The following is a 144179-nucleotide window of genomic DNA, read 5'->3' as shown; positions in this document are numbered from 1 at the left end:
CTCCATTCCCATGGCCTGAGATAGTCCCCCCTCTGCTCTGCCATTCTGATCCCACCTGCCAGGCAAAGCCCAACCCAACACTCATATTCACTAAGGTGTTTCTCCACTTGAACTCTAATCTACAGTGATATTCTCTGTACACCAATTTTCTATTTTCTCATAAAACGCATTGTAAGGGAGCTTCTCCAATTTGAAAAATACATTTTCATATACAGTCTGTGTACTATTGAGTGTAGTGTCTTAAGTTAGTATCCATTAGGCCTGTTTTCTTACCCCAATGGTCAAGCTTTTTTTTTTTCTTTCCAATTATTAATTTTATTTTAGTTGGAGAGACTTTCTACATTTTGGGTTGAGACTAATGGTCAGTGCAGGGCTAGTCTCAGATTGGATTTTGAACTGAGTTTTCAAGGAAAATGTGTTCTTCAGCTGGAGATAAGAGATTCAATTGGTGACAGAAATGAGAATAGAACAGTTTTATGTAAGGACAGGAATAAATTGAGCTAAATTATTATACTTGGATCACATTACTGAACCTCAGGAAAAAAATGTAAACTGTATTAAATCAACAGTGACAAAATACATCATGAATTCTCTGTCTCACAGATTAGAAAATGATTCAATTGGATTATTTTGCTTTGTTTTGAGAACATATGACAAGCAATAATTTTCTGTTTGTGAAAGATAGTGAGCTCTGAACTTTTTGATTTATTTGCTCATAGGTTTGTAAACATATGTCTTTTGGCTCGGTTGAAAAAACGCTGAGGAAGTTTTCGTTCAAAAAGGGTTTCTCTCGATAATACATTAGCACATAGACATAGGAAAATATTTTATCATTTTTTAAAAACAGCCCTGTGAAAATCTGGAGGTCTGACCAAAGAAGTCTCTATTTTAAAGTTTCTAAAAAAAAATTATGTTGGGTTATTCCATTGTTGCAAGGAATATAACACCACTAATGTATCTCACACAGTAGACATTTTAGAAAGGATAGCTACAGAAATAAAGGAGGAAGGAATTATTTCTACAACTACAGGTGAGCCCCAAGCAGAACCAGGACATTGAGCAGGCTACAGCAGCTGCAGGCATGCTCTCCATTTAAGATGTCTCTTCAACTTTGTCTCTGCCACTCACTATGGACCAACACCTCTCAGTTCTCTCTACCTAATGGGTTCTACTGTCTTATGACTTCTGCTGCCATATTGTCTTTCTGGCCTCTTGGCTTCTATCTACTGCATTCTCTCTGTATCTTTCCACTGTTATCCATCCTGATGTCTCTTGACTCTTGGAAGTTATGTTGAATTTTCCTAAGGAAAAGCTAACAGATTCTGTATTTTTGTCACCGACTTCTTATGTCAAGGCTCTCTATAGTCTGCTATGGTTTGGAGAAATCCATGGTCCACTTAGGTGTGGTCAGAGTAGGAGGCGTCACGTTGTTCAAAGTCAGCCCTTACCAGCTTGCGTTTTATTGGTACCTTTATACTAGGCTAGATTGGCTTTGCAAGACCAGGAAGTTTGTCATATCAGGGCCCCAGAATAAATAGATATGGAGATACTGCAATCGCACACTAATAAATGCATGAGACTCATCTGAAAGCCAGAATAGCAGGTTATTTACTTAAAATGAGAAATTTAACTATCATGCATATTAGATATTTGTGACTACTGGGCTGTTATGTCCAGAATTTGTGATCCTCAAAGACCACCAGGGAGCCGAGTCCGATGCGAAAGCAAAGAGCCTTTATTCGAGCTAATTCGAGCTCAATCCCCTACCTGCACCAACGCAGAGGTGAGATGCCAGGGAGAGAGACCGAGTTTCAAAAGCACAAAGGTTTTATAGGGGTCTAGGGGCAGTTGGTGAGGTAATGGCTGTGGCCTCCGCCGATTGGCTGGGGAAGGTCGGAGTCCTGTTACGCAGGTCGCTGGGCGTGTTTTGATCGGGAAGTTTGAACGGGTGAGCGGGGAGGTTACTCAAGGGGAGGAGGCGTGGTCTGAGGTTTCTGCGATTTTCCCGGAAAGGGGGCATGCCTGGGACATAGTCACTCAAGGTGGAGGACACAGAACAAGATGGAGTCGGCCGGCGTAGGTCCGCCCTTTCACGGGCCAATTCATTTTTCCTCCCCAAAGGCAGAGCTGAACCATGGGGCAGATTCACCAGACAACTGGCCAGAATACCAAGCGATGAAATGTTTGAAACACTTTTGGATTTCCACATATAATCCCTCACATGACTGGCCAGATGGAATTGGCTCCAGTTCTGATTCAGTAAGTTTGTACGTAGTAGAGATTTATTGATTGTGAAAGTTCTTTACTGCACCTTTTGGTGGAAGTAAAAATCAGTCCTTGACAGTGTGCCAATCTATCTCCTTGAGTTCTTTTTCAAAATAAACAACCATGTTGCATTCTGGACCAGGAGACAGAAGCCCAGGTGCTAAGACCTCCTGGTCTCTTGACATATAAAACAATAACCATTTGACTGACCTTTTACCATCTCTTATCTTGGGGCAGAGCTACCCTCCCCCAACTGCCCCAGGCATTATGACTTTACCTTTGTTAATACCTTCATCCAAATTAAGGGCTGCCTAAAAGCCTGTTCTAGGATGGTAGGTGGTGGTAACTCAAAATCAATCGCTCCCCAAAAGGCTTGAGACATTAATTTAATAGTACCATTAATTTAACATTAACAACCTCATCCTAGACATTTATTCAAGATTTTTATTCTCTCCCAATACCTTAAATCAATCATACATTTCTAACCTGGGAGCCTATTTTTTTAAATATATTTTTTTAATGTTTATTTATTTTTGAGAGAGAGAAGCAGAGCGTGAGCAGGGGTGGGGCAGAGAGGGAGAGTGGGAGACACAGAATCTGAAGGAGGCTCCAGGCTCTGAGCTGGCAGCACATAGCCCGATGCGGGGCTTGAACTCACGAATTGTGAGATCATGACCTGAGCCGAAGTCGGATACTTAACCGACTGAGCCACCCAGGTGCCCCATTTTTAAGAGGAATTTACGTATTTCTGATGTAATCCATTATCCATTGATTTAGCATTCACATGGTGCCCTGGAAAATTATTCAGATTTGAAGCCCTGTGTTAATCATAAGGCCTAATTCTTGGATCGCCAAACTTTCCCCCAGTTTTCCACAATTCCACTTTTCTGTCTCTCCTTCTAAGTCTTGAAGCCTTGCTGGAGTCTTAGTGCCAGGACCCAGCACTGTCTGACACATGGCTGGGACTTAGTTGAGGTTTACTGAATCTGAAAGTTCTGTGTTGCTAACATATCCTGGCGATTTCTACAGTAACTGCCTCTAGATGCAAATTGAAGGTAGAGCTAAGGAATTACGGAACGTGGCAGAGGAGTCAACTTAAATCCCTTAATGTACAGACTTAGCGCCATCACTGTGAGAAGCACATCTTCCCTTTTCTGTTAAGGATATGATTTCAATATTGATTCAACTTCCTATTTGAGAGTAAATTGACAGAGTGTCAGCCTACACCGTGAGAAGATGTTAGAGTATATTGCTTAAGTATTTGGGTTTGAACATTCTATTGAGAAGTATGAAATGATCACCAGGCCAGCTAATGTCATGCTCTGTCATGTACTGTGAGTCAACAAGCACACAAAAAGGATAAGACTCTTTTGACATATTTGCTCTTGATGTGGATATATTTGCTCTTTGTGTGTGGTGACGATTTATCCCAATCCGAGATTCACTTCATTTCTAGAGAGATGATGATGCCCTTTGCTTTTCATAAGAGAGCTTTACTGTGACACCTTTCAGTGAATTCAAGTATCTATCTATGTATAAATCTATAAATCTAAATGTATATACTTTATATGTATTTTTATATATACACACATTATATCTATATCTATATCTATATCTATATCTATATCTATATCTATATCTATATATCTATATCTATCTGTCTGTCTGTATGTATGTGTACACACACACACACACACACACACACACACATTTCTTCTCTTTAACCATCAAACAGTCAAGCAATTGCTCTCTCTTTTGGAGAGCCATTACCTACTATTAGCTGCAGTACAAAGTATGCTCTTATATATTATCTGGTACACTAATTAAATTGAATGGGGTAGTGAGAACGTATTCACAGTGTTGGAGCTAATGACCCAGTGCATTAGTAGTGATAGAGAAAGCACACTGGAAGACAAATGTCTTGTTTTAATTGCACTATTGTACCATTTGAATAAAGAGAGTGACATTTCTTTCAAATTGTCTGTAAGTAAAGTCTGTCATTATATGAATGGTAAAGTATCATCTCTGCCTCCAGACTAACTAATGTTTAGTAAACAGTTTTCCTTTGTTGATTATATGCATTCGGGGACTGTAAAATCAGTGCTGCTAATGTAATTCTAAATGGGTATTGATACCAATTATGGTTATTATACTGTTGAAAAATTAGGCAGGGTGAGAGCCTCAGAATTGCATTAGAAAAGCTAGTCTATGTACACTTTCAAAAAAGTCACAGTACCAACTAACAACAAAAGCCTGTGTTCAGGACCCCATGACAGAATAGACATAGAAATACATAGCATCATCTAGGAATGTGGGCTTCCCAAGAGTGGGGTTCTGTTCACTTTGTGAGCAGCTTTGTCCCTAGCATGCAGAATGCCTGGCACGTAGCACCTTATCAATATGTATTTGTTGAATGAGTACAAGTCATATGGTCTCCTATGATTCATTTTCTCATGAGTACCTAAGATTTATTTCTGTCTCCATGCATTTAGGCTGCTGTAGCATAAATGCCATAGATTGGGAGGCTTTCACAACAGAAATTTATTTCTCATAGTTCTGGAGGCTGGATGTCCAAGATAAGGGTACCAGCAAATCGCCTATCTGGTGAGAGATGGTTTCTTGGTGACTTAGGTGGCCATTTTTTTTTTCCTCTGACCTCACATGGCAGAAAGGGTGAGGGAGCTTGCTGTTTTGTTGTTGTTGTTGTTGTTGTTTGTTTGTTTTTTAATAAAGGCATTAATCCTATTCATGAGGGCTCCACCCTTATGATCTAATCGAAAGATCCCGCCTCCAAATACGGTCACACTGGGGTGTAGGTTTCAACATATAAATATTGTGAGGACACAAATACAGTAAAATCTTGGTTTGCAAGCATCGTTCGTTCCAGAAACATGTTTGTAATCCAAAGCACTTGTATATCAAAGTGAATTTCCCTATAAGAAATAATGGAAACTCAAATGATTCATTCTACAACCCAAAAATATTTACATAAAAATGATTGCAATACTGTAATATAATATAAAATAATAAAGAAAATACAAATATAAAGAAAAATAATAAAACTGACTTGCACTTACCTTTGGAAACCTTTGTGGCTAGTATGAGGGAGACAAGAGAGAGGAGGATTATTGTGGAGGATGACTTTCACTATCACCAATGGAATCGCTGCTATCTGTTGGCTCAGTGAACCTTTTTCTGTACAGGGGTCATTGTATACACTCACACAGATGTTGACTACGGTATAGTTTTAATGAACTCTTATCATCTACTGTATTTAGTGTAACTGGCAATAAGGCAGCAGAGGAGGAAAAGGTCTATATCTGCAGGCAGCCTGACCTAGAATGAAGCAAAGCATTCCTAATCTTACTCTTGTATGGAAAAGCAAAGGACTGTCCATAGGTGCTTTGAAGTGACAAAAAATACACTAGTGCCAGTTGTGGGCACCGTCCAATGTTCTGAAAAATCACTGATTTCTGCCAGAAACTGTGGCCTGAGACAAAGCATCTCGGCATGGGAGACAATTACCCACAATCCAGAGCGAGAGAGAGACAGAGAGAACCATTGGCTCAGTTGTGATCATGTGACATTCAGCATCCCATACAGCTTGTATTGCAAGAGGTTGCTTGTTTATCAAGTTAAAATTTATTAGAAATGTTAGCTTGTCTTGTGGAACACTCACAGAACAAGTTACTCACGATCCAAAGTTTTACCGTATTCAGGCTATGGCAGTTTCCAAACTATTTACTGTCTTAGTTTATTAGGATTGGACTTGGAATATAGTCCAATCCATTCAACTCCCTGAGTGCCTCTTCTCAAATAAATGTTAAGCAGGAACTCTTCAGTGTTATTTGAGAAACTAGGTTGTAAGAAGTTAGGAAATTTGGCCACGGTTGTACGGCTGTGACACAACATGGCTGTTTTGCCCTCTTCCTCACGCTTTCAGCTTCTACCTCCCCTGGGCAACATCGTCCACCCATAGCTATAGTAGTAATAATGTCGTGGCTCCATTCCTATAAGACATAGAATCAGAACAGCAGTATGCAGGTAACTGATAAGTTTAATCAAACTGCAAGCTAGGTTTGTATTATTACAATTTTATACAGTAAAGAGAGAGATAATTTGTTTCCAATAAACAGCAGAACTCTAGAACATCATGAAAAGAGACTTTTTTTAAAGTTTATTTATTTGAGAGAGAGAGTGCAAGAGTGAGTGGGGGATGGGCAGAGAGAGGAAGAGAGAGAGAGAATTCAAAGCAGGCTTTGCATTGTCAGCACAGAGCCTGCTGCGGGACTCGAACTCATGAAACAGTGAGATAATGCCCTGAGCCGAAACCAAGAGTTGTACGCTTAACTGACCGAACCACCCAGGTGCCCTGAAAAGAGACTTTAAGTACTGGTATCTGTCGTAGCCTTCAGGTGTCAGTGTATTTAGTGATTACACTGACAATCTGATATCTGAAACACTAGGCCTGATGGAGAGGAATTCATTTATCTGAGTTGATTTGAGTCCCTAGATTTTTCTAGGTTCTGTTGCAGCTGTTGACAAATGATCTGAAATCTCTACAGGTTTCAACAGTCTGCTGATGCATAGGCTAGAGAAACCCCAGGATCAAAGAACAGTCCCTATCTGGGACCTACCTTCCTCTAGGCAGAAGGAAAGGAGCAAGAGAGGCAACAAAAACACCCAGTGGTTCTTGAAGCTTCTGCTCTGGTGTGGCAGACAGCATTTCCATTCACCTTCTCTTGGCTAAGGCAAGTCATGCAGTCAGGTTCAAGTCTCTAGTGGCGTGGTGAGGTATATTCACCACCATAACATAACTCCTGTCTCTTCCTGGGCAGTCTCCATAGTATAGCCAAATCTATTTATTTATTCATCAATAATCTGATCATATCACTAGCATTCATAAAACCCATTAATGGCTGAGCTCTCCCAACAGGAGGACAATGAGACAAGAGGCATCAGAAGCCTCTGTTCTTGAGTTGTTGTGGGATTTGTCCAAGGGGAGAAGTACAGAAAGCATCTGATTCCATCCACAAGCCCAGCAGGAGGCTCCTTAAATCTGAGGAGAAGGGCCTGTCTCATATTGTTTTTTCTTGATGATTCTTTTAAGGGAGTTCAAAAATCCTGGATGGCGGCTTGGAATAATTAAGGGGAGTCTGAATAGAAACAGGGCACTGAGGTGGGAAGATGTGGTTTGGGGAAGCAAGAACGGTATTATCTCTGAGATGTGCAGCATTCTTGCTCTGTGGTAGGGTTTCGCAGGGTCACTGGAAAACTAATTTCTAGTTTTCACTTGGTTAAATGTTTGGTATTGTCCAACCCAAACAAAAAGCAAGAAAGGATTTTTTTCATTGGAGAATTATACCTAGAGCCTGGTATCCACTCCAGAGAAATACTTCAAGAATGAAACAGACCAAAGCATTTGGCCTCCAGGCATACTCTCCTAACAATGAAACTGGCTGCCTTGCAAGCTATTTCAAAGACATTTCCTGTTTGAAGCAGTCTGCCCACTCTGTGTGAGAGGATGTAGCTGATTATCTTCCTCTAAACAAGGGAAAGACCTCAGGTGGTCTGACTTGGAAGGGAAACCTGGCCGTGGGAGAGAGGAACCTCCAGGGCTAAGAGAAAAGGCGTGAGAGGAAGCCAGAGGAAGGAGATTTAAAGCATAAAATGAACAGGAAGCAATCCACACAAGGTGCGCTGGGAAGGTACTGCTAGTGTTCCTCATTCTGGGAACGCTCGGCCCTTCTCTGGTTGAAGGACTCAGGCAGCTTATCTCATCGACACAAACCGGTGCTGTGTGCCATGCAGGAAAATGTCAGATCTGAGGGCACGCCAGCAAAACATGGTACTGTACAAGTTTTGACTATTTTGTGTAGCCCCTGGTTTTCTAAAGCAGAATATAAAGGAGAGGTTAACTCGCGATACCAAAAAAAGAAAAATGCACTGGATATAGTTGAACAGGCCTAAAAGAGTAGGATTGAGAGGTTGAACTGAACTCCCCTGAAACAAAGGACAGGAGTGTTTTAAGTGCTGAGGTGAGCTGGCGGCAATTACTGGAAGATGCCCTGGGGGGAGGTCCTCAACGTGACTAGGTCATGTGAGTTTGCTAATTGGTGTTGACTAAGCTCCTACCTGTTCATAGAGACTGGCAGAGGGGAACACTGTTTCCCAGGCTTAATGTTTCAAAGGGATGGCTCTCAGGTCCTCCAGACATTCCTGGGTTATAAAACTGGCAAGAGGCTTTTAAAAAGATTTACATCTCATGGAGCAGACAAAGAACTGACATTAGAGAATTTTCTCAAGTAAGTTCTCTGAGAAAGATCAGGATCTTTGGTCAGAAAGAAATATGCCTGAAGTTCAGGGAAGTTGGGGGGAATGTGAAGCCCCTCTTGGTCAACAAAGGTTAGGGGTCTGATGGTGTGTTTTAAGAGGTCAGTGAGAGCAGGTAAAGGTATTGGTTGCTTCTAAGAGAATGTATTGTTTTATGTCATGAAAACTTCTGGGTAAAGTTTGATTTGATCCAGAGCAGAAGTTTCCTTTTTCAATATCTCTGCTTTGTTTCCTTGACCGTGACACCAGTGTGAGGGAGGTTTCCCCTGTAGGGTTTCAAGTTGGCTGCCCTTTCAAGGGCTAGAGCATGCTTCTCTACTTCCAACAGGAAAAGGGAGTTTTGTCAGAAACTCAGGAAAAAGAAGAAGGAGGTTTTCTTACCCAGAAGCCCAAAAATAGCTCCTTAAGTCCTGTTTGTTGGCTCTTGTGGAGTCACACGTGTATCCCTTAAGGCAATCTCATGGCCAAGTAGATGGATGTTGCTGATTTCCTTGAATTAGAGGTTGATGGTATCCTACCCAAAGAAATTGGCTGAACATAAGGAGGGTATGTGTATTGGTTGGCTTGGGCTGATGTAACAAAGTACCACAAACTGGGAGGCTTAAAAATAATATAGATGTATTCTTTCACAGTTTTGGAGGATGGAAGTCTTAAAGTATTGGTAGCACCATGATCTCTTGAAAGTTTAGGGGAGAATTTGTTGTATGTCTTTCTCTTAGCTTTTTCGTGCTCCCCACAGTCTTTAGCATTCCTTGGCTTGTAGCTGCATAATTCTGATCTCTGACTTTGTGACCGTGTCATTCTCTATGGGTCTGTGTCCAGATTTCCTTCTATTAACAAGGACATTGGTTTTATTGGATTAGGCCTTACCTTAATGACCTCATCCTGCTTGATGATATCTGTAAAGACCCCCTTTCCAATTAAGTCATATTTACAGGTACTGGGGTGTTGAGACTTCACCGTAGCTGCTTTTGTGGACCCAATTCAACCACACACAGGATGGATTCCCTTAATAAGGCTTCTTTTGTTTTGAAAAGGGGAACAAATGTTGCACAGGCCATTGAAAAATAACCATACATTGTTGTTAGAAATAATTGTGATTTTAGGCATCCTGCTCCCTGATTGCCATCTCCTAATTTAACATCCCTCTTTCTCTAAAATACCTACTCTAGTAATTCTGTTCCCCTCAAAGGATCTCCCCTCCATCAACCTGGTCCCCACACTTCCCTCCCTACTTGGCTTGGATTGCTAAATTCTCATTATAATGGCTCTCTTGCTCATACCCTCAACACATTCATTCTCCTAACCTTGGTGCAATGCATTATACAAAACTGTGACCCTAGCGAAATCTCCCTCTTGGAAAAGGACACTTAAATGCTGACTGGTCTCATTTAAAATTTATGACCATAAATCTCGAATGGCCTCTCAATATTGCATCCTATTATATATATGAAGACATATAAATATATATGTATCTTCCCTTTTCTTCAACCCTCCTACATTCCTCTCACATTCCGAATGCCCACTGATGCCCTTGTTTCTTATTTTAGTGATAAAACAGGAAACAAAATAGAGCCCTTTTAATCCACCAATCACAAAATCTACTAAAGGGCCCCTGACTGTACTCGTATACTGTACAGTCCTTCCTATAGCAGTGGGTGCCTGGGCTCCCACCCCAGGTAATAAACCTATCTAGCAAAGCTACCCTCTGCTTCTGGCGTTCCTCTCTCCCCAGCAGTATTTCCCTCCATCTACAGGGTCATTTCCATAAGTATATAATATGCTGTCATATCTCTATTATTTGAAAAGTTATTGCCTGTCTTCGTATCTCTCTAAAGCTCTTTGCTCATTTTTCCTCTTCCTTGTGGAGCAAAATTCCGTGAAAGAATTGTCTTTAGTCACTAGTGTCAGCCTCCTACTGCAGCCGGGTTCTCATTTCCAAGACTCTATGTGAACAGTTCTTGTATGGTCCCCAGTGATCTCTACCGTGCCAAAACCACTGGCCAGTCTTAGTCCTTGTCTTACCACCCTCTTGCAATGTATTTGATACATTTGTTTGCCTTTTTCCTTTGGACAGGCATTCTGGGAATCACACCTTTGAAGTTAAACCACAGATCTGGGAAGAACACCTCGTCAGTGTCTACTCCTCTTCCTGACATCATATGTTCAAGTGCCCTGGAGCATGGCCCTCAGCCTTCCACTCTCTCTCCAGCTCTCCCCTCACATCCTTGGTGATCTCATTCCCTGCATGACTTATATGTCATCTAAATGCTCATGACTCCAAAATACATGTCTCCGGCCCTTACCCCTACATTGAACTCTAAACTCTTGCGTCTAGTGGCCTCCTTTGCATTTCCATTTAGATATCTGCTAAGCATCACAAAATTATCATCTCAAACAGAAGTCTTGATTTCTACCTCCAATCCTTTTCCTTTCTCTGTCAGCCTCACCTTATATGACAGCAGCATTCATCCATCTGTCTGGAGTTACGCTTGATTGGTCCCATCCTGTTCTGCTTCACATTCTATCTACCAACCGAATTTGCCAGGTCTAACACCAGAAGATAGCCTGAATCCAATCGCTCTGACCATGTCCACTGTGAATCGACCCTAAGCTACCGCACTGTTACCTCTCTTCTGTGTGATTTTGACACTCAGCGATCAGCTTTTTGCTTCCACTCTTTCCCCCTTATGGTCTATTCCCCTCGCATAGCTGCAGCCAAAATTTTTTTTAAGGTTGTTAATCAGATCGAATTATTCCTTGATTATCACCCAAAGTGCTTATCATAAGCCCATGAGGCTTCACATGATTTAGCACCTGTTCTTTCTAATTTCATCTACCCTCCTCCTACCACTAGCCTTGGCTCCCTCCATCACTTGAACTTACTACTTTGTTTTTCATAGCACCCAACACTTCCTGAATACTATACTATGTATGTATTTGTTCACTGCTGTATCCTTAGCACTTAGAGCCATGCCTGGCCAGTAGAAGGTGCTCTATAAACATGGGTTGAATGCTAGTAACACTATTACCGACAGCTCATAGTTCAGCATTTTATATATGCTACGCCCTTGCTGTTCCACATGGGTTATTTCATTTAGTAATGACAACAGCTCTCTAATGTAGGTTCTATTATTATGTCCATGTAAAGGATTAGGACACTGAGTCGGATGCCATGTCATACCACATCTCAATGGTAGAGACTGAATTTAAACCCTGGCTGTTGGTGTTCAGAGCTTTGTTCTGGAATGCTCTGCCTCTCCCAATGCCATACTCTGCATCCTACATTTCAAATCCGGCTATAAACTCAGAGACATTTGCAGCTCTGTTTTGGAAGACCAAGTGGAGATGAATCACATAAGCACCTGCCCGATCTCCACATGACCTCCGAGCTTCCCCTTCCTACCCTAATCTCCAGGTCCTTCTGGAAGCATTTACTTCCGGAAGGCATTTCACCCCCATGACCCTGAGACAGCCTGTTAAGTCTTTTAGGAGTTTTTGTGCATTTCATCTCCAGGTGAAAAACCGATTCTCATTTGCCTACTCCTATAATATTTTCATTGCCACAGGGATACAAACACATACTTTTAGGCACATGAGAGTGCCCTGAGATGAAAGGAATTGAGTTACCATAAATAATTAGGCATTGACTATAGCTAAAAAGATATTAGGCCTGTCCTGGAGACTCAGTCAGTATTTGATAATTAGTAAACGACTACCAAGAACAAGAATATTGTTGCTTTTCATTTGTAGAAAATGAATTTAATATAATTATTGCTTCGAGAATTACCTTACCTGAAGTGCCCCCTGGCTTGGTCAGTTAAGTGTCCGATGCTTGGTACCAGCTCAGGTCACAATCTTGAGGTCGTGAGATTGAGCCCTGAGTCAGGCTTCATGCTGAGTGTGGAGCCTGATTAAGATTCTCTCTCGGGGTGCCCGGGTGGCTCTGTCGGTTAAGCGTCCTACTTCAGCTCAGGTCATGATCTTGCGGTCTGTGAGTTCAAGCCCCGCGTCGGGCTCTGTGCTGACAGCTCAGAGCCTGGAGCCTGTTTCTGATTCTGTGTCTCCCTCTCTCTCTGACCCTCCCCCGTTCATGCTCTATCTCTGTCTCTGTCTCAAAAATAAACATTAAAAAGAAAAAAAAAGATTTTCTCTGTATTTCTTCCTCTGCCCCTCCCTTGCTCACACACACACACACTCTCTCTCAAAATAAATAAATAAACATTAAAAAAAGGAATTGCTATCCCTATGCATAATAGAACTTGATGTATATGTTTTAATTGCCAAAAATATATTTTTAACTTTATTTATTTTTGACAGAGACAGAGACAGCACGAGTGGGAGAGGGGCAGAGAGAGAGAGAGAGAGAGAGAGAGAGAGAATTCCAAGTAGGCTCCATGCTGTTAGTGCAGAGCCTGACACGGGGCTTGAACCCACAAAACTGTGAGATCATAACAAGAGAAGAGTTGGACACTTAACTGACTGAGCCACCCACATGCTCTGCCAAAAATAATTTTTTTTTGTGTATGACTATCACTCCTAAGAAGGTACAAGAGTGAATTGGAAGAAATTTTCTCTCCTACATGTGTCTGAAATTTTATTTTTTAGGAAGAGCTACAGTGGAGGGATCAGGCAGCTTATTATAAGAGAGGGCTATTACTTCCTTCAATACTTGTCTTCCTACAGAATGTGTTGTGTAATTCTGCTCTGTGCTTGCTTACCTTGAGTGTTTAACTGTAATCCACTTACCATCCTGTAGAATGTTCACTAGCTGTGTGTTTTATTTCGTAGCTGGAAAATAATCCTGTAGGCTATTTTTTAAAAATGACACATTCACTTTAAAAAAAATTTATTTACATTTATTTATTTTTGAGAGACAGAAGGAGACAGAGCATGAGCAGAGGAGGGGCAGAGAGGAGACACAGACTCTGAAGCGGGCTCCAGGCCCTGAGTGAGCATTCAACACAGAGCCCGATGTGGGGCTCGAACCGACATACTGTGAGATCATGACCTGAGCCGAAGTCAGACACCTAACCGACTGAGCCACCCAGGTGCCCCCTAACACATTCACTTTAACCTGAAGTCAGCTCACTTATTCTCATTTATGCTGAAAACCTCTTCTTTCAGAGAACTCTCTCCTGATACTCGAATATTCAAATAACTGGTTTTGCTTCCTGCTTTTTGGACCTGGAGGCTTGCACTGATTCCGTAGTAGATTTTGATGCTGATCATAAGATAAAACCAGTTTTTATTATTATTTATTATGCTTTCATTATTATTACTATCATTTTTATTTGAGAGAGAGAGTACATGCACGTGTGCACACATGAGTGGGGGAGAGGGGCAGAAGGAGAGAGAGAATCTTAAGCAGGCTCTGTGGCAAGCGTGGAGCCCCACGTGGGGCCCAATCCCACAACCCTGGGATTATGACTTGAACCAAAATCAGGAGTCAGATGCTCAACCCACTGAACCACCCAAGCACCCCTTTCTTATTCCCCCCCTCAAGAGGAGGTGCCTGGGATATTATTGGAAAAAGCAAACCAGTGACTGTCTTCTAAAGAAATGGTTCTCTTGGTCTTGGCCCACCATGGCTTATTTTCTCAGGACTGTCCACTGTTAACCCACTTTGTTCCCTAAAAAATGATGTTCTCACATGTTCTCCTGGCAACACACAGAGTCACCGTCCAGTGAGCAGCACACACACGCGCACATTCACACACTCAGGAATATGACTCTCCTCCTGACACACGGGGCCAAAGTTGAGAATGAATTGCTTGGAATCGCTTTGCCAACAACAGGGACAACAAATTTGCTGATTCCCTCAGTTCTTGAGGAAAAATCAATTGTGTCAAATCATCTTGCGGTACGATCGGAAACATGGTGAGCACAAGTCAATTCGATATTAATTTAGTACTTTGTATTTGACACTGCTTGACACTGAGCTGAATCTGACTGTCCTGCCCCATAAAGCAGGCACGATGGGCTGTACCTTGATCATTTTACTACCGTCTACCCCTATTTATACCACCATCACCCTAATAGCTACTGTCGCTGCTTCTACAACTACCAGAAAACTTATATTAGGCACTCAGTTTATGACAGGCACTGGTCTGATTATTTTCGCTTAATACAACAGCTCTGTGCCATAAGAACTATTAAGATGTCTAGGGGCACCTGGGTGGCTCAGTGGGTGGAGTGTCCGATTTCGTCTCAGGTCATGATCTCACAGTTTGTGGGTTCCAGCCCCATGTCGGGCTCTGTGCTGACAGCTCAGAGCCTGGAGCCTGCTTCGGATTCTGTGTCTCCCTCTCTCTCCCTCTGCCCCTCCCTCCCCCTCTCAAAAATAAATAAACATCAAAAAAAAAGAAAAGAACTATTAATATGTCTATTTTATAAATGCACAAATCCCTCACAAAGCAGTTAAACAGCTTGCTCAAAGTCACATAGCTACTAAGTGGCAGAATGGGGGTATAAATTCTAGCTCCAGAATGTTGCACTACCCTGTACTCAGCATCTAATTAACAATAGCATGCAGGGTGGATGCTTCAAAGGAACATTTACTTTGTATATTTTAATTTTAGTGTAAGCACTCTGAATGATTTGCCAGTATGGCCTGCATATGTGATCCTATTGTTTTATTTTTTTAATTAATTGCATGAGATCAACCCACTTTTATGGGCTATCTATCTTGGTACTATCTTCTTGAAGCTTTCTCTCCCCTCTTTCCCTAAATGTCCAAGAACCTAGAAGGTCTACTTAGTCCCGTAGGGATGGTTCACCTTCCAGGTGGACAGGGGGTTACCTGCTCAGTTCTCTCCTACTTGCCTTTCCTCCTCAATGCCCCATGGTGTTGCTCTTGATGACTGGTCCCCCATCATGCTATAGAGCACGATTCAGTCTTTTGCTATAATTATGTCTTAACAGTTCATTCTTTGTAGTCTTTTTAGTGACCACATATCATGTACCTGGGCCTGTGCTGTGCTACCAGCTAAATTACAAAGAAGATAAAGAGACAACAATGCCCTCTTTATGGAGCTTACATTCTAGTGGGAAAGGCTGACAATAAAAAAGGAAGCCAACGGGTGCCTGGGAGATTCAGTTGGTTGAGCATGTGACTCTTGATTTTGGCTCAGGTCGTGGTCTCATGGTTCGTGGGTTTGGGCCTCGCATGGGGCAATGCACTGTCAGCTTGGTATTCTCTGTCTTATTCTCTCTCTGCTCTCTGCCCCTCTCTGGTTCACGTTCTTCACACCACCCCTCCCCGCCAAGGAAGCCAGTAACTAAATATACATCATTATTAGTGCTTGAAGAAAAGAAGAAGGAAATAAAGGGTGTGGGTCTATTACAGATAATCAGGGAGGACAGCTGTAAGGAAGTGCCTTTTAAGCTGAGAGCCACAATTATACAAATGCTCTAAAGTTAGATTATGTGGTGGTTTCACAACTCTGTGAACATCCAAAAAACATTGAATTGTATACCTTAGTCTGGTGAACATTATGTTATACAAGTCATGTGTCAATAAAAATGTTAAAAACAAAACCAAAACGCGGACATGCAGAGATATGACCAGAGGTACACTCCTCTGTATTTGCTGCTCTTGTACCTTTTGAGGATTCTATTGTCTGAATTGGGAAAATTCTTAGTTATCCTCATTGATTGAAAATTTGGCTTTCTTGGGGTCCCTGGGTGGTTTGGTCGGTGAAGTGTCTAACTCTTGATTTTGGCTCATGTCCTGATCTCCGCATTGTGAGATGAAGCCCTGTGTCAGGCTCTGCACTGAGTGTGGAGCCTGCTTGGGATTCTCTCTCTCTCCCGCTGCCCCTATCCCACTCATGTGCACGCATGCACGCGTATGCTCTCTTGCTTTCAAAAATAATGAAATAAAATAAAGTAAAATAAAGTAAAAATTGGGCTTTCTTGAGTGGGTTGTCATTTGTCCATAGGTATTACCTCTTTTACTTCTACTGGTATTTTCTCTTTGTTGCCCCCTATCCCAGTGGTTTATGCCCTTAAAAAATTTTCCTCTGCTATGGTTTTGGTGAAGTTCAAAAGAAAGCAAAATTGGATGGATTTATTCAATCTGTAATCCGAGCTAAGAACTCCCATTATATTTTCTAAACGGTTACTGTGTATATAGCTGAGGGGTGTTGTTCTGTATGCCAGCCACCATACTTAATTTTCTTATCACTTCTAATAGTTTTTTCAGTCAATTTTCTTGTGTTTTTGAGTATATAATTATATCAAGTGCATATGATAATCATGCCTATATCTTGCCGATATTTATGTTTTATTTCTCTTGGCAATCGCATTCACTTTTAGAAAAAGTGAAATAATGTGATAATGGTAGTCTTTGTTTTCCCTGAATGTTAATGGAAATGCTTCAAAGGTTTCATCATAAAGCATGGTGATTTGGTTTGAAACACATCTTTAGAAATAAAACCAAATGAAACAAAACAAAGAACACAACAACAGCAAACCTGAATGTTGGAAGAAGCCAGCCACCCAGAGAGGCATCATTGAGTGGTGAGTCAAGAAGACTTGGAGACCAGTGTGGCAGAGCTTGGTGAGCATGGGGAAGAGCAGATAGGATGGGTTGTTGACATGGGCATGCCTGCCATGTAGTGATTTCTAGAATGCTGGATCTGTGTAGACAGAGGTAACAGTTCCTTGTCATTTCTGCTTCAAGCTTGGCTTTTATGATGTCTTCGAATCTGCACGAGTCACTTCTGCTTCTAGCGAGTGGCTCCACCATTTCCACTGCCCATCTGTACCTCTGTACAGATGGATTAACTGTAGTGTAGTAGTGGAGGTTGGGGAAGAAAGCACTGATATTTCTCTGCTTGAACAATCTGCCTTGTGATTTTCAGCTGCACAGTTACTTTGTCTTTTGCCGAGGGGTTATTCTCCCTACTCACCGTCTCCCTTGCAGTCCCGAGTGAGCTCATAGCCAGTACCCTCATCTGTCTTCTGCACTGTCCTTGGAACGTGCAGGAACATCTGAATCCCACTGTTCAATAGATAATATTATTTCACTTAATTATGTTACATGGCAATTTCTCCTTCACTGTTACTCTGTTTCACTGTGAGCCTTTTCCTAAGGCATGTGATACTTGTCTAAGTTATTCTTTAGGAAGTAAGGTAAGCTCCCTGCTTGGCGATTTTTCCAGAATTCTATGATTGTTTTTAATATCACTATCCTGGATTTTCAACCTAGAATATGAGGGTGAATGCGGGAAGCCAGGCAAACCATTTGATCTTAGCCTCATCTGTCTGCATCCTACAGGACTTCTTACGCATCCAGGAAGGTATTTCCCACTTTTTTCCACCATCTGCCTCTCTACCCCTAAAGTGTCCAGGGAAATTCTCTGCTCAGGCCTCCTTGCTTTGGATACATGGAGTGAAGCTTTGAGGATTTTGAGGACCCTGTCCTTTCTCAACCGTGTTGGCTATGCTATCAACAATAATCTGAGTGGAAACACCAAATCAAGACATGACTTCTAAGTTCCAGGCTGGGCCCAGCCTTTGCTATGAAGAAATCATGCTCTTGTTTCGATGGGTGAGTAGCTATAGGGAGTAGGGCAAAATGATTTACCTGGAATGAAACATTTATCAGTTTAACATTGAAAGCATTCTTCCTATTCTGTGTGGAGAAGGTTTTGAGGCTGAGCCAGGCTAACACGTGGCATGCTGGGCTTGATGAGTACAGTGAGTCACTGGCATAGAACTTCAGTGGGCTTTTGGTGCTTACCTAACTTCTCTTCCAGTCTACCAGAACCCACAGGTATTCAGGTGTCTGCTCTTTCCCACTTGGCTGTTGGAACTCAAGAGGAAACTGAGCCCACCTCCCCCATCTCCCACTGCAAGAAGAGATATTAGTTTTATTCAATCCTCGTGATTACATTCCAGCTGTCAATAATCTAATCCTGAGGGAATCTGTACATTTCTCCAGGTGAATTTCATTGGTAAAGGGTTTCCACCTGCCTAACTTGACCTAATCACACTCAACGGAAGTTCTTTTCTTTCATGACTGGCAAAGAATCCCTCTCTTTTTTTGGACGTGCCGAAGAAGCCTGTGTGACCCCAGCTGCTTCTGGAAGCCTTCTTGTGAGTAAGGTAAAACAGCCTTGGGGTGAAGCAGATCCTGTAAATGCAGAAAAAAGAGAGACAACGAGCCAGGGTAAGCCGAACATCTCTGAGGTCTCCTCTCCCTTTGAACTTGCTATGCAAGACAATACATTTCCCCCTTGTTTAGGACAATTTGACACTGGATTTCTGCTTTGGTTTTGTTTTGCAAGCCCAAATCTTTTATCTGGCACAAAAGGGTTGGAGAGAGTAGTAGCTTGGCATCAAGTAAGTGACATTCCTTCTAGAGGCATTGAGACACTGAGTTAGAAACCCAGAGGAAACCGAGGATAGTTTGGGGAGGTGTGTAAAGATACCTTTTATCTCAAGTACGGTGGCAACAGTAGGTTGGTAATGTTGTACAGTTGCCACGGGGTGTGGAGAGAGTAGGTGCAGGTAGTGTCTGGGTTAGAGAAGGAGAAGGAATAAAAGTAACTAACATTGAGAACATTGGTTCTTGGCACTGATTTCCCTTTTGGATACACAATCTTATTTTTTGCTTTTCAACAGAGATAGATGTTTAGAGAGAGAAACCTGAGATTCTGAGATACTAGGTAACATTCCTGTGATAGTATAGCTGTATGATCTCATTCCATTCAAGCTTGCCTGGCATCCATGGTGCTTTCTATATTCCTCAGCATCTACGGTATGGTTTAATAATTTAAGGAAGCAACAAAGCCCAGAATACATTTATTTTTTGTGTCTCTTAAATCTTATTGATTTTATTAATTTATTTTCAATTGTAGTATTGTTGACATAAAATATTGTATTAGTTTCAGTGATCTGACTTTTAAAAAATGTGTATTTATTTTTGAGAGCGAGAGAGAGACAGAGCACGAGTGGGGGAGAGAGCAAGGGAGACCCGGAATCAAAAGCAGGCTCCAGGCTCTGAGCTGTCAGCACAGAGCCCTACACGGGACTCAAACCCATGAGCCATGAGATCACGACCTGAGCCAAAGTCGGATGCTTAACTGACTGAGCCACCCAGGCACTCCTTGACATTTGTATAAATTGCAAAATGCCCACCTTCTGTCACCATACAAAGTTATGACAGTATTATTGACTATATTCCCTGTGCTGTACTTGACATGTTTTAAAATTATTTGTTTTGAGAGAGAGAGAGCATGAGCAGGGGAAGGGCAGAGGGGGAGAGAGAGAAAAGAGAGAGGGAGAGAGAGAGAGAGAGAGAGAGAGAGAGAGAGAGAGAGAATGAATGAATCCCAAGCAGGCTCCATGCTCAGTGCAGAGCCCAACACGGGGCTTTGATCTTAAGACTGTGAAATCATGAACTGAGCAGAAATCAAGAGTGGGACTCTCAACTGAGCCCCTATACTTCACATTAAAATTTTTCTTTTTATGTTTTATTTATTTTTGAGAGAGAGAGAGAGACAGAAAGTGAGCAGAGGATGGGCAGAGAGAGGGGGGACACAGAATCTGAAGCAGGCTCCAGGCTCTGGGCTGTCAGCACAGAGGGGGATCAAACTCACGAACCGGGAGATCATGACCTGAGCCGAAGTCAGATGCTTAACTGACTAAGCCAACCAGGTGCCTCAATATACTTCACATTTTTAAAAGAGGTCTATCAAAAGTGATAACATGAAGAGGAGACATGTCTCCCAGCTTTAAGGAGCATTGGCTAATTCAGAATAGATTCAGAATAACTCATTTCTTGAGGTTTTAGATTCTTTGTGCTAATTGTTTCAATGTTCTGAGGGCAGAACACTCTGAGCTTTTAAATACTTAACCACAAGCCTGAAAAACAACTCAGTCATCTGAAAGATGTCAGCACAACAATCCATAGATCCTAGGACTTTGGGGGAGCTGTTTTACCTCTCTTATGCAGCCAATACCACAAAGCCAGGCGGAAGGCTCCCCACAGAGCCCTGCTGTTCAATGTTTCTCCAAATGTTGCTGGAATTATTGAGAAGATAGACAAAGTGGGTGAATTTAGGGCATATTCATTGTGTAATGTTATCATCTATTGTCCTTTCCAATCGTTCTCTCCTTCAGATCCTTGCTTTTAAAGGTGAGTGAGAAGAGACGAATCCTGTAGGGTTCTGGGCAAGGAGAGTTAGGATGGTTTGGGTTGCATTTTCTGTTACGTTGTTTCCCTACCCCCGCCCCAGAAGCATTTTCTTTTTTACTAGGAATCTTTTTCCTTGGATCAAGATGACATACAATGAACTTGTTTCTCCTCTGCTAGTTTAGCTCGACAGGCCAGAGCCCCATTCTTCTGGGAAATCCTACATTGGATTTGGAGGAATTCTGATACCTTTTCCCTTAGGGAGAGTAATGAATTACCCATAATATGTAATTACACAGAAGTTTTCCTTTTCAATTTCTATCTTAAATATTCAGTTTCTTCTCCCTAGTAGCTTATCTTAAACATCTGGCTGGTTCTGGGAGAAGATTTCACATGAAACTACTTTTCTTATTCATTAGCTCTGCCTTGATAATTCAGAGAGACCCTCAAGGTATATGTGATTATTACGAATAGTTGAAAAATGGAACTCTTTTTTTAAAATTTTTTTATTGTTTATTATTTTTGGCAGAGAGAGAGAAAAAGAGAGAGAGAGAGAGACAGACAGAGAGAGACAGAGAGCAAGCAGGGAAGGGGCAGAAAGGGAGACACAGAACCTGAAAGCAGGCTCTGAGCTATCAGCACAGAGCCCCTACGCGGGGCTCGAACTCACAAACTGTGAGATTATGAACTGAGCTGTAGGTGGCCGCCCAACTGACTGAGCCACCCAGGTGCCCCTAAAATAGAATTCTTTTTTTTAATTAAGTGGTATGTTTGCTTTTGGCTTTTGCGTTTCAGAGGTAGTAGGTGAGGAGCTTGAACTTTCCATTTGTGTAGGTCAAAAATGATTAGATACTAACAACTTTGTTAGGTTCGCCCTAATTCCATGTGTTCACATTCTGCATGAAGTTGTTCTCTCATAAATATTTCCTCTTCTTTCTGTCATACGTTTTCTGATTGAAAAAAAACAAACCTGAAAATGAATTCCTTTTTAAGTTTCTGAGGAAAGTCATTTACATTGAATATTTCCTTGCAAATGAATCAGCTGCTGTGTTTTACCCGTCTTTTATGTGAAAGCATATCTTCAGAGTTCTTTTCTACCAAAGAATTCATGCTGCAGTTCCATGAAAACTCTTATAACAAAAGTAAAATATCTGTCTTGGTATTATTTATAAGGAACATTAGTGGAGTTAAACTTGAATGCGTTGCAAAATAGGACTAATTGAAACAGAATAAGTATCTTCCTGCCTTCTTGTGGCAATACCTCTTACTTTATTTAAACCTATGTTCATAAAGTGACCAAAAGTAAATCACATAATCTATTAAGAGGGAAAGGGGGTAAAATTTTGAAACTATATAACCAAAAGCTAGATTTTCATTCTGCTGCAAATATGGTTACTTAGTATTATAATTACGGAGAGTAGATACTTTTTTAAAAATTTATTTTTAATGTTTATTTTTGAAGGAGAGAGAGTGCAAATGGGGGAGGGGCGTGCACACACACACACACACACACACACACACACACAGAATCCGAAGCAGGCTCCAGGCTCTGAGCTGTCAGCACAGAGCCCTACACGGGACTCAAACCCATGAGCCATGAGATCATGACCTGAGCCAAAGTCAGATGTTTAACTGACTGAGCCATCCAGGTGCTCTGAGTAGATACTTCTTTTTTTAAACGTTTATTTATTTATTTTGAGATGGGGTGGGGGGGGGGAGAGCGAGTGAGCAGGGGAGAGGCAGAGAGAGAGAGGGAGAGAGAATCTCCAGCAGACTCTGCACTTTCACAGTGTCAGTGTGGAGCCCAACGTGGGGCTTGAACTCAAAAACCATGAGATCATGACCTGAGCTGAAATCAAGAAGTCAGATGCTTAACCAACTAAGCCACCCAGATGCCTTGAGAGTAGATACTTAATAAAAATTTTCAGCCCTCTCAAAACAAAACAAAACAAAACAAAACAATTATTTTAATTGGACATTAGTTTTTATTGAGGCCAGCAAATGTAAAGAACTGAAATCAATGAATTTTACTTTTAACTTTGGTTATTTTTAGGAACTCAAGGTTTAACACACTATATTTTCACCTGTGGAACTGGATGCACAGTCACCCTGATAATGCTCGTCTTCATGGGAATGGGTAGAATGTTTCCTTGGTTACTGAAAATGAGGCAATCACAAGAACACCTGCCCCCAAAGAGTAACTATTCTTGGAAAATCCCCCTGGGGCTGTTCTCTCTGCACACTGGCCTGTTAGAAGTCTCTTGTTTTCACTTCACCTCCCTCAGTCCCGAAGGACCCAACAGGTGTGATTTGGGGAGGAGGGGGATGGTGGGGGGTATTCTCTTTTGTCTACCTCTCTGCTGACTCTTTTCATTCTCTAACTTTGTAGGGAGGTGCAGGGCATTGCTAAACGGGGCATGCTCACTGACTGGGCAGTGTTAGGGAAGATGGGAGGAGAATTAGGACAAAATTTTGAGGTTTGTTGTCATTAGTGTGAAACACATCCAGATGGCAGGGATCTTACATCCTTTTCTTTCTTTTCTGCTGTTTTCTTTTTGTTCCTCCTCCTCTTCTCCCCCTTCCTTTAATGCCTCCTTCCTCTCCCTTCACCCCAGTTCCCTCTTCTCTTCAGTTTCCTCAAAATTACTTGGTAAGCTGGTTTGGTGTGTGGAGTATCTTTTCCATAAAATGATACAGTAAATGACGGTTAGATTCTGTGCTAGTTCATGAGCTTTAATTCTTAGTGTTGTTAAAATATTATATTGAGATTACAAAATCACATTGTTGCAATATTGGTAATTAAACCCAACAGAAGACATTTAATTAAAAGTAGACATTTAGTGTACAAGGATAATTTTTAATCCTATTTTATATTTCACTTCATTTGCTCTCATTTTAACTTAATTTTAGGGTTCACTATAACTTCCAATTCAGTTCTGAGATTTTAATTTATTAAATCACTTAATTCATTTTTTTTCCCATTTAACTTGACTTAGAGAAGATGTCTGTGAGAAAATCAAATCAATACTCTTCCATTGAAGACATAAAGAAATTAAGAAGAGTAAATGCTTGAGTCAATGATTCTCATCATTAATTAAGTGAGGCAGAATTTTTTTCTTAATTGTGTTACACTTGTCATTTTCTCCTCCTTTACCCATGTTACCTAGTTGGTAGCAGTGTCTTTTCAAGACTTCCAAGCCAGAGATTTCGAAGACATTATATAGTGATCTGATATCGCCTATCATTACTAAAGCACATGTGAGCTTTTAACTTTTTAAACTTTTGCTACAACTGAACTCAGTTTCTGTTTTGAGCAACTCATTTCTCTGGAGTGGCAGAAAATTTGTTCTGATGAGGGTTTCCCTCACTTCTTCCAAATGGAACTTAAATCCTAGGAGGTCTCCATGGAGCCATAGTGTTTCTGATGGTGGGGTGCGTCTATTAGACCTGCAGTGCCTTCTGGATGTGCTGGCATCTTTAGTCCCGCTACCCTCTGTCTGGTCCTTGGTCACTGGAGCCCACAAGCTACTGAACAGAGCCCCAAGTTCTTGTTGTCAAGGCCCTAGCCACACCACCATGTCTCTCTGCTACTTGTGTGCACTCTTGGACATATAGGAGCCACCACATTTCATCATGTTGAGTTCTGAGGAACTCCTATTGTTGCCCAAGGTCTTGTTGGTTCTGTAAGGTCATACTGCTCTTTTTTCATCTGAGGACTCCCTGTATTTTTCTATTATGATATGGGCCACTGGTCCTTCAGGTCCCACCTCCCACAAAATGGCCTGGGAGTACTGGGGACAGTCACAATACAGGGCCCATTTCTCAGCAGCCAATCAGTGTCTTGGTTCTGATGAATAATTTTCTAACTCTCTCTTGTCCCAGCCTTTGGGGAATTGTGGTATGATAGAAATGTGTTATGGGAAGGCTGTAGGCTGACTTTTTTTCTCTTCTTGGTTTCTTCCAAACCTATTTAGATTTGAGTTTGTCCAAGGCTCTGGCTTTTGAAACTTGAAGCAGGAGGAAAGTCTAGCCAAGAGGGGATGTGGGTAAGAAAGTACTAAGAGGTAACAGAAAACGGGGATGGAGACAAGCATTAGTTATTCAGAAAATATCCCACGGTGCATCATTAATTCTTTACCCTCACTTACCATATCCAATTAGTCATATGTTTTATGGATATGAACACTATACGATCTTAGGAATTCATCTTGTCTTCTCCAGGGAAGGTTTAGGGAAAACTTCAGTGGCTTCATACTTCCTGCCAGGTAAAGCCAAACTTCTTAAAGTTCATAGCATTCAGATTTCTTCAAAAGTGGATCCCATGACAACATTTGCTGGACCTTTTCTTGCCTCCTACCCACCTGCTCCTGTATTATTTCATTTCTTCACAACATCATTTATGTTGCCACCTTTCATCTTTGCTCACCTATAATCTTTTTTCTGCCTTTTGAAAGACGATTCATATGTATTTCCACAAGGCCCAGTTTATTTATTTTATTTTATTTTTTGATTTCACTTCTATGTGTAATTTATTTTTATTTTATTTTTTTTAATATATGAGATTTATTGTCAAAATGGTTTCCATACAACACCCAGTGCTCATCCCAAAAGATGCCCTCTTCAGTACCCATCACCTACCCTTCCCTCCCTCCCACCTCCCATCAACCCTCACTTTGTTCTCAGTTTTTAAGAGTCTCTTATGCTTTGGCTGTCTCCCACTCTAACCTCTTTTTTTTTTTTTTCCCCCTTCCCTTCCCCCATGGGTTTCTGTTAAGTTTCTCAGGATCCACATAAGAGTGAAAACATATGGGATCTGTCTTTCTCTGTATGGCTTATTTCACTTAGCATCACACTCTCCAGTTCCATCCACGTTGCTACAAAGGGCCATATTTCATTCTTTCTCATTGCCACGTAGTACTCCATTGTGTATATAAACCACAATTTCTTTATCCATTCATCAGTTGATGGACATTTAGGCTCTTTCCATAGTTTGGCTATTGTTGAGAGTGCTGCCATAAACATTGGGGTACAAGTGCCCCTATGCATCAGTACTCCTGTATCCCTTGGGTAAATTCCTAGCAGTGCTACTGCTGGGTCATAGGGTAGGTCTATTTTTAATTTTCTGAGGAACTTCCACACTGTTTTCCAGAGTGGCTGCACCAGTTTGCATTCCCACCAACAGTGCAGGGTTCCCGTTTCTCCACATCCTCGCCAGCATCTATAGTTTCCTGATTTGTTCATTTTGGCCACTCTGACTGGCATGAGGTGATACCTGAGTGTGGTTTTGATTTGTATTTCCCTGATGAGGAGCGACGTTGAGCATCTTTTCATGTGCCTGTTGGCTATCCGGATGTCTTCCTTAGAGAAGTGTCTATTCATGTTTTCTGCCCATTTCTTCACTGGGTTATTTGTTTTTCAGGTGTGGAGTTTGGTGAGCTCTTGATAGATTTTGGATACCAGCCCTTTGTCTGATATGTCATTTGCAAATATCTTTTCCCATTCCATCGGTTGCTTTTTAGTTTTGTTGATTGTTTCCTTTGCTGTGCAGAAGCTTTTTATCTTCATGAGGTCCCAATAGTTCATTTTTGCTTTTAATTCCCTTGCCTTTGGGGATGTGTCAAGTAAGAAATTGCTACGACTGAGGTCAGAGAGGTCTTTTCCTGCTTTCTCCTCTAGTGTTTTGATGGTTTCCTGTCTCACATTCAGGTCCTTGATCCATTTTGAGTTTATTTTTGTGAATGGTGTAAGAGAGTGGTCTAGTTTCAACCTTCTGCATGTTGCTGTCCAGTTCTCCCAGCACCATTTGTTAAAGAGACTGTCTTTTTTCCATTGGATATTCTTTCCTGCTTTGTCAAAGATTAGTTGGCCATACTTTTGTGGGTCTAGTTCTGGGGTTTCTATTTTATTCCATTGGTCTATGTGTCTGTTTTTGTGCCAATACCATGCTGTCTTGATGATGACAGCTTTGTAGTAGAGGCTAAAGTCTGGGATTGTGATGCCTTCTGCTTTGGTCTTCTTCTTCAAAATTACTTTGGCTATTCGGTCCACAAGGCCCAGTTTATTTTATTTTATTTTATTTTTTCAATATATGAAATTTATTGTCAAATTGGTTTCCATACAACACCCAGTGATCATCCCAAAAGGTGCCCTCCTCAATACCCATCACCCACCCTCCCCTCCCTCCCACCCCCCATCAACCCTAAGTTTGTTCTCAGTTTTTAACAGTCTCTTATGCTTTGGCTGTCTCCCACTCTAACGTCCTTTTTTTTTTTTTTACCTTCCCCTCCCCCATGGGTTCCTGTTAAGTTTCTCAGGATCCACATAAGAGTGAAAACATATGGTATCTGTCTTTCTCTGTATGGCTTATTTCACTTAGCATCACACTCTCCAGTTCCATCCACGTTGCTACAAAGGGCCATATTTCGTTCTTTTTCGTTGCCACGTAGTACTCCATTGTGTATATAAACCACAATTTCTTTATCCATTCATCAGTTGATGGACATTTAGGCTCTTTCCATACTTTGGCTATTGTTGAGAGTGCTGCTATAAACATTGGGGTACAAGTGCCCCTATGCATCAGTACTCCTGTATCCCTTGGGTAAATTCCTAGCAGTGCTATTGCTGGGTCATAGGGTAGGTCTATTTTTAATTTTCTGAGGAACTTCCACACTGCTTTCCAGAGTGGCTGCACCAATTTGCATTCCCACCAACAGTGCAAGAGGGTTCCCATTTCTCCACATCCTCTCCAGCATCTATAGTCTCCTGATTTGTTCATTTTGACCACTCTGACTGGCATGAGGTGATATCTGAGTGTGGTTTTGATTTGTATTTCCCTGATAAGGAGCGACGTTGAGCATCTTTTCATGTGCACAAGGCCCAGTTTAAATGCTACCTGTTCCAAGAAGCCTTCTTGGATTTCTCCAAACAAGTACTGGCTTTTCTTTTTGATCGCCTTGACCCACTGGCTATTTCATATTTTATTTTATTTTATTTTATTTTATTTTATTTTATTTTATTTTATTTTATTTTATTTTATTTTATGTTTCCAAGCATTGAATACAATTCTGCCTTAATTAGAGGGTTAAGAGATATAAACTTTTAAAAATAAGTAAGTCATGGGAATGAGAGGTAGAGCATAGGGAATCTAGTCAATAATATTGTAATAACTTCATATAGTGACAGATGGGAACTGCTGAGCATTGTGGAGTGTCTAGAATTGCCGAATCACTATGTTGTATACTTGAAAGCCATATAACATCGAATGTCAACTACACTTTAATAAAAACATAAATGAAAACTATTTGTCTATATGTTCAGCTTTTACATACCTTGAAGGAAATAATTGTGTCTTGTTCTGAAATTTAACAAGGATTTCTGATGTTTTTCTGTTGATTTTTATCATTTGCCCTTTCAGCTAGCTGCTCTAACAAAGGCAAAAAGTTCCATTTTGTAACTCAGTCACTCTTGATATGATTTCCATCTCACACTCTCAGATTAGGGTGACCACAAGACCTTGAAACAGTAGGAGCAAATGTGAGCATCTTCGATAAACCAGTCGATATGGTCACTCTGTCTCACTTGGCTTTTCCTTTCAAAGGGATGAAAAGTAGGGCGCTGCAAAGAGAAGGAGAAGGCGAGCTTCCGGGAAGTGTACTTGTCACTTTCATTACGTCTCAGAAGACAGACTGTAGTCCCAGAGGTGCACTTAACTGCTAGAGAAGCTGGGGATAAATGTCCAGGTTCCATATTCCCAGTTAAACTCAGAGGTTATTAGTACAAGGAAGGAGGGGAGACTGGACATGGGGCAGAAAATAATCTCTACACAGACTGAATCTGAACATTTCCCTTTAAGTCAGACAGTTAGGTAACTCAAATTTCTCCCAACTTTTTCAAGCGCTTTCCTTTGGGAGACTGAGGAAATTGACTATTTTTCACTCTTGCATTTCATAAGTAGACCATCTCTTTTTCAAAACCATGTACCGAATAAGAATTTCTGAGAAAAGTGTTTTGAGCAAGCAGCTCAGGAAATGTAATATGTTTGTTTTTGGTATTTTTAGGATAGGCTTTGTTATGGGACTAGCCAAAAGATGATATTCAATAGGCTGTCCTGGTAAATAGAGTTGAGAGGAAACTCGTGAGGACAACTTTTAATGAAACTCAGGGTTTTTATTTTTTATTTTTATTTTTATTTTTTTGAAACTCAGGGTTTTATATCTAGGTAATACCAGCTTGGTTTTCCAGCTCTGCTCTGGTGAAGCTGAGGTTTCACGCTGGCATTACATGCAGTTGGGCTGTATCTTCAACTTCCTTCGCTAATTAGCCACACCATTCAGTGGGCAAACCCAGTTGGGAGGAATTTCGCCATAGGCACCCTCTGTGTGCCCACAGCAGGAAAGGGTGGGCCAGCACATCTCCAAGAGATTTTTTTTTTTTTTTAAGATTTCAGAGGAGGTGAAAGGCACTCTTATAGATGCCTCTTTTTAATCACTGGTAACCTCCAGATGTCATCTCACATTTTTGAAAGGAATCCGTGAAATGCAACAGCTATTCCTTAAATTTGAATTTATACTTTGTCCTCTCTCTCTGCAACCCCCAATTTTGCTCTCAGTCATGGTTGCTAATATCCCCGCTGTCTTCAGCCTAGCTGCCCACTCTGTCAGTTACTGAAATATTGTTTATGCAGGACCGATTTATATTTTAGAGAGATGAAAAGCAGACTGCAAAGCAGACCCTTGCCAACTTGTTGTAATGCATTCCAGAGGAGAACACTTCAATATAATTTTTTGAATGATTATTTATTATTTTGTGTTGATTGGGTAAAGGGTTTCTTGAATAATTGATTGATAAAAAAATCATACTATGCCTGGAATAATTACCAGTGCTCCTTTATTTGTGTTTGAAGATGTCTAATTATATATTCTGGAAAGTATTAAACATAGAAAGGATGAATTGACATTGGTGAAGTATGACAAGCTTTTGTCATGTAACATGTGTCCTGGTCATTTACGTACAGAAGCATATTTTAATGTATTTTTCATCTTATTTTTTAACAACTTATTTGTTTCCAAATAACGTTTTACATTTGTCACTGTTTGAAACAACCTTATGAGAATGCAGGTAAGGCACAAAGGGTTTTATTCAGTGGCCTCTCTGTATGTCTTGGAAGAGACAAACAGTAACAAACATTTCTACTTTAGAGCACGTTGAGCTTTGTAGGGAAGAAAATGATGCTTAGAATTGGATTTTCTGCCTTTGATTTATTTCTCTTCCTTTTTTCCATCTCGTAATGTGTTGTTTTCCTTTTGGTCTCCCTCTCTTTCATCATCTCCCCACCTCTCCCAATTTTCTCTCTGTCTCTGTCTTTCAGTTGAAACATAGTTGACACAATGTTATACTAGTTTCAGGTGTACAACACAGTGATTTAACAAGTCTATATTTATGCTGTGCTCACCACAAGCGTAGCTACCATCTGTCACCATACGACTCTCTTCCCGGTGCTTTACCTTTTATTCCCTGACTTCTTCATTCCATAACTGGAAGTCTGTATCTTTCATTCCCCCTCACCCATTTTGTCCATCCCCCTAACCCACCTTCCCTCTGGCAACCAGCAGCTTGTTCTCTGTATTTATGGGTCTGTTTCTATTTTTTGTTTGTTCGTTTTTGGTTTTTAGATTCCACATATAAGCGAAACTATGTGGTATTTGTCTTTCTCTGTTGGTGCATGGATGTTGTTACAAATGGCAAGAATGCTTTCTTTTTTATGGCTGAGTAATACACACACACACACACACACACACACACACACACTAAATCTCACATCTTCCTTATCCATTCATCTAGACATGGACATTTGTGTTGTTTGCATATGTTGACTATTGTAAATGATGCTGTGGTAAACATAGGGGTGCCTACATCTTTTCTATTATTTTTCTCTTTACATGTTATGATTTTTTTTTTCCTCCGTGATTCTCTCTGTCTGTAACTTCATGTGGAATTTAGGGAAGTTAAAAGTTATTTCTCACTTTCAGCATTGATTATCTCAGAAAATTATTACCTTACTCTCTAACGACTATTCCATACTTAGGATATGTAAAGTATTGCTCAGTTTTAACTCAGATAGCATAACTAGAAAGTGTCAGTGACTTTCCAGTTCTCCGACTTTCTCATTTTCTATTGATCTATTCTATTTTGTATTTTATAAATAGAATAATATCAAAGATCATTATAAATATCCTTAAGAAAAAAGAAAAACAATAGCCAGAACCTTGTATTTCAGAATAATGGTTATTAATTCTGCTTTAGGCATAGTGGCTATTGTTCAGTTTGACCTCCATTAACTTGTTGAATAAATTCTATTAAAAAGTTACATACTTTTTATTATTTGACTGAAAACGCAGCTAACTTACATGCTATTTCAGACTAAACCTCCATTTTTCATTGAGTTTATACCAAATGGCAAAATGTGGACTCTCCTTTTTTCTGAACAGAATGAAAAAAAGAACTCCCCACCCCTGCTTTTTACAGTAAAATTGTTTAAAAAATACTTAAAGGAATTTTAAAAACCTTCCTAAATAAAAAACATAGCACAAACATTTCAGAAATGAGTTTTCAGTCTTATTGTTTGATGCAAGGTTTTATGAGTGCTGTGTAATAATCACAGTGGTTCTGAGAAACTAAGCTGTGGTAAAGTCTTTGCAATTGCACTTTTTTACTGGCTGTTTAATATAATTACAGTAATTTCTTTTATGTATATTGAGAAGTTTATATACTACAGAAAACAAGTGTCTTGTAAGGTTCACTATTTGGCTTTTTATTATTTTATATGACCTGTAAAACAGCATCCTGTATTAGCAGGCAATACCTATAGCAATGATAGGCAAATCACCTTAGTATATAGTCTGTGGTATAATTTAGTATCTAGGTTTGTTCAGGAATCAAGTGCATGATTAAGTAGTTATTACAGAAAATAAATTTATTTTTATTCTTCTGAAAATGTATAAATTGAACTTTATTTTAAATCTCCAATGGTCATTTGGGACAATTATAAACTCAGTAATATATGCTGCTATTAGAAAGAGTGAAACAAACTTACCATTTCATGTTTTCCCATCGAATGGTGTACATTGCTCTCTAATTATGCACTGTGTCCTGCCCTGAAATAAAGTGTGATGGGTGATAATGACACTGCTGTAAATAAATGAACAGCGTAATGGTTGGCACGCCTGTTTTGAAGCTACGACTCATTTAGACTTAAAACTTGATTCTTTGTATGGATGTACATATATGTCCCAGTTACTGGCTAGCCAGTAGTTTTAGGTATGTAGATGTCCCAGAAAGTGGAAGTCCCATGATGCAGTAAATTTACTTGGTCAGGTATCTAAGTGAAGCCTCCTAAGTAAGGGATAGAAGAAATAGAGGGATGGACTGCAAATAAAAGAGGACAAATTTTTAGGATTGACTGCATAGTAGCAATGGACGCTTGGTAAGGTCCTAAGAATTTATTGCCTTTGCAACTGTAATAACTTACTTAACTAGCTTCCCTGCCCACAGTGTGGCAATACATTCTTCACACAGTTTTCATCCTCAGATGCAAACTGATCATAACACACTGTGACTTAGATTCCCTCATTGATCCATCTCACCCACGGGATAGTCTGTGCTCGCTGGTGTGCTGGGCAGGGCCCTCCACGTGTGGGCCTGGCCACCAGCACGGTCAGTTTCACCCTCCCTCACCTGTCCGCCAAGATGCCTTCATTGTCTAGATGTGCCAGGCTTTCCCTTGACCTTGAGCCTTTAATATGTCCTCCCCCACCTCAAACTGCATCCACTGATTTGCATCTTGCTCTTGTGTTTCTGGGCCCAGCTCAGTGTCAACATTTCTGGGAAGTCTTCCTTAATCCTACCCCCCAAAATCTAGGAGCCTGGAGCTGCTACACTCTTCCAAATACTCTGGGCATAATGTTACTATGTCATTCATTTACTTACCTGTCTCACCACTAACCAGAGTGGGACTACATTTGTGTCATGGTTATCAGTCAAAATGGCTTTGAGAGTCCAGTAGAATGGGTGTCTTATAGCATGTACATGGGGAGTTTTCTCTTCTTCTCCATCTCTGAGATACTCTGGAAAGTGGGGGAATTTTCTATCCTTCTTAGTCTCTGAGGTATTCTGGAAAGTAGGGGCTAGTGTTCTCCTTACATTCCTCTCTGGTATTGAGGCAGGTTGGCAACCTTTTCTAGATTTACCCTTTCAGTTAATGCAAGAGGAAAATAAAAAGGTTATTTTTCTATGGATATAAATGATCTATACTATATAGAAGGCAATAACAGCTAAAGGATGGTCGGAGAAAACCTTCTCTTTAAAACAAAGGATGAAGTAAACATATCAATGAGTAAATACATTAGGGATTCATAACATACTATATTGACTTGAACACTCATACCCTATCAGCAACCTATTCATTTCTGATTGGACTATACAAAATTATGTTGTTAGTTCTGGTGATATATCAAGTGTTGGTTCATTTGTTTATTTAATTTATCACCCAATTATTAGCTGTTTACCATGTACCAAGAACTGTGTCAGGTACAGGTAGTGACTAAAACATGATCCCTGTTCTCAGAGAGGTGGTAGTTGGAGAAGAGAGAATTTTCATCTTCCTTCAAGAAGACTGGGATATAATTCAAACAGATCTGATAGTAAGGGTTCTGAGAAGTATCTTGTTTCTTTTTTTTAAATGTAGAAGACCTGTTTTGGTAGTATTTATTGAATAAATAAATTGGAAACTAAAATTTTCTAATTTGAAAACAAAACCGAAGATGGCCAATCTTGAGTAAACAATGTGGTATATTCATTTTCGTTGAATGATGGCACAGCTGTGTTCTATTGATCAATGGAAATAATACCCTGAAACAGAGGAACTTCTACAGAAAAGAAATTTAAACTCCTTTTTCACTTGATTATTTGTTAATAGCTTCATATTTCACAGGTACCAGAGGATATTACTTTGGTGACATTCAATAAATCTAAGGCAGCAATAGAAATAATTAATAATCTATTCATAGAAATCATGATAAAATACTAGGAAAACACAATCCGATTATGGTAGTAATAGAAAATAAAATGGCACAGTATGAAAACACTGACAAATAAATAAATACTAATATATGCCCCTGTACTTGCCGTTTTTATTTTTAAATGGGTGAATCTCTTTAAAATGGCTAATTGAGGGGCGCCTGGGTGGCTCAGTCAGTTGAGCGTCCGACTTCAACTCGGGTCACGATCTCGCGGTCCGCGATTTTGAGCCCCGCGTCGGGCTCTGGGCTGATGGCTCAGAGCCTGGAGCCTGCTTCCGATTCTGTGTCTCCCTCTCTCTCTGCCCCTCCCCCGTTCATGCTGTGTCTCTCTCTGTCTCAAAAATAAATAAACGTTAAAAAAAAATTTAAAAAAATGGCTAATTGCATTTAGTTTCAGAAAATTCTATTTATAACATTTTACATTCTTGGTTTAAAATATTTGAGTTTCTGTTCACCAAATTCCACAGCAGGGAGGTTTTGTGACAAATTCTGCTCACTGTGCAGTTTCCAAATACTGAATGAGTTAGGATTTAGAAAGTAACCTGGAAAAGCCTGGCCCTCACGCACATCAGCTTGTGGTGTTTTCCTTCCACTTGATCTGTAAAGAGAAGAAATGTGTATCAATGGACCATGATCCCTGCTTGTGTGATCCTGATGGCTGTTCAGGAATCTTCGATCCAGCTTACTTCTCTTGTCATCTGGCAAGAGTTTTTAGGTCTAGCTGTTTGATTCTCCGCTTCTTGTAAGTCATTAACCCCTGTACTAAACTACAGGAAAGGTGGGGGAGGAGGAGGTGGTTGGAAACAAAAGAGGGGATGGAGTGGGCAGAGGTTGGAGCTAGGGTTATGGACCTGATTCTGGGCTTCAAGTGTTTTCTTAGTCCCTGTTTAACAAGTACTCAAGAAGGACATTGTGCAGCTTTGGCAAAAAGTGTGGATTGATGTCTTCCTGTGAATGCTGTGCTTTGTAACAGACCCTGGCGGTCAGTTAGAGGTATCTGGGTTTCTGGAGAGACCGTTTGATTTGTAGCCAGCCTATAGGCATGGGAGTGAAGGGTGGTCACTGCTTCTTCTTCTGCACAGGCTGGGAAGAAACTTGGTTCCCAGGATGTTGGAGTTTGAGTTGGTTTAAGGGGGTTGCCTGTAAAAGATTTCCAGAATGAATTCAAATGGTCTCTGTCAAAGGAATTGGGCCCTGTGGATCTGTTAACTGAAAAGTGTGCAGCTGCCTAGTGATGTGGGTAGATGGATACATAAAGGAAAGTGAAAAGAATTGCGGCACTTGTAAGAACAAGATGATTATACAGTCCCTTTGTTTCTGCAGCCATGTCAGCTGACATCAGGTTTCTTATTAACTCTGATGCTAAGAAGCCTCCAGAGAGGCTGTGTGGAACAATCTGCACTGGCAAGTAGTTTCTTTTCTTTAAAGGAGAAAATTTCATAGAGAAATGTGTGGAAGGAGATATACCAAAGTTGTATCACTCCTGACCTTGTGAGTGGGGTGCAAGTGGGGATATAGAGGGGTGGTGGTGGTCTCGAGCTTCTTTATGTGTGTATTTCTTACTGTTTGGATATCAAAGAATTAAAGTAACCATAAAGGATTTTCATGTTCTTCCAAGAAGACTCATTACTGTATCATTGGGATTATATAACCGCAATACTCTTAACCTAGAAAGAGTGGAATATTGAAATGCATAAAATTATGGTTAAAAAATAATAGTAACAGGCATCTCTCAGTTAATGAAACACAGCCATCTCCAGAATGTGTGCCTTCCAGTGAGTTCTTACTACTTTCTGGTCTTATCTTTTTTTGTTGTTATTGCATTTCTGAGCAGAGGGGAAGGTGCAGATAGGCTTGTTTCCATTTTAGGAGGAGAAAAATGTTAAGATGGCAAGTTGCCTACTGAGAATAGTTGAATAAATTATGGAATGTTCACATAACGCATTAAAAGAGATGGATATATTTTGACTTGGGAAGATGTCTGCAGTATGTTGTTAAATGAAGAAAATAACAAAATAAACACAGGAAATGAAAACAGGAAACACAGGAAACACAGGAAACACTCACAAACCCCCATAGAAACACTGTCGTGATAAAAGGGATTCTATCTGTGGGATGATATTCTACATGATTGTCACTTCTTGCTTCAATTTTTATTGTGAAATATAAATGTACAAATATAATACACATATGGGTACATACATACACCATATACATCTATACACATTTTATAAATGTATCAAATTACAAGAAGACTTGCCCACGTAGGCCACGAATCTGTCCCTTTACAAATGCATCTGCTCTCACTGTGCCTTCTCTTCTCCAGGTAACCACTATCTGTCTTTTGCCTGACTCATTTCCTTGCTTTAAAAGATGATATGTGGGGTACCTGTGTGGCTCAGTTGGTTAAGCATCCAACTCTTGATTTTGACTCACATCATGATCTCACAGGTTTTGTGGGTTTGAGCCCCGCTCCAGTGCAGAGCCTGCTTGGGATTCTCTCTCTCTCCCTCTCTCTGTCCCTCCCCCACTCATGCTGTCTTTGTCTCTCTCAAAATAAACAAATAAATCTTAAAATAAATAAAAGATGATTTGCTTTCTATGTATTTTATCTAAACAAAATATTGCTTGGTCTGGAAAAACCAAGAAGCATGCACAAGTCTATTGCCCTTAGATGAAGACTCCCAGGAGAAAATGAAATGAACAGTCTCTGATTCATTGGCTTCAGGCATCTTTATAGTTTCCAAGAGTCCTTTCTCAGAAAAGTCAGTCTACAAGGTTCTTTGAGTCCTGGGAAAGTGGGGCTCATACACTAAGCAGAGCATCTATCACGATTCGTATAGAATACCCAAAAGAAAAGTACTCAGAGGGAGTAGACTGATTTATGTTTTCTTGTTTTAAGGGCATGACAGTCTACTTTTCAAGTCTCAGGATTATCTAAAGACAGAAGAGTTCTGCGAGGTGAAATGAGTGAACTTGCTTGCTTCAGGGTGCAGTGCATTTAGAGAAGAATGGGAGCTTCATTGACACATAAATAATTGAGACAAACAAGGCATACAGGTAATCCATGCATCCTATATCCAGGCATTCTGGCATCAGGTACATCAGGTATATATCATCTTTGGGTGACACAACTTCAGTCAGGGCTGGTAGCCATATATCCCTGTGCTCAATTGCCACCCTGCGCTATCTCTTTCCTGTTTTGAGGATCCCTTTTGCTTCTTTGCCTTTCTCCTGGGCTGGAACCCTTATTTTCTGATACTAATGTCCTTTAGTTTGTTCTCCCTTTTTTTGTTAACAAACATTTCCTTGCAGATTTTTGAGAAAGGATGCGAAGGATATGTATATTAAAAAGACATTTTGGGGCATCTGGGTAGCTCAGTCGGTTAAGCATCCATCTTCGGCTCAGGTCACTATCTCATAGTTTGTGGGTTTGAGCCCCGCATTGGTTTCTGTGCTGACAGCTGAGAGCCTGGAGCCTGGTTCAGATTCTGTGTCTCCCTCTCTCTCTGCCCCTCCCCCACTTGCACCCTGTCTCGTCTCTCTCTCAAAAATAAATAAAACATTAAAAAAAACTTAAAAAAAAAGACGTTTCAAGTCTGAGAATGTCTTTATTTTATCTCCATACTGATTGGTAATTTAGCTGGGTGTAGGATTCTGTTTTGGATAACATCCTTCCGAATTTTGAGATGTTTCTTTACTACTATCTCCTTGCTTTCAGGATGGCTATTGAGATATCCAAAGCCATCTGATTCCTTATACTGTCAACATGATGTGTTCTTCCCCATTCTTCTTCACTTTGCCAGAAATACATATAATTTTTACTTTGTCACCAATATTCTGAAAAACCGAATTATACTTTGATACAAGTGATTTTTGATCTATTGCTCTGGGTACTCAGTGAACCATTTCAATATGGCAATTCAGGTTGAATGCTTTTATTGGTAATTTCTTTCCATATTCTCTGTTTTCTTCAGAAAACCTAATTATTTGGATACTGTATTTGAGGAACAATTTCTCTTATTTTTTCATAGCCATTTTCTTTCTGTTGGTCTTTTGTTCTACTTTCTGTAAAAGTTTCTTGACCTATTAGTGCTTGTATTGGGGTTTTCATTTCTGCCATCATGTGTTTTAATTTTCATAAGCTTTTTTTAAATTTTACTCTAGACATTCTTCACGTGTCTAGGTTGTCTTACAATATCCTCTTTCCTCTCTTTGAAAAGACTGATGAAAATTATTATTTAATATTGTCTTCAAAGTCACTCTATGTAAGTTTTTTTGGATTCTACATTCTAGGTTAAAGGTTTTTTCTGGTTATTTTGGACTATATGCTAATGAAGATATTATGTTCTCCCTCCCCCACCCAATTTGTGGGGCCTGTTGATATTATGCTTTGTTGTAGGATAACTTGGGTGGCCTATTTGTAGTGTAGGGGCAACTTCTAATGGCACCATCTCTAGGTGTTTCTTTCTGAGTTGGACAGATGCTCTATGGGTATAAGCTTGTAGTCTCCTGCTTGAAGGATAAAAGTCTGCTTGCTTGAATTCAAGAAGTGAAGTTGCACCTTTTTTTTCAGAATTGGGAATGAATATAGAAACACAGTTTCAAATTAAAGATAGGTACTGGGAGGGGCCAAAATGATGCAGCAGCATGGAAGTTCTCTGCTTCTCTCATCCTTGAAATGCAGCTAGATCAGCATCAAACTGTTTTGCACACCTAGAAAATTGATTTGAGGATCAACACAACAATCTGCATAACTTGGACCACAGAACTCAGCAGGTTCATGGTGTGGAGAGGTGAACTGAGGGAGGGAGAAGTCGCAGAGGGTACAGAGCAGTATTTGCAGAGAGAGGACAGAGGAAGGGGGAAGAGTACAGGAAAAGCACTCCCCCCAAAAGTAGCTAAAAAGAAAGAGAAAGAGTGGAAACACCAACAAGTGGCTGAACAAGAAATGGAGAGAGGAGAAAGGAGAGGGTTTCAATACCATTAGGACTCAGTAAACATGGCAAAGCAGTGTCAGAAATTCTGCAGCCCAATACCTGGCTGGTGGGAAGTGTGAATCCCCAGGAGCTGGCAATGAGGTCCAAGGAGTCTGTTGGCCACATGGGGAGAAGCAGTTCCGCTGATAGGAGGGCATTTGGTAGAGGCCATATGGCCTCCCCACAGGCAAAGGTCCCAACAGGCCCTGGAGAACACAATTGCTGGTATTGGAACAAAAATGTCAGGGTTCAGTGAAACCTGATGCAGGTTGTGTATTGTGTTGTGATTTATGATAATCCTTGAGCCACTGCCACTACGTGATTACAAAAACTTATTCTGGGGCAAGCTAGCACCCAGCCACAACCTCTGAGCCTCTATAGCAGCATGATTGCAGGAACATTCCCAGGGGCAAGCCAGCACCCAGCCATTGCTTGGTGACACCCTCCTTCAGAGGGTTGGAGAGGGTCCAAAATGCAGGGCCCTCAGAAGTGAGGGGTTTGGAAACACAGCCCCCTGTGACATAAAATTTGGGAGGGAGGTGCTGCCTGGCAGGCTGGTGGCTTGGACACAGTGTAGCAGCAAGGAGTGGATAGAAGCTGGAGACAAAAGAGGGGTGCTTGAGTGCCACTGGGGGAAAGGACAGAGTTCTGGACCTAAAGACTGTGAAGCTGGGTGACACTATTTCACTTCTCCTGCATATGCGCATACATTGATACAACCCAGTAAGCTAAGCAGCGCCCGCTAGTGAAGAATGGAGCCATTATACCAAGCCCAGTCCAACTACACCAACCAAGCTGTAGAGGACCACCACAAGTCTCTCCTCCTGCTTAGTGTATGGACTATAAATTGCTTCATAGTTTGACTTCTGGAGGAAACTGGGTGAAATTTCATTTGGATTTCATTCTGTTCACTGATCCGTCTATTCGTTTCTTTTCTTATTCTTGGATACAGAAACAGAAAAAAATTATTTTATATTCCATTTTTACATAAAAATTTAAAAATTACATTTTAATTTTTTTGTAAATATATTTTTTATTCTATTTTACCTTCTTCAGTTCATTTTGTTCTATTTTATTGTATAAATTTTAAAATTTTAAAATTTTTTCTTACTTTTTTTTCTTTTTCCTTTTCTTTTCTTTCCATTTTTTTCTCTATTCAGTCAAGCTTCTTTAAATAACCAGGCCAAGTATACGTAGGATCTAGCTTGCTTTATTTGATTTTCTTGTGTTGTTTTTAATCTTTTTAATTTTTGTTTTTTATTTTATTATTTTTTTCTTCCTCCAAAATGACAAAACAAAGGAATCACCCCAAAAGAAAGAACAGGAAGAAATGACAGCCAAGGGCTTAATCAACATGATATAAGCAAGATGTCTGAATTAGAATTTAGAATCATGATAAGAATACTAGCTGGGGTTGAAAAAAACATAAAATTCCTTTCTGCAGAGATAAAAGAAGTAAAATCTAGTAAAGATGAAATTTAAAAACTAGCTATAACTGAAATGCAATTTCAAATGGATGCCATGGCAGCAAGGATGCATGAAGCAGAGCAGCAAATCAGCAATATAGAAGACAAAATTATGGAGAATAATGAATAGGAAAAAAAGAGGGAAACTAAGGCAAAAGGGCATGATATAAGAATTGTAGAGCCCGGTGACTCACTAAAAGGGATATATCTGAATCATAAGAGTCCCAGAAGATGAAAGGAGAGAAAAATCAGTAGAGGATGTATGCAAGCAAATCATAGCAGAAAACTTTCCTAACCTGGGGAAAGACACAGACATCAAAATCCAAGAAGCACAGAGAAGTATCATTAGATTCAACAAAAACTGGCCATCAAGAAGGCATATAATGGTTAGATTCACAAAATACACAGACAAGGAAAGAATTATGAAAGCAGCAAAGGAAAAAAAGACCTTTAACCTACAAGTGAAGACAGATCAGGTTAGCAGTAGACCTATCCACAGAAACTTGGCAGGCCAGAAAGGAGTGACAAGATATATTCAATGTGCTGAATCAGAAAAATATACAGCCAAGAATTCTTTATCCAACAAAGGTGTCATTCAAAATAGAAGGAGAAATAAGACGTTTCACAGACAAACAAAAACTAAAGGAGTTTGTGACCACTAAATCAGCCCTGCAAGAAATTTTAAGGGGCACTCACCAAGGGGAGAAAAGATGAAACAAAGCAAAAAAGACCAAAAGCAACAAAGACTAGAAAGGACCAGAGGATACCACCAGAAATTCCGGCTCTATGGGCAACACAATGGTAATAAGTCCCTATCTTTCAGTACTCACTCTAAATCTCAGTGGACTAAATGCTCCTACCAAAAGACAAAGGGTAACAGAATGGATAAGAAAACAAGATCCATCTATATGCTATTTACATGAAACTCATTTTAGACCTAAAGCCGCCTTCTGATTGAAAGTAAGGGGGATGGAGAACCATCTATCATGCTAATGGTTGCCAAAAGAAAGCCAGAGTAGCCATACTTGTATCGGACAATCTAGATTTTAAAATAAAGACTGTAAGAAGAAATTAAGAAGGGCATTATATCATATTTAAGGGGTCTATGCACCAAGAAGATCTAACAATTGTAAACATTTATGCCCCCATCATGAAGGAACCCAAATATGTAAATCAATTAATCACAAACATACAAAAACTCATTGATAATAATACCATAATAGTAGGGGACTGCAACACCCCACTTACAGCAATGGACAGATCATCTAAACAGAAAATCAATAAGGAAACAATGGATTTGAATGATTTAATGGACCAAATGGACTTAACAGATACATTCAGAACATTTCATCCTAAAGCAGCAGAATACATTCTTCTAGAGCACACATGGAACATTCTCCACAATAGATCACATACTGGGACAGAAATCAGCTTTCACAAAGTTCAAAATGATTGAGATCATACTGTTCATATATTCAGACCACAATGGTATGAAACTGGAAATCAACCACAAGAAAAAAATCCAGAAAGACAATGAATACTTGGAGGTTAAAGAACATCCTACTAAAGAATTAATGGGTCAACCAAAACATTAAAGAGGAAATAAAAAGTACATGGAAGCCAATGAAATGATACCACCACAGCCCCAAACCTCTGTGATGCAGGAAAGGCAGTCATAAGAGGGAAGTATATAGCAATCCAAGGCTTCTGAAAGAAGGAAGAAAGATCTCAGATACACAACCTTACCTCGCACCTTAAAGAGATGGAAAAAGAATAGCAATAAAACCCCAAACCAGGAGAAGATGGGAAATAATAAAGATTAGAGCAGAAATCAATGCTATTGAAACAAAACAAAACAAAACAAAACAAAAAACAACCCAGTAGATAGGCCAATTAAACCAGGAGCTTGTTCTTTGAAGAATTAACAAAATTGTTAATACCCTAGCCAGTTTGATCAAAAAGAAAAAGGAAAGGACCCAAATAAAGGAAAGCACAAATGAAAGAGGAGCGATCACAACCAACACTGCACAAAAACAAACAATAATAAGAGAATATTATGAGCAATTATATGCCAATAAATTGGGTAATCTGGAAGAAATGAACAAATTCCTAGAAACCTATAAACTACCCAAACTGAAACATGAAGAAATAGAAAATTTGAACAGACCCATAACCAGTGAAGAAATTGAATTAGTAATCAAAAATCTCCCAAAAAACAATGTCCAGGGTCAGATGGCTTTCCCAGGGGAGTTCTTCCAAACATTTAAAGAAGAGTTAACACCTATTCTTTTACGCTGTTTCAGAAAATAGGAATGGAGGGAAAACTTCCAAACTCATTCTCTGAGGCCAGCATTACCTTGATTCCAAAACCATACAAAGACCCCACTTAAAAGGAGAACTATAGACCAGTTTCGCTGATGAACATGGATATAAAAATTCTCAACAAAATACTAGCCAACCAGATCCAACAATACATTGAAAGAATTATTTACCACGACCAAGTGAGATTTATACCTGGGATGCAGGGTTGGTTCAATACCCACAAATCAATCAGTATGATACATCACATCAATAAAAGAAAGAACAAGAACCACATGATCCTTCCAATAGATGCAGAGAAAACATTTGACAAAAGACAGCATCCTTTCTTGATAAAAATCCTCAAGAAAGTAGGGATAGAAGGATCATACCTCAAGATCAGAAAAGGCATATATGAAAGACCCACTGCTAATATCATCCTCAATGGGAGAAAGCTGAGAGCTTTTTCCCTAAGGTCAGGAACATGACAGGGATGTCCACTCTCACCACTTTTATTCAACATTTTAATCAACATTAGCCTCAGCCATCAGACAACACTAAGAAGTAAAAGGTATCTAAATCTGCAAGGAGGAAGTCAAACTATCACTTTTTGCAGATGACATGATACTCTATATGGAAAACCCAAAAGGTTCCACCAAAAAAGTTCTAGAACTGATCCATGAATTCAGCAAAGTTGCAGGGTATAAATTCAATGCACAGAAATTGGTTGCATTTCTATACTCCAAGAATGAAGGAACAGAAAGAGAAATCAAGAAATCCATCCCATTTACAATTGCACCAAAACCCATAAAATACCTAGGAATAAACCTAACCAAAGAGCTGGAAAATATACATTTAAAACTATAGAAAGCTTATGAAAGAAATTGAAGAAGACACAATAAATGGAAAAATATTCCAAACTTATATATTAGAGGAACAAATATTGTTAAAATGTCAACACTACCCAAAGGTATTTACACATTCAATATAATACCTATCAAAATAACACGAGCATTATTCACACAGCTATAACAGACAATCCAAAAATTTGTTTGAAACCAAAACATTAAAAACACAAAAAATGTGGGGGGCACCTGGATGGCTCAGTTGCTTGAGCATCCAACTTCGGCTCAGGTTGATATCACAGTTTGTGGGTTTGAGCCCTGTGTGGGGCTCTGTGCTGACAGCTCAGAGCCTGGAGCCTCCTGTGGATTCTGTGTCTCCCTCTCTCTCTGCCCCTCCCCTGCTCATGCTCTGTCTCTCAAAAAAATAAACATTAAAAAAAATTGTATGGAACCAGAAAAGACCCCGAATAGCCAAAGCAATCCTGAAAAAGAAAACCAAAGCCGGAGGTATCACAATTCCATACTTCAAGATGTATTACAAAGCTGTAATCATCAAGACAGTATAGTACTGGCCCCAAAACAGGCACTTAGATCAATGGAACAGAATAGAGAACCCAGAAATGGACCCACAAACATATGGCCAACTCATCTTTGACAAAGCAGGAAAGAATATCCAATAGAATAAAGACAGTCTCTCTCTTCAGCAAATGATGTTGGGAATACTGGACAGTAACATGCACAAGAATGTGCCTGGACCACTTTCTTACACCATACACAAAAATAAACTCAAAATTGATGAAAGACCTAAACGTAAGATGGAAGCCATCAAAATCCTCGAGGAGAAAGCAGACAAAAACCTCTTTGATGTTGGCTGTAGCAACTTCTTACTCAACATGTCTCTGGAGGCAAGGGAAACAAAAGCAAAAATGAACCACTGGGATCTTATCGAGATAAAAAGCTTCTGCACGGCAAAGGAAACAATCAGCAAAACTAAAAGGCAACCGACGGAATGGGAGAAGATATTTGCAAATGACATATCAGATAAAGGGTTGGTATCCCAAATCTATACGGAACTTATCAAACTCAACACCCAAAAAGCAAATAATCCAGTGAAGAAATGGGCAAAAGACATGAATAGACACTTTTCCAAAGAAGACATCCACATGGCTAACCGAAATGAAAAAATGCTCAATATCACTCATCATCAGGGAAATACAAATCAAAACCACAATGAGACACTACCTTACACCAGTCAGAATGGCTAAAATGAAAAACTCAGGCAACGACAAATGTTGGCCAAGATGCAGAGAAAGGAACCCTTATGCAATGCTGGTGGGAATGGAAACTGGTGCAGTCACTCTGGAATACAGTATGGAGGTTCCTCAAAAACTTAAAAATAGAACTACTCTAAGACCCAGAAATTGCACTATGAGGTAATTATCCAAAGGATACGCATGTGCTATTTCGAATGGGCATATGCATCCCAATGTTTATAGCAGCACTATCGACAATAGCCAAAGTATGGAAAGAGCTCAAATGTCCATCAACAGATGAGTGGATACAGAAGATGTGGTCTATATATACAATGGAGTATTACTTGGCAATCAAAGAGAATGAAATCTTGCCATTTGCAACTATGTGGATAGAGCTAGAGGATACTATGCTAAGTGAAATTAGTCTGTCAGAGAAAGACAAATATCATATGACTTCACTCATATGTGGAAATTTAGATATGAAACAATTGAACATGAGGGAAGGGAAGCAAAAATAATATGAAAACCGGGAGGGGGACAAAACATAAGAGACTCTTAAATACAGAGAACAAATTGAGAGTAGCTGGCAGGGTTGTGGGTGGGGGGATGGGCTAAATGGGCAAGGGACAATAAGGAAGATATTTTTTGGGATGAATCATGGGATTCTACTCCGAAAATCATTATTGCACTATATATTAACTTGGATGTAAATTAAAAATAAATAAGTATATTAAATAAATAAATACATAAATAAATATAGGTATTTTGCCTCTCAACTGTGTATGACATCCCTCTAGCCAGAGAGCCTAGGAAATTAAATCCATAGATGTCTGCTGAGAGAAGGGAAGTTGTCCAGCAACATGGCTCACAGGGTGTGATTACCAATCTACTGCTTCTCTATCATCCCCTAGTTGTTAAATAATTTAATAATTAGCCCCTCTGTCCAATTCTTTGCTACCTCCAGAGGCACCAAGAACTGCCAGACCCTCAGCTTGTAAGGATTTTTGTGATGTTAAAGAAGGTTATTTCATAATTTTTTCCTTTAGTGGTAGGGATTTAGTTTCCTTCTGTCTACGAAATCAGATGTAGTTTCCTCTGTCTATGAAATCACTTGCTACACATCCATGTCCTTGGCAGAATCCAGTGCTTTATTACTATCCTTTCCCTAGGGGGTTGTGTCTTAAAAAAAAAAAAAAATCCCCTTTACTCTGATGTCAGTGGAGTTTTGAAAGAAAACAAATTTCAACCAATGAATTTGGCCCTGTTGAACTAGAATGACTTATTTTTTAAAGTTCTTCATATTCTCCATGTGTGTTTAATGATTAATATATATTACTCTAATCATCCTAAAATTGCCTAAAGCCATGTTCATTTCAACCAAAAAATGATAAGCTTTATGGTAATAAGAAAAATAGGAGATAATAAAGAAAAATATAAGATAATAAGAAAAAAGGAACTGAATATTTTTGTCTGTTTTTCCAATATTTACATAGGCTGTTGAGAAAACAAGAAATTTCTCCCAATTCCTTGTGGACCAGTTAAATGAGTCCATCAGAAGATTGGCATAGTTTTGAGTGGCCTGGATGGCAAAAGTTGTAGATAATGACTTATGACACATGTGCCTATAATATGTATGTATTTAAGTGTATATGTCTATATATTGCATACACATATATTTAAGAGAATAGATGATATTGTGAAGATTTATTTTATTTTATTAAAAAAATTTTTTTTACATTTATTTATTTTTGAGAAACAAAGTGAGACAAAGCATGAGTGGGGGAGGGGCAGAGAGAGAAGGAGACACAAAATCTGAAGCAGACTCCAGGCTCTGAGCAAGAGGTCAGCATAGAGCCTGATGCGGGGCTCAAACCCACAAACTGTGAAATCATGACCTGAGCCGAAGTCGGATGCTCTATCGACTGAGCCACCCATGCGCCCCTGTGAAGATTTATTTTACATGGTGAACAGATTTGTAGAGAAGCTCAGAGCTGCTAAACAAAATCCAGGAGTAGGGACTTCACATGCAGGCCTCCAGAGTACACACTCAGTATCTGTGGGTCAGGTTCACTCTCTCCAGCATGTAGTGTAGATTGTTGCTTCCCCAACATGTCCAGAATTTCCATACTTTCTCATGGAACCCCATGCCTGTGGCTTCAGGATCTTTTCTGCTCTGTCATTCAGAAACAAATATTGCTACAATTTCCAGGGTTGTCAGTGATTTAATATATTACTATTCATGGTTTACAGATTTGTAAATTACCCGGGATTTCCTGGAAATGATATGTCAAAACTTAGATTATCTCCAGTGGTATTCAGCTCATTTCAGGAGGCAATGGAGGATCAGCTAAAAGTGGGCTACCTTGGTATACTTTCAGAATCAATTCCAGCAGGCCTAGTGTTAACCTTCTGTCCTAATGGGTTAAAACATGTATCTCAGCATCACTGACTGTACTGAAAGTACACTTAAGAACATTCTGGTACATGTGTTTTGGCAAATATATGTATTCATTTCGGTTGGGCATATACTTGGGAGTAGAATTGGTAGGCAATTTAGATATCCATATTTATAGCTTTAGAAGGTACTGCAAAGTGTTTTCTAAAGTGGTTGTACCAATTTACACTTGTATGCAGATGATCTTTTAGGGGGTTAGAAAATGTTGCAGACTTCCTTGGAAAGTGAGGAAATTCCTTTTTGATTACTCTCTCTAATAGAAGTTAATTATTTTAAATGATACTTACCTGTAGATTTTACCTGATGGAGGATAGCAGCTTGGTTAGTTCTTGTTAAGCAATTCCTACTACTAATTTTCTTTTCTTCAATATTATTGATTTCGCTGTCCAAATAATTTTTCTGTTCTATTCCTTAGAAAAAAAAAACAAAGGCATCTTCAAATCTTCCAAATATCCCATGCTGTGGATTTCTGAGATCAAAAATGGCCCAATTCTAGTCTGTAAACTATTTTGGGATCTATTTTGGAATTATTTCAGATTTATGATGTTCTAAAGAACAGCATCTTCCTCCTTACCATTAAGTATTCTCTAAATTCGTGTAAGAGAAGAGAGAAAATCTTCTGCAGACCCATGAAATCTTATTTTTCAAAGAGAAGCATGATTAAGACAGAATTTGAAGTATATCTAATTCACTTTGGAAGCCCAAGGAAATTTGGAGAAGCAAAAGAAACTTGAGAAAATAAGACATGTAATACATGCCAATTAAATTTAAAGGAGAAGATGACTCATCTGGAATTAAAAAAAAAAAAAAAAGGATAAAAGACATGCCCGAGTTGAGAGCCAGTCTTGCTCTTGGAGCACAAGAGAAGGGCACTTGGGGTAACACAGCTCAGAGGAACAAGCTTTAAATGCTCGTTAGAAAAATTCTTTTCTCCCCCATCGATAGATATTCCTTTGAAACGTCCCAGAAATGTCCAGCTGTCAAACATAAATTAGCATAGTTGATTAAATTTAATCAGTAACAATCCTGTGTGCACTGTGGCAGAGGAAGGAAGAGGGAGACCCCGCTCACTTGTATCCACTTTCACTTTGCTGACCCACTGTGATTTGTAAGTCAAGGGCTAGCCATGTCAAGCAATTAATAATTTATAGACGTTGGCTTATTTTTTTTAAGTGTTTTTCTCTTTATTACCACTCAGAGTTATAAACAGTTTATAAACACTCAGAGTTGTAGAGAGCATGGTGCAGTGACTCTGATAGACCTGTCACCCAGCCTCAGCAGTGATCATGATTGTCCAATTTTGTTTTGCCTCTAGAGACCTTTACTTCACCTCGCCTCTACCCAAATAATGATAATGCAAAGGCTGGACTCCATAACCATTTCATTTAAAAATGTTTCAGCACATCTTTTGAAGACAAAGAATTGCTGTACCATTACACACCTAAACACATTTCCTTGATCTGTTATATTAATCAGGGAAAATCTGAATGCAGGACTTGGCTCAAATAACCACGTCCTTTGCCTTAGAGTTTCCATTGCATTTCAGCACAAATTAACATGACATGTGTGTTCAAACCTGTTCAAGTTCATGGCAGAGGTTAGGTGAACAATGGCTTTCTTTAGTTTCTCTTCCTCTTAAATGACTATTTCTTCGATAGCAACATTTCTGTCTCAAATGGCATTGCCTATTGGAGCAGGTATCTGGTAGGTCCTGGTCTACCATGGCATAGGTGTCTTCACTATGGAGTATGCTGTCCTCCAGCTATAAATAATTAGAAACAAATACAAATATGGGGTTTCATTCCTCATTTTCAAGTTGTTCCCATATGATGTCAGTAGACCTCTGGCAAGGGTACCTAAAGTGGTCTTCTTGTGCTTGATAGCAGGAATTCTCTAGATTGGATTAAATTCTCTTGAACCCAGAGTCCAGTGATACTATCAGATATCTCAGTATCACTAACAGTGCCATTTAGTGCTTTGAAAAAAGTGAATGTGTGTGGAATAAAAAGTAATCAATGGAAGGTACTCTAGTTGTGCTCCTGTTATGAAAACCAATATGAGTAGTACTCTTGTTAGCCAAGCATATTCATGTTCTTCAGAAAGGAATCATCCCCAGGGCCATGTTTGCTTTATCCAAAACCTATAGACGCTTCTAAGCACCTCAGGAACAGATGGGTAAAGCTTGCAATGAATACAAAGCAGTATATTTGGGCATTTTTAGGAAGAAAGAGGAGGTTCAGAATTATGTTAGAGCTTCTTTGTTCTCCTCTAAAGCAAGAAAGGACTATTTCTCCATTCTACAGGCTGTAAGTCAGGATATTATGTTGCATTTTGTAGCCAAATTTGAAGGTCTTGAGACATTTCCCAGTTCCACTGGCTATTCCAGCGGCATGGATGCCTTTGAGGGAAGGCAGGTCTGTACCTCTTACTTAGCTCTCCAGCCCTCCATTGCCACTGGGTGGTGATCTCTTTCACTATCTCATTTCATGCATATGTTGCCATTGTATCAGCTAAGAGATGTGATGTTATGCTACAGTACTAAAACCCCAGCATCTCAGAAGCTTACTTTGTACTCACATAGAATCCTCCGATGGTCAAAGCATCTCTCTGGGGAAGCTGTCCTCCGAGTATTGGTAGAGATATGTTCAGACTTATTTCTGTGAATGTTGCTAAAACTCTATGTTCACTGTTTTTTTGTGAGGAGACCAAAAAAAAAAAAAGGCACTTTTTCTCCTTTTTGGTGTCTTTTTTTCTTTTTCCTTTTCTTTCTTTTTCTTTATAGCACCTCCCCATCAAACTGTGCTTCCATGAACTTCAGAAAAGAAAGCATGGGGGATGGTGTGCCAGGTCCTAAATGCTTCCACACTGAAGTGGCATGTATCCTTTCCCACTCACGTTGCTTTGGCCAATGCAAGCCACCCAGTCATGGCCAAGTTTATCAAGTACAAGGGGATGCAGTCCTTCAGTGTACTTAGAATGAAAGGAGAATTGGAAGTTGTTAGGAGCCTCATTGATGTCTATCACACCAGTTCTAGTCTGACTTGTTCTTTTTTTAAAAAAATTAATGTTTTTATTTATTTTTGAGAGAGAGATAGAGAGAGACAGCAAGAGTGGGGGAGGGGCAGAGAGAGGGAGACACAGAATCCGAAGCAGGCTCCTGGCTCTGAGCTGTCAGCCCAGAGCCCAACGCGGAGAGCGAACTCATGAACCACGAGATCTTGACCTGAGTCGAAGTCTGATGGTTAACTAACTGCACCACCCAGGCACCTCTGACTTATTTCTTTTAATAGACCGCTACCTTTATGTTGACATTTTGACAAAACAGGACATCGCTTCTTTCTTTTTCTTTCTTTCCCTTCTTAACCAGGAGCAGATTTTTCCTAAACATCGTGTACCACTACGTGATATCTTGATGGTGTCTCCTGATTTAGGTGCATACAGATCACCTGCCATCTTGTTCCAGTCCAGATTTTGGTTCATTCAGCCTGAGGTGGGGCCCCAGATTCTGCATTTCTAACGGGCTCCCAGGTGATGATACTGCAGGCCTGCTGAGCACACTTTGAAGAACAAGTTTTTGGTCTATCTCTCTGTTCAAAGAGGGGGAAGCATCCTGACTTCAGTTGCATTCAAGCAGAAATTTAGGCCATTATTATTTTTTCTCTCCCCTAAAATCTGAATGAAGGGCTGTGTCTCATGGCGATAGTTGTCGAACATGTATGATGACTGTCATTGCAACTCAAAAGCATGCTTCTAAAAGATAATTGGCTTTGTGTTCATTCATATTGAAACACAACCGCTAGGAAGAAAGGAGACCTAATTGAACACTCAAGACATCCCACTAAAAGCCAGCATCTAATTATCGTGGCGCCCACACAGCAGGGACACTGAAGGGAAGAGGAGATACTGAAAACATCTTTATACTCTTTTGCTCTGAAGAGCCCTTCCTGAGATCAAATGCAATTTGTGCTAAGGAGGCAGCCACCGACAAGCTTTACCCCCAGCAAGCTTCTCAGAGACAGCCAGTCAGGGCACTTGTCACCATGCTTCGATTTTACCTAATTACTAATAGAACGCTTTCCCCCCCTCCCCCCCCCCCCCCCGATCCTTTACTAGTTAAGATTCTTGCATCTTTAAGCATTTCACTTAGCACTCAAGATTCCAGATGAATTGCCATTTGACTCCAAGATGCATATTGGCATCAGAGGGCCATATTAACGTGGTGTGGATGTGCACTTGGAGAGAAATCAGGCTGGGCTGGGGAAGAGGACCGACAGGCACTTCTCATTTTATCCAGAGCCTGTTTTTTTCTTTTTTTTTCTTACTTTGCTCATTTGTAATGCCAGCCCATGATGGTGAATGGGGGTATTGCCATAAATTAACAGCCATGTCTCATACTTCTTATTCTGGAGGTGTAATTCAAAGAACTGTCACAAGGAATAGCAAAGCTATATATTCTTCTTTACAGCAACCATCATAAAAAAATCCCAATTACTTTAAATTACCACAAAATGACTTTAGAATCAACCCCAGACCTGCTGCCCTTGATTTTCTTGTAATTAGTTCAAAGGGCAGGAGATAGAGCAGTAAGTTTTGGGGTATATTATATAGCAGTTACATTTTTCATGATCAAGGAACTTTTAGTTTACAGCTTCTTTCCTTTGAACTAATTCATTGAAGGAGATAATAATTCTAGATTCGTTTCCTTATTCTGCTGACACTCAATTTCTGGGACTTGGGCATATTTCACTTCCCTTTTATCATTAAAATATTTAAAACTCTAATTTAAAATCTTAGCCAATGCTTGGGTTTTATGTGATAAATGGAAACTCATTGGTATTAGCTCAGGGGATTCAGCAGTGCCCAAATCCTGCCCTGGCAGAGCCACTCTCTTTAAGAGGCCCTGATAGAGATAGACACACAACGGACAGTTACGAGGGCAAATACTTCTTGGATCCACATGTCTAACCTGCCACCTCAGGATTCTCTGTGAAACCAGGCTGTAACAGACGGCTTCTGCTGCACATTTGAGAACTTTGCTCTGATCCCTAAAATTAAACCCGAGTTTTACTACCATCAGCACATTGGCACAAGAGGAGAAAGCAAAGAAATGAGAGCGTTTACCCCTGTGTAAGTAGATCAAATGAGTGCTATGTCACTGACTGATCCAGTGGGAAAGACTCTAGCACATTTACTTCCTGCACAGAGTGGAGTGTTGGCTCCCATGGATTTAGGCACCTTGGCAGGTTGAATTACTTTCTGGATGGTGTTCCTTACCATATGCTAATTGGAAGCAAGGACATCAAGTTCTCAGACAGATGTAGAAATTCCATCTATGGATCCATCTCTTCTTATACTGATCATACTGATCCGTCCATCTATCCATCCAACCTATCAAGAGAAAAATGGTGGGAAATGATGGTGTCCTCTTCAGACTAGAAGATCTGTTCTCGTGTTTTCCACTGTTCCCACAAAGACCAGTCATATGCACAGCAGCTTTAGCAATTATAAATATATTTTTAAAACATGTATTTGATTTATTTATTTAAAAAAATTTTTTAAACGTTTATTCATTATTTAGAGATAGAGACAGAGCATGAGCAGGGGAGGGGCAGAGAGAGGGGGGGACACAGAATCCGAAGCAGGCCCCAGGCTCCCAGCTGTCAGCACAAAGCCAGACTCAGGGCTCGAACTCACAAACTGTGAGATCATGACCTGAGCCGAAGTCTGACACCCAACCGACTGAGCCACCCAGATGCCCCTAAAATGTGTATTTTAATGGGACATAGAATGGATGGCAAAGGGCACCAGATCAAATAATTTATTCAAAGCCCTGTATCCCCCAACTCCCACTCACTTGATTTCCTCCTCTATTTGCAGTGTTGGACTTATTATCTGTGCGTTTAATTTTTTGTAGTTATTCTTACCCCTTGTTCGTCTCCATCCATATAAAAAGCATATGGAAATGGCCTATAAGTTTAAGTATTTTCCCCCCTTAATAGAACAATTTTAGGGAATTTCAATGGATGTTTTTCTCCTTAGATGTTATGAAGTATGTAATCAGATGCAAGTTTTTCTCAGGATAGGTTGCCTTTGGCCATTTTCTAGGTGCTTGTTTTGGTCATTCTGTCCTCGCCCCCCGAGCCTGATATTCCAAATCTTCTAAAAACTCCTGCTGAGAGCATTTGTAACACTGCCATGACACAGAATTGACTTTGCTTAGGAAGCTTTCACGTTTCGTTATCTCTCTATTTTATGGGCAGCCTCTTCTGGTTAGCTGAATTCTTTTCTTTTCTTCTATATCCTGGTCATCTGAATGTGCCCTCATTCCTGTCCAGCCACCATACTATTTTTTCCTCTGCCATTAGCTATATACTATGCTTCCATTTCCTCACTCGACAGTCACCCAGTTGCCCAATTTAATGTGGCTTCTGGTCCATTACTCTGCTGAAACCGCTCTTTCTGAACTCGCTAAGGAGTTGTCTATTGCTAAACCCAAAGAATGTGCTTTGGTTTTAAGATGTAGGACTTTAAAAAAAAATTCATGTATTTATTTTGAGAGAAAGAGAGAGAGAGAGTGAGCGCAGGAGAGGGGCAGAGAGAAAGGGAGAGAAGGAATCCCAAGAAGGCTCCGTGCTGCCACAGCGCTCGAACTCACAAACCACGAGATCATGATCTGAACTGAAATCAAGAGTTGGAGGCTTAACTAACTGAGCCACTCAGGCGCCCCAAGATGTGGGACTTTTGAATTGCATTCAGCATTGTCGGTCACTGTCTTCCTCTTGAAATAGTCTCTTAGCTTGCTTTCCATCATATTCTTTGAACCTGCCTATCAGGCTTCTTCGTGACATTCTTCTGTGGCTGCTCTAGTCCCCCTGGGTAAAAGCATTTATACTTAAGGCTTCCATCACTTCCTATAAATAAGTGACTTATAAAGTTACATCTGCAGGCCAAAGCTCCACTCCTACTTCCAGATTATCCACTCTCTCTGCTTTCTTTAAAATTAAAAAAAAAAATGTTTATTTATTTTTGAGAGACAGAGACAGAGAGTGAGCAGGAGAGGGGGAGAGAGAGGAAGACACAGAATCCAAAGCAGGCTCCAGGCTCTGAGCTGTCGGCACAGAGCCTGACTCAAGGATCAAACTCATGAATCACAAGGTCATGACCTGAGCCAGGCAGACTCTTAACCGACTGAGCCACCCAGGGGCCAGATCTCTCTGCTTTCTGGACCACTTTCTTGCGTAAGTTACAGACATCTCAAAATCAGTGTGATTAAAACTAAACCTATGAACTTTAACTGAAGCCTGGCCTTACCAGGTTTTCTGTCTCCACATGGCATCCCCATTCATCAAAGATATGCCCTCTAGAATCTCAGGAATCATCCTTGACACCTCATTTCCCTTATCCTTGTATATGCTCTTTCAACATTTCTTCCACAAATATTAAGTGCTATTATGTACCAGGTACTGTTTTTAGTGTGAGATACACATCATCAAATATATCCCCATCGAATCCATCATCCAGTCCTGTCACTTTACCTCTCATATATAACCTATTCTCTCCACCTCATCCATTCGGTCTCAAGTTCTCATCGTCTCTCATGCTACTGCCATAACCTATTCAGTCTGTCTACACTAAAACAAACTTTCCAAAGGCTGCCAGTGTAACCTTGCCACCCCCCCCCTCTTGATTTAAACTTCCCAGTGCTCTTGGAATAAAATTCATTATTTGGACTTCATGGGCCATGACTGCTCTTATCCCTGCCATCTGTCCAGCTCGCCTAGCCTTAGGTTGACACTTGGTCCTTCCTTCCCCAGCTACTTTCCATCCCTTTTGCCACATGTTCTTTAAATATTGCTCCTTCCAGCTTTTGCAAAATCTCCTTTCATAGCTCGGCACAACCCTCCCTTGTACAACACCCTCCTTGCCTCTCCAGACTAGATGTGACGCCATTACTGTACCCTCGGGTGGAACACACCCAGCTCTTTCTTTTCTCCCCACAGAGTCTGCAATGCTTTTGTACAGTGCCTGGCACATATTAGGGATTCATTAAAATTTAAAAATAAGAAATAGTTCCTTACATCATTTTTATGAAAATGAGTTTCCCAGGCCTTTTGCACATTTGCTCATCATAATGGAATACTTTGGATTGCCTGGGCCTTTGGTGACGCTTTTCTTGGGCTTTACCTCGATTTTTGTCACTGTCCTGAAGTGACCTTTTAACCAGTTCCGTGTGGACACTGTCGTCTCCGGTTATTTAAGATGTAGCAGAGAACTTCAGACCATTTATACTAAAGATAATTGCTGGGGAATATGTAAATTAACATCCATTACTTGCATTTATCAAAACTTTCATTTAAACTCATAGTTGAGCCGTACACAGTTGCATAAATTATTTTAAAAACTGATATCCTTAGGAGAGAACCTTGTAATTATGCTGAAGTGGAAAAATGACTGACAGAGAAGAAGATGGAACTATTTTTGTTGCTTAAAGTAATGTAGAAATTTGCCCACACAGTTCGGTTACGGTCTTGTGACTGCCAAAGTCAGATGCTGAACTTGGCATGTTCGAATTTATAGGTTGTTTTTTTCCCCCTTATCCTGCCTGTTTCCTGCAATGCCTTTGAGAAGTGAGGAGGAGAAAAAAAGTGGGTCAAGCAAGCATGTGGAACCTGGATAAGGCACCGCATTAAAAGCGAACTCAAAGACAAAGAAAAGCTTTTTTTTTTTTTTTTTTTTTTTTTTTTTTTTAAGAAAACCACCTAGCTGCTGCTGCTATCTACAAGTGACATGCAATGGCAACATGGTCTTGGGAAGACCACTTTGCTTACCAATAAGATGGTCAGAAAGATTAAAGGGGAGGTCAGAAGGATTAAATTATTCTTAATCAAAGGAGGTCAGTTACTATATGTACATTATGTATGTGTCATATACATATGCACACATATGTAGAATGAGCAGGAGAGGGGCAGAGATATGCTATGTGTGTTAATACTGTGTAGAGTGTCATACCACATGGTTTGCTCATATGAGGAGTGTTTCTCTTCATTGTAAATAACCACACTTCCTGGGATTCCTATGCCCAAGACTTTTCAAAAGGGCAAACACTATTTAGTATGTTCTATGTGTCAGATGCTAAGTACCTTACAAATACTTATTCATTTAATACTCATAACAACTTGATCATGAAACAAATACTATTATTATCATCCTCAATGATGGATTAAGCAACTGAAATAAAGGGAAGTTAAATAGTTTGCCCTAGGTTAGAATCACATAAGTAGGAAATGATGTCTTCATTTTGGAAAATAAATGACTTTTTCTGTTTATTATTATTATTATTATTAATGTTTATTTATTTTTGAGAGTGAGAGGGCAACTGCAAGTGGGAGAAGGGCGGAGAGAGAGGGAGACAGAAGATCTGAAACTGGCTCTGTGCTGAGAGCAGAGAGCCTGATGCGGGGCTCGAACCCATGAGCCATGAGATCATGACCTGAGTTGACGCTTAACCGACTGAGCCACCCAGTCACCCCAATAATGGCCTTATTGTAGAAAATTCCACATCTTGGCTAAAACTCTTCCCCTCCAACTTGCCTTTCACCTACAGGGTGGGAGCTCCATGTTTCAGTTGCTTGCCATGTGGGAAAATTCTCTTCTCCATTTTCTGTTTGGATGTCCCAATGGCTTCACTTTGTATCTCATGTTGATGGTGTGATACAGGCTCTTATTCAAGATAGGATTTACTGTTTCACTTTATTTTTCTTCCAGGATACCATGCTAGGATGCCTTTGAAATTTTGTTATTCTCTGCATCGATGATTTGTCCTCTGAAATAGAGAAATAACATCTGTCATTCTGACATTTGGAGATCTAGATTGTGCCATTTGTCCCTTTTTAGTTTTGTTTTAGGTAGTAAATCAGGCAAGGTGTGGGCTACTTTGCTTAGAGAGTAGATATTATCTGTAAAAAGAGTCTCTTGGTCTTGGCATGTTGTGGATATAAGATTGGGGATTTTTTTTCATGACATTTTTACTTCATGCAGAAATGTTGTTTTTCATTTCTTAGATTTTTTTTTTAAACTTTTTTCTTCTTCCCCTAAATGGAAAGGGCTTCAGTTTGGCTATTGGGGTCTTAGCTCTTTGGACATAATATCAAGAGTATCTATATTTATTCATCTCTATAATTTCCCCAAGGTGACTTTGGGGGTACAAGTCTTAGAACTAATGATTGATTGGATTTGACTTTAAGGGTAATGAAAGTAAGTATCTCTTGATTAATTTTTGTTGTATAGGCCTTGGAATTAATTTTTTCAGTTATCAATTAATTAATTAATTATCTCTTGATTAATTTTTGTTGTATAGGCCATGTATTTCATATATGTGTGTGTTTCAAATTTAGTAAACAGTTTCAAGAATCACTTAACTTAAATTTGAGCAGATTCGGAATCTCAAAGCCAAATCCTAAAGGTATGTTTATGAGAATGGTAGGCTATTTTTTTTTTTCAATATTGATTTTGAACTGTGGTAAGAATCCTATTTTTAGTTACATGAGAACAATGTTTAGGAATGGAAAAATGTTTAACTTTGTCTAAATTTCTACTTCTCTTTCGTGCTTTGGATATTCTTGGATCATTCTATGTTTGACATAATTAGGTTGGTGAATATAAAGAAGGCAATTCTTTCATGCTTCATATATAAAAACACTGGGAAACAGCGAGAGATAAATAATGTGTTGCTCTTTTATGCTTTCTGAAACCCTGAACTAGGGTTGCCAGATAAATAGAGGACACCTAGTTTTATTTGAATTTCAGATGAACAGTGAATTTTTTTTTAATTTTTTTTTTTTAACGTTTATTTCATTTTGAGACAGAGAGAGACAGAGCATGAACAGGGGAGGGTCACAGAGAGAGGGAGACACAGAATCTGAAACAGGCTCCAAGCTCTGAGCTGTCAGCACAGAGCCCGACGCGGGGCTCGAACCCACCGACCGCGAGATCGTGACCTGAGCCGAAGTCGGACGCTTAACCGACCAAGCCACCCAGGCGCCCCAACAGTGAATTTTTTTAATGTGAGTATTTACCAAATATTGCATGGGACATATTTATACTAAAAATTTTTTTTTAAAAGTTATCATTTATTGTGTAACAGGGCATCCTGTATTTTTTTATTTACTGAATTTGACAACTCTTAGTTCTGGTTGGTACTATCATTGTTCCTGTTGGACACTGATTTTCCTCTCAGGGCCTCTAATTTTATCGTTTCTAAAACTCACATGGGTCCCAAAGTGGGACTTAAAGCCATCATGGAAATACACAGATAAATAAATACATAAAGGAGGGCTATGCAAGGATTGCGTTTAATCCATTTCCATCTGCTTAAGGTGCATGAGGAAAGACAATCAAATCCCTACTCCCCCTATTCCAGATCTGTCCTGGAGACAGGTAGGAGGCCAGAGGGGTATCCAGTAGGGCTGATCCCTACAGCACGGCTACTCCACCCAGTCAATATAGAAGGTCTCAGACTGGGGCAGCAGTGTGACACAGGATCTGAAAGCAACTCAAATGCTCTGTTGCTACCAGCAAATTCTGCATTCAGTACACTTCCTTCCTCTTGTTATCTCACTTCCTTCCTGTCCCACCTTGTGTCCCTTCTCAGCCCATTCAAGTAGATTCTGCCACAGCCGTCGCACATTGCTGAAAGACATAATCCACTCCCTAACTCACCCCTGATACTTAGCACAATGTTTTGGACCTTGTAGATATCAAAATGTTGTTACACAGATCAAAATGCTATATAATCCTATCACAACAAAGGCCCAAAACCAAAACAAACAAACAAACAAAACCCAAGTGTCCAGATCCTATTTAGGATGTTAGATTAAAAAAAATTATTTGAGAAAATCCTAATGGGAAAATGTTGACTGGGCTTATAATTGTATTTGCTGTGATTAGCGTTGGCTGCTTTTATGGCAACGGGTGTTTGTGTTTATTTTTTATTTTAAAGTTTTTGTTTATTTATTTTGAGAGAGAGAGAGAGAGAAAGCGTGATCAGGAAGGGGCAGAGAGAGAGAGAAGACAGGGAGAATGTCAAGCAGGCTCCGCCCCATCAGCGTTGAGCCAGATGTGGAGCTCGAACTCACTAACTGCAAGATCGTGACCTGAGCTGAAGCTGGACGCTTAACCGACTGAGCCACCCAGGTGTCCCAGCAATGGATCTTTGTATGAACCCTAAATTTTATAACAATCCCATGCTAATTTATGTGAACAATAACATTATTAAGTGCATGATAAATATACACTTCCTCTCTTAAACACTAATGAGAGTGCAAGTGCCTTCATCAGGAGTAAGAAAAACGATGAAGTCTATTTTTTTTATTAAAGTGTACTTCATGTACAATATTATATTAATTTTAAGTGCGCACCACAGTGATTCAGCATTTATATACATTAGGAAGTGATTACCACAATAAATCTAGCTGCCATCTGTCGCCACACAAAGTCATTACCTATCATGAACTATATTCCCTGTGATGTACAATGCATTCTTTTTTCTTATTAATCTTTTAAGTGGAAGTATGTACCTTTTAATTCTCTTACCCTATTTCATCCATCCCCCTTTCCCTTCCTCCCCTCTGGCACTCACCAGATTGTTCTCTGTGTCTTTGAGTCTCTTTCAGTTGTTTTCTTTATCTGTTTGTTCTGTTTTTTAGATACCACATATAGTGAAATCATATGATATTTGTCTATCTCTGTATGCCTTATTTCACTTCACATAATACCCTCAAGTTCCATCCATGATGTTGCAAATGACAAGGTGTCATTACTTTTCATGTCTGAGTAATATTTCATTGTGTATGTGTATATATACCACATTTTCTTTATCCATTCATCTACCAATGGATATTTAGTTGCTTCTACATCTTGGCTATTATTTTTAAAAAAATTTTTTAATGGTTATTTATTTTTGAGAGAGAGAGACAGACAGACACACAGACAGAATGTGAGAGGGGAAGAGACAGAATCCAAAGAAGGCTCCAGGCTCTGAGCTATCAGCCCGGAGCCCAGTGCAGGGCATATACTGCGAGATCACGACCTGAGCTGAAGTTGGATGCTTACCCGGCTGAGCCACCCAGGCCCTGGTATGTCTTTGCTATTCTAATGCTATAGTGAAACTAAGGGTGCATATATCTTTTTGAATTAATATTTCCATTTTTTTAATAAATACTCAGAAGTGGAATTTCTTGATTATACGTTAATTCTATTTGTAGTTTTTTGACGAATCTCCGTACTGATTTCCATAGTGAATGTACCAGTTGTATTCCCCAAAACAACAACACATGAGAGCTCCCTTTTCTTCACATCCTTGCCAATACTTATTTATCTTTTTTCATGTTTATTTATTTATTTTTGAGAGACAGGGAGTGTGAGTGAGGGAGGGGCAGAGAGAGAAAGGAGACAGAGAATCCCAAGCAGGCTCTGTGCTGTCAGCAACAGTCTAATGTGGGGCTCGAACTGAGGAACCATGAGATCATGACCTGAGCTGAAATCTAGAGTCAGATGTTTAACTAACTAAGCCACCCCACTGCCCCTCTTGTCTTTTTGATACTAGCCATTCTGCCAGGTGTGAGGTAACATCTCATTATGGTTTTGATTGCATTTCTGTGGTAATTAGTGATGTCGAGCATTTTTTCATGTACCATGGCCCATTTGTAGGTCTTCTTTTGTGCAATGTCTCTTCAGGTTCTCTGCCCATTTTTTAATCAAACTACTTGCTTTTCTGATACTGAGTTATAGGAGTTCTTTATGTATTTTCGATATCAACTCCTTTATATATTTTGTGTATCATTTGCAAGGTGCAGTCTATTTAATTTTATTCACTTTCTCTATTTCTTCTTTGGTGTACATCAGATACTTTTCTTATAATGTTTCCAAGCTTTATATTTCAGTTTCTCTAGCTTTGGCCTAATCTGTTGAAAAAACAAAAAAAGATAAACTAAAACTGTCTTGACATAAAAAAGGTGTAATTTCATTTGGTGGATTTCATTTCATTTATATCTTTTTGCAACTTATAAAGTGTCTATTCTTCTTGTGGCTAAACCAAAGTGGTATTTATTTGAGCTTTGATCCAGACATGGGCATTCAAACCTCAGTATTCTTTAAAAAAAATTTTTTTTTAACATTGTTTATTTTTGGAGAGAGGGAGAGTTCAAGAGGGGGAGCGGCAGACACAGAGGGAGACACAGAATCGGAAGCACGCTCCAGGCTCTGAGCTGTCAGTACAGAGCCCGATGCTGGGCTCGAACTCAGGAATCATGAGATCATGACCTGAGCCCAAGTCAGATGCTTAATCACCTGAACCACCCAGGCACCCCCAAACCTCAGAATTCTTAATTAAATCTGGAAATTAGGTTACCAGGTGGGATTTTTTTCTCCTTCCTTATAAACTTATTATTAAGAATACTGTTGATCCAAGGACACCTGGGTGGCTCAGTCAGGTAAGCGTCCAACTTCGTCTCAGGTCATGATCTTAAGGTTTGTGGGTTCAAGCCTCGTGTCAGGCTCTGTGCTGACAGTGCAGATTCTGTTTGGATTTTCTGTCTCCCTCTCTCTATCCCCCTCCCTTGCTCATGTTCTCTCTCTCTCTCTCTCTCTCTCTCAAAATTAAATAAACATTTAAAAATTAAAAAAAAGAATATTGTTGATGCAGATATTTCAGTTATCTGTAACTCTTTTCTGAAAAAGAAAAGATTGTTGATGGAAGAAGAAACTTCTTAGAAAACTGGGTCTCTGTGTCAGCTCCAGAAATGACTTGCCACTTACTGAAAAAACTGGAGGTAAGGACAGTATATTCAGAATACTGACAGTTCAGTCAGAATTGTTATTCTAACAGTAAAATGTTTGAACTCTAGGCAGGGGCTTTGACCCTGTGCTCTTCTCCCCAAAAGTGCTGTCTTGCTGTCAGATACTCAGATAACTTTTCCATCCTATGACAGCTCTTGCAGTGGATGTGACAGTCTGTCTACACTGGGACAACATGTGGCTGCTTGATGTAGTGTAGCAGAGGGGACGTCACTGTTTTTCTAGGGTTCTCATATGTGACTGGTTAAATGAATAAGAAAGTAAGGTACAATCCAGTCACTCCCCGGAGACCGGACGCTTTAAGACAACGCACTTTTGTTCAAATCAGCTGAGGTAATGGCAAACAGAGAACCCTCTGACTTCAGCTACTCTCAGAGTCCTTCTGTTCACAGTGTTACTTTGTGCTGGACACCCGGGTGAGTAATGTTCCCATTTCATTGCCTCACATTTGAAGGTAGGTTTGAGTGGCTGAGCGAAAGAATCTATTTCATGGTCAGTATTCTGTCAGTCTTGTTTTTGGTTAGAAATGTCCCACCATTCAAATGGTTTTGAATCTCTCCTTCTTTAAGGCAGTATATATTTGGCCAGAATCATCATCCTTACCATATTTATTTGAATCATTATTTTGTACAAAGCACAGTGCTAGTTCCATCGTGAATTTTCCAATTTTTGGTCACACCGTCCTTAGGAAGGTCAAAGTGAATCTAACCCGCTCAGCTCTCTTGTGGTTCTGAATTTGAGTGCCATGAAGGACGGGACATTCACAACTGGATACTGGTCTCACAACTGGAGACTAGGCTTCTTCTTGTGGGTTTGCCATTCTCTTCATATTTAATCTTGCAGAAACTTAACTCTAACCCTGATTTGCTTCATCATTTACCAACAAGAGGGGGCACCTGAATGCTTCAGAAAGCGTCCTCCAACTGCGCTTTAGAGACAACCTGTTACTCAAAGGGCTTCTCCCGATCATCATGAGAGTTAATGAATGACCTTCACTTCAGATCCTTGTATTTGATTTTGTTGTTGTTGTTGTTTTGCTTCATTCCCTGGGGACTGTGCTGGGCCTGCACATCTTTCTGGCAATAGACATACTCATAAACACCATTTTTCAGTTTGAGTCTAGAGATTCTGTCTTCTAAGTGTGATATTTGTGGTTCTGTCTCTCGAGCTCCAAAGGGCAATATTACTCAGAATGATCTACTCATAGATAGGCAGGGTTCAAAACACATATTTTTTTTTTATAGACTATGCCTCTTTGGGGTTGCAGGCTGTTCCCAAATGCTTGTACCTTGGCTCTATTTTCCCCGAGAAAATGGCCTTGCTCATCTGGTTGTTACTTTGAATAAGAAGGAAAACACCAAGCTGCTTAGACTGTTTCATTTGTGGAGAAAAGGAGGGGTAGGGATGCATGTGTGTGTGTGTGTGTGTGTGTGTGTGTGTGTGTGTGTGTGCAGCGTGCTTGGGGGGGTTCAGGGAGGAATATCATTTGTGGAATGTTTTCCCGGAGGAGCTGTGGAGAGTTTGTTTTGGTGTAAACTGAGCCAGAACTTTGAAAATAAGAAAGACTTCCTAAATGCTTGCTCTCTGTATAACTACCTTGTTAAATAAATGCAGCAGTTGGACCAATTCCGTTTTTCTAATTCCATTGTACACTGGGGATAGCAGAAGGCGTTTTGCATTATGCAGGATCTGGTGTTTGGTTATTTGGAAAGGCTGCTCTACCCACCAGGTCACAGTGAATGACTACAGATGCGGGGAGTATGTTGACAGTGTCAGCAGTCAAATCTTTGCCACACAGACTGTGAAAAATTACAGGAGGGCACAACATAATTTATTTTGCTAACGATCTTTTTCCCATCTGCAGTTTGTACCTGTTGAAGCTTAAAGTGCACTTCCTTGTGCTGATCGAATTCTCGCTTCCCCCTTCTTTTTCCTTTCTTTGACAGGCGTGCACTGCTTGAAGCCTTAAGTTCAGATGAGCATTATTAACAGCAACCTTTATAGTCTACCAGGGAATAATTTAAATTTTTTTTGGTGTGTGTTTCTGCAATAGTTTCAAGATGCAGGAATGCAGATAGAGTTCTTGTTAAAAAAAAAAAAAAAGTTTAGACAGGTTGATTCATTTAGCTACCCAGCAGGATCTGATTGCTTTTTCTAAAATTAAATTCCAACGAAGAAAATCTCACAGATGATCCCATCCACATCCACAAACACATAGCACACAGTACACAGATAGATACACACAGTATGGTAGCCATGTTCAGGCCAGGAAGATATGCTTTCTTATGTGGAAACAGTTTAGGTTTTCATTAATTTTTAAAAGTGTTTTTCCTTTGGCCCATTTTCCCTTTGGATAAGCCGTGGCATATTAAATAGATATTTATGTGATTTTGTTCTTACTGAATCCTTATTTTTCAATCATTGGAGTCACCAGATTCTAGTGGAAATTAAGATGTTGTTTTCCATATATGTTGAGAGGGGGTGGGTGTATTTTATTTTACTTGTTTGATTGTAGCTGACGCAGTTAGAACACTCTTTTGTCCTGCTTTTTCAAGCTGAACGTGAACTCTATTTCAATGCTGAATAGGTAGGTAGAGCTGTAAATTGTGGATGTGCTAATAATAAGTTATTCTTATGGCCTTTCCAAGAAATCATTCTGGAAGAAAGGCAGTGGGAAGTATGTCTTGCTGTTTTTGGAGCACACAGAGAGTGAATGATACTCAGAAAAAAATGAAAATGTTTAATTTTTGTACTTTCACCTTAGTTTGAAATGCAGATGAAAGTTGCATTTTTATTTATGGCTTGAAGGATGGCAAAGCCTGATAACAAATCATAAAGAAATATGGAAGCCCCAATAGCAAATTTCATGCTGAAAATGTCATCATTTGTCACATATCAGTTGCTAAAAAAAGAGAAAAAAAAAGGCGGGGGGAGAGGAGGAATAAAACCTTGAATTCTTGAATTTGTGCAATACTTCAAGATCCAAACATAGCTGAAATCGTAATGTACGCTGGTCCATTAGACAGCATGTGCAAAGCTCTGGGATTTTTTTTTTTTTTTTTAAGCACAGGGTATAAACATGGATTATCCTGGGTACTTTCTTTTATCAAAGATACATTGACCTCTTACAAAGATTTTCACTAGTATCCAAGGCCTCTGGGTATTAGGTCCCACACTTTGCACAGAAAGACTGGGGTCAAAAGAGAGCTAGGGATATTGAATTAGTGAATTTGGTGGTCTGGAGGTTAGAGGGCAAACAGCCGCAAGATTTCTCACGGTCACTTAATAGCGTTAATGCTCTGTAAAATTAACTCGATTTAGAGCGGCTGACCTCCAGGCCAATAATGAAGTAGGGGCCTTTGTACTGAGTATTTCATTTTAATTCTTTAAGGCTATCTTTTCTCCTTCCTCTAGCCTCCAAATAATACTTAGCATCCCTGCCTGCCATCCATGAACACACACAAAAAAGTTTGGAGATCTTACCCATTTCGCTAGCTGATGTCTGTTGCCTTCTTTCAGTGAAACGTTACCTGATAGTAGACAGGTGACCCATGTCTTAGGTCGGCTGCGTTCCACAAGATTCTATGTCACATAAAGATAGAATAGTGCAGAAGATATTCTGGGCTGTGTGGGGGTGGGGGTGGGTCTTTGCAAATAACTATCATACACATAGTAACTTTCTCCACGTGAAAGAATGACCATGCTTAGTCAGTCAGAGATTGATGGAGATAAAGACATGATAAATAAAAACAGCTTCTTCAAAAACAGAGGGTTATATTTCTTAAAGTCCTTTTGGGGGTTGTATTTCTTGTAGAATCTTTAAAAGCATTTTGGCAATAGAGACCTGAAGGAAGAGAAACAAGTGAAAAACACTTCACTTCTACATGTTAATTTTTATGGCTATGCTGTAATACATTGAAGGACAGGTCTAAATATAGACATTGGAATCAGATGGCCCAGGCTTTTATTTCACTTCCACTTTTTATTATCTGGGTGATCTTGGGCAAGTTGTCCAGTCTGTTTATACATGAGCTTCTTTGATTATTAGGTAGGAATGACTGTCAAAGTGCCCTAATAGGATGGCACACGTGTAAATCCACATGAACATGGAAGGTATGTGGACATGTTAGTTATCATTTAATAAGACGTAGTTTCCAACCCTTTTTAGAAACATTGTCTGCTGGTAAGTTAATTAAAAAACTATTAACTGTGATATGTGTAGTGGAAAGAAAAGCGAGAAGGGAGTGGCGAAGCAGATTTCTAAAAGAGTGGGGCAATTATGTAAATAGCTAGAATTTATTGATTTAATGCTAATTATTTTTAGCTTGAGTAAGTTTGTCAGACATATAATGTTACATTAATATGTCTTAGCTGGTTGGATTGGCTTAATTTTCCATGTAATTTTCCAGGCAGTATTGAACAGCCAATCACTATCATGTGGGATATTAGAGAACATTGCAGTTACTTTACACTAAAGAGTCATCATTTTGGGCAGCAGTTTTAGAGAAGAGTGTAGCAATAAATGCACTCTTAGATTTACATTTATGCGTTCCATTGGAAGAGGTTCCAAAGAAAAGAAAATTTATATCCAAAACCCTAATGAAATTAAGTTTTATTTCAATGATTTGTGTATATATCTTTCATTCTTAATACTATAATGAAGGGAGAACAGTAGAAACCTACTGTTGAAAGAAGTCTGTTGAAGGGTGTAAAACTCCCTTGGTTGGAAACAGAAGAGCCACTTATCATATATAGTAAATGGTGCCCACAATATCTTAGACCAATATTCATAGAAACTAGTGACCACACTCTCTTGCCGGAATGTGTGAATGATTCATAAGATTTCTGGAAATCCCTGGGTATCAGGGAAGCATATGTGGCCTAGGAGAAGTAAGGAGAAATAAAAGTAAACTGTTTCTGTGACCAAAAGAGGAATTTTTAGAGAAGCCCATGAAGGCTGTAATTCATCATGAGACACCAAGCTGGGGTACCCAGGAAATTGTCTCATTGACCTCCAAGGTACATACAGTGTTTTTACCTTTCTGCAGTTCCCAAATATGTGCAATGCCATGTGGCTGGATTCCTATGGAAGGAGGTGAAAGGAACATTCCTAAGGAACATTCCTTAGCAATTGAAGGGTCTTTAGTGCCATCTGGTTTAACCTTCTTGCTTGGATGAGATCACAGCAGTTTGTCTGGGTTGTTGCACAAATACTCACTGCCCAAAGGAAAAGTGTGAGGGTAATATATGTGTTATTTTCCAGTATATTCTATATCACAAAGCTATATTTGGGTGTTATTATACCTCTTTCACAGATGAGAAAATTAAGGTTCAGTAAGGATAAGAAGCTTGAATACAATTCACTTACTGGTAGTTTGTAGGATTTGAACCCAGAAGGTTCTCACCTTTCTACTACGTCACACTATCCTGTAAGTACCCGCAATTAATTATAACAACAACAACAACATAATCCATCCTGATTTTAAAACAATGACTTCTTTTTCTCTTGAATTAAGATTTGCTGCTTAAGTGCTGAACATGTTCAGACAAGATGGAAGAAATTGTTCAAAAAGGGAGATGGGAAGAAAAAAAATTCTCTGAAGATGGAGGAGTATCCGTGTCAGGATGAAGAAATTGGCAAGTGGATAAATGTGACAAAACAGAAAAAGAGAAGGAAAGAAAATTCACTAGGGTAGGAGCTATGGAAAGGCCTGCGAGCCTACAAAATTAAGCTGTACCTTTACTGGAAGATACAAAATACTAGGCCAGGTGAAATCCTAATGATGCAAGAAACACATGCACATTGCTAAGTAGAATAACCACAGTTGTAACTCTTGGGAAATAACAATGGTTAATACCTTTTGAACTGGGACTCCAGAAAAAGGTAAATTAACATGCTTATCCAGGAGCTGAGCAGTTTTCTGGGGGCATAAATCTCAGCCATAAATGAGACCTGCTTGGACTCATTAAACCCACTAATCAATTAACTCCAGCTGGGAGGGAAGGAACAAAGGAGAAATTTGTTCCCAAACCATGTTCCCAAGGAAACTTCCAAAAGAAGGGAAAAAAGGCTCTGTGCTAAGCTCAGGCAGTGTCATATGCTAAATCTTTGCTTTTGGAGAGTCTCAGGAAATCATCCTGGTAGACTTAGTTTAGCTGAGACTTTTCCAAAGATATTTGACCATGGTATACTTTTTCAGTAACATATACATTAAAGTATGGAACAAACTTTTTGTGAATGTGTGATTCTTGAATATCTGGTAATGCTCATTGGCCTGTCAAGTGATTTGATATTTACAGAGAAAAAAAAAAGAAAGAGATACTTTTATTTGTACATATTTCACAGCTTTGAAATAGAAGATTCTTAGATTTCAGAAATTCAGTTATTTTCTTATAATCTTGTGTGTGCTACACATACTATATCATCTGACACATTCACCTGAGTGGCCAAAAAAGAAAACTACATGTAAAAGGTACATTGAATATTCAGATGGATACATTGAAGTACAATTTTATAGGATCTACGATCTATTTCTAGAATTCTGTCACATACAAACAAACTCCGTTTATTATGCTCTTTTCAAAGTGCTGACAAATCAGTCAATCAAATCAATCTAGATTCTTCTAAAATAGGAATCAGAATAAAATTATGTTTATTCAGAGAACTGCTGGGATCTCCAAGTTGTCACAGCACAGCAACCACAAACTTCGGGGCCAAGAAAGGGAAGGAAAAGGGGGAAAAATTAATGAGCTGGAAAGCTGGAGAAACTCCAAAATCTTTGGGAAATAGAAAAAATTTACATGACATAGGAAATTCTTGAATCATGTTATTAAGTCAGGAAGACACAACATTTACTATGGGATTTTTTTGATCCTACATTCCTCAAAAAAAGAAAAAGTACGTCGTGCTATTGCCAGAAAGATGATAAACTAGCATATTTAAAGTTGAGAAAGAAAAGAAAATTTGCAGGTTACAATTTTTGAGTCAAGTAATATTGTAGAGCGTTGCCTAATATCAAGGATATATGATTTACAAAGGCAGTTGCCATCACACACTTACTAAATACTTAGCAATTTCAGTTGGACAAAACCAGTGATGTGCTCGACATGAACACATTCTCTGCAGAGATGCAGTCCATTTGAGAAAGAAAAGTGCTCAATGACTCTCTCTGTTGGTCATCACTAAATATAATGCTAACAGATAAATTTTAAAAAATTGTTAATAATGGTAATAAAAAAATTGTTAAAAAAATGTTAATTGTTAATTGAGTTGTACTGCAGACTCGAAAAGGTGTTCTGAGATAGGCATGGGAGAGCATGTGCTACTTGTACAGGAAGGAACGGCGTTAGTGGGTAGATTGCTTTGAATGCCAGGAACCAACAGCTTTAGTCACAGAAAATGTTTGATTGGAAACAGTTTCTCTTTACAATTACAAAAACAACCACATTATTGTGAGTGTTTATTCTTCTTTTCAGTGTGTTTGATTGAACAGCTTGTATGAGACTGATTTTTTTACTGGAGTCTTCCAGCTGTCGGTGAAAAACAGGTATACGCTCACCAGTTTTTAAAATAAAGATGATAAAAATATTTTTCTTGAAACATGTTATGGCCAATAATTTCAAGGTTTATTCAAATGATGATATGTTTGAATCTTGAAAAGGCTAAACTTAGTGCGTAAAAGCATATAGATCATGACTTTGTCTTGCTGAATCAAAGTATTCCATGATTTAAAATAAGACTGTATTGTAGAGCATTTTGGCTCATACTATGAGTTTGATTCTTATTCAGTGCTTGATGATTTTCTTCTCTCATCAGAGAAAAAGATTGATAATGTGTCATGATTATGTTTTACATCAATATCTAAATGCTGCCACAAAATTACTTTCAAGGGCCAAATACAATGTAGCAAACAAAAATCTATTTGCAAGAACCTTCCAAATTAAAACATTTTAATATGCTTTGGTTGCCAATTTATATTCTGGAGGCCCATTAAAGATAGTGTTTGATGTGAAATTTCTTCATAATTTTTGGGTCAGTGTTTAACTTTTTAAAACTATGGAAGTTTACCGCCGTTATGCTTAACTTATAAGACTAAAAATATAAATCAACTCAACCTGTACCTATTACTTAATCTATACCTAATCTCCCTATTTATTTCTGGCATTATGTTGAGATCTTGGTGTGAGATTAGAAGTGATATTTTCCTTATGACTGATCAGAAATGAATGAAAATGCCAATTTCAACATAGGCTTTATTTTTATAACTTAAAATCATAACACTTAAAGTTTACCCAGTTAGTGATAGGGATTTTTGTTAAATAACTAGGACATGTGTTGTAGATAAAATGTTTGAGAAACCTTGGTGTAGAGGAGTATTTTGGAAAATGTTAGATGAGAAACTCAAGGGTTTGGAGGCATGGAACATGGAAACCATTAACAAAGAAAATGGCATTGTTTCTTTCTTTTTTAAAGTAGGTGTCATGCACACTGCAGGGCTTGAACTCATGACCCTGAGATCAAGAGTCATATGCTTAACCAATTGAGCCACCCAGGCACCTGATGCCATCGTTTCTAAAACCAAACTTGAATAAGACAAGAGGGAGTCTGATGTTCAAGTAATTCTATAAAACAGAGTTTTGTCCACAAGAACAGATATGACTGGAAAAAAAAACATACTGGAGAAATACCAGTGGTAATCAGGAAATTAGAAAGAACGAAGGGAAAGATGAACTTGGGTGCTGATTCTTGATTTGTTCATCCAGTTAATAATACAAAAATATTTTCTGAAGCTAGAGAGGTTAAGTAGCTAGTTACTATGGAACTGAGTTAGGTGTCTGAGATAAGACTAGATCCTACGTCTGTTGGAATCATAACCTGGTCTCTGGACCTCTGGTGACTGCCATTGACTGTATAATACAACCAGCAAGGACTACTTTTTGAAGAAATATCATGTGTTGGATTTTATTTGAGTGAAATCAAGGGCCTGTGAAATATCTGCCCAAGATATCAATTGTGCGGTTGGACATAAAGGTGTGACATTCAGAGGAGCTGTCTGAGCTGCAGGCTTCAGATTAGGTGTCATTGTATTATATACAAGTTGATATGACTTTACCTCAAACATTTTATCTGCAAAACATGTACTTAGTCATTTAACAAGTGGAGGATTTAAATAGAAAAGAGCCTAAAAACACCTGATATTTAAAAGTTAGATAAAAATCCCAATATTGGTGGGTTAGATGGAAGAGAAGCAATTAGAGAAGACCAAGAAGGAATGATGAGTCAGAAGCGAAGGAAACCAGTGGGGTGTGATGTCACAGAATTCAAAGGAAGAGAATGTATGTGAGGAGAAAGTCCACTATGTGGAAGTCTGCTGGGAAGTCAAGAAAAATAAGGAAAATCCCCAGAGGCTTTAATGCAGAGCAGTATTGTAGAGATTCCCAAGTCGGTGGAGTATTTAAAAACAAAGCACTGAGCATGGGTCCTAAAAAGAAAGTATGAGTGCTGATTGCGAATTTAGACTCCTGATTCCAGGGGAAATTGCCCATGGCATCTGAATATAGGCAGGTTTAAATGAATTTGGGTTGTCAGTGGAAACTTTGGAGTTCTCCACTGAAGAGTGACTGGGGGAGTAAAGACACGCATGGTCTTTAGCATTGTAGATACCCAACATTTGTCTTTTGGTCCTTACAAGCACAAGTTCAAATGAGGTTGATTTGCCCTTTGTGCCTCTTCTCTTTGGTTTCCTTTCACACATCAATCTCCTCTTATGTCACTTTTCTCTTAGAGAGGGATGTGTGTGTGTGTGTGTGTGTGTGTGTGGGCACAGTTCAGGGGAACATGGAATAATCTTAATGTTGAAATGTGGAATTAAGAAACGAGATATATCCAAGCTATTCTGTGGGACAACATAACTGAATTTAAAAGCAAATCATGGAAGTCATTGTCATAGATGAATAACACGCTTTATAATTTGATGAGGAGGGTATTTAATATTACGATAAAATTGTAAACAGCCATGCCAAGTTCCGATTTCAAAAGGATGTTTATTTATAGAAAAACAATTGCTACAGGGCCATTTCTGCAAAACTATTGTGTGGAAAATAGTAGTAAAAAAATCGCTCTTTTTGACCATTTTACTATAATATGTGAATAAGGATTTACTTAATGTTGTATTATATTTTATAAAATGAAGTTAATATTACAAATGGAAGAAATGGTTGGGGAAAAGGACCCTTCTAATTCATTAGGAAGTTTTTCTCTTTTTGTAAAAAAAAAAAAAACAAAACAAAAACAGCTTTGTTTTTTTATCAATTCTTTTTGAAATATAGAACACCATAGAAACAGTGGCATCTTCTATTGGGGTACAAACTGGCAGATCATTTATTTTGTCTGATTTCTTAATTACTGAGCCTGCTGTATATGGTACCAAAATTTATAGACTTTGCCAGAGTCATTTTGTCGTTTTACCCAAGATTTGTATAATTTATTTTTGATGTGGTGGACATGATATTGCATTCAATTATCTGTGCATCTATTTCCTAAAGTAACTTGAGTGTAATAAATAAGTATTTTGGTTTCAAAAGAAATCAATCCCGTTTAAATTTGTTTATTTAAAAAATGTGTTAATGTTTTTATTTATTTTTGAGAGAGAGAGAGAGAGAGAGAGAGAGAGAGAGAAAGCATGAGCCAGGGAGTGGCAGAAAGAGACGGAGACACAGAATCTGAGTTGTCAGCACAGAGCCTGACGCGGGACTGGGACCCACGAACTGTGAGATCATGACCTGGGCCGAAGTCCGACGCTTGACCAACTGAGCCACCCAGGTGCCCCAATCCTGGTTACATTTAAATGGAAAGGCTAGTTGTTTTGAAGAATTCATTCATTGCTTTCCTTATTCAACAAATCTACACTTAGGACTTATTGTGAGCTAAGTCCTGCTCTGCAGTTAGGGGTAGATCAGAGAACAGAGCCAAGTTCCTGTTTTCAAGAAGCTTATATATCTACTAGGGAAGAAAGACACCAAACAAACAGAAAGATAATATGTTGAATGGCAAAAAATAATATAAAGAAAAATTAGAGTGTTTGGAAATTGGAACTGATGAGAAGAACATGAGTTGGGCTCTCAAAAATGGTGATCAGGGGAGCTTAACAATTATGACCATAGCCAGAATAGTCCGGGAGAGATGTTCCTAGCTCTTCCTTAGACCCCATTGGCACTGGGACTCTGGAAGTTGGCTTCTGCCAGTGTGTGTACAAGTATACATGTCTGCTTCTATACTTTGCTCCAGAGTCAGAGACTGGGCAGGGAATGGCAGAGTGTAGGTCGCGCACCCAGACTTGAACTTTGCAGAGAGATCATCTGCTCCCCTGCACCATTTCTAATGGAAATGTGACCCTGTCCACCCACCAATCTTGGGTTTTCCCTAGTTTGGGGATGTAATTATAAAATTCAGGATAAGTCAAGTTGAATTTTAGATAAATACTAGTTAATGTTTTAGTATAAGTATGCTCAAATTTAATTGAGTGCCCTGTAGTTGTTTTTGCTAATTCTGACAACTCTACCCCAAACAGGAAAAGTGTTGTTTGCTGACAGCCCCCAAAATGACAAAATGCCCATTCAAATCCACTAAAGGTGAAGATTTAAGAAAGACTGATACATAACACCGGACTCATAAAACAGTGTACTCAGTACTATAATTAGGAGTGAATATACAAATCTGTGGGAGAGCATCTAAGAAAGCAACTTATTTTTTTCTGCCTAGGAGTTGGATGGAGAGTTTCACCAAGCCACAAATTTTTGAGCTGAGTTTTGAGCTGGATCTCAAGATGAGTAGGAATTTACCAAGGGATTAAAAAAAAAAAAAAGGAGAGAGAAGAGAGTGCTTCACCAGCAGAGAAAGCAAGCAGCGTGTACCACAGGGTCATCAAGTGAGCATCATCAAATTGGTGTGGTTTGCATGAAAGGGTTCTTGTGTATCAGAAGTGATTGGGGACGAGTGTGGAGAAGGGCTTTGTGTGAGATGGAGAAGGTGTCTTTTTTTAATAAAAAATATATATATATTAATTTTTATTCATTTTTGAGACAGAGAGAGACAGAGAATGAACAGGGGAGGGGCAGAGAGAGAGGGAGACACAGAATCCAAAGTAGGCTCCAGGATCTGAGCTGTCAGCACAGAGTCTGATGTGAGGCTCAAACCCATGGGTCCTGAGATCATAACCTGAACTGAAGTCGGATGCTTAACCAACTGAGCCACCCAAGCACTCCCAAGAAGGGTCATACACACTAGAAAAAAGAGAGAGAAGAACTGAGTTTGGAAAGCTTGCTGTAGCTGCAGAGCTGCTAGATATGACTTGACTTCGGTTTTATAGGTTTGGTTTTATGTATTTATATCTTGAGCCCCCAAGAGAAAAAAAATACCTTAAGTTACTGAGTTATTATTACAAAGGTACTTGTTGGCTGGCAAGAGACTCTCCGTGTTTGGTTTGTGGGGCTCTGGAAGGGGGACATAAAGCCAGTACAGATGGTAAGTCATGGAGTGAATTATGGTGTGGGGTGTCAATACAGGTGAACACTGATGAGGCCACAACTGTGCTACTGGTCCAATGCACTGAGAAGGCCATTAGCCCATCCGGTGAAACTGAATGTAAGACCAGAAAGGAACCTCGGAGGTGACAAGTGAGTGACGGTGCATTAGATGTGTTGCAAGTTCATGACTTTACAAGTGAGTAAATGTACAGACGTGCCTGGACTTTTCCTTCATCAGGGCATTTATCTCCTTTCCCTGTGCCACTCAAAGAAAAGGTGAAGCCTTGAAATTAAATCATAGATTTTCTTCAAAGGGAAAGTTTGTTATGGCCAAGTACATAGTAACTTCTTTATTACTATGAGAGTTTTGAATTCAGAGAACACAGACACCTATGGACTTGGGTAACTGTGTTTCTTCAGGATATGATATCGTAAGAGATTTTTGATTCGCTGTGCATGCCAAGACACGCTCATTTGTCGCCCAGTTGGCTCAAAGTCTTGAAGACCTGAATCAAATAGAAGTGAAATCTCAAAAAATTTTTTCTCATGGCTTAAGGTAACTTTCACCCACTTCCGTTTTTGCTTCTTTGACCTGTTCATTTCATTGTTTTTTAAGGCACATCTCAGACATTTTGAGTCACATGAAGTTGGAAGACTTTTTTTTTTAAGTAATAAAAAACCAGCCTGGAGGGGGGGAACAAACACGGAGGGAAATCACTCAGAAGTCACACTGTCCCAACACCTCTGGGCCACACAGCGAAGAGCAAAATCATTCCCCTGAAAATTGGTCAGGCTTTGTGCATCCAAGAAGGTTTGGGGGGATAGATGCAGAAAGGACCATCACATCCTAGTGGGGGTGAAATGGGGGTGTGCTGGATCCCAAGCTGGCTCTTCACAAAACTTCTTCTCTAGGAGTGGAGTTCCTGGCCACCAGGCTCAGTTTTATACCCTTGATGAGGCTGTGCCTGCCCTGGGTAAAACTTTCATCATAGAGGTTGAGGGCAAGATTGTCAGCAGTGAGATAGGTATGGTTCTGTGATGTGGCATTTGTCTTGGAGATGTTCCTGGCTGCCTGGATCTTGTGCAGCGTGACATAGTCAGGGTTCTTGCTCACAGCATCTCCAGGGTGAGCAGGTTGGGGTTGAGGGTTCACACTAGGCCTGGTCTCAACCTGGCCCTGGCCTCATGCTTACTCCTCTAGCCCTTCTCTGGGCTGTCAGATCCTGCAAAACTTTTTGCTATATCAAATTAAATACTTTACTAACTTCACCTTAATTTTTTTTTTTTGCATATTCTATATCTTCGGCAGATATATATATAATTTTACCTTTAGGAAGATACATACTATTAGAGAAAGAGAAAGCAGAGACAAAACAATTAATAACATGATGGTTTTTAAAAAGTTGTTGAGAAACTGTACTTGACTGCTTGTAAATTTCATTATTTCTAAATCTGCCTCTGCCTCCCACATTAATGTGAATAATGGGAAGTTTCTGTAGAAAAATTCTGCATAGGCCCTCTAGTTATGCATGTAATAAATTAATATCACTGTGTTGTAGAAGATACATAAATGCATGTACGCTTCTATAAACTCACAGAGCAAATTTGCATTTCTGGAATTCATTTTTTGTAAACAGTCAATAATTAGTGTTGAGCACAAATAATGGAAGGATATATGAACGAAGACCAACTTTGCCAAAGATTAGGAAGTGTGCATTGGGACAAGGGAAGATTAAATAGAGGTAAAACAAACAAACAAACAAAAAACAACCAACCAAACAAAGGAAAAAACAAAGCAAGACAAAAACACCAAAACCTGAACATAGTGAGAGGAAATGTTGAGAAATATTTGGTCTAACATGACTTAGCTGGGTTTCTGGAAACACAGACTTTCTTCCAAAGGAGTAACCTGGGAAACCAGTGGATAAGTAGGGGAAATAGAGGACCATTTCGAGGAAGCCAGAGGGGTGCCAGAACTGCATTTTGGCCCAGTGCAAAGGATTGTAGCCATTACATGACCAGAAAGGACTCTATTTTCTCCTTCCTTCTTTCTTTCTTTCTTTCTTTCTTTCTTTCTTTCTTTCTTTCTTTCTCCTCTCTCTCTCTCTCTCTCTCTCTCCCTCCCTCCCTCCTTCCCTCCTTTCCTCCTTCTTTTTCCTTTCTCTGAAAACCTGATTTCTAGAACCTCACAGACCCTGGAGCAGAGTGTTCTGGAGATTTAGAAGAGAGTTGGCTTATGTTAGATAAAACTGTTCATTTCTGTAATGTTCTCCAGTTTCATTGTGGAGACCGTGAATACCTTTTGGTTCACCTGTTCTTTGGTATTTAGCTTTGTATTCTTTGATGCTAATGCCAAATGATGTCTTCATCTTTTAATTAAATTTTCTAGTTGTTTGCTGCTCCTGTATAGACTTGCATCTGACTGTGTATTTAGCCACACTGTCAATAGATCAATAATTTTGTGTTTATGCAATTGATTACATCATTTACAAATATAACCACTTTTTCTCCTCAGTTCTAGTCTTTTATGTTTCTCATCTCTTTCTATTGTGCTAGTTATGGCCTCTAACTCAATATTGAATGGAAATAGTAATGACCAGTATTCTTGTACCATTCCTGACTTTATTATTACTTTCCAAATTTTTACTGGTGTAAGAACACTTAACAAGAGATATACTCTTTGAAATTAAAAAAAAAAATTAACGTTTATTTATTTTTGAGAGAGATATCAGGTGGGGGAAGGGCAGAGAGAGACTCACACACACAGAGTCCAAAGCAGACTCCAGGCTCTGAGCTGTCAGTGCAGAGCCCGATGTGGGGCTTGAATCCATGAGCCATGAGATCATGACCTGAGCTGAAGTTGAAAGCTCAACCGACTGAGCCACCCAGGTGCTCCCACCCTCTGAAAATTTTAAATTGTATAGTACAATATCTTTTTTTAAATATTTATTTATTATTTGGGAGAGTGCAAGTGGAGGAGGGGCAGAGAGAGCAGGACAGAGGATCTGAAGCAGGCTCTGCGCTGACAGGCTGACAGCAGTTAGCCAAAGTGGGGCTTGAACTCCCGAACCATGAGATCATGACCTGAGCTGAAGTCAGATGCTTAACCGACTGAGCCACCCAGGTGCTCCTGGTACAGTATCTTTAAATACAGACACAGTGTTGTATAACAGATCTCTGTAACTTACTCATGTTGCATAACCAAAACTTTTTGCCCATTGATTAACACCTCCTGTTTTCCTATCCTCTTGGCCCCGAGTAACCACCATACTATTCCCTGATTCTATGAGTTTGACTATTTTAGATTCCTTGTATAAATGGAATCGTGCATTATTTGTCTTTCTGTGATAGACTTATTTCATGTACCATAATGTCTTCAAAATTCATTCATATTGTTGCATATTGCACAGTTTCTTTCCTTCTGAAGGCTGAATAATATTCCATTATATGTATATATACTTTTTTAATTAATTCACCCATCCATGGGCATCTACTTGCTTCCTTATCTTGGCTATCGAACATGAGAATGCTACCTATCTCTTCGAGATCCTTATTCCAATGATTTTCAATAAATACCCAGAAGTGGGATTGTTGGATCATAATGATAGTTCTATTCATATTCTTTACATTTTTTTTTTAACATTTATGTATTTTTGAGGACAGAAAGAGACAGAGCACAAGCAGGAGAGGAGCAGAGAGAAAGGGAGACACAGAATCCAAAGCAGGCTCCAGGCTCTGAGCTGTCAACCCAGAGCCCAATGCAGGGCTTGAACTCACAAACTGCGAGATCATGACCCGAGTCAAAGTCGGATGCTTAACCAAGTGAGCCACCCAGGCGCCCCTAGTTCTATTTTTATTCTTTAAAGGCACCACCATACTGTTTTTCATAGCAGCCGTACAATTTTGCATTCCCACCGACAGTGTACAGGGTTCCCATTTCCCCATATCCTTCTCCACACTTGTTGTCTTTTGTTGTTTTGATAATAATCACCCTGATAGGCAGAAAGTAAAATCTCATTGTGGTTTTCATTTGCCTCTTTTCATTTGGTTATTAACATTGACCATCTTTACATATACATGTCAGTTATTTGTATGTCTTTTTTGGAGAAATGTCTCTCTAAATCTTTAGCCCATTCTCAAATTCTCAAAAATTTATTAGTGTATTTGTTGTTGAGTTCTCAGAGTTCCCTATATATTTTGGAAATATACCCCTTATCAGATAAACTGGTTTGGAAACATTTTGTCCCATTCTGTAGGTTGACTTTGTTGATTGTTTTCTTTGCAGAAGTATTTAGTTTGATATAGTCTGATTTTTCTATTTTTGGTTCTTTGGGTATGTGTTTAGCATCATAACCATGAAATCATTACCAGGACCCATGTCCTGAAGCTTCCCCCAATGTTTCCCTCTCTATGTTTTATAGTTTGAGGTCTTAAGTTTAAGTTTTTAATCCATTTTGAGTTTTTGTTTTTGTTTTTAGTTTTTTGGTATTGTGTGAAATGGGACTCCATTTTAATTCCTTTGCTTCTGGCTATTTAGTTTTCCCAACTCCATTCACTCAAGAGACTGTCCTTTCCCCATTGTATATTTTTGGCTGCTTTTTTTTGTGAATGAATTTACCATATAACATAGGTTTACTTCTGAGCTGTTTATTCTGTTCCATTGATCTGTGTCTGTTTTTCTGCCAATACCATACTGTTTTGATTACTGTAGCTTTGTAATGATGGTTGAAGTCAGTCACTGTGATGCCTTCAGCTTTGATCTTCTTGTTCAAGACTGACTGGCCTATTCACAGTCCTTTGTGGTTCCATATAAGCTTCAGAATTGGTTTTTCTATTTATGTAAAATGTGTCGTTGGGATTTTGATAAAGATTGCATTGAATCTGTAGATCGCTTTGGGTAGTATGGACTTCTTAATAATAGTATGTCTGACAATTCATAGATACAAGATGATTTTCTATTTATTTGTATCTTAATTTCTGTCATCATTGCTTTGTAGTTTTTGACATGTTGGTCTTCACCTCCTCAGTTAAATTCATTCTTTTTGGTGCTCTTGTAAATAGGACTGTTTCCCTTATTTCCTTTATGGTAGTTCATTGTTTGTGTATAGAAATACAACCAGTTGTGTATATTGATTTTGTATCCTGAAAGTTTACTAAATTTGTTTGTTACTTATAATAGTTTTTTACAGAGTCTTTAGTTTTCTATATAAGATTATGTCATCTGCAAACAAGGGCAATATTACTTTTTCCTTTCTAATTTGGATGCCTTTTATTTATTTTTATTATCTAGTTGGTCTGGCTGGATCTTCAATACTATATTGACTAGAAGTGGTGACACTGAGTATCCTTGCTTTGTGCTGGACTTAAAGGAAAGGCTTTCAGGTTTTCACTGTTGAGTATGATGTTAGCTGTGGACTTTGTATATATTGCCTTTATTATGCTGTGGTAATCCACTTCTGTTCCTAGTTTTTTGAAAGCTTTTATCATGAAAGGGTATTGAATTTGTCAAATGCCTCAATTTAGATGATTTATGTGATTTTTACCCTTTTTTCTAATATATGTGGTAAATCATATTAACTGACTTTCATATGTTGAAATCGTCATTACCTTTCAGGGATCATCCACTTGGTCATGGTGTAAGATTTCTTGAATGTGCTGTTTAATTCAGTTTCCTAGTATTATGTTGAGAATTTATGCAACTATATTTATCATAGATATTGTCCTGTAGTTTTCTTTTCCTGTGGTGTCTTTGCTGGGTTTTTGTATTATGGTAATAAAATTCCTCAAAAATAAATCTGGAACCATTTTCTCCTTTTCACTTTTTTGGAGGAATTTGAGGATTGGGAATAATTTTTCTTTAAATGTTTGGTAGAATTCACTGGTGAGGCCATCTGGTCCTTGGCTTTTGTTTTGGGGGGGGTTAAATTATTCGGTCTCTTTACTAGTAATTTGTTCAGATTTCCAATTTCTAAATGATTCACTCTTGGTAGGTTATGTCTCTAGGAATTTATTCATTTATAGTTTGTTGGCATAAAATTGTTCATACTAATCTTTTATGATCCTTTGTATTACTGTGGCATCAGTTGAATGTCTCCTCTTTCATTCATAATTAATTTTATTTGAGTCCTCTCTTTTTTTTCTTGGTAAGTATAGCTAAAGGTTTGTCTAGTTGGGTATGTTTTAAAAAAACAGCACTGATTTCATTAATGTTTTCTATTATCTTTTTTGTCTCCATTTCATTTATTGGTAGTTTGATCTTTATTATTTCTTTCCTTTTACTAATTTTGGATTTCATTTGTTCTTTTTCTAATTCCTTGGGATGTAAAATTAGGTTGTTTATTTGAGCCTTATCTTTTTTTCTTAAGGTAGGCATTTATTGCTATGAACTTGACTTATAGAACTACTTTTGCTGCATCCCATAAGTTTCAGTATGTTGTATTTGCATTTTAATTTCTCTGAAAATATTTTTGATTTCTCTTTTGATTTATTCTTTCACTCATTGGTTGTTCAGTATCATGTTATTTAATTTCCACATGTTTGTGACTTTTCTTTTCTTCTTATAATTGATTTTGTACCTTTGTGCTATGACAAGGAGATGAGCATCTTCCCCTGTGCCGTCCAAGCTGAGCCCTGAGTGGGTAGCCATGGTGAGTGCTTGCACACCTATTAAAACCTGCTACTTTTTTGCTAGATGTGGGGTTTTATGGAAACAAGCTTCATTGGCTTTCAAGAGCTAGGGATTTTAGAGGCCTTTGCCTTGGATGAGAGTCTTTGATGTTGAAGTATTAAATTTGAGGTCAAACCCTTTGCTTTTCAGACAGAAGCTCAGACTTGAGAGTTACTTCCTGATTGTATGGCATAGTGCCAGGAGCTGAGTTTATGGCGCACTCTGTCTCAGCTTTTCAAAACTGTTTCCCTGTGGATATTTTCTTATTTGCCTGTTGTGTGGGAACCTTTCAGCTACTTTCTGGATTTTTTTCAGAAGAAGTTGCTTGGTGTGTCGGTGGTTGGAGAGGAGTTCAGGAGCCTTCTGAGCCACCATCTTGGTTGACCTATACACTTGTATTTTAAATTGTTACATTCTTCTGATAAGTTGAGGCCCTTTTCATCATGTAATGATCAACTCCATTCTTTTTTTTTTTTTTTTTTTTAAATTTTTTTCAACGTTTTTATTTATTTTTGGGACAGAGAGAGACAGAGCATGAACGGGGGAGGGGCAGAGAGAGAGGGAGACACAGAATCGGAAACAGGCTCCAGGCTCCGAGCCATCCGCCCAGAGCCTGACGCGGGGCTCGAACTCACGGACTGCGAGATCGTGACCTGGCTGAAGTCGGACGCTTAACCGACTGCGCCACCCAGGCGCCCCTCAACTCCATTCTTAATAGAACTGTTTATCTTAAAAGGTCCTTATCTGACATTAAGATAGCTATTCTAGTTTTATTTTCATTAATATTTCTGAGATAAGTCATGTTCTACCATTTTCTCCCTATACTTCCATGTCCTTATGTTTTCAGTAAGTTATAAGCATATACCTATAACTCCTTAACACTTAATTTTCTAATTTAGTATATTTATATAGATTGTCATTATTGATATGCTTGGGCCTATTTTTACTAACTACCAATTTATTAGTTGGTTCTTTCTTTGTCTGTTTCTTTTTAATTCTTTATTACTTTTATGATTTGAGTTGATATTTATACTGCTCTCCCAGTAAGGCAAGAACTTAGTACTTTGTCTACCAATGGATTTTCCACCCCTAAACCCAGATCATTGCCACTCCCCATCCCGAAGCCTTCTACATACACATATGTAAACACTAGTTCAAACTAGTTCCACATAATTCTGGGGATTTCACAGTTCTCTGAATTTTCACACTGCACTTCTTTCAAGAGGGTTGATTTTGGCCAAGGGATCCAAGCTAGTTTTACTAGATTTATATCTTATCAGAACTGGAGCCTGATTTTTTAGAGTTGCTATTTATTCTATAGCTATTTCCAACTATAATTTGCATACTTTTCTATGGTTGGTTTTTGAGACTACTAATGCCACCGTTATGTAGATTTGGAATTACTAACAGTATACTTTGTGTTTTGCTTACCTGAAACACTTCGGATAAAGGGTACAAGTGCTCTAATTATTTCTTTGTGGGGGTAGGAATTGTTTGTTAAAGTTTAACATAAACTTTTTTTCAAGGCTAAAGTTCAAAATTTAAATTTAAATTTAAAATTTAAATTTAAAATTTCTCATAATTTGTTTTTAATGACTGATGTTTATTTTAAATGTTGGAGAGATAGGCCAATTTGGACATGGTCATTCCTCCTCCACTTAATGGTATTTGGAGAAATATTCATGGCTTCTCAAAACCATTGGTGTAGTTTATGTTATTTATTTATTTATTATTATTTTTTTAATGTTTGTTTATTTTTGAAAGGAGAGAGACAGAGAGCAAATGGGGGGAGGAGGGACAGAGAGGGAGGGAGACACAGAATTTGTATATGTGCTGCCGAAGCGAGCACAGGGAGACACAGAATTTGAAGCAGGCTCCAGGCTCCAAGCTCCGTGTCAGCACGGACCCCAACATGGGACTTGAACCTACAAACCTCGAGATCATGACCTGAGCCAAAGTCGGACACTCAACCGACTGAGCCATTCGGGCACCCCAAGACCATTGGTGTAGTTTAGATGCACAACCCTTCTTAGGTCAGTGTTGGCTTCAAGTTCTGGAACACATTTCATAGTTGGTGACATGGGCTTTTTCAACAGTATTTATTTGTTGTCATCCATTACCATGTTGAATTTTCCATTTTTCATTATCTGATACTTGACCTTATGGTCCTGAAATAGTGTCTCTTCTTCAAGAGACTTCTCAGAAGTGAACGCATTTTTACACCTCATCTTACAGCTGATATTTCAAGCCAGATTTTCTCGTTTGGCCATTTGTTAAACAAATATTGCTGCCATAGTGATTCGGTTGCCCTAAAGGTGTTTGGATTACACAATTCTTAAAATTTTTACAGTCAGAAAATATTTATCAAGACTGTGATATGTCTCAGACTTTGCCCTGCTAGTGGAAGATTTAATGATAAATAAATCTATTCCTGCCTTTGAAAATGACAAACTTAGGGAATAGAGTTAATACCATGTAAGATTCAGACAGTTTATTAATTTACTACACAGGATTAAGAAATTTGAAGTCTATAAGATCCTCATATTGTCTCTCCCTGTGGCCACATGAATATAATCAGCTGGTAGCTGGTGTGCATGGATTAACCAAGAGGACGTTTCGTATATATTAACTCTAAGCCAATGGATATGGATTACAATCCTATTATTGTTATTTTCTGTCTTTCCATTTTTTATTTAAAATAGGGATGTGAGCATGATCACTTTCAATATATATCTTGATTAATCTTCTCAAATAGAGTTCACTTTTCTTTAGACAGCAGGTCAGGTGATAATCCAGTTTCACTGGCTTTGGGGTCATTCTGCTTCATTAGATAAATTTGTGTCTGAATTTGTTTTGATCTTTTTGTTAACAGTTGGTCTTAAATGGTAATGGTAACTTTCAAGAGGCCACTCTCATTTCTGTTTTCCAGGGTTTTTTTTTTCAAGGGACATCACCTTACTATAGATAAAAAGTACAGATGATAAATTTTAATATTTTCTATATTATTTCAAAAGTGCTTGTAATTTTATGCTTGATTCATAATAAATGTCTCTCAACTGGAGTTGTAATTTAAATTATTTTGAATTACTTTGGTATTTACAATTTATTTTTGTCTTTGAATTTTTGATAAGCTAATAGAATGCTCTCTGTAATGAGTTCTGGGTGTGCTGGTTTCCCGATAAGGTGTTTGCAAATGTGACACATCTATATATGGATTAAAATTTGCAATTTATTCCTTTCCATACGTTAATTCCAAAAACTAAATATGTAGGATATCTGGTATTGCCAGGCACTTGTTTGTAGGCCTGATGTAGTCTAATTAGTTCTGTGAATATTCTGGCTAGTATTAAAATATGGAAATATTAGAATATAGCCATAACATGCTACTACTGACATACTGTTTTTAGTTAGGTTAAGAATATATATGGGGCGCCTGGGTGGCTCAGTTGGTTGAGTGTCCGACTCTTGGTTTTGGCTCAGGTCATGGACTCATGGACCATGACATTGAGCTGGGGATGGGGCTCTGTGCTGACAGCGTGGAGCCTGCTTGGGATTCCCTCTCTCTCTTTCTCTCTGTCCCTCCCTCTCTCTCTTTCTCTCTCAAAATAAATAAATAAACTTTGAAAAAAAAAGAGTATATATGAACACCTTTGGTTTAGAGCAAATGATGTTTTACTTTATTCTGCTGAAATTAGGGGCTGAACTGTTAAGGAAGACCCTTTGTCAGAGCATCAGATTTGGTGGTACAGTCAGAGGCTTTTGCCCTATGACTGGGTGAAAAACCTCATTTATTAACTGAAACAAAATCCTCATGAACACTTGAAAACAGATACAGTAGAACCAAAATCTGTCAGGATTTGATGGCTAAGCTCATGAAAAAGTAACCTGTGGATAAAAGTTTCTTTCTTCCTTCCTTCCTTCCTTTCTTTCTTTTCTTTCTTTCTTTCTTTCTTTCTTTCTTTCTTTCTTTCTTCCTGTCTGTCTTTTTTCTTTTTCAAAAAATGGACTTATAGTTGTGCATCTAACTTCAGTAGTGGCTCATAAAAGGAAAACTAGTTTTTCTGTGCTTGAGCGAAATGGGAAAAAGCAAGTTAGGGAATTCTGTTTAACAGAAACTTTATGAGGAATGAAACTGAGATTGGTGGCCCTCATTTGCACACCTTCCACAGAATTTACAGTGAAGAGAAACAAAGTAGAACAAAAGAAAGCATTCGAGGTCCATTCACACAAGTCAGGATGCTGAAGAAACACAACCATCTGGACCACGCTAGGAAGCTGGGTGGAACTCGGCCTCTTCTGCCAAGCGCTAACATGACCTTGACTTGCAGAGCCTGTGTCTCCTCCTGCCATCTCTACTGATGGTTGATAGATACACCATGTTGTTTAAATTCAGTTTGACCATAATCTCTTGGTGAAAATTTGCAATTAGAACAGAGATGATCCCTTGAGGTGCACAGATGGCAGGGGAGAAAGCCTATCACGAATTCCAGAGCTGTTTTTCAACCCCCAGTGTTGAGGGTGGAGTCTCTTCTGAAGTTGCCTCTTGAAAGATCAAAAGAAGTGAGACTTGAAGTAGTGAATGTCTTCCCTGTTTGCCGTCATCTGCTTTATGTACAAATATCTGTATTGACACTGACAGGATTATTTGTAGAGACATGTTGTATGTGTGTGTTAGTGAAAATAAAATTGGGAAATAGAGAAAGAGCTTCAATGTTTAGCTTTTGATAAATACCTGCTTGTTTTCAAGATGTACGTAACATATATCCTGTTAAAATGCTAGACATTTGTGTGTTTAGGGTTTACCAAAGACATTTGTATATGGAAGCCTTGCCCTGTGAAAAGAATCTATAAGATCCTTAGATCAAACAGTCCCTTCATGGCTTTGAATCTCAGTTTTCTTGCCTCAGCCAATTCTTTTCCTAGATTAAGTCTCCAGGAGGAACTGACATATTCTAAGTGAAGTGTATCACTTCTGTCTATAAGCCTGTCTTTCATCGAATATGTCTTCTGCAAGCCTGAGAAGGCCCCCATTCCCTGTCTTGCACACACGTAGTTCTTTCTCCATCTTCCAGTTCTCTTGCCATCTTCTCTCACACCGCCAGACTTTAAGCTCAAGCGTCACATGGGAAAGCTAGCCAAACCTTCAAAACTCCATTTATTGTGGGGAAATCAGAGGACACAAAACCCGTGAGAAAATCTCATTGCAAAGATGAGCCCCACCTATTTGAGATGTTTCCAGTTTCAGGAAGTACTGAGGTTGGATGAGGATGATGAAGACCATACAGCCCAGCCTCAGAAATTGGTGAATGTCCTGGAAAAATATAGAGGCATCCAAGCATATATTGGTTCTGGAGATCAAGTGACTTCAGTGATGGGTAACACAGGAGACAGGGGCTGTGAGGTGACTGACCTGATGCACATGAAAGTATATCACACTGGAAATAGGGACAAGATGTGGCTTTAGCCGGAGAAGAGGGTGGGCTTGAGATTGTGGAGGGCTTGTGCAGACTGGGAACTGAACGAGTTCCTCCTCATATCTGAAAGCTCCCAACACTGCCTACAGAAGTGCACACTGATGAAAACACACCTTTGCGATCACTTTAGGATGTGGCTGCCCAGTCTTGGCTGCTTCTGTGTGAGGGTGCAGATATCACTGGCTGATAGGTATCATGGAACAGGGATTAGGGAGATGCTGGAAAATTTCAGAGGGATATCATTCTAGGATGTGCAATGGATGTGAAACTGTCCACTTGCTAGGTTCTTTTATTCATGTATGGTGATAGGCCCTTTGGACCTACTCTAAAACCTAATGGGTAGAGTTGCTAGGTATAACATTTTTTAAAGTGTATTTATTTATTTTGAGAGAGAGAGCATGCACAAGTGGGGAAAGGACAGAGAGAGAGGGAGAGAGAAAATCTCAAGCAACTTCCACACCATGACACAGAGCCTGATGTGGGGCTCGAACTCACAAACTGTGAGATCATGACCTGAGCTGAAAACAAGAGTTGACACTAAACCAATTGAGCCACCCAGGTGCCCCTCAGTTACAACATTTTAACTTTGATCATAAGGTGGTTCCATTTTATGTATGTATGTATGTATGTATGTATGTATCTATCATCTATCAAAAGAACATAGCTATACCTTTATTTATTTACTTTTAAGTAAGTTTAAATCCTTGAGGGATACAGCATCACATGGATTCCATGGCCAATGGCTTTTACAGGAAGAGTGCTTTGGAATTTGGCATGAACCATGAGTTACTTTCCCTAGGATTATTCTGGTTTTGTTCAGCTTGCCACCAGGAGTCACTGTGTTGTTCTTTGCTTTGTATACATAACCACTTCTCTTGCCTTGATAGATTTCAATTTCACCTTGAGCATAAACACATTCAGTTTTGAGAATAGCTGTGTACTCCCTCTGATTCCAGGGACCCCACTTATAGCCAGCAAAAATGGCCTTGGACTGTAGCCTTCCAGCCATATTTGTTGTTTTAGGAGTCCTATTCCCAGCAGGCCTCCCCAGGCTCCAAGATGGCAAAAGAGCTCTTTGTATCTATTTTCAAAGGCTTTGTTGTAGTTCTGTATTTTTAATACTGAATGTAAAGGTATATTCTTCCATAAAAGCTGGCTGACATGTTTGTTGAATCAACTTTTCTTTTTTTTTTTTTGCATTCTCATGAATTCTCAATGAATGTTCTATAGCCAGATATACTGTCTAGTTTTCTGTCTAATTTTTATCTCTCTCCCATTGTGGAAAATGAACCAAGGTGATGTGATAAATTATTTTTTTTTCTACAAATAATCACTTGGAGCTCCTGATATGAAACAAAAGACCTTCTATAAAAACATTCTCTTTCTTTGAGAAAAGGGCAGCATCTGCTGTGGGGTGACAAGAAAGGGTTTTTCGTCTTCTAGCCAAGGAGTTTCCTGTGCTGATAGATGATTACACCAGCTCCCTGGGACTCTGCTCAGCCTTTCAAATGCAATTCCTCCCTTTGCCCTTCTAGTCTAGTATATTGAGGGTAGAGTGAATAAGTGAAACACTGTATGTATCTAACCAGTCAGCATGGTGGGTGCCCGAGGGCTTCTCTTACTCCCCACATATCCTACTACAAGCATATGTGACCCTCCTCAAAGACATTCCCATCTTTTTTGGTAAAATGACTTGCAAGCCCTTTAAGTTGTGGTTTCCTATTTCATATAGTCTCTGTCTTCCTGTTTTTAGAGATTCCTCAACATTTCTCAGTTCCTTTGACACTTCTTGATCTGGGTAAAGGGCTGGTAAAGAGTTCATTTGTATATAATTTAATATTATCTCTAGAGAGGCTGATGAGAGAGAGAAAGGTGGGTGTGCTCAGGTCATTACTTTACTCCTAGCTTGTAGATAAGATGAACTGTGTTTTTCTAGATGGAAATTGTTTTTCATTGAAACGGGTTTCTGTTTCCAGTAATGTCATAGTGCTCTCATATTTACATTTGCTATTGTTATTTTATTTTGTCTATCTTTGACCTCTTTCTCCAGTCTGATTGGAAGGAGAATTACCCACATTATTTTCACTTGTCGAAGGAAGAGGAAGTCTAGTAAAGAAACAGAACTGAAAGAGAGACCAAATGGCCATTCGTCTTCTGAGTCATTTCTATTCTGTTTATTTCTCCATTTGCTCAATTTCTTTGAGTACACATGAGGCTGAACTCGCATGTCATCAGGTAAGCAGCCACCAAAAAATAGATGGCATTTTCATTTTGGGTCAGCAGAAGTACATATTCTAGATCAGCCATCAATCTGGAGTCAAATAGTATGGTGTTTTGTTAGGGTTGATTTAGTGGTCTTCAAATCAAAATAACCTTTTGCATATTGAAAGTACATTATTGCATAATTCATTTTATGCAGTAATCTCATTAAGTTGTTTTTTTTTTGTTTGTTTGTTTTTTTTGTTTTTTTTTTTTTACATTCTTACCAACTGACCTTATTTGTCCAGGACTTAATTTTCTGTGTCCCACAAGCCCCTCAGTGTATCCAGTGGTAACTGCCACTTTTAATTTACCTGAGACTTAGCTACTTTGATTTTAGTCTTGGACAAGTTCTGTGAAAATGTCTTGTCTGTAATCCATTTCCTTAATGTATATCAGGTAGCAATAGAAAAAAAGAGTTAGAGTTATAGAAGCACAAGGCTGAATTATCCATTAGTTTGGGAATTAAAATTCTCTACTTTTTTTTTTGTTGTTGTTGTTATATATTAGATTGTAGGAGGTGAAATAGATGGACAATAAAATCTTTGTTTTTGTAGTTCTGAAAAAATAATACTGACAGATTGTGAGATAGTAAAATTGCTGCAAGCTATCACTTCAGAATTTGTCTTTTTTCTCAAAATTTGAAAGTTTTTTATTTTGGCCTGTTGTTTCTTTCTCTTTGTTTTTTGGTGTTAGAGAACACAGCACCAGGCTGTATGCATAATTTTCAGATGTGTGCTTTTCTGTAAGATTATCTATTCATTGCTTTATCATCTTTTACTCGTGGGCTTGAAATTTTTCAACTACATTGAAATGGTGTTACACTTTTTGATTTGCCAGTTGCCAAACATTTTTTATTTTGATGCCTTATTTTCTTAACCACCCCCCCTTCTAACCCTCCAGACTATCAAAAGTATCTCTCCCATCCCTGTATCATAGTTACTATTTGTTTAATGCTTACAGTGAGCCACACAGTGTGTCACTAGCTTTATGTACTTAATCTCCTGTAATCATTTGTGCATGATCACACAGAAAGGATGGGTGTAGTTGGGATTTTCCTCACTGAAGTTTGCTCTGCTGTTGGGTCATCCTCCCAATGAATCCAATCCCATTTTAGTTGAGTATTTTGGCACTGTGCAACACACACTTGATGATTGACCAACTGATGAGTGCTGTTGACACAGAAGTCCAATGCAACTTTGACATCATCTCTGTTCCTTATTTAACCCTTCCTCTGTGTCCATTTTAACCAAATAAATCTAGTAAAGTTTACCGCCCAGCTTTGGCAGGCCCTGAAAATCAAATTGGAGAGTAGGCCTGAAAGATAGGTAGTTTCAGCGTTTGGGGCTATGTAAAAGTGATCACAAGTGATGCTTGTGATCCCGTTTCTAGGAACCTAATTAGTTCCCTCTTGAAATGTCTCTAATTCTCATTTCAGGATATGTAGCCTCTTCACTCATGACCTACTGGTTCTTCTGTATTAACCATTCTGTCATGACAGTTCAGTTCATAGCACTGACAATCAGCTAGTAACAAATTTGTGATTGAGAATCTGTGGGTTCAGTCAGAATAGTAAAGCTTTCTGTACAGTGGACTTAGTAAATATTTGTTTTGAGCACACATACGTGTGATCATTCGTGTGCGTCATGGGTTTTTCATTAATCTCTAACTCTGCTTGGAGCACACTTTGTTTGTTGTACACCTAAAAGTGGAAAAGCATTAGATTCTCTAAGTAGATTGGATTTACCATGTATACGTTTTATTTTTTTCTCTCAGATGTTCATAGACATAGCAGTAGAGATGGCTTATCTATAATATCAGGCAAGTGCAGATCCTGACTAAATATTATACAGTAGAGTATTCCTTGTTGAACATAAAAGATGGTGTGAAGTGTATTTATGTAATGGTGATTAAGATTCTTATTTTTTCCAAATCCTACTGGGCAATCAATTTTTCTAGAATAAATACCATCACCCCTCACCCCCACCTTTTTTGGATCAGTGTATTTGCATAATGGGATTTCAAGTTAACAAAGAAAATATACTGACTCGGTTTAATCACATGGGAATATGGTCTTCTGGATTTAATGAAGATGCTTTCAGAAGTTAAAAATAATCAGAAAATAAAGATGGGAGTCATGATATATTTCAGAACTAAGGAGATCTCTTCATGAAGGCTGGCTGGTGACAGTTCAATTTCTGTCAAGTCTAACCACATGCTATCATGCTATTAAATCAAAAACAATAAACACAGTTCAGTGACACAGATAATGGAGAGAAAATGGCAGGGTCCAGATGCACTTTTGCTTATGTGTTGTGTTATCTGTATAATTTCTAAATTTTTCCAGACATCAGGAGAGTTAAAGAGTCTGCAGCTTTAAGTATCCTGTTGAGTAGCTCTAAGGGCAGTTGGAAGGCATGGAATCTTTGAGTTCCTGGTGGGCATTTTCCACCACAGACTTCACAATTTCATTACAGGCTGAATGATATGAATGAGTAGTAGCTCAACCAGCCGCAGAAATAAAAGCATACATACCCTGAATCCTCCCTTTCTCCCCTGTCATCAGAAATAGTCATTCGAAGTGACATGATGTTGTTTTTGAGCATCTCGTGGTGTCGAGGAGTTGCGTGGAAACCAAGCATATCAGCTTCTTCCAGTTTGAGTGAAATTAATTTTAGTAGGCTCCGGAGTTTGGCAAATTTAATTCTAACCCCTGTAAGGCTTTAACTTCTATCCTATAGTGGTATACACAGTAGTCATCCTGTATTAAGATAACAACTACCCAGAAGAGATCATTCATCTGATCTACATTTCTGTTTCCTTATCTGGAAAACGGGGATGATAGTATCACTTAGTTTACAGGGTTGTTGAGAGGATTTTAAAAGCTAAATTTAATCAAGTGCTCAGCAGAATGTAATTTGGTTGGTCTCATTTCTGTGGTCTCTGCCATCTCTTTGGTAAAGCTCTTTCTATTATTTTCAGGCACTTAGGTGACTGTTTTATTGACCTCCTACTGAAGAGTGCATTAGAAGAGATCTCAGAGCAGTTTAGATACGTTATCTTATTTAGTCCCAGATCCTGTTACTGAGATCACAGGCAATATTTACACTGGGTCATGAATTTATTTGGTTGGGATAAAGTATCAAAGAAACATGTTTAAAAATGTCATTTTTCTTTGGAATGATCACCCATGAGGGCACATTTCAAACTTACCAATCAATCATCTATTATGTGCCAGTCATTGCCTAAGCTGTTTTAATTTTGTACTTGATCTCAGGTGAGACTCATGACTTTTTTTTTGTAAGATAAGGAGCTGAAGTTCAAAAGGTGAAGATCTGTTAAGTGAAACAGTTAATAAGCAGTAAAGCCTAAATTCAAGCCTGGATCTTATTCATTTCAGAAGCCCTTATTCTGGGCAGTATACTCCCCAAAGTATACCCTAACAAACTGGAATTAGCAGTCTCGTATGCTGGGGTGCCTGGGTGGTTCTGTTGGTTGAGCGTCTGACTCTTGGTTTGGCTCAGGTCGTGATCTCATGGTTCCTTGGTTCGAGCCCCACGTGGGGATCTGTTCTGTGTGCAGGGCCTGCTGGGGATTCTCTCTCTCTCTCTCTCTCTGCCTCTCCCCCACTTACTCTCTCTCTAAAAATAAATAAACTTAAAAAAAATCTTGTATGCTCTCTTACAAATGCAAGTTATTTAGCACAAAGGAAACTATGTAACAATGTGGAAGGGCCTGGATGGATGTTTAGATGTTTGAATCTAAAATAGAGCCTATTGCAAATCCTATACAAGAAAGTTCCATCAATTCATTTTCTGATTCTCTTCCCTTCTCTGTCAGAGAATTCATTGATCTGTTTGCTGGTAAGAGTCCATATTACAAGTCTCAGAAGAAATCTGAAATAACTTTAAAATGAATCATTAAACAATCCATTTAAAATTTGAAATTATTAAGTCTGAAACATTTTGTTCAAAGTGAGGACAATTCTTCCTATATTACAAGTGTACAAATTAGATATAAAAGAATTACCTTTAGTGAAAATGATTTAAAAAATCTAAAGAATTGGGGTGCCTGGGTGGCTCAGTCGTTAAGCGTCTGACTTCGGCTCAGGTCATGATCTCACGGTTCGTGGGTTCAAATCCCACTTCGGGCTCTGTGCTGATTGTGCAGAGCCTGCTTGGGATTATCTCTGTCATCCTTTCTCTCTGCCCCTCCTGGACTCATGCATTCTCTCTCTCAAAATAAATAAATAAACTTTAAAAAATCTAAAGAACTATACTATGTATATATGTATACATATATATGTATGTATGTTACATGTGCCTACATACATATATATGTATGTTACAAACTTAATTTTTTTCCTTACTTTCATTTCTCGTTTGAAAGTTAAAGAGCATGTGTACTAATCAGTGAGCTCCCAAATTTTATAGCCTGAATTGCCCTCTCTCTTTAGACTCTCTGTCTCCTATTAGGGGTCATAAGCCATACGCAAGGGTCTCCACCCATCATTGTGCAGTTTAAAAAGGATTCAACCCCGATTCAGAGCTTTGTGGCAGTACTGGTTCCTCATGATTTGCCTTTACTGCAGTTGTATTCTGAAATGCTGTCTAATTGCACCTGACAAATACATGCAGCCTCTCTTAGCTTGGTGGATTCCATGTGAAGTGTGTGAAATACTTGTCTTGTGCTTATACTGTTCTTTTCGTCCTGTGGTCCCCTATCCGACTTTCTTACTCAGCCTTATTTCTTATGTAGAAATCTCTCTAAGTTTTATGAGAGCCTTGCATCGTTGATGGCATATGTAGGTGGGGGTAAGTATGTGAGCAACTACTCAAAAGCCAAGTGATGCAGCAGTAGGGGGCCTATTCCTAGGCTAAGCTTGAAATCTTGAAAGAAATAAAAAATGAAAATTGTATTCAAATGAGGTTTCCCAGTTTCTTCTTTGATATTAAACTGATGAGGTAAATTGCTTTCAGAAGTTAAAATAGAGATCTAAAGGTTATAATAATATCAATGCAAAAATAGCCCAGAGAAATGAAGAGAGGGAGAGTTCATTTAAATATGTGAATGACTTGTGGAGATGTAATGGCCCTATTAATATTAATTATGCCATTATCATTCACTGCTCTCCAAATGGAAAATTGCCAGTCCATGTATCACTGGCAGAGACCTGAAATGTAAATACAAGTTGACAACCTCGCTTCTGTGCATACAGGTCACCCATGTTCCTAGTTGAAAACATCATAACTAATCTAATCTCGAAGCAGTCTAAGTTGGGCAGAAAAACTCAGGAAGTGAAGGTTTTCCAACTTGTAAATGTTGATTGTCATGGTACCTTGGGCTTGGTCTTCCACCAGTTGAAGTCCTGACGTCTGGCCAGTACCAAAGTGCTGGTTTCAGGTTCTGGTTTATCTCTTCTGGGTCTGCATACCCCCCTTAGGAAGGTGGTGGGGAAGAACCCCTATGGAGGGGTTCTGCATAGTGAGGAGATGGCCAAGGGATGGTCTGTTTTTGACGACCTGGGATACAGGGGATGGCTTGTTTCAAAAACCATTATTTACACCCAAAGTTTTTCTTTATTTGGGGATGAATAAGGGTGAAAATGTTATGCCTGAAAAACTATCTCATCAGAGAGAGAGAGGTTAGCCTTTTAACTCTGCACACTGGTGCTTTTTTATTGAAGCAATTGGCATTTAATGAGGAAGATAACACCATTTTGAAGGTTGTTTTTATTTATTTTTAAACACTGTGACTGTCCTAGTGTTTAGAAGATAATGTTTTTATGTGTGGTTGAAAATGGTTGGTATCAAGTTGAGTCCTGCACGGATACATTTCATTAAATTCCCAAGACTTCGGTTTTCACCCCATTAAGCTCCATTATCAAAATTGCCACGCAATCCCTTAAAAGCTTAAAAGTTACATTTCTAATAATTGCCCAGGTCTCTTCCCTCTTGTTCAAGTGTAACATGCTATTTTAAATGAGTCAGAGTGTGTGTTTAGCTGCCAGTTTGAATCCCCACATCTGGGAATCATCCCAAGATCACACGCTTCCTGTCTGGAGGAAGGAGCATCCTCAGTATGAACAATCACCAGCAGTGATTTGAGGCAGCCATAAAAGGAGACATCCCGGGTGAGTCCATGTGATAAAATATGGAAAAGGGAGCTGTGGATGTCTTGGGTCCTTGACATGTGAAGGTAATTAAACCTCTAGATTCGAATTCTTCCTCTCCTCTTTATAACCATGGCTGGCCTAAGGAAAAAAAAAAAAAAAAGATTTGAAATATGGGCAGAGGGGTGTGGTGCCATATGGCAGCCTGAAACAAAATTACCCAAACACTTCAAAAACAAGCAGGGTGCGTTTCTCCCTCTGTTCAGTCACCATATGTGAGCTCAACACGTGAGAAGCTCCCTTCAAGTCGATTCAAACAGACTCTTTGTATTTTGGCCTCCAAGTGTGTTTCCTTGAAACAAAAACCAGAGGAGCTTGGAGAGACGTTCCAGTGAGGTCCCCGCAGGGTCTGAATCCAACACTGCAAAGCTTGTAGAACTATTTTTGAAGTGAAAAAATTTTAGGAAGAAGGAAGATAATGGGGGGAAAAAAAGAATCCTTGCCTTCAAGAGGCAAGCTCGTTTTTGACATTAGACTGCTCTGGGAGTTGTTGATAGAAAATAAGAGGGATATGTTCCTGCCCTGATCATCGGAGAAGGGCTTTTGGTTGTTACAAACAATAAGCACAGAGATATCTTTACAAAATCACGAGAATGAATTGATTGAATGAAGAAGCAATGAACTAAATGGGAAATATTAGTAAAATGTGATCTAGGTTGTTGGTGAGTCCTTGACTGCCTACTTCTTGAATCCAACCTTTCCTTTTCTTGTACAGCCACTAAGTGTACATGTTTGCTTGTTAACTTTTATCACAACACCTCTTTCTACCTTCTACTTTGAAGTTACCACTTGGCTTATTTAAAACATGCATACTGCCTTGGGACTAGGAAACCTCGTGATGTCTTTGGTATTGAGTATATTGTACAATATATAAACAAAGTGCTCAAAATGTAATTGCGAATACAATGAAAATCCCGAGCAGAATTCACCAGAAGAAATCAGCATCAGAAAAATCTAAAGGTATAGAAATGCATCTGATGGGTCTGAGAGGGAGACAACATTTAGACATTTCAAAGGATCTTATGTTAGATCTAGATTCCAATTCAAGTACTTAATACAGCACCACTGATTTTTTTTATGTGTATTTTGAGAGAGAGTGTGAATGGGGGAGGGGCAGAGAGAGAGAGAGAGAGATTGAGAGAGAATCCCAAGCAGGTTCTGGCCTGTCAGCACAGAGCCTGATGCGGGGCTCGAGCTCACGAACTGTGAGATCATGACCTGAGCCAAAATCAGGAGTCAGAAGCATCAGTCACCTGACTGAGCCATACAAACGGACGCTCCCACCACTGATTTTCAGTTAAAGTCACTGTGTTGAATTGAGTAGTTGGCAAAAGCTTTTGGTGAAGGCCAAATTGATGAATGGCTGGGTGATTCAGTAAACATTTTTGAATACCTGGTACGTATTACCAACCAGTCTGGTCAACATTTTTACTGGCCTAGCTATAGGGCAATTTGAACACAATAAGAGTGCTAGTACCTTTATTTTGGTTCTATGCACAGTATGCCAGGCATTTAATCCTTTTTGGAGTTTTCATTATACGCATTTTAATGTTCTGAAGTTTTTGAACTTTTGACACCACTAATTAATCTCCAGTTCTTTATTTAGTGTGTAACATTATACTAGTTATCAAAATAATAATTGGGTTGCTGGAACACATTATTATCAAAAGGTCAGACTCTTGGAGATCTCAGTTCTATTTAGATTTATAATAGTGTTTAGATTTGGGTTTCAAAGTATATCCACACACTTGCACAGTGTCACACATATCCTTTCACATGTTCAAATCTTGTCTTATTAACTGCATGGAGAGGACGTTATCTAAACATCAAGAGCAAAAGGAACTTTGGAATGCCTGCTGGTCCATAATATGAATCACTAAATACCTATTTCCTTTTCCACATTTCTTGCATCATCCCTGAGAAGGTACCGAATGTTCTGGCATCTGTCGCATACCATAACCGTAAGCTTGCTGGAACGCAGTGTTAGGTACTTGTGGTGTCAAAGAAGCACGTGTGACTTTTGGACGCTGCAGGGTAGCTGGATCCCAGAAACACACCTTTCTTCCCTTGCCTGGTTGTTTTTTTTAAAAATTCCTTTGTAGAAATCAAAATTTGCCACTGCCCAAGTGGTTCAGTAGCTCGCTAATCTATAGTTCATTTCAATTGATCTTAAAGCTCAGGAGATAACATTTTTCTCAGTGGCTGGCCCCCATTTATATGTCGACACAGATCAGTGTTGATCACACAAGTGACCCAGGCTCTGAAGGGAAGAGTCGTGCTGGTCATCTAAAAAGTTATTGGAACAGACTTGCCCTTTGGTAGAAATGCATTGGGATGGAATAATGTCTCTTTTGCCAGAAGACAAGCACTCAAGTGGTGTCAGCCGTGCTTGAAGAGGGCATTTAAGCATCTTCTATTTAAACAAATGGAGACACAGATTCTAATAGCAAAACAAAGTTACTTTCTAGGGCTCCAGTACTCATTCTTGACGGATGTTCCGTAGTTTGCTTCACTTAAGATTATTTACTGATAAGACTTTCAGTATGACTTGAAAATGTTCTATATGTGTTAATTGATTTTTTAAATTAGGCATTTTTGATATTAATTTCACTTTGGGAAAAGCAAGATAGAACATTATACAACTCATTACATTGTCCAACTATGAAAGGCCTGCAGCAATGAATTAATTTGCTAAATACTGTTTCTAAGTCATAGACTTAATGGACAAGACCCTGGGGAATTAAAATGATGATGGGTTCTAGGGATTGCCTGAATTGATAAAATAGTGCAATCCAGGTCACTTGCAGCTCTTTTTTTTTTTTTTTTAGTTTATTTATTTATTTTGAGAAAGACAGAGAGCATGAGCAGGGAAGGAGCAGGGAGGGAGAGAGAGAATCATAAGCAGGCTCCATGCTGTCAGTGCAGAGCCCCACATGGAGCTCATACTCATGAACCTGAGATCATGACCTGAGCCAAAATCAAGAGTTGGACACTTAACCGACTGAGCCACCCAAGCATCCCCAGGTCATTTGCAGCTTTAACTACAACTTCAGGGTATGACAACTTCATCTGTATCACTTGATCTCAAAATAGCTTATTTGAAAATAAGTTGTATTTACTAAGGTAGTTGAAAGAAGTTTCTCTGGTTTGGGGGTGTTAGAAGGGTGCTGAGGACTTTGATGGCAGACCACTAATTAGATAGCAGAGGCCTCTCCTTTTAAAGTTAAGCTTCATTTTGCTAACCTTACTATAGGCTGTTGCCCTCTTGGTTAGAATTTAAGGAAAATACATTTTACTGTGCTTTAGTTACTCCACAAATGCATAAAAGTTAAAAAGGTTCGTAAAAAAAAAAAGGATAAAAAGAAAGGTGTTAGAAATGAGAGAGGGCTTAAAACGTCGTCGAGGCCCCTTAATTTATTATCTGCCGTTGTTCCTTTATGACTTACTGTTCTTTGAAACAGCTTCCTTGAAAGCAGTTTATTATGTACTTAATTGGCCTGACCCTCAGAGTTGTGCTTGTGTGTTTATACAGATGGCAGACCGCAATCCATAAGTCTCTCTACATCAAGAATCTCTGACTTCTTGTGAATTTACATTGAATTTCTAAAATAAATGAGTTTTCTGCTTTCATTTTTGTTTCCCCAACTCGTCCACCTTTCTCAGGGGCAAGGAGGCTAGTTTTCCCCTATGACCATAGTTATACAATATCATTCTTTTTTTTTTTTTCTTTTTTTTAAAGAGAGAGAGAGTGAGTTAGGACAGAAACTGAGCAGGGGAGAGGGGCAGAGGGACAGAGAGAAAATAGAAAATCTTAAGCAGGCTCCAGCTGAGCATGGAGCTTCATCCCAAAACCCTGGGATCGTGACCCAAGCCCAAATCAAGAGTTGGACACTCAACCAACTGAGCCACCCAGGTGCCCCTTCACCTTGCTCTTAATTCCTTCCAAAATCATTTGCTATGAAGCAGCCAGAATAATTTTTTTTGAAACAATAAAAAAGCTCAAAATGCTCCCAATGATTTTCCATTGTATCCGAGATAAACAGATACAGTAAAAGTAAAATAAACAGATACAGATAAAGTAGAATATTCCTTTATGTTCAAATGCGTAATTATTTTTAGAGTGAGAGAGAGAGGGCATGAGCAGGAAGGCACAAAGAGAGAGAGAGGGAGACAGAGAATCCCAAGCAGCCTCTGCACTGTCAACACAGAGCCTGATGCAGGGCCTGAGCTCATGAACTGTGAAATCATGACTTGAGCTGAAATCAAGAGTCTGATGCCTAACTGACTGAGCCACCCTGGCACCCCTAAGGTAGAATATTCTTAACCCAGCTTTTTAGGCTCTGTGAGATCTGATCCCTTTCTACTTTGCTGTGTTTACCTTTATCCATTCTCCCCTTTGACTAATTGCCTTCTTTTAAATATACTGGTTTTAATTTAGTTCCCCTAAAGAGACAAAGCTCATTCCCATCTAAGAACCTTTCTAGCTGGTGCCCCCTCTGGTAGAAACACATTTTGCCCTACTTTTTTCGTCCCTAGCCTTCACTCTCAGATTAAGTGCTATTTTCACCTTAAGGGGATCTCGGAAGGAAGTTTCAAATAGAGGATTTTGGTGTGACTAATGGGAACTACATAAGAAGCAAAACAATGCACACAATTGTTTAGGTTGGCTTAAGAAACCAAAATGACAGTGTTGTGTATTAGATATCCAGAATTTATTCACCTTGCATAATGGAAACTTTATACCCTTTGACCAATATCTCCTTATTTCATTCTCCCCCCAACACCTCCCTCCTGCCTCTGGAAACCACTATTATCCTTTCTGCTTCTATAGGTCTGACTATTTTAGATTCCATATGTAAGTGGGGTCATGCAGGATTCATCTTTCTCTGTCTGGCTTATTTCACTTAGCCTAATGTTGTCCTTGTTTATCTATGTGGTTGCCTTAGTAGGGCTTCTTTTTTAAGACTGAATACTATTTCATTATATATCTCTTTTTCTATCTATATATATGTCTGCCATCTTTCTATCTCATGTTTTCTTGTCCATTTACCCATCCCTGAAATTTAGTTATTTCCTTACCATGGCTATTGTGAGTAGGGCCGCAGTGACCATGGAGTCTTATCTCTTTGAAATCCTGATTTCAATACTTTTAGATAAATTCCTAGAAGTGGGATTGCTAGATGGTATGGTTGTATATTTTTTAATTTGGGGGGAGAACCTTCCTACTATTTCCCATAGTTCTATATCAGTTAAATGCCCATCAACAGTGTTCAAGGGTTCCCTTTTCTCCACTCCTCACCAACTCTTGTCCTTTTGGTAAAAGCCATTCTAAGAGACATGAGGTGATAGCTCATTGTGGTTTTGCTTTGAATTTCCCTGGTGATTAGTTATGTTAAACTTATCTTTTCGGATACTGATTGGACATTTGCAGATCTTCTTTTGAGATATGTTTATTTAGGTCCCTTGCCTATTTTTCACTATTTTTTGGAAATTAATCACTTGTCAGATAAATGGTTTGCAAATATTTTCTCCCATTCTTTAGGGTTGCCTTTTCATGCTGATGATTGTTTCCTTTGCTGTGCAAAAGCTTTTTAGTTTGGTGGCATCCCACTTTCCTATTTTTGCTTTTGTTTCCTGTGCTTTTGGTGTCATATCCAAATAAGTCATTTGCCTACACCGACGTCAAGAAACTTTTCCCCTATGTTTTCTACTTGTAGTTTTACAGATTCAGCGTTATGTTTAAGTGTTTAACCCATTTTGAGTTGACTTTTTTACAGACGACATATGCTTAATTTCATTCTTCTAAATATGGATATTCAGTTTTTCTAGCACCATTTACTGAAGAGACTGTCCTGTCTCCATTGTGTGTTATTGGTATATTTGTCAAAGATCATTTGAGTGTAGATATGTGGATTATTTATGGGTTATCGATTCTGTTCTATTGGTCTCTATGTCTGTTTTTATGCCCATGCCATATTCTTTTGATTACTATAACTTTGTAATATATTTTGAAATCAGGTGGTGTGATACTTCCAGCTTTGTTCTTGTTGCTGAAGATTTGTTTAAGTATTTGGGGTCTTTTATAGTTGCATATGAATTTAAAAAATTGTTTTCCTATTTTTCTAAAACACACCATTGGAATTTTGATAGAGATTGCATTGAAGATGAATACATTCTGGGGATATACTCTACAGCATTATGACTCTAGTTAATAATGCTATATTGTATACTTGAAATTTGCTTAAGAGGGTAGATATCAAGTGTTGTCACCTTAACAAACAAAGAAGACGACAACTATGTGAGGTGATGGATATGTTAATTGGCTTGATTGTGGTGATTATTTTGTAATGTATAGGTATGTTAAATCATTGAGTTGTACACCTTCAATAAATGCAATTTAATTGTCAATTATATCTCAGTAAAGCTGGGGGAAAAATGAGGCAGTAAGTGATGAGCTGTCACTGCAAGGAGAATTTGAAAGCTGTGAAGAGCATAATTAATTAAAGGACTTTGCAACTTGCTCTTGACCCACATTTTAAATTGCAGAGAGTTAGTAAACCAGGACTAGAAATCTCCAAGGAATCAAGAAGACTAGACAAAACCTTGACTTATAAATAGAAAGAACAGCAGTAATGAAAAATTGGTTTAAGAGTTTAAGAGGTATCTTTGTAGTGACTGATCAGAAGTAGTCCACTATCCTACATGTCCTTACATTATCTCTGTGTTCTTCCCTTGTTTTGTAACACTTCTGTCATGGCTGGAAAGTGATGTGGGAGGAAGTAGATGATAGGAATCAGGGGCCTCTCAGAAACCAGTCATGATATGAATCTGATAACTGAAAGTGAGTACTCATTGCCTAGATTCTATGCATGACTGCTCAGGATGCGTCCTGTAATGTTAATGTTAATATCATTCATTTTCCTAAACCTGACACAGTTTGTTGCATGAGTTGCAATGTTAATTTTCTGTCTGTGAAGCACAGGGGATTGAAGTGGCCCAGTGTGCTTTTTGTCTGCCTGGTATACACCCTCTTCTCATAAAGCAACCTGGTTTCTGATTGAGCATCTATCCTCCCCTGGCCATGACCTGGGTGTGTGACATTTGCTGGTCCAATCTGACTGACACCTGGAAATTTAAATCTGGAGTAGAAATAACAGCCAGGAGCTGGTTTTCCCAGCTGCTAAACCATAAGACACTCATGACATTTTCCTATCTGTATTCTCAGAAATGCCCTAATTCTTCGACTTGTCTGAGGCAAAATAATTTCTTTGAATCACTGAGATACCAAGTACAGATGGAGCTAGAGCCTCAAGGTTGCAGAATGTTAATCTCTTACTGCTAGGAAGATCCACCTAATGAATGAAGTGAGGCCTGGCTTGGGAAATGGTCGTGGGCTGATAGAGATGTGTTCATGCAGATTTATTATCATGGCCTTGTAATGTCCCTTATGGCAATAGTGCTTTTATTCTAATTAATACATGATCTATCACTGAAGCAAATGCTTCCCGGTATAATTTTCACTAAAAAATGGAATCTGGTTGCTCTTCTTCCACAGCAGAGTGAATTCAGTGAAATGAACTTCTGGGTTTTGGCTACTAAACCATGCTTTCCTTCCATTCATTCATTGTCATTCAATAAGCATTTTCAGATACTATAAACATTTCTATACTACATCGAGTACACTGAGCTGTGGGCTACTAGGGTTTCTTTCCAGAACATTTTTATGTGACCAAGGTAATCGGTTTTGCTAGAGAAAAATTTAAGAGACTTCAGGAACAAAGTGTCATTTCAGACAGACAGAGATCCATGAAGTTTGTAAAGACTTTGAAGAGATTGTGGGTCTATAAAACAACTATCCTTGTCAATGGCTCCAGGATATAGTCTAGTATTTAACCTCAGAAGATTTCAAAAAATTCTCTTATGAACTAACTAGAATTCTTCTCCTAAGATCCATTTATGCCTTCCACCCCATCTTTGCATCTATGGAATAGCCCATTCCTTACGATAACCCTTCACTTCATTAATAGAGTTCATGAAATCCTTTCTGTAGTTAAGACAGTTACTAAGTCACTTTTTAGCCTTTTTTCTTCTTCCGGCTGTCATCTAATTATGTCAACCTTTATACCATAATTAAACTAAAGAGTGCTGCAGAAAAATTGAATTTAATACTTCCTAATCAAACCAGGGGCCTGGAGAAGAGAACTGTGGTTAGTGGCCTAGTATAGCTAAAGATGTTTCATGGTCTGTGCTGTTCTGTGCTTTAAGCCTCCATCTGGCAGAGGCTTGGAGGAAGCAAACAAAAAAATCATTACAACCATTGTCTTTCAGTGGGGCTTGACCCATGGGTGAACTTGAAGTACCTGAAACAGGTATGAATCATGCCACCTTGATTAAAAAAAAAAAATCCCAAACACAGGAATACTCAGTGTGTTTACAGTAACATCCTAGAAGATCAGCTTCCGGATCTAGCAAGTTTGAATCTTAGATCTCCCAGTGGAAAGTACAGAACAACCTTAGAATTACCAGCTTTAAGTGATCTCATATGTACCTCACTATCACGTGTCTTCTGTCCTCTGCTGCGTTTAGGGGAGAGAGTGATGGCCCAGTGGTTCTATTGAGTCCACGTATGTGCTTGCCGTGAGTATCTCTTTAGCCATAACTGTTCCTTTATTACCTTTAAAATGGCTGATAGATTTTAATATATTCTCTACATATTTTAGATAAAATATATGTTCCAAATAACTTCATGTCCATATGCCCTCTTTGACTTTTTTTTTTTTTTTACTTTCTCTTCTGACTGCTATCTATACCTTAACACGAGGAGCAAGGAAGTTGGGAAATTACTCTGGTGGTCCCCCACTTTCCTTCCTCCTAACCTGAACATAAAGCTGACCTGCAATTTGAATCAGAAGCTATGTGATTTCTCAGTCTCAGCTCCTTCCAGGGCTGCTGTCTCTGGATGTCCTCGGGCCAAAACTAGGGTGCACCAAGGGAGATGCCCAGGGTGCAACATTTAGAGAAGCACTTACTCTGAGTTCTCCAAGTGCTGGCTCTGAGTGCCTCCTGGCCTGACCCTCCTAAGTCATTCCCAGTGAGATATGCAGTAGGCGTATAGACATGCTAGGATGTGGTTGGAGGACAGTTATACTCTTTAGCTGCAATCCTAGAATAGTTTGACCCACATAGACATGGAATAAGAATTCTGTGGACCCGGGGCGGGGAGGGGGGGATCTTGGGTATTAACTTTCTGTGGCTAAATCAAGATCTCTATTCTGGTCCCTCTGAAACTTTTTTTCACCTCTCTTGACTTTGTGCTGATGTTATAGGCTGAATTGCATTCCCCCAAAATTGATAAGTTGAAGTACTAATCCAAGTACATCAGAATGTAACTGTATTTGGATGTAGGGACTTTAAAGTGTTAATTAAGAGTAAATGAGGTCATCTGGTGGGCCCTAATGCAATAAATTGGGTGTGCTTATCAGAAGGGGTAGAGGGGCACCTGGGTGGCTCAGTCAGTTAAGTGTCCGACTTCAGCTCAGGTCATGATCTCGTGGTTTGTGGGTTCAAGCCCTGCGTCCGGCTCTGTGCTGACAGAGCCTGGAGCCTGCTTCAGATTCTGTGTCCCCCTCTCTGTCTGCCCCTCCCCCCTTTATCTTCTGTCTCTCTCTCAAAAATAAATAAACATTAAAAATTAAAAAAAAAAAGAAGAGGTAGAGACCCAGGGAGGTATGTGGGGTAACAAGAAGCTGGCCATCTTGCAAGCCAAGGAGAGTGGCCTCAGGAGACACCAAACCTTTCAACACCTGAATCTCAGACTTCCAGCTTCCAGCAGTATAAGAAAATAAATTTCTGTTGTTTAAGCTACCCAGTCTGTGGTATTTTGCTATGGTAGCCCAAGTAAGCAAATACAGCTGATCATATGGCCAGTGCAATGCCAGGAAAGTCCTAGTGTAGGAAAACTTTCCCTTTTTAGCTCTGAATATGACCTTCTGTGGCCCTCATATGGACAATTAGTTTTTACCATTTTATTCTTTACTCTAATGTTAAAGAAGCTATTCTTGGATTAAGAAATCCCTTTGTGAGTTATAATTAGGATTGGAGGCCAAGCCAAGAAAGACCTCTAGAGGCTTCTCTTTGCTCTAGGAATAGGATTGTAAATTTTAATGGATCGTCTCAATGTTCTCTGAGTTCGAGGCCATGCCCAGTCCCTGCTGTTATTACCTTCAGTGGAAAAAAAATCGACTAGATGTCATTCTTGAATGATGGACTCTGCCTTCCTTCCAAACAAAACCTGGCTAATTTCCATAATGTACATTTAATGATCAGGACCATTTATTTGTCTCCCTAGTTCTTTTTCATTTAATTTAAGGTTAAGTCACATCTATTCTCTTCACTCTTAAACACACATGAGTGTGTACGCACCCACAATATGTAGAAACTCCAATAACAATAAATTAAAATACATAAGAAAAGAGGTGCCTGGGTGGCTCAGTTGGTTAAGCATCCAACTTTAGCTCAGGTCATGATTTCACAGTTCGTGAGTTTGAGCCCTGTGTCGCGCTCTGTGCCGACAGCTCGGAGTCTGAAGCCAGCTTCGGATTCTGTGTCTTCCTCTCTCTCTGCCCTTCCCCTGCTCATGCTTTGACTCTCTCTCACATGCACACAAATAAACATTAATAAAATAAAATAAAGTAAAATAAAATAAAATAAAATAAAATAAAATACTTAAGAATGGACCAAAAGAACACTCCCCCCGCCCCCTCAGGGGACAAATATCTGTCATGAATTTGGTGGTGTCAACAGCCAGTCCTACGATTAATTCCACTGCCAGTGGGCTCGAGTATTCGTGTCTACAAAGGGAAGATATAGTACCAGACCACCTCTAATTCTGTTATGTAAAGATTCTATAACAAGAAATAAAAGAAAAATAATTGGAAAACGAAGGTGATATGTTCAAATCTTAACAGGCTGGACACATTATCTGAACCTCCACTCTTTCCTAGCCAAGTCAAAACATTCAAAGTATACCTCTCTCGGATCTAGTAACCATATCCCAGCCATACATTTAGGCAAGTTATATTCATTCAGCATGTGAAATTTATTCCCGAGGCCAACATTTTCAAACCTGATGCCTATAGGCCACGATGGGGGCAGGGCAGAGGCAGTCGTGAGCTAAAGAGCAGAGCACGCAGACTGTCTAAAGGGTTCACCCAGGATTCTGCCCTGTATATTACCGACATGTAAAGTGAGGGGATCCACAGTTGGCAGATCTTCAGATTTTCAGAAGCCAGATATCAGAAGCCAGACATACAAATTTTAATATCACATTTCATAACCTTAAAGATTTTTAAGTTTATGTATTTATTTTGAGAAAGGGAGCAAGCGGGGTAGGGGCAGAGAGAATCCCAAGCAGGCTCTGCACTGTCAGCATAGAGCCAGACACAGGGCTCGAACCCATGACCATGAGATCATGACCTGAGCTGAAACCAAGAGTCAGACATCCAGCCGACCAAGCCACCCAGGCACCCATTTCATAACCTTAGAATGTTGGCAACCATAATTTTTTCTGGAAACTTTGTAAGGTAAATAAACATGTCTGCCATAATTTTTTAATATCCCTATAGTTCTCAATGTAGGAGCTATGCAAACATTCCCTGACATGGGATTCACATTGTCTACTTCTGTGGGAAATCTGTTCCCCCAGAGTGCGGCAGATTCTCATGGCTAATTATGTGTTTTGTCTTACTGCTTTCGACTAGGCCTACAATTTCATTTGAGCAGAGGGTTGTTTCCATAAATATATGTGAAGTGTTTAAAACAGTACTGGGCACATAACAAGCACTATTTAAGTGTTAGCTACTGTTACTAGTGAAGAGTTGGTCAGATGTATTCTGTAGGAATCATGAGTTACTGCCCTAATTATTCTACCATGTTGTTCTGGAGGAAGACCATACTTCAATTTCATGAAATTCAAAAGCATTTTAAAACATCTTTAAAGTTTTTGTGATATTCAGAAATAGCTACACTTCATGCAAGGCTTTAATGTGCAAAAAACCTAAGAGAGTCTTAGCTAGTTTGCAACTTCTATTTTGCTATTTTTGCTTTTAGATTACAAAAAATTTGCAATTTCATTTTTTATCTAGGTTACTCACAGCTGGGCTGACTTGGGGGATTTTACCTTTGGATCGGAGCATACAAATACTTCCATCAATATTCTATTTCCCAAAGGTATGCTAATTCTCATGAATAATCACAATAATCATGGCAAGTTTTTAGAGATTATAACTGAATCATTCCTCTGCAATTGCCGTAAAGAAAGCCTTATAGTAGAAGCTACTTAACTTGAAGATTCTCTCACATTCTAGCCCCTGACCTACATTTCTAGGAGTGAGGAGTCTTTTGCTTTGTTCCTTTGCTTACATCACAACCTGTGCCCAGGACGCCTCTCATCTCCCTTTGATTGTCAAAATCATTTCCATCTTTAAATCATGGTTTCCAATTCTGCCTCCTCCAGGTAACATTTCTTGCTCCTTCGATATTGTAATCCTATGCCAGCCCTGACATTTTCTTCCTTTGAGACCTCTAAGCTGTTTTTTCTTATGTCACTGAAGGTACTCACCCAGTTTTTATTATGCATGCCTATGTGCCTTGTATAGCTCCCTATACTAGATTTTCTGCTTTGTGGGAGTAAGATTATTGACATTTGGTCATGCAATAGTACACATCTAATTAAATCAGGAATGTCCCTCTACTTTGGCTTAGAGGTATTGATACTTGGTTCCTTTCTTCCTCTCAGATGTTCAGTCCTTCTATGGCCAGTGGTTCTAATAGCAACTCCTAAATTTTCCTTAAATCAGTTGAGCTGAACACCCAAGTGGTATTGGGGTGAGCCATTTTCTCCTAATTTGTTCTTATAGATAGTACCATTTCTTGGCTCTATAACATTGTATAATCTCAGTGATATATTCAGTTATTGGTTATCTTAGAATGGTTCATTGATTCCTTTGGGGATTGGTGTAAATTTAGAATATGAAGCCTTTCATTGTTTAACAGTGTCATAATTTCCCACAGAAAGCTGTGTAAACCTTGATATTCACTTTGCTTATACATTTGGGAGAAACTTTATAGAGAGATGTGATCACAAAGTGGCTTTCAAAGGCTGACTCTCCTGGTGTCCGCTGAGGGCTCACAGATAACACGTGAGGACAAACATCTCCAAAGCCAGCATGAATGTCAAGGTAGCTGGGTCTTGTCTTTCCCACAGCTAAGGTGCTCAGACATTTTGTTTGTCTGGAATAGAACCCAATATTGCCTCTTGTCCTTATGTGACTATTAATAGTGACCCCTTGTACCCCCCCCAAGTGTGTCAGCTGATATAATACATTATATGGTCCACCTATTCATAATAGCCCTCTTATTGTCTTTGAAATGCCAGTTAGTACAGTATTGAATACCTGTGAGTTGAGAGGCAGTCAAAAACTAAACTGGAAAAAAGAGAAGATTTCCTCCTTAGAGCTGGGACCTCTTTCTTCCTGAGTTCAGTACATTCAATAAGATCCTGCAAGCAGAGTAAGTTCTTATCTCCAGAAGGTGTCCCTGATGTGTCTCCATGGCATTATGGCAGTGTGTGTGTGTGTGTGTGTGTGTGTGTGTGTGTGATGGGTGGGTGATGGATGCAGAGTTGGATGCTATTACTGGTAATATTAATGCTCGTTCATAATGGAGTTGGCACAGTTAATGAGCATGGGAGCCAAGGAATCCAAATCTTTGGTAGCCAGCGTTGGTGACAGACATCTTCAGAAATTTTTGCCTCCTGGAAGATCCCTGAACTCAGCTAGGGGGACTTTTAGGTGAATCTTCTAGTTGGCTTTGTTCAGATTACTTTATAAACATCAGGATTCACATACCCACTTTTTTATCCCCTGACTCTGTATCATAATATTTTAAACTCACTTGTTTTTCCAATGCCCTTGTGAGCTAGAACCTCATCTTTGAAATTTGGAGGTTATGTTCTTTCTCTTGGCTGTGCAATGACAGTGTTTTTTCAGTTAGATTTGGAGACAAAATTCAAGATACATCTGAAAAAAGGCAGAGAAGTTATGATAAAAGAAAAACTATATGTCAGAAGACTTACTTTGGAGTTTGACTGTAAAAGTTCCTAAGTCAAGATCCTTGTCTCACATTTCTTAGTCTTTTATTCCTTACTTCCATCTCTGCGTCTGTTCACCCAGCAGATTCTAAACCATGTTACCTGAACACAAATTGAACTAATTCATCAGCTTAGGAACACAGTAACCTGGATATGATTGGGGGCTAATGGAAACATTATGGAAAAGTCATCAATGACATTTCTTAAATTCTCTGAAGACACTCTGTAGTGCAGTGACTAAAAGCATGAGCCCCGGGGGTGCTTGGGTGGCTCCGTTGGATAAGCATCTGACTCTAGGTTTTGGCTCAGGTCATGTACTCACAGTTTGTGAGATTGACCTGACATCGGGCTTTGCGCTGACAATGAGGAGCCTACTTGAGATTCTCTCTCTCTCTCTCTCTCTCTCTCTCTCTCTGTTCTCCCATCTCCCACTCACACATGTGCTCTCTCTCCCTCAAAATAAATAAATAAAATTTAAAAAAACACATGAACCCTGTAGCTGGGCTGTAGGGGGTGAAGTTCCTATCCCCACACTTATTAGCTGTGTGTTCCATACCTATGGTCTCTAAATCTCAGGTTCCCATCTATAAAACAGAGATGGTGATGTCAGTATTTAGTTTACAGGGTTTTTAGGGATTGCATGTAAAAGTGCATGCTGAGATCTTAGTATTGTGTGTGGCACCTATGAGTGACCAGGTATTTGTATGAATCCTGTGTTTCTGGTGCTTTGACATCTGGAGCCTTATGGATCCTGGAGAGATTACTCCTCCCAGGACTAGCCAATTCCTAAAGATAATACATGACTCACCTGAGAGGGTGCCTTTTCTACATGGCAACTAACTAATTCAGAACCCAAGCCCTCACCTCTCCTCTGTTGGGTTCTTACACTCAGGACTACTATTCCTCTGCCTTAATTATCCCAGGGATGGGGATCAGACAATTGAGGACAACCTTTAAGCCCCAGAGCTCACTGAAATTATTCAAACCGGTCAGCCCTAACCCTGATTTCCCTGGCTCACCCATTCCTTCCTATGAAAACCACAAGAAAGGCTCTTGCCCATTATTCCCTCTGCTTCCCAGCTGACCCTGGTGCTTCCCCTTGTGACATCTATCAGAGTGGTGTGGCTGCTCCTCTTGGGAACTGTGAGCAACAAACCATCTTTTCTTTTCTTTCTTTTTTTTTTTAAATATGAAATTTATTGTCAAATTGGTTTCCATACAACACCCAGTGATCATCCCAACAGGTGCCCTTCTCAATGCCCATCTTTTCAATAGAAATCATCTCCTTGCCTGTTGGCTCTCCTATACCTGAATAATAATCAAATTGACATTTTAGGACCATACTTAAACATTATTGTTGTTGTTGTTATTATTATTATATGCTAATAGGGAGGACTTAACACCAATTTGTTACCCTATAGATAAATGTCTTCATATAGGTAATTTGTCAAGGGAGGAAAAAAAAATGTTGGATTTTTGCTTAACCAGAGGACTTTGAAACCAGGAGATTTTAATTCCAGATTTAAGTCTGTCACCCAATTTTACTTGAGAAAGTATCACAGATTTTGTGTCACAGATTGTTTGCTTTTAAAATAAAAAAAAATAGGTATGCCTGGGTGGCTCAGTTGGTTAACTGTCTGACTCTTGTTGATTTTGGCTCAGGTCATGATCTTACAGTTGTGGGTTTGAGCCCTGCGTTGGGCTCCATGCTGAGTGTTTGAACCTGCTTGTGATTCTCTCTCTCTCTGCCCCTCCTTCTCTCACATGTGCTCACACATGCACTCACTGTCTCAAAATAAACATTTAATAAAATAAAGTAGACAAAATAATACAATCAGATTGATAAAAGCATCATTATAAAAGGATACAATGAGAATGGCTAGGGAAAGGTTTTGAAAACACAAGATGGGAAATATTATGTTACATAGGGAAATCAGTGACCCAATTTGACAAAGAATAAAGAGCCATCCCATTTCCATTGATAAAGTAATGTTGTATATCATCTCAATCATTTATGCAAGAAAAATAATGAGGAAAAGCTATTATGGAGGCGACATCTAGGGAAATACATGCTAAACTATAAATGAACAATGCCTGTGATGAATTATGCATGATTTTAAATTAGTTAATGAAATAGATTCATATTAAATGATAATGAAGGATTTCTGGTTCTGGTTTTGAATTCCATACTGAAGTAAATCACTGTGCTAGAACTTCTCCTGACAGCCATGGCTGTGTAAATCTCTCCATGTGGCCTGTTCAGTGTGTCCTCCATAATGAGGAAGAAGGACATTGGAAGTGTTGACACGCTGGAACATGGGAGTGAGGCTATGGGTGGGTAACGGATTGAAATGTGGAGAAAGAGCCTAGCATGTAGGCCCTTGCTTAGAATGGGTATTTTCTGCCAAGTAATTTACAGCTCAGTCTCCACATGGCTTTAGAGTGGGGTTCTGTTTTCTCCTTAAAGGATCTGACCTCTTCTAGCCAATTACCCCTGTGGTCTATCTTTCTTGATGGTTCTTTAGCTTCTAGCATTTTGTTTTGGATGGTTCCTCTTTTCCTTGCTTTGTGGCCTGTTAGCTCAGCTGGTGGCAATGAGGCAATCACTCAGTCCTGGAGGCAGCAGGGAGGGTCTTTGGTCATTTGGCAATTTGTTTTCCATGGCTGGAGCCACCTTTCAAGCTTAGTTGCAAGAATAGTGGACTTTTTTTCTTTTTTTGAATACCTACTAAATATCACGAGCTTCATATGCATTCTCTGATTGAATCCCTATAATTCTCCTTTGAGCTGAGTGTTTTATAGTCACATTTTTCTAGTCAAGAGATCTGGACTCATGGAGGACAAGTGGTTTGGCCAAGGTGTCATACTAGTAAATGACACAGCTAGAAAATGAGATCAGAGCTATCTCACTTCAACCCCTGTGCTCTTATCCGGTGATTACTTCTCAAATGTTCACCTGGTCACAGGAGAACATGGGCAGGAATAGAACTCTACGCATTAGAAACACTGAGCACCACTAGAAAAACTCCAAGCATCTTGTCTACTTATTGCTTTGTCTTTATGTGTGAAACATGGCACATTCATGTTTGGCTCTGTGTATTTGTGCTCTAATCTCTTTCCTGATCTTGCTAGAGGTTAAAAACAGCCAATTGACCAATCAAACAGCTGCTCATTCTAGTAAATTAAAAGCATCCTCTGTGAGGGGAATGATTACCTCACACACCCCAGACTTTCTTGCTACTGTTGAGGTAACATTTACCTCTTCAAGGATGTATACCTTTCTCATGTCCAGATTTGGACACAGTACAGGTCATAGACAGGAATGTCTGGTTGTCTCTTTGGATCCTCTGGTCCTGTTCCAAAATTAAGTTAAATTTCTTTACCTAATTGTATGACCCGGTGACCTACAACCAGGAATTGCTATGCACCAATTTTCTAAACCACCCTTGTTTGGCAGTTAACATTTAAGGCAAGGTATTACTGGCTCACCATTTCTGTTTGTACACTGTGTCCTGTGAACCTTCTGAGGTCATGTTCCTTTTTGGTTTCTCCAACACCTTACATAATGAATGGTCCATATGAGATGCTCAGTAAATACTGTTACTTTAGTCCCCCTGACATCCACTGGGGAGATTTGGGAAGCTTCACAAGTTCATCACCTGAGGTGTGTCTAAGTACTAACTTAACATAGATAACAAATTTCAGGTTATAGTAAATTTAAAACTTTTCCATAGCAACATTGCTTGCATAACTCAAGCTGCTGAAGCTGTCTATATTTGTCGCTCAGTGGACAATACCTTATTCTAGTCAAGGGAGATGATCTCAGTTGAATTGAAGAATAAAGAATTCTGACTTTGATGATCATGGGATCTAAGACTGCTTACCCCCTTCTTTGTCCCACTATATATTCTTGCCCACGTGTGTCCTGCGTGTTAAGCTTCTTAGGGATTAAACAAAATGCCTTTGTTTGCATGTACTTGGCTGTATGACTGTCTCAAAATCCATGTTCAATGTGTATCTAATGCTCTTAGTTCTTTACTGTTTATATATACATGGGCAGAAGTAAAAGCATCACTTATCTAAGGAGTAAATGATTTGGTTTTCCCACTTTGCTCCTTTCAGAATGAAGAAATCAAGCAAAGGCTTTTTGAAGATTATCCTGGAAGCCAAATCAAAGTCAAGTGGCTCTCATTAGCAATTATAATAATCCAAATTATAATAATCAAGTAATTTTCCATTAGGTCCGTGAATTCAGGAAAGGGTCTATCTTTAATTGATACCATGTGGTTGTTAAATTTTCCCTTGAATTGAGCATATAAAAGTAGATTTTTTCCCCCAGGGTTTCTGAAGGAGACTGGGTGGGATAGAAGCTAGCTTTTTCTTTCTGGTTTATTATTTATGTGGTCTGTATGCATTTTCCCTCTCAATCTTTCATAGACACCTACTAACTGATTCCCTGTTGTACTATGGCTAAAGCCTGTGATTAATGTAATTTTAAAATAATTAATAGAACAGACACACTGATGACGCCCCAGTTTTTTGTTACCTTTTCATACCCTGCAGTTGATAAATCTACTCCCCATGCACTCTTGCTAGAATCATACATTGGGAAACTTTATGACCTCATTTTAGGATGATTTCTTTAAGATATTCTATTTGAAACTCCTAAAAAAAATGCCTCTGAACATAATGTTTTCACACAGCATGTGTATTATTAATTTTTGAAAATGCGACCTCCAAAACCTATTACATTTGTCACACTGTGATGGAAACATTTACTCCTGGAGATGGTGTTTAGGCCATAAAGGCAAGCAGCCTCCAAAGCGGTGCTATTATCATTGTCGTATCTATGTGTACCTCTTCTCCTGCCAGCCACCAGCTTCCATCAAGTTAGAAAGTACACAACAAGGCGATGACAACACTAAGTTTTGCAGGGGTTCATTTTGGGAGTTGGCATTTTGTTTGAGCCCTTGCCCACCGCACAAGTCAGTTCAGGCAGCCATAACAAAATGCCATAGACCAGGTGGCTTGACCAACAGGAGTTGACTTTTCATAGTTCTGGAGGCTGGGAAGTCCAAGATCACAGTGCCAGCTGATTTGGGTCCCTGGTGAGGGCTCTCTTCCTGAATTGTAGATGGCCATCTTCTCACTGTGTGCTCACATGAGGTGGGAAGAGAATGAGAGAGAGAAAGAGAGAGAAAGAGAGAGAGAGAGAGAGCTAGAAAATTCTTTGGTGTCTTTTTTTTTTTGTTAGGGTATTAAATCCTATTATGAGGCCTCATCTTTTTAAAAAAATTGTTTTAAGTTTATTTATTTTAAGAGAGAAAGAGAGAGAGTTAACAGGCAAGGGACAGAGAGAGAGAAAGGGAGAGAGAGAATACCAAGTAGTTTCCATGCTGTCATCGCAGAGCCCAACATGAGGCTCCAACTCATGAACTGTGAGATCATAACCTGAGCTGAAATCAAGAGTCAGACACTTAACCAACTGAGACACCCAGGCGCCCCTCAAAAAGATGTTCTAGGCTCATCTTGTATTTCCTCCTAAGAGCCCTATCTCCAGATACCATCACATTAGGGATTAGGGCTTCAATATAAGGATTTTGAGGGAGTACAATTCAGTTAATAGCACCTACTCTAACTGTTACAGCCATCACAAAGGGCTAATCTTTTAGAGAAACATGAATGTGAACTCAGCTCCAACCTTTCCTCCAGGCTTTGCCTCCTCTGCTCTCTTCACGTAATCAGGCTTCCAAACTGCTGTCATTCTCTTTGTCTCTACCTGTGCTCAGGCTACTCCCTGTTCTGGACTTTCTCCCTGTCCCATCATGCAGCATACGTCCACATGTCCACATTATCCCTATCATCCAAAATATATCTCAAATACCACCCCTTCTGCAAAACATTTTCTGCTTCTCATAACCAGAAATCATGAATTCACACTTTGGTGTCCCCGGCCTCTTTGATGTGCACTCTCAAGGCATCTGCAGCCCAGGGAGGGGAAGTCCCTCATGTAACAGCAAGGCCTTGGAGGTCAGAGAATCAAAAATACAGAAAATAAGAAAATAAAGTTAATGACACCTTCCTTTGCTGGAAACCTGCCTCAAATAACCCCACTGGCAAGGATGCCCACTGGGGAGATCAGGAATGAGCATTTGAAATTGTTTGTAAAATTGGGGCACCTGGTTGGCTCAGTCACTTAAGTGTCCAACTCTTGATTTTGGCTCAGGTCATGATCTCAAGGTTGGTGAGTTTGAGCCTCACATCAGGCTCTGTGCTGACAACCTGGAACCTGTTTGGGATTCTCTCTCTCCCTCTCTCTGCCCTTACCCCGTTTGTGCTTGCACAGTCTCTCTCTCAAAATAAATACGTAAATTTAAGGAAAAAAAAGGAGGCTCACCTGGGTGGTTCAGTCAGTTAAGCTTCCAACTTCGGCTTAGTTCATGATCTCACAGCTTGTGAGTTCGAACCCTGTGTCTGGCTCTGTTCTGACAGCTCAGAGCCTGGAGCCTGCTTCGGATTCTGGGTCTCCCTCTTTGTCTACCCCTCTCCTGTTTGCGCTCTGTCTCTCTCTCAAAAATCAATAAACATTAAAAAATTAAAAAAAAAAAAAAGAAAAAGGAACCATAAGTGAAATCAAAATGTCAGGCCTTGGTAAGAGTAAGGTGGGCAGGCTGCGATGGGAAGGTCATTAAGAGACATTCTTCAGTCCTTGTAATTGCTCTCTGTGCCCTCTTCTCCCTCTGCTACTTCTCTCCCCACTTCTCATGGACTGCTTTGCCTGCCACTCTAGATTTCTCTTCCTCGTAGGCTTTCCCTACTTGTGTTATATCTTCCATGTATATGCCCCCTCTGATGCCTCATGGCCCCATTGTAACTGTGTCCTTTCCTGATAAAATCTCTCAGCTGCTAAGGATCCCCTGATTCTCTCCTTATACCACAGTTTGCATTCCTAGGAGGGGACTGTGTTTGGCTCCATACAAACCTGGTAGAGCCAAGATTGTGTACCTGGGTGTACTGGCAGTTCTTCCAGAAGATGTGGTGGGTATGGCAGGGCCTAGAATTAATGTGTGTCATCGATATTGAGTTTAAGAGGAGGGAAGACATGGGGGCACCTGGGTGGCTCAGCCAGTTTAGTGTTCAACTCTTGATTCTGGCTCAGGTCATGATCCCCACAGTGTGCTCCATGCTGAGCATGGAGCCTGTTTAAGATTCTCTCTCTCTCTCTCTCTCTCTCTCTCCCTCTGCCCCTCCCCTGCTCATGCTCTCTCTCTCTCGATCTGTCTGAAAAAAAAAAAAAAAGGTACCCTCAAGGAGTATCCACCAGAAGAGAGGATATGGTCCATCTGAACAATGTGATTCATGTGAAAAAGTTCTGTCCAAAATAGCAAAGTGACATATAGATAACATTCCTTTACTTGTGACGATATTAATAATAATAGTGACAATAACATCTATCATGTACATAGTACTTATTAAATGCTAGAAAATTGTTCTAAGTGCCTTATGTATATTTTCTCATTTACTCCTCAAAGCAACCTTTTCAGGAAGGTTTTGTTAATATAATTATTTTATAGATGATAAAACTGAGGCAAAGACGGGTTAAGTAACTGACCCAAGGACACATGGATAACGACAAAACTAAGATTCAAACCTAGGAATTCTGGCTTGACTTTCCGTGCTAATAACCACTATACTTTGCTTCTATTTTAAGTGGACAATGTGTTCCATATTCTTCCAGTGTGACATATCAGACTTTCAGAATAGCTAAAACTTGGGCATTAAGCGATTCAGTAGTGCATGCAAATCATTTTACTTGATATGTAACTTGTCTGAAAGTTATTAATATTATTACTGCCAGCAAGTGGCTTTAGTCTAGGGAAAGAATACATGCTTATAAGATTGCAAATGTGATGCGATTCATATGCATGGTTGACATGTTTAGAGCCCATCATAGCTTTGTGGGAAAGGACTTTTGGGATGGTACGTGGTTTTCCTCGTGACTCAGGCTACCCCTACCCCAGAAAATCTGAGAGCTGCCATATACACAGGATTCACTTCCTTCTAGATGGAGAGCAACACAGTCTTCCGTGGGGAAACTATTAGATTAACATGCCATAGAAAATTTACTTTTGTGAAATTTCACTGAACCACAAACAGTTTCAACCCTACCTAGTTCAAACAAAAAAAGCTCTCCAGTTTGAGCCCAAACAACCAGGTGGTGAACTAGTACATTTTATGCATGTTGCTGATCAAGTATGTTTTCCACAATCTTGGCAGCGAGGGGATACTACTGATAGGGTAAATATGTCACTGATAATTTGTCAGTTTGCCCTACTAATGACAGAAACTGTAACTATCAAAATGATTAAAAAATTATCTAAGCAATAGCTGTCAACCCCGAAATTTTGAAGACCATCTTTGCCATAGAACATGCATGGGGTCAGCAACTACAGTATGAATTCTTCTAGATCTTAGTGGGTACCTACCCCTTGGCTACATGTAATTTCCACTGATGGCTTATAAGAAGAACCCTGTGGGTTTAATGTCTTTCTTACAAGTGTATATATGGAAAACAAAGGTAAGGCTTCCATTGACATTTTTTTATCGTGTTCGAGATATATTTATTTTCATTACTTTATTCTTTTCTTATTATTTGTAAGAATGTTCCAAATCTAATATGCAGGGCAAAATTATTATTCAAAAAGAATTGTCTCCATTTTATTGAACCAAGAGGTAATGTGACCTTTTAGAAGAGAACAGACCCCCATCCCGTGTTTTGTTTGCTTCATGCACAAAATGAATGCGGTTGTGTCCCTTGAACAAAGCAAGAGATGCACAGAGCCACCTCAGGAAATAGACTGAGTTGAAAGATTTACAAACATAGTGCAGCCCAAGGAAAGATAAATTGTTGATGATACGGCTTCAGAAGCTGAGTCAACAAAGTTGGGAGTCAAAGAAAAAAGATACGCATTTATAGCAGAAAACAAAGAGAGAAAAATCCCCATCTTGAAAGTCACCCCCTTAATATTGAGTAATTGTTAACAGTCTACTTGCTGAAACCCACAATTCTTTGGCAATATTTTAGTATATTCCAGAGAAATCACCGAGATCTGCTGTGCATACTCTTCTACTTCGGCTCCTTCCCAACTGGCCAGATTTCTCCCTTTTATTTATGAGTTTGATTAAAATGTTAACAAAAACTATAGCTAAACTCAAATAATGCACTGGTCTGGGCATAAGGTGTACAAACTGCAAATAAATGTATTTAGTAAGATATTAGGATCTTGCATCAGAAGTACGTGTTAAAATATGACTGCGCTGCCCCTGTGAAAAGGAAGTGGTTTTGTTACTTTATTTACCGATTAGGTTTTATTGCAGGCTGTATTATATTCTGACAGTTCTGTAGTGAAAGTGTATTCTGATGCCACTTAGGACGGCAGAGTGGTGCTAAATTTCTCAGAGAACAGAATAAAACTGCTTGGAAAACATATGTTTAAGTCATGTGTGGTTTGTCCAGTTTGGTTCAGAAGTGACTTTGCCTCAAAAGGAAAAAGTGCAATTCCATGAAAGAGGAATGATAAATATTTTTTACCTCTTTCAAAATTTCATTTATTTATTTATTTTGAGAGAGAGAGGGAGAGAGCACAGACATGTGAATGGGGGAGGGGCAGAGAGAGAGGGAGAGAGAGAATCCCAAGCAGGCTCTGCACTGCCAGTGCAGAGCCCGACACAGGACTTGAACTCACGAACCATAACATAGTGACCAGAGCAGAAATCAAGAGTCAGATGCTTAGTCGACTGAGCCACCCAGGTACCCCAGGAATAATATTTTTTTTTTTTAAAAAGGGAAGAGGAGTTAAAAAACATGGCTTTCAGTATTACATGTCAATTATATCTCAATAAAACTGGAAAATGAAGAATAGAAAGAATAAATCCATGACTTTGACTTTTTCGAGAGAAAAGTGTGGCAGACAATGGGAGAAATCAAAAGTTGGGGAGCAAGCAGTCTTTGTCCTGCAGGAAGCGCCCACTGGTGTGTGGGGTGTGGGGTGCAGGATCGTAGCTTCTCATTTGCCTTAGGGGTCCTCTGGGGAACTTGGAAGGGGCTCCAGTACCACCAACATGTGTAAAACCTTGGATTGAGTAACTTGTTCGGTGAGTGTTCCAGAGGACGAGCAAACGTTTCTAATAAATTTTAACTGGATAAATGAGTGATGTCTTGCAATACGAGTCTTACATGACGCTGAATGTCACATGATCACAACTGAGCCAACAGTTCATGCAATTCACTTTGATATACGAGTGGTTTGGATTACAGGCATGTTTCCAGAATGAATTATGCTCACAAACCAAGGTTTTACTGTACTTCATTTCTTCCTCTCAGCTGCCAGACTGAGGTGAGATGCAGTGTGAACGTGGAGCTGGTGCAGGTAGGGGGTTTTTGGTGAACTCTAATATGATAGTACGTTTTTGAAGGGATAGACAATAGGGCTCCGGGGACTTGTATCACCACCTTCCTTATCCACTCCATCCCCTTGTTATTTATCCTGTTGTGTCCTCATGAGCTTTCTATCTGGATTCTTAGTCCCGGCCTTTCAAATCCTGCAGGAATGACGCCATTGCCCTTGGGCCTCGAGTCTGATCTCATTCCTCCAACCTGATGTACAAAGTGTGACTAGAGAGTCCTGGCCTGAGCCCTATTGTGAAGTGAAAGGTCATTTTTAGCATATGGAATCTTTGTCCCTCATCGAAAAAAAATTTCTCTCCCAGTATTAAGCTCTCGCTCTAAAATTTAACAACACTGAAATCTTTATGAATGTGTGAAAGCCGTATATATTACCACTTACTGACAAGCAGTGATGACTATATCAGAATAAGTCAAAATTCGTTTAAAAATAAATTTATTTGGCCATAAATATATCAATGTGACAAGAGTGACTGAGTTTGCTAATCGTTATTCTTGGTTTTACAGGCATGAAATTTCTCTTCAAAGGCGAGTGAGAAGGGGGTGATATAGAGATCGGGAGATGAATGAACCCCTGAAGTTTACTTTGGAAAACTTCTGGTTTTTAAACCACATCCAGATTATCAGTGCAGTGCTTTGGAAAGTATCACGTGAGTTACAGTAAACTGGCCTGGTTAAAACAGAAAAAAAAAGAGGGCATCAATAATTATGTTGAATGAGGGGCACCTGGGTGGCTCAGTTGGTTGAGCATCTGACTTCAGCTCAGATCATGATCTCACAGTTGACAAGTTCGAGCCCCACGTCAGGCTCTGTGCTGACAGCTCAGAGCCTGGAGCCTGCTTTGGATTCTGTGTTTCCCTCTCTCTCTGCCCCTAACCTACTTCCATTCTGTCTCCATCTCTCTCAAAAATAAATAAACATTAAAAAAAATTTTTTTTTAATGTTGAATGAGATTTAAATATATGACCCCTAGTTTTTGTTCCAGATTTGTTGGAGATCACTGTTGTCCACTGTCTTGGCCATTAGGGGACTGATGTAGGAAGAGTGGATACAAGTATTTTCAGCTTGAAAAACATTTATGGTAAGGCTGTGTTATAATTGTATGGACAAAAGCCCGTTTTTAGATATACAGTTCACCTGAATGAAGAGCTATTTAACCTCTACTATGGGAAGACGCTCTTGACAGATGTTTGGCAGTTGAATGTGGCATGGAGGGAGCTATCTCAGGCTGGGATAAAGTATGTAAATATAGTCCATACCATAGTAATTTGTTACTGGGAAAAGAAAGTCACTGGTACGCGACTCTATAGTACTTATTCTGGGTCTTACTTGGATGTCTTGTGCACAGCGTAGACCTTAATAGCAGCCATCTCCCATGGAGGGTTCATGGCAGCGTGGCAGGTTAGGAAAAGTGGGGGAGACATAACTTGTAATACCTTAGACAGTTTGTGGACATTAGTTGTTCTCTCAGATTCTCAAGAGGAGAAGAGACTGATGGGCAAAGCAAAAGAGAAATCTGGAAGATGATACACAGAACACAAAGTGGCTATGCTACACTGTTTCCACTAAGCCTCCCAGAGTGAGTCACAGCAGGAGGCACAGATTGAAGCCTATCAAGGTGTTCTTCAAGAAGTTATCCGAATGCGTAATGTCACACACTGGGAGAACTTGACCACCTCCAGTTGTGAAATAGAAGAATGGCTACTCTTTCCTTTACCAAAATTGGATAGCTTGTTCTTGGTGAGACCAACCTGTATGGTGTCTTCTTTCTCCCCAGCTGAATGGTGGGCATAACTTTTGCCTCTACATTCCTCTGTAGACCAGGAAGGGAAGTTGAATCCAGTGGTGATGTGAGAAAATGGTCCTGGAATTTTCAGAGTACACAGGTTCCTCTGGTCTATGGATGTGAACTCTAGGGTGGTTGGAACAAAGCCACTTATACCTATGCCTCAAGGAATAGGTAAATACCTATACCTTATACCTCAAGAGAACCCCTTTTGAGTTCTCTTTCTGAGGACCTGGCTGTGAGGCAGTTTATGTTGCCTGGACCCTGTGAGGTCTGTTCCAGCGCCTGGTCTCCCCTGCTCTGCAGAACATGAGCTGAGAAAATGTGCTGTAGTCAGAGACAACCCCACCAAGAAGAGTGGAGTCAGCCTGGAGAAGATAGGAAGCTGCTATACCTGGAGATGCTGGACATGCAGACAGCAGGACTGACAAGCCGATGATCAAGGAAGTCACTAGAAACGAGAGACAGGGAGGAAGGTAGGCCTCATACTTCACAGTGAAGAGGCAGAGGCATATCCTCGGACTCACACTGCTTCAGAGAAGAAAGTACATACATCTGTCAGACAGTAAGGAAAGATAGCCAAGTTGAAGCATGTTACGGTAAAATAGGATAGAAAAAGGATTTTTCAATACAATGAATTGCCTCAGATCTGACAGGGAGATGTGACTGGTATTATACCATTAATAGCATTTAAGACTAAAAAGACAACTGACATAGGCTTGGCCAATTTTTCAAAAAACATACTGGAAAAAAAAAAAACCCAAATCTCTCATAGTGAAGGGAATGCTGTATTCCTTTATATTTTTCCCTCTGGGCGGGCATGGAGGACATGTGTTACTTCTCTGTGGAGAATGTCGGATTTTCAGGTAGCCATGATGTGAGTGTGAATCATCTTCTGTAGATCATAAAAAGGCAATTTTAAACTAGTGAAACCAAGGTGATTTTGAAGGAAATGTTATAAGGAATTATAACGAACAATGATTGAAAATGGAGGTTTGGGCCGTGGAACCTGTATCTTTGAACTTACCCAGCGTGGCCTGTGGGAAAAATAAAAGAGAAGCCCTGATGAGGCATGGTCTGACTTGATCTGATACACAATTATAGAAAGGATGCATTCATATTACAATATTGTAAACAGGGAAAGAACTGTGTATGATAGCCCATCAAAAAAGTGTGTTTGAGATCCAACACCTTGATACTAAAAGAGATATAGTCACAGGGCACCTGTGTGGCTCAGTCAGTTAAGCGTCCGACTTCAGTTCAGGTCATGATCTTGCAGTTCATGAGTTCAAGTCCAGCACTGGCCTCTGTGCTGACAGCTCAGAGCCTGGAGCGTGCTTTGGATTCTGTGTCTGCCTCGCTCTCTGCCCCTCCCCCGCTCATGCTCGGTCTCTGTCTCTCAAAAATAAATACACGTAAAAAAAAAAAAGGAATATAATCAGTGCATGAAAACCACCAGTTAGAAACTTATACTGTTCTGTACATGATTTTAAAATATCAAGATAGGGGCACTTGGGTGGCTCAGTCACTTAAGTGGCCAACTCTTGATTTTGACTCAGGTCATGATCTCATGGTTTGTGAGTGTGAGCCCTGCGTTGGGCTCTGTGCTGACAGCACACGGAGCCTGCTTCAGATCCTAAGTCTCCCTCTCTCTGTCCTTCTTCTATTCGTGAGCTCTCTCAAAAGTAAATAAATGTAAAAAAAAATTAAAACCATCACAATAAATATTTTTAAATGTTCTCATGCACATTGGAAAGCCTGAAATTCCATGCATTGCTTTGATGTCTCTGAGCCTCCCCCCCTCCCCCCCCAGAGCCTCGCTGGGAGTTCCCTGCTTTCCTCAGGTCTGTCCCCAACCAGTGAAAAATCTCACACTGGGTAGTTCCCTATCATCTGGCCTCACTGCCCCCCACCTGGACCTCAACCTAATAGGTTCACTTTTCTGCAGGCCAGCAAAACTCCCAAGACAATTCCATCCTTCTGCAAGGACCAGGGGTCACCTCCCGCTCTTGCCACTACAGAGCCTGCGTCTCATGGCCCCTGCTGGTTCATCTTGCCATGTGGGCCTTGCATGCAACTCCCATGTGGGCCTTGCATGCCATGTAGTGCCCTCCTCCCCCAGGCTGGGAGTATTGTAAGTGACCCACTGCCATTACTGGGGACTGTGCATTTGACCATCTCATACCTTTTAGGGCCTGGGATCCCTACTTCACCAACAGGGTGAATAGGAGGTGGTCAGAAGAGCATGTAGGCATAAGCTTTGGTGTTTCTCCTTCCTTTCCCAAATGCATCCTGGCAGCCCTTTTAGCTCCAACCAAGGTCAAATCAGGACTTGGTCTCTTAGGAAGTTTTTGCCGTGTTATCAATGTTTGCAAGTGAGTTATAGGTTCTCCCCGTGCACTGCAAGGTCCTATGCTTTCTTTGCCTGTAAAAGATAGCTCATTAAGCTCTAATCCAATAGCCCAATAAAAAAGGAACAATAGAGACAAAACAGTGGAAGAAATCATAATGCATTTTATAATTCTTCCTGAAATCTGGTCCAAGCTGGCCTGGTTAGAAATCCATTTCTAAGAAGAAAGAACTACTTTTAAAAAGAAAAGAACTTTTATGAACCCTTGCTATTATGCATGGCGCAGAGTTATATGAAGAAAATAAATCATTCTAATATGTTTACCAAAGCTTATAGTTACTCGTGACAATAAGAATGGGTGTTAAGTCCATAGATTAGGGGTTGCAAACTCAACTCATGACAAGAACCAGACAGGTAATTAAATGGCTGAAGCAGGGTGGAGGATGATCTAATTTTAAATGTTGGCAACTAATTAAAATGTATTAAAAGTCCTGCATAAGCCAAACAAAACACATCTGGGGACCACATGTCCAAGGGCAAGCCTGGAGCAACTTTTGAAATCCTGTTCATTCTTCAAGGCCTGAATTGTGGGCATGCCCTTCCAAGAATCCTGTGACTGCAGGGGTGGGTCAGGCTGAGCCTGCCCTTCCTGGAGCTTTTATTGAACTGGTCATGAGAAGTACAAGCGATGGCCCTTTTGTTCCCTCACTGTTGCCTCAGTGGGGCTTTTATTCCTCATAGGATTGAAGATCCTTGGGAACAGAGACCATGTTTTATGTTTCTCTCATTGTTTTCACACCTTTTAGTTCCTGACTCAATAATAATAATAATAATAATAAATATAATAATGGCAGCAGCTACCATTTATAAAGCTCTTTCCATGAGTCTGACCCATTTCTTTTTTTAAAAATTTTTTTACATTTATTTATTTTTTTGAGAGACATAGAGAGACAGAGCATAAGTTAGGGAGGGGAAGAGAGAGAAGGAGACACAGAATCTGAAGCAGGCTCCAAGCTCCCAGCTGTCAGCACAGAGCCTGACATGAGGCTCGAACTCACAAACTGTGAGATCATGACCTGAGCCGAAGTCGGATGCTTAACCAACTGAGCCACCCAGGCGCCCCGAGTCTGACCCATTTCTAATGGGTTTTACTTATATGATTTAATTTTCACAATCCTTGTGAGGGAGGTACTATTGTCATCCCATTTTACTGATTGGCCAGCTGAGGCACAGAGCAGTGAAGTGACTGGTCAAGGTCGCCCAGCTGGTGAGATGTGGAGCCAGTTAATTTGGCCAGTCGGATTCCATAACATGTGTGCTCAGGCACTACAGTACAACTATTAACTAGTTCAACATAGTTGTTTTCTAGCTAAGAGTTTTAAACTTTTTTGCGCCACAATGTTTCGCACATAGTGCTAGTGACTCTTAAGATGGTGAGCTGAAAAACCTTTCTGTTTTATTTCCACCTCTCTTCCCTTTCTGTTTTGTGTCTGCTTTTGATTCCTAATAAGGGACGGAATAGTGGAATTAACATAGAGCAACGATACCCGTAAGATGCCAAAATAGCCACATAATATTTGTTCTTACTCTTTGCTCAAAATTAAGCGGATGTCGGTGCAGGCTCACCAGTCTGGAAGTTTTGTGTGGGCACTCCGCAGCGGAATCGCCAGATAAGAGATACTGAATAGTTTTGCGAGAAGAACTTGAGAGGAAAGAGGGAAGGTCGCGGCGGTGAGGAGTTTGCCCTTTCTGCAGTTGACAGCGGTGAATAAATTACTGGTGAGATGAACTGGGAAAGGGTCTAGGGTTTTGTGACTGCAGGCATATCAATATTTGACCCCTGCTTCATTAGTGTTTCTTCTCTAGGTGGAAGAGAAACGATTCATGCATCGGACTTTTTCATTGTGTCCTCAGGATCATAAAACATATTTGATAAACATTTCTGAGACCAAGTTGCTCTGAGATTGTTATCGTTACTAACTATTCTTTGTGTAATAGCAGAACTCGTTTTGTAAGACACAAATGACCCTATTCTCCTGGTCTGAATGGAAGATGGAGATTTGCTCGTCACATCCACCCGTGTATGTTCTGGTATGTTCTAAGTTTATTTTATTATTATTATCTTTTATTTAGAGAGAGAGAGATAGAGAGCAAGTGGGGAAGGGGCAGAGGGAGAGAGAAAATCCCAAGCAGGCTTCGCACTGTCAGTGCAGAGCCCGATGTGGGGCTCAAACTTACAAACCGTGAGATCATGACCTGAGTCGAAGTCAAGACTCAGAAGATTTGCCAACAGAGGAACCCAGGGGCCCCTGTTCTGATACGTTCTAACACCACTTGAGAGTTGCTTGGCTCTCTGGCTGTTGAGAAAAGCCTTAACGGTTTGCTTTCTAGAGCCAGGATACATGCACTGTGGGAGGATGTAGAAAAGAATAAAAATGGACTCCTTCACCTTCTCGATCTCAAGTCCTCTCCTGACCAGACTGCTGCAGACAGAGGTGGCACATGGCCTTTGGACATAGCCCTTCGATGCTGCTGTGAACATGAATCATGATGATATTTTGAGAAGTCCTTCTACTGATGCTCAGGCTGAAAGCCGTGGTCACTTGACCACATATCTGCACCTAACATGTCAACATCCTCGCCATACACCTCAGTCCTTCTGCTGCCAATCACAGCTTGTCTATCTTAAGTCCCATCCCCTCAGGACCCTGCATTCTTTGCAATGATAATGGGTGCTAATGGAATAATTTGAGAGACTAATCTCTGATAATGTTACTCTTCTCAAGTAAAAGTCTATTTTAGTCTAGTTAAAATGCAGAGCACCTTTAGAAGGTCTTTATGGAGTGACAGGAAAATTGGAAATTTCTGACAGACCAATCAAGAGAAGATATTTTGGTGAGTGAAGCCTTTTATAACTCCACAACTTATGCCAGCTAAGGAGACGGCAGCTGCCTAAAACTCATAGATGTGCAATAACTCATGTAGCAGTGATCTGGCCGTGGTCACACACACACACACACACACACTCCCTCTCACCTCTTCAGGATATATGAATATTAACTCACGGTGCTACGCTGAAAGCCTAGCAACCAAAAGGTAGAAGTTTGCATAGTCTAACAAAAAACGCATAGAAAATTTTATCCGATATAATTTGACATTTAAAGGGGTATAGAACAATTTGATGATGCTCAAAATTTTTCAACACCTGAAATATTTCATTATTGAGGAACGTTTAGATATATTTTGTTATGCCCATCAATGAATGTTGTACTATGCAATTATTTAAGTAGTCAGAAAGCAAGGTGAGTGAAAAAATTCAAAAAGTACACACACACACACGCAGAAATACACACCTATATATTTGTAAGACCATACATATTCCAGTGTAAGACAGGAAGTCTATAGAACAATATCTGAGCAATGTGTGTGTGTGTGTGTGTGTGTGTGTGTGTGTGTGTGTGTGTGTCTGAGGATGCCTCTAATGTTAAACTTTATCTTTCTTTGCATTTTGGACAATTCACGTGTATTATTTGAAAAGTAATTAATAGACGAATGCAATGGTGATGAAAGAAATAAGTCTCTGTCACGACAGCACCAGCTCTTGATTTGTTACTAGATAAAGAGGCAGACAGCCTCCAGTCCTGTTTTTCCTCATCTACAAGATGTACTATAGCAACATGGTCCTGGCAAGCAAGACCCAGTGTTTCTATATCCTGATGGGAGAAGGCAAAGGGTAATTAGTGCCTCCCGAAGCAGGAAAGGCAGGTGGGTGCTGGGCTTCATGTCGGGCATGCAAAGCCTTTCTCAGTAGAAGTGAGGGTGCCGGAGGCTATCTTGGTGGCTGTCCTGGCCTGGAAACCAGTGTGCTTTGCTCTGTCTGTTCCCCCAACACACTGCCTATCCTAACCCCACTTTTAGCAATTTCCTCTTGCTTGATTTCACAGCACCAGTGAGTTAGCTGCACTAGCTGAGTGTTCTGCAGGTTGACTGAGTGAGTACTTTTTGATGAGAACCACTCCCAAGTGACTGCTTTTGGTCAGGATCTTTGGTGTTGGGACAACTGCAGACTCTGGCTTCTGGGACCACCCGAAGACCCTAAGGTCTTCTAAGCTCCTAAGACCCTAAGCTCCTCTAAGTCTGAGGAGCTGTTCTAGTGTCCTTCATCCTCCCTGCCAAGCCTTGTTATGAGGGGCAAATAAATAATACAGATTTTTTTTACATTACAGTAAAAATGACAGAATTCTGCTTCTGTCCCCAGTGGAGCAATGGAGACTGCATTTGCCCATCCACGTTAAATAACCAAATCTAGAAAAACAATTCAAACAATGGGTTGCAGAAACAGGACACCAGACAGCACAGGATACTGATCCACAATAGAGGAGAAACAAGCAAGGTAAGTATCTATGATTGTCCTACCTTACTTCCTAGAGAGAGTTTCCATGCCATAGCACAGGGAGGGGGAAGATAGATAGAGTCCAGAAGTCTCCCTGAGTTAGGAGAGATAGACTTCAAAATTTTGTTAAGCCCAGGTGGCTGATTTGCAGGGAAGAATATTGGAGAAGAGAGAGCTGCTCCCCACATGAGAGGGGCACGGAGAGCGAGCTCTGGAGATCTCAAGGCTCCCAGCTCACCCTGAGTCCTCAGCTGATAGTGATCAGTGCATGCATCTGAGGAGACTATTTGAGGACAGGGAAAGAACTACTGGAAAGGGAAGATTGAACAACTCACAAAGCTTACACAGGGCGAGGAAGGCCTCGTGTTTTTCTAGATAGCTTAGAGAAACCCTATATTGTGTGGACATCAGAGTTGGTTCTAGACTAAAAGCTGTTGTGGTTTCACCCAACAAAGCTTGAAGTAGAACCTTGAAAGGCTTAAACTGTTTATTAGTAACTTAGCTGCACCTTGGGATAAAACTCAAGAATATTTAAAGGTATGGAAAAATACCCAACACTCAATAAGATGAAATTTGCAAAGTTTGGCCTCTCATCTAAAATTACTTGTCAGGCAAAGAAGCAAGGAAAGGCAGCCTGTAATGAGGAGAAAAATTAACAGAAAGAGAGAAAGATGACGCAGACAGTATAAAAATAGGCACAGAGATTAAGATTTATTATAAATACACTCCATATATTCAAGAAGGTAGAGGAAAGAATGACCATATGAAAGAAATATATGGAAGATATGAAAAAGGGGCTACTCAAACTTTTAGATAAATTCAAAGTCTGAGATGAAAAGTACACTAGATGAAACTAATAGTAGATTAACTGCAGATCACACATTGTTGAGGAAAAGATAAGTGAATATGAGGACATGAAAGAAGAAAAGAAACCATCTAAACTTAAAAATAAACAAAAGATGGGGCACCTGGGTGGCTCAGTCGGTTAAGTGTCTGACTTCGGCTCAGGTCATGATCTCACAGTTTGTGAGTTCGAGCCCTGCATCCGGCTCTGTGCTGACAGCTCAGAGCCTGGAGCCTGCTTCAGATTCTGTGTCTCCCTCTCTTTCTGCCCCTTCCCTGCTCATGCTCTGTCTCTCTCAAAAATAAAATAAGCATTAAAAAAACTTAAAAAATAAAAGGTGAACCATATCAGCTCTGGGATGACTTCAGGTGTTTTAAGGTAAATGTAACAGAGAATTCCCCAAACAGAGGGGGTTAGTACAGGAAAACTATTTGAAAAATAATGGCTCTAAAGAATGAGAAGACAAGCCACAGACTAGGAGAAAACATCTCTAAAAGACACAACTGATAAAGGACTGTTATTCAAAATACACAAAGAACTCATAGAACTCAACTCTAAGAAACTGAGCAACCGGATTTAAAAATGGGCAAAGGAGATGAACAGACACCTCCCCCGAGAAGGTATACAGATGGGAAGTAAGCATATGAAAAGACATTCAACATGCACACCAACCAATGGCTAGAGCCCCCCCAAAATGGCAACAACAAATGCTGATGAGGATGTGGAATAATGCAAACTCTCATTCACTTCTGGTGGGAATGAAAAAAATGGTACAACCACTTTAGAAGACAGTTTGGCAGTTTCTTACGAAACTGAACATATTCTTACCATACAATCCAGCAACTGCACTCCCTGATGTTTATCTAGATGAACGAAAACTTATTTCCACACAAAACCCTGCACAGAGATGTTTATAGAAGCTTTATTTACAATGTCCCCAAACTGGAAAATAGATGAATCGATAAATAAACTGTGGTACCTCCAGGCAATGGAATATTATTCAGCTAAAAAGAAATGACCTACCAAGCCAGACATGGGAAAAAAAAACTAAATGTGTATTTCTAAGTGAAAGAAGTCACTCTGAAAGGCTACATACTGTATGATTCCAGTTATATGGTATTCTGGAAAAGGCAAAAATGTGGAGACACTAAAAAGATGAGTGGTCACCAGTGGTTCCATCCTAGGAAGGAATATACTAGCATAACAAAGGGGATTTTTAGGGCAGTGAAACTATTTTGAGTGATACTACAGTGAAGATTAAACTCTGACAGTAAGCTTTGAATGATAACCATGTGTCAATGTGGATTCACTGATTGCAACAAATGTAGCAATCTGGTGTGGCAAGTCCATAGTGGGGGAATGAACAGGAGGCTATGTGGGATGTTTCTTCATTTGCTTCTCAATTTTGCCGTGAACCTAAAACTTCTCCCCAAAATAAAGTTTATTAGTTAAAAAACAGTGGCCAGAATTTTTCTAAAGTTGATAAAGGTAATAAACTCAGAGGTCCAAAAATTTCAGCAAGTTGTTACTACGGATAAAACCAAAAATGAAACTGTACCATAAAATTTCTATTCAAATTGTTTATAACCAGTCACAAGGAGAAAATCTTAAAAACACTTAAGAAAAGATACATTGTGTACAGAGCACAAGGGTAAGAACAAGAGCCAATTTTTTCATAACAGAAGCCAGAAAAAAAATACAGCAACCTTTTTGAGATATTTAAACAAACAAAAACATGTCAACCTAGAATTCTATGTCCAGTGAAAGTATCTTTCAAAAGGAAGAAGAAACAGAGCCTCCTTCAGACATACAAAAGCTGAACGTGTTAATTACTGTTAGACTTTTACTCTAAAAATGGTAAAGGTAATCCTTTGGACAGAAGAAAAATGTTACCAGATACAAATCCCAGTTTACATAAAGGAAGGACTAGCACTGGAAATGATACAATGATATAAAAGCTGTGTTTTTGTTTCATTTTACAAATGTCTTTACAATATAGTGCAGTGTTTAAAATTAACAAGGCTGAGGGGCGCCTGGATGGTTCAGTGGGTTGGGCGTCTGACTTCTGCTCAGCTCATGATCTTGTGGTTCATGGGTTCGAGCCCCTCATCAGGTTGACAGCTGGGACCCTGGAGCCTGCTTCGGATTCTGTGTCTCCCTCTCTCTCTGCCCCTCCCCCACTCACACTCAGTTTCTGTCTCTCTCCCAGAAATAAACATTAAAAAAATAAAATTAACAGGGCTGAATTTTGGAATTTATAATGTATGCAGAAGTACATAGAAGCGTGTTTGTTCTCTTGACTATAAGAGAGCAGAGGCTGGGAGATGAGCCATTCCTCAAGAGGAATGTAAGTGAATCATGGTAAGGTCCTTTTATTGAAAGCAGACTACGGTAAGTTAAAGAGATACAGTAAAATCTCCAAGGCATCCACTAAAAAACCAAAACAAACCAATAAACAAAAACAAGTCCACAAGGTATAGCTGTTAGATCAATAAAGGAGATAAAATGGGATAATAAAAATATTTTATCCAAAGAAGACCGAACAGGAGAGAAAATGGAACAAAAAGTAAGTGGGGCACATAAAAAATAATAAGCAAGATAGTCATGTTAACCACAATCCTATCAATAGCTATGTAATATGCATATGGCTGGACAGTCCAATTAAAGGGCATAGAGCCATATATTAAATTTAAAAAGCAAGTCTTTAAAATTAAAATTAAAAGTGAAAATGCAGTCTGCCTACAAGACACACATTTTAAGTGTAAAGGCACAAATAGGCTAAAAGTAAAAGGATAAGATAATATGTGACATACTAACATTAAGCAACAGAAAGCCAGATTGGCTTAGATTTGGCCAGGATATGTTACACTGAACACCAAATGCATGAACTGTAGAAAAAAGTGATTAAATAGAACTTCACTGAAACTAAAACATTTGTTCTTTATAGGACACTTTTACAGAAATAAAAAGACAAGTCATTGGGAAAAATGTTTTTAAAATAGGTATTTGACCAAGGGCTTACATTTAGGCTATGTAGAGAACACTTACAATTCAAAATTAATATGACAAAAACCTAATTTAAAAATCGCTAAAAGATTTGACTACTTTACTGAAGAAGATATATGGATATCATATTAATACTTTATAGGTTGCTCAATATTCAGAGTTCTTTATGGAAATGTAAATTAAAACCCCAAAGAGTTGTTCATATAAAGCTGCTAGAATCCCTAATGTTAAAACACTATTTTAAGAATGGGTAATGACCCGAAAGAACTGAAATTCTCATACACCCAGATGGGGATGTAAATGGTGAACCATTTTGGAAAAAAGTTTGCCAATTTCTTGAAAAGCAAAAAGCATACCTACTAGATGACACAGATATTCTACTCCTAAGCATTTATCCAAGAGAAATGAAAACATTTGACTGCATGAAGATTTGCATAAATGTTCATAGGAACTGTAATTTTTTTAAATTTAAGTTTATTTATTTATTTTTGGGAGAGGGACAGAGAGAGAGAGAGCAGGGAAGGGGCAGAGAGACAGGGAGAGAGAGAATCCCAAGCAGGCTCTGTACCAACAGCACGCTGCCTGACGCAAGGCTCAAACCCATTAACCGTGAGTTCGTGACCTGAGCCAAAACCAAGAGTTGGACGCTTAACTGACTGAGTCACCCAGGCACCCTGCAGCTTTAATTTTTAATAGCTAAAAACTGGAAACAACCCATATACCCATCAGGAGGTAAATGGATAAATGCCTTGTGGTATATCCATATGATGGAAAAATAATCAATGATTTAAAAAGAGTGAACTTTTATTTTTTTCAACAGTTAAAAAATGTTTATTAATTTTGAGAGAGAGAGAGAGGGAGAGCATATGACTGAGTGGGGGTGGGGAGGGTAGCTCAGAGAGAGAGGAAGAGAGAATCTTGAGCACGCTCCACACTGTCAGCACAGAGCCTGACTCTGGGCTCAGTCTCACGAACGCAGAGATCATGCCTTGAGCTGAAATCGAGAGTCAGTTGCTTAAATGACTGAGCCACCCAGGCACCTCCAAAACAGTGAACTTTTAAAATACACAACATTATAAATGAGTCTCTAAATAATTATGCCGTGTGAAAGAAGCTAAGTGCCTACCTACAAAAGTGATTACGCATCATATGATTCCACTTATATATAATTTTAGAGAATGAAAATTAGTCCATGTGATGTAAAGCAGATCATTGGTTGCCTGGGGTGGGGTTGGGGGGGAGTCGTGGAAGGGCAGTAAAGATTGATAGAAAAGGGGCTCAAAGAAACTGTGGGTATGATAGACAATGTTCATCATAAGGGTGGTGATGATCTCACGAGTGTATACATATGTCAAAACTAATCAAATTATGGTCTTTAAATATATGCAGTGTTTTATGTGTCCATTATACCTCAATAAAGCTGTAAAGTTTTGAAGATGCCAGATGAGACATTGGTAGAGCAGGGATGGCCTCCCAAAATATGGCTACCTGAATCCAAAGTATAACTCTGTGCAAGCTGATCAGCGTCTGCACCGGAGGTTGGGACTTCCAGGTTTAATAGCAAAGGGAATGTTCAGGGCGAGAACTTCCTTATAAGGAGAACTCAGGGTTTGGCTTTGTGGAGCAGTCTGTTGTACCATGGAGTTCAATACACTCTATGCTGCATTGCCTTACAGTACAGACCCGTAGAAAGGAGAAAGGTGGGTTATTTGTAGATGAAATATCAAGGGAGCACAATATAGCAACCAGGCACTGGCTTTGATAGTCATGACCTTAGATCTAAACATAGGTAATGAAAACATGTGGAAGGTGATCTGGTACTGAAAGTTATGAAGAAATGGTTTTCTAAAGCCACGTATGAAAATTAGCCTCGCCTTTAAATATCCGGGCATGTCCAAATGCCGTTACAATACACTGGTTGCCATTAGAATGGAGTAAAGCACAAATACTCTTCTGTCTGGAATAGATGGATTTCATCTAAAAGTATCAGCAAAAATTTATTTTTACATGTCAATAGAATTATATTTGTATTGCGTTGTAAGAAATATTATTTTTTAATTTTATTTTATTAGAAATGCTTATTTATTTTTGAAAGAGCACGCACACAAGCAGGGGAGGGGCAGAGTGAGAGAGAGAGACACACACAGAATCTGAAGCAGGCTCCAGGCTCTGAGCTGGCAGCTCCATGCGGGGCTGGAACCGACGAACTGTGAGATCATGACCTGAGCTGAAGATGGATGCTTAACCAACTGAGCCACCCAGGCACCCCTGTAAGAAACATTATTATGTTCCTGTTACATACCATGAAGAAAATGTTGAGGAAAGGTGAATCTTTATGGCTTATTTGACGTTATTAGTAGAACCAGACTCAAGAAGGGACCACTTGAACCCAGTAATTTAGATTTCATATTCTTTTTATTGTAATATCGTCCATGTTGTTTCCTTAGAGTCCTACATTAACCCCTCCCCAAGGGGATGGGCTAAAGGAACTCCAAGAATTTGGTGGAAAAAAATAGAAGTGACAAATACCTATCACTACAAAAATTATTGTAGTTATTTGTTGCTCTTAAATAAGATTAGAAGTTAGTGAAGTAAAACATTAGCAAATGTGGAATATTCTCCCTGTCAGAAATCCTAGAGCCCCTAAACATACTATGTAACTATGGAATATATTATGGCTTAATGCGCTCTCTGACTGTATAACAATTGTAGTATTTTAGTCATCAGAAAAAAAAAAAAACCCTACCTATACAAACCTTAAATATTGTGGACATATTTTACCCTTATATCATATGTACCATCATGCCAAGGGCTGTGACTTTATGGTAGCTGAAAACAGATACTTCTCTACAAAATGTAATTTTATGTTGATTTTATTAATTTTGATATATAATGAAATATATATTTTTTTAATGGATAAAAGACAGGTTGGAGTTGTATGAGTCAGACTCCCATTAAGTGTAATTCCTTTTTTTATTCTGGGAAATTCTCTCTTACATTTTACAGCATAGACCCCAAATCCAGAAATTGCTAATTAGTGATCTTTATCTTTTATGCACATCTATCTCTACAGTGATGAGATCCATACGGTGGGTGCACAAAAAATGCAGTCACTCATTATTATACAGATTTTGCCCAACATAAAAGTAAATTATATTGAACTCACTAAAATTTTATCAAGGGATTTGTAAGAAGACCTGATAATTTGGTTATAGAAGATCCTTAAGATGGGGGAGACTGGCTGGCTCAGTCAGGAAAGCATGAGACTCTTGATGTTGGGTTGTGAGTGCAGGCCCCATGTTGGGTCTAGAGCTTACTTGGAAAAAAAATGCTTAAAATTCTTTAGTAATTGTGAAAATATGTAAAAGAGAAGAATGATGATTTCATGGGAAGGAAAGCCAAAACCATAACAAAATTCCATTTTAAGGTACAAAATGTAGCGTGTTCCATGGGATAACAAACTCTACCTGACCGTCATGATCTGAGTCCAATGTGGCCTAATAATGAATATACTGTATACAGTAAAAATAGGCTTGCTTGACACCACAAATTGTATTTGGCGTCCTAATCATTTATCACCTCTCTGTATATCTTCAGAAATAATGGCTAATTGAACAATCTATTCACACAGAATATTGCAGAAGATTTTAATGAGGCAGAAAATGTCAACATTTCAATGGGTGATAGGTTTTGTTCAGAGCAGCTGGAAGTTATGAATTGCCAATTAGGAAAACTTTGGTAATCTGGGTAATCTTTGTTGCCTGTCCAGGATTTATCTGAGTTTGGGAGCCATAAATTTGGGAATAAAATAATGACCTGGGGGATTATTCTCTTATGTTGTGAAATATATTCGTATAAAATTTCCAATTTCATGTCATGCAGATTGAACCGCATAAAACAGCATTTAAAAGGTGAATCTTTATAAAATTAATTAGTAAAATGTAACTATTTTGGTTTATTGACTTTTTCTGTTCTCTGCAGAACATAAAGGGAAGAAGAGAATTAAAATGAACGTTTTCCAGTTGATTTGATCAGTGTAGACAGCTTAAGTAGTTAATCTGGGTATCAAAACAGATCATTTTCCACAAAAGAATTGTATGATTTGTATGACAAGCAGACTGTGCAATTGTGCAATAATTCCTTACGTTTGTGTTGTCTGAACCTAATTTTACCAATTAACCTACTTTCACAACTGATTTTGCAGAACCTACATGGGAAGAAAGTACTCCTTGACAAACTCACCCGCAAAAGAACATATGTGTAAAGAATTTCTCTATGTGAATAAATAATTTTGATAAAACACATCCTTAAATGAAGAATGAGGGCATCTGGAATCTTTCATGTACCTTTTGCTTCTGTGATGGATCTTTAGGGGAACATCTCTCAATGTTGCAGTTAGAACTTCGCATCTTTGATTCTTTTGGATTTGGAAGGTGTCTTCTTTGATTTCTATAGAATGGTCTGGTTTCCATTTACCAGAAGGTACAGAAGAAAGAGAAGACTATTTGGTGAAAAACTACATGATTCGTAATATTTAGAAGACAATTTATTCTGATCAGCTGAATAACCCTAATCAAAATGTGTGAACTCTGACATTATTTTGTTCTCCACTTGGAAATGATTTCTGTCCTTGGACCTTGATCCACATGTTGCAAAAGAATATTTTAAAAAGAGAATAATTACCCACCATGCTCTGTCACAGTGTCCACTGCCACCTGAGAACAAAAAAGCTCTCTTATTTACTAACCACGTCCTTAGTTTTCCTTTGTGTCATTTTCCCCCTTATGTATGTGGCGCCTCGTGTTTTTTACGCTTCTTTGCCATCCTGCTGTGAGGAAGAATAGTAATCACATCTAATTAGAAAAAATTAAAATGCTATGACTCACAGAAATAATGAAAGTTGATTATTTTTTATACAAGGCATAAATCCCAGACCCACATTTTACCCTTGAAATTAGCTTACAAGCTGATCAACAGCGTGGTAACGGTATTGTGAATGTTTATCGTGGTGCTCTTTTTTCTACATGCACCACGCTTCATGCTGTCAACCGTGTCATGAAAGATTCATCTTCTCTTATGCAGAAAAAGAGAGGCCAGTTTGATTTTATTTTTATTTTTAATTTTTAAAAAAAAATTCTTTTGGTTAAGTTTATTTGTTTATTTTTGAGAGACAGAAAGAGTGCAAGCAGGGGAGAGGCAGAGAGAGAGGGAGACAGAGAATCCCAAGCAGGCTCCACATTGTCAGCACAGAGCCCAAAGTGGGGTTGAACTCACCAACCATGAGATCATTACCGGAGCCACAGTCAGGATCCAGACACTTAACCAACTGAGCCACCCAGGCACCCCAAAATTTTTTGAAACCTTATTTTATAATGTTTTGAATTTCTTTCTTTTAGTATGTTAAGTCACAGCAACAAATGATAACGGGGTAATATCTGTGATTAAAAAAGAACTAACTGGGGCCCCTGGGTGGCTCAGTTGGTTCAGCGTCCGACTTGGGCTCAGGTCATGATCTCACAGCTTGTGAGTTTGAGCCTCATGTCGGGCTCTGTGCTGACAGCTCAGAGCCTGGAGCCTGCTTCACATTCTGTGTCTCCCTCTCTCTCTACCTCACCCCCACTCGCATTCTGTCTCTGTCTCTCTCAAAAATAAATAAACATTAAAAAAAAGGACTAACTGACAAATGTCTTTGGTTTTCCCTTTTAACAAGCTCCAGAAGTCTGTAGAACATTGTTTCCAATTTTGTTCATATTTTTCCAGGTAAAGAGAAATAAAATGCAGTGTAGAGATCATTGCTTCCTTTTAAATGATGACTATTTTTCCCCCTTCCTCTTGGACTCAGCGTGAATGTTCTTTCTAGTTGTAGTCCAGTTCACAAAGATCCCTCCTGCACACAGGCATTGTCGTCTAACATATGCGGGGTGACAGTGGAGCAGAGGGAGACATTATACACAAATAGATTTGTGCCATAAACACATATGGGCATAAGGGATTGTCTAGATGGAAAGAGAAAAAAGAAGCCAACATAAAAACTTCAAAAGGATTGAACTGCAATTCTAGCATGCAAGAAATTCTCATTTGTCTATCTACCTATCTGACATAAGATTGTAGCTTTCTGAAATATAATGCGTTAAAATGTTTTTTTAAGTCCAATGATAAGATAATTCTGATAACACATCGGCATCGTGTGAACATGGGCCTATTCATCTGATTCCGATACCCTCTTGGGGGGATAAGCTGCTTTTTTACTCCACAGGTGGGTGTATGTGAGCTGCAGCCATATTATATGTAGCTAAGTCAGCGGTGACTGTAAAAATTGGACAGCATTAGACACTGTGAGGTGTATTTATGTGGTGGAACAATTTTCCTGTGATGTCTTCTCAGTGTGCAGTGAAGAAAAAAAAAGTTCCTGGAACTTCTATTAACAACTTCGCTGATGAAAATAAGATTGGAATCATGGCGGCGGGGGTGGGGGGGGTGGATGGAGAATATACAAATGTACAAAGTTACCTTTAGAGAAAGAAAATCAGTGAATATTATTCCATGCTGAATGAAGAGAAGGAAAATATAGTGCCTTCTAGAAATTGAGAGTGGCTGTTTTTAAAAAGAGCAATTCTTTCATTGTGATATTTGTATGCTTATCTCTTCATTGTCTGCTTCTTTTGCATGAAGGGGTGTTGTTGGAAATAAATGCGTATCATAAACCTAAAGTGGCATTTCAAAATGGGTTCTGTGAAGGTTATCGTATAGGAATAATATATTATTGTTCTATGTTGGAAAGAAAATGAATACATTTTTGTTCTCAAATGCTATCTCATATAAAAGTGGAGTCAGAGTTCAGGTTGTTCCTACAGCATGTGTTTGTCTTCTTGGAACTGTCTCAGTGTCCTTCTTTTTAAGTGTACGTCATGGTCAGCCTTTCTCATCATATCCTTTTGCAAACATCCCCGATGCCCTCGAACCCCTCTTGCTTTATCAGACTCATTTGGCAAAACTACAATGCAGGCAAAATCCAGCCCCCAGATCCACTCTGCACCTGTGTAAAGGAATGTGGCTACAGAAAACACAGAACAAAACATAAAAACAGAACTCTGCCACCCTCTCAGTGTGTGCAAACCTCATATGCCCCTGCCCGCCAGGATCCAGCACTTTGCCCACTCTCCTTCCTCATCTTGCACTTTCTTCTAGCTCCTTACCCTCTAAGTTCAACCCCCTTCCCAGATGTCCTTGCTTCCCATTTTCCTGAGAAAGTTGAAATGGGAAGAGAGATCCCACAGCCCCCCAGCACCACATGCTGTCTTCTCACGTTTCATAACATGAACTCTCTGAGTTGCTTCGTCAAGCCTGGACCCTTACATTTGTGCACAAAAGCTGTCCCATCTCATGTACTCTAGAATGCTGTACCAATAATTCTTCTCCTACATCATAAATGCCCCACCCCCGGTGGGATTATCCCTTGAAGAACACACTAATCCTATAACTTTTCCAATCCTAAAAAAATCTATTCCTTTCTCCCCCACCAATTACCCCATTACACCCATTACACCCCATTTCTTTGCTCCCCTTTACAGCAAAATTCCTTGAACAAGGCTGTGTATACATATGGTCTCCAATTCTGTTCCTCCTCTTCTCCTTGCAGTCCGTCTGTTCAGATTCTTTCATACCACTCTGTAAAAACTGCTTTGGGAAGGGACCACCAGGGACCAGCTCACTGAAGAGCCCAGTAATGAATTCTCAATCCACTTGATTTGACCTATCAGCGGCATTTGATATAATTCATCATTCTTCTTTGATACACTGTTTTTTACTTCCACAGTAACACACAGTGTCAGTTTTGCTCCTACAATTCTCTTCTTGGTAGTCTGCTGCTTGTAATATGGATTTCCTTTGCTATTTTAGAAAACTAAAGAAACAACAAACAAAAATAACCTCTGCAAGCTTATGGCAAGTTACAGTCAGGGGCCAGGAGTAAGAGCCCCCTAAACCTTTCGGACAGCAAGCATGTGTTTGCTACAACACTTTCCATCTGCTGGGCACCCTTGCCTGCTTTGAGCTCTAATCCTTAATTCACACTGTCTGCAGGAAGGCCGATATGGCCCAGAGAAAGAAGTGTTACATATACACCACATAGTATAAGATTTGGGTACTGTGGTGATTTCAGCACACTTGCGTCCTCTCCTAAGTGTTAGTAGACCCCATGTTTTTCTCCTTGCTTTTCATTATATATATATGTGTGTGTGTGTATATACACACATATATACATATATACACATATATATAATGAAATAATATATATAACTTGTATTAATATATTATTACAATATTATAGAAATTACATTATTTAAATATTATTAATTAGTATCAATTATATATATTTATTATATTAATACAAATTATATTTGTATTTATATATATATGTTATGTATTATATATTTATATGTGTATGTATATTATATGTATATGTTATATATATACACAAATTATGTTTGTATTTAAATATATATATTTATATTATATATATATGTATATATATGTGTATATATACGTATATATATTAAGGTTTATTTACTTTGAGAGATAGAGACAGAGAGAATTCCAAGCAGGACCCACACTGCCAGCAGGGAGCCCAACATGGGGCTCAATCTCAAGGTACTGAGAGACCATGACCTGAGCCAAAGTCAGACGCTTGACTGACTGAGCCACCCAAGCTCCCCTCCTTACAGGCTTTTGTAAAAATCTCAGTTGATGACAGCTCAGACTTTTTAGTTGCTCATGCTCAAAACTTAGAGTCACTGTTCTCTCTTGGCTTTTTCTTATAACTCACATCCCATCAGCACCACCGTGTTACCATCTAGATCTAGGCCACCAGCATTTCCCACCTGAATTACTCCGATAGTCCATGGCTTGGCATCCTTGAGTTGACACCACCCTGCCCCTGCTCCCAGTAGTCTATTTTCAAAATAGTTACTAGAGTTATTTTTAAGAAAGGTTATGCCACACCTCTGCTCTTAGACCTGCAGTGGTGACCTGTTTTATTGAGAGGAAAGCCACTCCCTGCAATTAGTTGTAAGCCTTAATATGGTTTGGCCTCTGGACCATGATTTTCCTGATCCTATTGCTGGTAGTCTTTTCTATTCTCACTCTCCGCTTTATGATTTCCTTTCTGAATCCTCAAACACACAGCACCCTCTGCACTGGTTGTTCGTCTGTCTGGAATGTTTTTCTTTCAGGTACTTCTGTGGCCAAATTCCTCATCTTCATCAAGCCATTGGCTCTTTTCATTTATTTTATTTTTTTATTTTTAAATATGAAATTTATTGTCAAATTGGTTTCCATACAAACCCAGTGCTCATCCCAACAGGTGCCTTCCTCAACACCCATCGCCCACCCTCCCCTCCCTCCCACCCCCCATCAACCCTCAGTTTATTCTCTGTTTTTAAGAGTCTCTTATGGTTTGGCTCCCTCCCTCTCTAACTTTTTTTTTCCCTTCCTCTCCCCCATGGTCTTCTGTTAAGTTTCTCAGGATCCACATAAGAGCTGAGCACCTCTTTTTAAATGATAGGTTGGTCCTTGCCTGACACTCCCATCTCTTCCTCCTATGCTTTTTCCATTACTCTGATCAAAATACATCATTCACTTGTTTTGTTATTTATTGTCTGTCCTGCCTCACTCCCCTAAAGTAAAGTTCCTCAAGGAAAAGGATATTTGTCTGTTTTGTTCACCTAAATCAGAGGGTCTCACACCTAAGTGTGCAGCTGAATCAATCACGTGGAAGGCTTACCAAATCAATCATTGCTGGACCCCACTACTAGAGTTTCTGATTGGAAAGTGTATCCTAGGATCCAAGAATTTGCATTTCAATCAAGTTCCCAAATGATGCTAATGCTCCTGGTCCAGGGACCACACTGTGAGAACCAGTTACCTACAGAGTTCCTGGCACACGGTTAGTACCTTATAAATAGCTGTTAAATGAATGAATGAAGTTGTATCTCATCCTAATTTATAGTTCGGAGTGCTATTGTGATTGAATATGGTAATTTGCTCTTCGTTTTTCTTCTTTGGTAAGTTTCTTATTCATGTACATTATCGATCGCTTTGTTATTAGGAAGTTTGCTGTATTTATTTATTGAGAGTATTAATTTTTATCTGTCACGTATTGGAAGATGTATGTCTTCTTATGGCTTTTGCCATTTAATATTGTTCAGACTCCTTTTTTATGGCAAATTTAAATTTATGCCATCAAAATTATTAATAACCATGTGTAAATTTTGACTTTACATGTCAATTTAAAAAGTCTTTCCCCATCTTAAAATCAGATACATAGTCATTGATTTTTGAAATATTTTCTTTACGCCTGCTCATTTTCTATTTAACTCTTTAATTCATGTGATATTTCACACATGGCATTTGAAAAGGCCTATTAACCTAGGTTGATATATATATATAAGCTGATAACTGGAACTTTAAATTATTGTATTTTTATGGTAGCTTTTAGTATCTAATAAGGCAATTTCTTATTTATTTTTTAAAGAGTTTGATAATTCATTTTATTTTCTGCAGGAGAAGCTCCATCAAATTAAAATAAAGTACTATTGAAAGTTTTACTGGGGGGGCACCTGGGTGGCTCAGTCGGTTGAGCGTCTGACTTCAGCTCAGGTCATGGTCTCACACTCCATGAGTTCGAGCTCCGCATCAGGCTCTGTGCTGACAGCTCAGAGCCTAGAGCCCGCTTCAGATTCTATGTCTCCCCCTCTCTCTGCCCCTCCCCTGCTCATGCTCTGTCTCTCTCTGTCTCAAAAATAAAAAAAATATTAAAAATAATTTTAAAAAAAGAAAGTTTTACTGGAATTGCACTTCGAGTTACAGATTAACTTTTGGAGAATTTAAATTTCTATAAAATATAGGAATTAGTTTTCCTCTTTAATATCACAGAATAGTACTAAATTAAGTCACTTGTTTTACATTTGTCAGTATGTTTTTATAGTTTTCTTCATCTTTGCTAGATTTTATAATTATTACTTTGTTGAATCTTAAACCTATGTACATGTTTTTGTTAATGATAGTTTTCATTATATGTCTTTATTATATGCACATTGTGATGTGGTTGATTTTTACATATATAATTTCAACAGGCTGCTTTATTGAACTATCCTATTGATTTGATTTCTTTTCTGTCATTTCTGTGTCCAAGAAGAGCCTCATTAGTAGGTATAAATAATGACATTTTATCCTTCTTTCTGATTTCTTTATGCTTTGTTTTCGTATTTTCTTGTTCTATCGCATTAGCCAGAAATGTCAACATTCGTTAACATATTCCTGGTGTTAGTGGCCATCTTTTTTGAAGTTCATTCATTTGCTTAAGGATATGATTCAATTTTATGTGGTTCAGCTATATATGTATTAGTTTACAGAGACATTTTAAGATCAGAAATAAAATAGAAATTTCGTCAATTCACTGTAAATTTGTAAGACTGTAGAGTTGGGACACGAGAGAATTGCTACATCTTACTGTGTGTGTTCCCTTTCCCCACATTGATATGTTGAAGTCTTAGCTCCCCAAGTTGATGGTTTTAATACGTGGGGGTCTCTGGGGGCGATGAGATCACGAGGGCGGAGACCTGGTAAATGGAAGTAATGACCTTCCACAGTACCCCTTCCGCCACGTGAGGGTACGATGGCAAGTCTACAACCCGAAAGCAAGTCCGTACCCGACCATACTGGCACCCTGATCTCAGACTTCCGGCCCCCAGAACTGTGAGAAGTAAACTACTAGCCAGTGATGTTTTGTTACAGCAGCTTGGACAGACTAAGGCAGGATGTACGTATTAAAGAATGTGGGGTCAGTGATAGTATAGGCGATTATTTTCTGTTTTGTTCAAAGGTGAAGATAAAAACAAATGATGGAATTATAACTTTGTAATGGAGACTAAGTTCATGTATTTAAAAAATATGTGCCTCCTCCCACCCCACCCCCCATGCATCTACAGTTTAAAGTCTACTACAGATAGAAAAGAGTGCAGACTTCACACTCAGGCATACCCACAGCATGGGATAATTCATTTTGTAAATGTATTCCTACCTTTTATCTTAACAAAGAAAATGGTCTAAGGCATTTAGGGTT

At 39.3% G+C, this 144179-nt stretch overlaps 1 long non-coding RNA gene across 16 annotated transcripts; it reads left to right on the top strand.

The window, feature by feature from the left end:
• Window positions 1-62272: 62272 nt before the first annotated feature.
• On the top strand, window positions 62273-136949 carry LOC124515095 (uncharacterized). Of its 16 annotated transcripts, XR_006962743.1 has the most exons (17): window positions 62275-62384; window positions 67485-67660; window positions 69445-69515; window positions 73730-73895; window positions 74533-74689; window positions 88685-88869; window positions 103652-103702; window positions 107209-107293; window positions 119599-119644; window positions 120187-120329; window positions 120665-120760; window positions 125421-125594; window positions 125682-125906; window positions 126207-126710; window positions 127760-127806; window positions 128074-128208; window positions 136263-136949. It is a non-coding gene; the product is annotated as an uncharacterized LOC124515095 (long non-coding RNA). The 16 variants fall into 16 exon arrangements; XR_006962732.1 differs by lacking the exon at window positions 127760-127806 and having other exon boundaries at window positions 62276-62384; XR_006962733.1 differs by lacking the exon at window positions 127760-127806 and having other exon boundaries at window positions 62276-62384; window positions 128042-128208.
• Window positions 136950-144179: the final 7230 nt, after the last annotated feature.

The sequence above is a fragment of the Lynx rufus genome, unplaced genomic scaffold (genome assembly GCF_022079265.1).
Source record: "Lynx rufus isolate CCGP_SWC_20201006 ecotype Redwood Valley unplaced genomic scaffold, mLynRuf1.p SCAF_1, whole genome shotgun sequence".
Classification (NCBI taxonomy): Eukaryota; Metazoa; Chordata; class Mammalia; order Carnivora; family Felidae; genus Lynx; species Lynx rufus.
The sequence above is the reverse complement of the archived record's forward strand: the minus strand, read 5'-3'. Positions and strand labels throughout refer to the sequence as shown.